Consider the following 124,045-nt stretch of genomic DNA (forward strand, 5'->3'; position numbering starts at 1 on the left):
ATTCCTATAACTTACATCAAATAGGGGGACCCCCGCAAGGATCGCAGCCGCTAGGAGCACTGAGTCCCAAGACCCCCGTCTGGGCAAATGGACAGAGGCAACTCCATCAAGGATCCTTTTAATGGGATAACCCATTTCTGTTTTTTTTTTTTTTTAATATATTTATTAAAGTTTTAGAAGTACAAAAAGAGAAATAAAAAAAACATCCTTTTAAACAAGAAAAAATAAAATACGAAAAGGAAAAAAGAAAAATCAGTAAGCAAAAAGAAGAATCAAGAAGAAAAGAAAAGAAAAGGGAAACAAAACAACAAATCTTCCCATTACTTTCCTTTCATTAGCTTATTTTCCTGACCTCCTCACACCTCCCTTTCTTGTATTCTAAGTCAATTATCCATTTCAGCAAATCCTTTCCCTCTTTCCAAATTTTTGTCCTGAGAATTTTTCTTGATACTAATATAAGTTTACTTTCCTTCCTTTCACCAATTAACAGTCTATTTTTCTTAAATCTTTGTTACATTTCTGCTAGAGTCACATAACTTCATTCCAACATCATTCTAACATTCATTGATCTTACAATACTTTTGTAAATAGTCTTTAAATTTCTTCCAATCTTCCTCCACCGTCTCTTCTCCCTGGTCTCGGATTCTGCCAGTCATTTCCGCCAGTTCCATACAGTCCATCACCTTCATCTGCCATTCTTCCAGAGTGGGTAGTTCTTGTGTCTTCCAATACTTTGCAATAAGTATTCTTGCTGCTGTTGTAGCAGGGATAACCCATTTCTGGAGGGGAAAGGGAGGGTACAACCTCACAGGCTGATTTAAACCCCCCAGGAGCAGACCCAAGGGATGGGGCAGAGGAAGGGTGTGTGGTGAGGTGGGTCTACCTGGGTGAAACAACTGAGGGGGGTGACAAAATGCTGGGCGGCACTCACCGCAGGGGCTGCAGTGCGCCTGAGTTATGCGTCTCTCCTCAAGCCTGTCCCCAGAGAGCACCAGCCTGCCATTGGCCAATTCGCCATGCAGGAATTCAAGCCAGGAGCACAAGCCTAAGCTCTTGCCCTGGCAAGAATCAGACCCGGACACACAGTCCTGCATCCCTGGGGGGCTGGCTGGCTGTCCTGCAAAGCTGCCACATCCCTATAAGATGGTAAGTGGAATTATCAATCAGGCTTTATCTTTAAAAAGACAGGTATCACTTGACTATTATTATATTCTAGGTAGGGTCGATCCTAGTGGGAAAATGGTCCACGAAGCATGGAGTTTATGTCCAGCTATAATTTTCTTTGGCTTCTTTTTATTTTATCAGACCATAACTGAGAAGATATTATTTCTTTATAACGTTTTTATCCTGACTTACCACAACGCAAAATCATTTTATAAATATACATACATATAAACCAACATACGTATGCACTAACAACACTCGAAAAGAAGCAGATCTTAACAAACGCCAGCAGCGGCTTAAAAAAACAACAACAACCATTATGCAGCAGCATGTATCCTTAAAAGGATATTTTAAATAAAGTATATTTTATGGTGCTGAAATGAACAGAAAGTGGGTGGCATGAAAGCACCTCCTATGAATCTATTCTGTAGCCTGGGGATTAGCACTGAGGAGGCCTTCCTCCATTACGTAATCAGCCACTTGTGGGATATATCTTCACCGAAGCAGTCAAATACAACATTTACTGTTTCCTAGAGTGGACACACGGGGGAATGACATGGAGGAGTTCCTGTCATACCTGCTGTGAAGCATCCTCTGCCTGGGTGTGACCAGGTAGATGGGCGTAACCCTAGAAAAGTATAGGAGTATAGCATCTAGATCAAGGGAAGTAATAGTGCCACTGTATTCTGCTCTGGTCAGACCTCACCTGGAATACTGTGTCCAGTTCTGGGCACCACAGTTCAAGAAAGACACTGACAAACTGGAACGTGTCCAGAGATGGGCAACCAAAATGGTCAAAGGCCTGGAAACGATGCCTTATGAGGAACGGCTAAGGGAGCTGGGCATGTTTAGCCTGGAGAAGAGGAGTTTAAGGGGTGATATGATAGCCATGTTCAAATATATAAAAGGATGTCACATAGAGGAGGGAGAAAGGTTGTTTTTTGCTGCTCCAGAGAAGCGGACACGGAGCAATGGTTCCAAACTACAAGAAAAAAGATTCCACCTAAACATTAGGAAGAACTTCCTGACAGTAAGAGCTGTTCGACAGTGGAATTTGCTGCCAAGGAGTGTGGTGGAGTCTCCTTCTTTGGAGGTCTTTAAGCAGAGGCTTGACAACCATATGTCAGGAGTGCTCTGATGGTGTTTCCTGCTTGGCAGGGGGTTGGACTCAATGGCCCTTGTGGTCTCTTCCAACTCTATGATTCTATGATTCTATGAAAAGGCCACACAGCCATCTTCCTCTTTTGCTCTTTTGCCATCTTCCTCTCTGCTGGCTCTTAGCCAGCAACACATGGCTCATCCTTTCGGAGGATGGAAGCCACAAGGTAGAAAGTCTGAGGCCTAGCTCAGACTTCTTTTCTCTACAAATGTAACTGTTAACCACAAGATAAAGCCTGCCTTCAGGATACTACCATGTACTGAATGTAAGTCAACCTTACCATTACTTTGAAAGAAGACTGTCAAGTTGTTATTATTTTTAAGAGGGAAATACAGTGGTACTTCAGGTTACAGATGCTTCAGGTTACAGACTCTTCGGGTTACAGACTCCGCTAACCCAGAAATAGTACCTCGGGTTAAGAACTTTGCTTCAGGATGAGAACAGAAATCGGGTGGCAGCCGCACAGCGGCAGCAGGAGGCCCCATTAGCTAAAGTGGTATCTCAGGTGAAGAACAGTTTCAGGTTAAGAACGGACCTCCAGAACAAATTAAGTTCTTAACCCGAGGTACCACTGTAAAGGGGAAATTTACCAGGAACTGTCCAATCTGGAAAAGCCAGACTGGATTGCTTAACTTAAATTATTCTGATGAATCCATCAACTTGCTTCCAGCAATGTGCAAGGGAAGGTTCTCTGCTATTTGCTCCCTAGTGTGAATGAGGAGGGATAATATTTAATCAATATATCTTCTCCTACTTTCCACAACATTCCCACACCGCTGGATCTCCATTAGAATGCAATGGATACATCGAGGACCACCCATATTCCCTTATATTCCTGCCTCATCACTGAGGTCTTCAGGGGGGTCAGCATCAGTTGTCCCCTGTAGCTCAGATGCATGGCTTGTACATCCACCAGGAGTCATGCCATCAGTATTGTGGGCTCAATTTTATGGAACTCCCAGGTGAGGTCAGATGCCCCCTCCCTACTGAACTTCTGGTGCCAACTGAATATTTTTTTGTTTATTCCAGCAGGGATTTTAATTGAAGTCCAATGTTATGGTTCAACCCGTTTTTACCTTTTCCGCATTGTACACCACTTAGCAATTGATAAGCGGTATACATAAGCTGTTTAAATAAAAGAAAGACATAAAATAATAAACATAGGAAGCTGTCATATTCCAGGTCAGACAAGGCCCATTATTGTTTCATTGGAGGGCAGTGAATTTCCAAGGTCTCAAGCAGAGATATGCCATCACTTGTTTCTTGGTCTATTTAACAGGAGGTGCCAATAATTAAATCTGGAACCTTCTACATGCAAAGTATCTGCACTCTCATTAAGGCATGGTCCTTCTCCAGTGGAAAGGCCTGAGGAACTCATAGCAGGGTTTTGGATGATCTCAGTAAAGAGGCACCATAGAAAAAATAATAAAGGATCTCCTCCAAAGATTGTTTCACAGTTCCAGAGATCAAAGCATTGCTATTCACGGCAGGCGTTCTTTTAAGTATGTGCATTGGGGTAAGGGGTAGCTAAATCTTTAATTAAGACTTTGCCTTTAAGTGACATTACATAGTGAAATATACTTGGAGTCGTGTGGTGATTTCATGCTCTTTATTGCAGCTCGTAAAACAGTGAATGAATTTCCCCCCAAAACCTCTGGCTTTATATACATTATTTACACAATGGGTCCCGTCTGATTGGCTGATTCTGCTTCCCTCCTGGAGCCTGATTGGGCTGCTCCTGCAGGCCAATCAGTTGTTGCATTCTAGGATCCTACCTGCCTATTGTTCTAGGATCCAAACTTAGTACATAACAGTTTCTCTGAAATCCACCCAGTCACATGAAATCTACCATTTCCAACTCAAACATCACAAATGAGAAAGCACAAGTATAGACCTGAAGCAAATGTTCCCCACATTTTTACATACTTCCTCTTGCAGGACATCCTGTAAGACACAAAACAATCTGCCAGGAATTTCTTGTTTGCTGTTTTCCCACTGACTGAACATGCAGAGCAATGTTTGCTGAAACACATTTTTTTCCATATTTGAGTTTTGTTGTAATGTAAAACATTGGATATATTCAAATGCCATTGTTTAGATTTATGTAGCAAGAAAACCACCTGCTAGACACTTGCCAAGCCATTCAACTAGGGTTGCCATATTTCAAAACGTCAAAACCAGGACACCCCAAAAGTTGTCAAGCTTTTTTTGGACATACGACAGCCCTAATTCAACCATCTTCCCAGTCCCTGCTGCTTCAGGCAAAAGTCAGAATACAAGCCTTGCAACATGCTAAGGCAGGGGCTTGACTTTCAAGTTGTGTTCCCAGGAACCTTAGATTCTTCAAAAGCTTTTCAGGGACAGCCCTTAGTACAAAATGTTAGGGAGATTGAGAGACCTGATGGAAATCAGACATTTCCAGGTGGAAAATAGAGGGCAGAGGAATTTTAAAAACAGGGATCAAATCACAGATAGCTGGAGAAATAGGCACCTACAGTATACTTGGAAAAGAAGTGGCAAGGGTTATTGGAGAACCAGATTCTTTGTTTTGCAACTCTGCTATAAGAAGCAACATCAAACTGCTGACTATAATTTCACACTTTTACCAACGCTTTTAGACCACAGGCTGTCAACGAACTATTTGACCAGTCAACTATATTTGTTTACTGCTGTCATCTCTGACACCCAGAGTGATTTATGGGGTATTTTTCTGTTATGTCTGATATTCTCTAGCTGATGGAAATGCTGCAAATAGTGTCTAGAAACACAGTCAGCAGAACTTAAGTCACAGTGCCCCGCTGTTTATTAAATTATTCCTATTCCCCCCCCCCCCCGAGATCTATGCTTCACCCATACCGAACACTGGAACAGGAATAAACTTGCTTTTCATTCTCTGATGCTGCTGGAGGTTATCCACTGTCACAATTCATTTTAAATACATTTGACAAGCACTTTAATTTTGTGTAATGGGGAGACTAAGAATCAAATTTCAGACAGGGGAACTATCTAATATCGCTCTGCAAATGTCAAGGTTTGGTGTTACTATGCACACAATTAAGAAGATGGGGTGAAATTGGAACCACAATCATTCTTTCCTCCTAATGTTAATTTGTACGCTAGCATTGCAGTAATCTGCCTAATCTTGTAATGGTTTATACAGTAACTGCTTATGAAAGGCCTGAGTCATCCCAGGACATCTTTATTTTATTTTACTTTATTTTTTAACCACGGCGTAATGCCCTCTCTCTTGGTGTTTACCGTGTAGTTCCTAAACCACAAAATTTATCTTACACCAATATTACCTGATACATACATAGCCAGAACTTTGTCTAGCATTCTACCATAACTATTGCCCAAATCACCCCATTGCCCTAACTGCTCCTCTAAGGGGGTCCTTGGTTTCTGTTCCTGCTCAAAATCATTCCTCTCTTCTAACATTTGTTGATGGGGAGCACTTTAAAGAGCAGCTTGTTCTACATACATAGGGTCCCCCTATGATGCAAACTCTTATACAATTGAGGTTCCAGATCTTAGGAGGAGCATTTGTATGCACAGCAAACTCGCCTGTAGAAATTCCTCACCACCAGGTGTGGACCAGCAGGGACATGATGGCAGAAGGAGTGCCAGCAGGCACAGTCACCCCCTCACACAACTGTAAATTGTAACAGAGGCCCAAGAAATCTCAACTAGAAGTGGGCATTTAGTGTCACCATTCCCATGCTGCAGGACACTTTTCTTGCAGAGATGCAGCAGGCATCCTCACTTTTTTTAGGTGTCCCTTGAAGACTTTTTTTTATGCTGGCTGGCTTTTGCACTTCTTTTCTTCCATAAGCCAGTTGCTTTAATTGTATTGCTTTTGTTGGGCTTTCTATTTTATCATTGTACATGATTATTGGTTCGTTTGTTTTTTAATTATTATTTTTGTGTTGCAGTTTTGTGTTGTGAACCGCCTTGAGATCTGCGGGTATAGGGCGGTATACAACTTTGAGAAATAAAATGGATAAATTATATTTTATAATATGCTTGTATAGAGAGGAGCATCCAACCCTTATAGGGCTTATAGGGGGGCAAAAAAATCAGGGGTTATCCTAGATAAATAGTGTTCATTGAACTATATCATTTGGGCCAGTGAGATGGAAGTGCTTAAACCCACATTCCTGCTCGGCTGTGAAGCTGATGGGGTGACATTGCGTCAGTCACTATCTCAGCCTGCCCTAACCCAACATGAACATCCAACTTACCTCATAGGGCTGTATTTCTTGCTTGTGCTTATGAAAGTTCCCATTCTATAAATTTTACTTGCGCCTTTTCCCAGCAACTTCCCTACAATTGTTCCTCTTTGGTTTCTATTTCAAGACAAGATTCCTGTCGCGACTGTTGCTGCAGACACAACTGCTGAACTTTGCTCAGCAGTTAAGACGCAGGAAATGCCCATAGGAGACCCATAGGAGATCTTTGCCTTTTTCAAGGGCTTGAAACTCCAGAGGAATACTAACAGACTTTAGCTGAGGTGATTTGGCATTAATAAAATTTTAGGGAAGTGGAAAGAGAGGGAAGTGGCTGCTGAGAAGAAGAAAAACCCTCCTGAGTTGTGAACCACCCTGAGATCTACAGGTATATGACAATATATAAATTGAAAAAATGATAATAATAATTATAAATGTTTCTGAGGAGAGGCCTCTGGAGATGGTGAAGAGAGAACCGGGTAGAATATACTTTCCCACTGTGATACAGAGAAAAGGCATGAAAGTATCTACTCAAGAGGAGAGGGTAGCCGAAGAATCAGAGCGCCCTCTATTTCTCCAATGGAAATAATGTCTAATGGGGTTACTTCCTAAAAAATAGGTGCAAGATTGTAGCCTTTCTTTCCTTTCCCCTCCAGAGCGTACTAACAAGATTTTGGCTTTTTTTTTTTAGGCGATGAGGAAGTCAAATCGGTGATGATCCATTGGTCAAGGGATATAGGTCATAGTATACAGTTTGAGGATTGGGAGAAACTTTGGAAGGAGGGGGTAAACTTTACGGCGTGTACTTCGATAAGGGAAAACGTCATGAAGATGTTTTATAGGTGGTACTTGACACCCATGAAATTATCAAAAATGTATAAGGTGGATAATAAGTGCTGGAGATGTAAAGACATAGAGGGCTCCTTCTACCATATGTGGTGGGAGTGCAGAAGGGTGAAACAATTTTGGGAGAAAGTACACACTGAATTGAAGAAGATATCAAAGTACACGTTCATAAAGAAACCAGAAATCTTTCTTCTAGGGATATTAGGACAAGAGATAAAAAAGGAAGATCGCAGATTGGTATACTATGCGGTTACGGCAGCAAGGGTAGTATTAGCCCAGAAGTGGAAACTATGGGAAACCCCAACGGTGGAGGAGTGGAGATCTAAATTGTCAGATTACGCAGAGTTGGATAGATTAACAGGAAAAGTTAGATACATAAGAGACCAAGTGTTCACCAAAGATTGGGAAAAGTATGTAGATTATCTGGAATGTATTAGTGAAGGGCAAATAACGCTAAAGGGATTTAGAGACGCACTGTGAAAGACTAAGAGTTATTGTGCAAAGCAAACAGGAATTAGGAATCGGTATAATGACAATATAAGTAATGAAACGTGTAATTTTATTTATTGCTTCGAATGATTTACGGACAGGCTGAAGGAAGCCCCGTAAGAGACAACTATGTTATGCATGATATGGAAATGATAATTGCTGTTTATTATTTTTAATTTTTCTTTTCTGTGTATTTTCTTTGTATTTGTGTGTTACCTTGTGTTCTTTTTGGAAATAACTAATAAAAAAAGAATGAGGGGGGAAAAAAAAGATTTTGGCTTTTTGGCCTAGTTCTAAGGTGCTACATGCTTCCGCCTGCTCATGGCAGGTGCATGCATGCTGTCCTCCACACAAATACAAAACCCTCAAGTGCCTCTAGCCACAGGGCGCAGCATCTTCCAATAGCGTCAGACTTAACCGGTTTTTATTTTTGCTAAGACCAGATCTTAAGCAGCATTACCACTTTCCTGTCGCTGGCAGTGACCCTGGTCCAAAGGGAGTCACAGTTCTTAGCACGTCCAGCGAAACATTTCATTACGAAGGGCACCAACAGTAACACCATCTTTAAACCGATGTTGAGAATGACACATCAGCCGCGCACAAAATCCCTTTGTATCAGCACCAGATTTACAACATTTTTGTCTTATGATTAAGAACCTGATTTACTGTTGAGGGGGTGGGGGTGGGGGTGGGGAGGTGTTTGCTGGCCAAATCCTAGCCGCTGATAATGCAATAGCAAACGATCATCAGACCGAACCCGTATGACAATCCCATTCTGACGAAAGGTGGAGGGGAACGGAAATTACACATTCGCTGGGAAACATTTATGGGAGATAAACACCTGCAAATGTCTGTACGTTTCCTCTTTCTTGTTATGCTTGTTTTGCTGCCACTTTTGCGTGCTGGAAAAAAAAAAGTTTTAAAACCCGTAAATGACTAAAATAATAATAATTAATAAGTGTGCTAGGATTGCAACCTGAGCCAAGCAGAGCTCAACCCTAGGCCACACCAACTAACCAGGGTCCCTCTGAGCATGTGCAGAGTGCCTCTCTTTTGCATAGCTGTCAACTTTTCCCTTTTCTTGCGAGGAATCCTATTCGGAATAAGGGAATTTCCCTTTTTTAAAAAAGGGAAACGTTGACAGCTATGCTCCTTGGGTTCCTGTTTAGTGCTTGAGTACATTGAGACCCGCCCCGGGTATAGGGCGGCATATAATTTCCATAAATAAAAATAAGCAATTTGGAGGGAGAAACACAAAAGCACGATTCTCCCATTCTTCCTCGCTTCTCAGGCGCCTCAGACCTTGGCAGAGACACCGACCCCCCCCCCCCCTTCAAGGCCACCCTCTCGGCCTCTTCGCCCCGCGGCCCTCGCGGCGAGGGAACCGGGAGGCGAAGGGAGCAGGCCCGGGTCGGCGCCGCCGCATCCCTTCCGGGGCGGACGAAGCGGCGGAAGTGTCGGGGGCGGCGAGGCGCGGATCGGTGCCCGTGAGGGGAGCTCCTTGGCCGGCAGCGGCAGGCGCCTGAGAGCCGCTCCCCCCCCCCGCCTCCTCCTCCGATGGTCGGCTGCGGCGGCGGCGGCGGAGTCAGGCGGGCCCAGCAGGCGAGGCTCTCCCCTCAGGCCCAGGATGGCGGCGTCCGGGGGAGCCGGGCAAGAGAAGCAGCTGGCGCCGGCCCTGCTCAGCTTCTTCATCTACAACCCCAGGCTGGGCCCCAAAGAAGGCGAGGTAAGGGGGCGACTTTGGAGGTGGTGGGGGGAGAGAGAAAGCGGCCCTTCAGTCTGAGGGGCGAAGGCTGCGAAACGGGGGGGGGGGGTGGCAGGCTCCGAAGAGGGAGGGGAAGCGTCCTTATGGTTGTTGGTTTTATTGCTCTCATTTACTCTCCTTCGCTTCTCCCTTTAAAAAAATAAATACATCGATTTTTATTGGATTTTCCAAAGATAGCAACGCAGCGAATTGCAAAGCCAGCCTCAGGAAGGAAATGCAAAGGGGTTTGTTTTCGCAGATGCTCGATGCAGTTAAGCCCGGATCGATATTTAGCGCACGGGTAAACGTCACGTCGGAAACCAGCGAGGCTACGACGTAGCGCGGTGGCGTAGCCCTGGAGTAGACAGGGGGGGGCAGATCCGAGGAAGTAGTCTCTCAGCCCAAAGGCTCTAAAATGACATGCTGCTTGGCAAATAGGTCGAATCATAATGTTTTGTTTTGTTTTTAAACCAGAAAAGCGTTTTAAAATCTTTTATATTACAGTGTTGTTTTTTAAAAATTTTTAGATTAGATTAGATAAATTTATTGTCATTGTCCGTATATACACAGTATACACAACAACGAAAATCAAACACCCGAGACCGGATTCACATACACATTCGCACGTATCTCCAACACTCTCATCCTATGCAAACATAATCTATTAGAACATAACATATTCCAGAATATAACATAACCTATTTGAAGCATAGCATAACCTAAAACCTATCTCATTCCTTACTACTCACTGCTTGCTATTTCTTACAACTGGCCCTGAGATCATTATTTAGTGCAATCAGAGCTCTTGGATAGAAACTATTCAGAAGGCGTGTGGTTCGTGTTTTCATTGTCCTGTATCTTCTGCCCGAAGGCAACAGTTCAAAGAGGTTGTGAGCAGGATGGGTGGGATCTCTCAGGATATTGTGTGACTTCTTCAAGCTGCGAGTCGTGAAGATCTCATCCAGGGTTGGTAGTTGGAGCCCAATAACATTCTGGGCAATTTTAATTATTCTCTGTAAAGCTTATTTTCTTATTTTTCAGAAAAGGAAAAGAATCCTCGCATTTAAAAAGAACCTCCTTGCAGGCGTAGCATAGAGTTTAGCAGTGCAAAACAACATTTTTGAAAACTTTTAATAAAGAGTGGCCTTGATTAGGCGCAAGAGGGAAGTAAATTAATTAATTGATTGGTGCTATTTAACAGTTGTTAAAGTGCCTACATTTTTCTCTTTAAGCGCCGAACATGAGTTAAAATGTATTTGCTCTGCCTGCATGCTCATATGCACGCACATACCTTTTAATCACATTCAAATAATTTGAGAATTCCCCCTTCAAAGGATTCTGGGAACTGTAGTTTGTCAAGGATGCAGGAAATTGTAGATTTGTGGAGGGTAAACTATGGTCTCCAGAATGCCCTTTAAATGTGTTGTAAGTGTATGGTATGTGTTTAATTTCTAATGCAAGCCTATCTAATGCAACCAATGCATCACCAGCTTTCGAGACTTTAGGTTGTCTTGTAGGGTGGAGATGGCAGTAGAACAAGATCCAGGTATAACATTTACTTAAACCTGGGATCTTTGTGGTGTTGTGCATTATTTATTTAAGATGTTTTATATCCTACATTCTAAGAGAGTGTGCTTAGGTGAATGGGAATAAATTCATAAGACAAATTCAAATTACATTAAAAAAAACTTTAATATGGTCATAAAAGAGTACAGTGGGCAGATCAGTTTTTTAAAAAGCATTGATGAATGAGCGGGGGGGGAGTGGGGGGCTAAACAAAACTGTCTTAAGCAGATAGTGGAAAATGAAAAGCAAGGAGACCAGATGAACCTCCCATGGCGTAGAACGATAGCTATCCTTAGATGTAGTTGCAGTTAACAGTATTATTTCTTAAATTTTCTAGGCAATCTATATACAGTGGACCCTCCGGATACAAATTAAACCTGAAAAGTCTGTAACTGGAGGAACCGCTTCTGCATATGCATGCAGTGCGATAGAGTGCTTTTGCGCATGCACGCAGTGCGCAGAGCGCTTCTGCACATGCGTGCAGCGCACAGAGCGCTTTTGCGCATGCTCGCGGTGAAACCCAGAAGTACAGTATACACTTCCAGATTTACTGCGTTTGCAACCCGAAAGTTACATATCCAGAGCGGTACGTAACTTGAGGGTCCACTGTAGAATAAAAAAGCGCACCCTCCCTTGAATCTAAAATACATACCAAAGGTCGTGCTAACAGGCTTTCTGTATGCATCTGGTTGGCCACTGTGAGAACAGGATGCTGGACTACATGGGCCATTGGGCTAACACAGAGGGCCAATCTTACAGCTATGGTCATACAGATGACCTTCTGACAGCCACGAAAATGGGATGCTTTTGTATCGAAAGAGATTGTATTGGCATTCCACATGGAAGTTTCCTTTCACTTTGACAACTGTGGATGTACCTATACTAGTTGGATAATTTTGTCCTGAATAAATAGCTCCTTGTCATCTTCACCTATGTTCTACATGTGCATCTATAAATTCCCAGGGCTTTAAAAAATGTTTCTAATAGATGCACTATAGTAAACAACAAAGTAAGATGCACACTGGATTTGGCAGAAAGGCATTTTTTAATCATTTGGCTGAATCCTTAAAGTGTATTACTATGAAAGGCATACGTACTACAATTACACTGTGAGGTGTCAGGACTTAATTTAGATAACTTTATTTGAACATAGTTATTTTGTATTTGGGACGCGGGTGGCGCTGTGGGTAAAAGCCTCAGTGCCTAGGGCTTGCTGATCAAAAGGTTGGCGGTTCGAATCCCCGCGGCGGGGTGCGCTCCCGTTGCTCGGTCCCAGCGCCTGCCAACCTAGCAGTTCGAAAGCACTCCCGGGTGCAAGTAGATAAATAGGGACCGCTTACTGGCGGGAAGGTAAACGGCGTTTCCGTGTGCTGCGCTGGCTCGCCAGATGCAGCTTTGTCACGCTGGCCACGCAACCCGGAAGTGTCTCTGGACAACGCTGGCCCTCGGCCTCTTAAGTGAGATGGGCGCACAACCCTAGAGTCTGTCAAGATTGGCCAGTACGGGCAGGGGTACCTTTACCTTTACCTTTTTATTTTGTATTAATCGTTGCTGTTTACTTTTCTAACTTCAGGAAGAAAAGAAGATTCTTTTTTATTACCCCAATGAAGTTGAAAAGAATGAAAAAATTAGAAGTGTTGGTTTATGTGAAGCCATAGTTCAATTCACAAGGTACTAAGTTCCACATTTTTTCCTATCCCATTTATTTATGATTTAATTATTTATAAGGCACCTAAAATGTGTTAGGTGCATTTACAAATAAGCTTTAAAAAGCATGTTGCTAGGCAATCTGGTATTATACTTTTATTAGTTGTAGGTTGTGAGCCAATTTAGAGAAATCTTAGTCAATTAATCATGTAAGTTTTATTTTATTTTATTTTTTGCTTTTATAGCATGCCTTTCCTCCCACCACCCGCTTTTTATCCTCACCTTGTGAGGTAGATTAGCATGAGAGAGAACGGCTAACCTAAGTAAGCCTTGTGGCTGAGTGGGAATTTGAACCTGGGTTTTCCTGGACCTAGTCCACACCCTAATCAATAAACCACACTGGTTGTCACACAGATTATCCTTACTTATTGACAAAACAGTAGTTCTGAAACAAGAAGCATGCATTTATTGTTCTTTGATGATGCACCTATGTGTTTTAGGAGTCACCAACAGGTCTTCTGTTCAGTTAATTAGAGTATATATTTAGATTATTTATTTTAAAATCAATTTGTCAATTATATGTTGCATCCCTAGTTAACAGGTAAGGGTTAACACTCCAATGTGTTCATTCATGTAATATTTTCCTCTTTTAGGACCTTTAGTCCTTCAAAACCAGCAAAATCCCTACACACCCAGAAAAATAGACAGTTCTTCAATGAACCTGAAGAAAATTTCTGGATGGTTATGGTACCTAAATGCATGATACTGTTTTATTAAGCATTTATTTAGGATTTATCAAAGCTGCTTTGAGTATTCTAAAGCGGGGAGAGGAGCCTTCTGACTTTACATTGGGAGAAAGCACATCTTCCCCTTTTGGACATGAATGGAAAAATGGAGAGGGGAAGCATAATTTGCTTGTGTTCCCTCTCATTGCTTATTTGTAAATGGCTCCCGCAGGGGCAGCCCTACCATTGGGTAGTGTGGCAGCAAATTTGGGTTGTCATGAAAGGCTGGTAGATTGTTCATTATTTAATGTATTTTTACCGTACTTTTAATGGCAAGGAGGAAGAGAGCTGTTTGTGAAATAATTATCTCCGGTACCAAAATAACTTGACTTTCATTGGCTTGGGAAGTGGGAGTGGGGTGCAGATGCAGGGAACACCATTTGCTGCTCTACCTCAGGCAGCAAAATGTCTTGATCTGGCCCTGAAAGTATCCTTGCACCATAATCCAGCATCAGCATTAGCCAGAGGCTATCCTGTGAACCATATAGCTAAGCAAGGATTAAATCTACATCTCCAGTGTTCAGATATTAAGCATTGCATGCCATAGTACCTTCTCAAAGATGACATGAAATTATGCTCCTCAAATACTGTAGTATTTTGGAGGTTATGTGGTGGAAGGGAAGAACTTGAAACAGCATAATTATTTTATGCTTTTCTATAAATAGTTATACTCAAAAGGCCCTTTGGAATAGAAAAAAGAACAAAATCAATTACAATTTGCAACACTAAGGCTTTAATATTCTACACTTTCCTGGGGTAGGTTCTATTGATCTCAGTTCTTCTGATCTCTAGGACTGCATTGTAAAACATCAAAATAAACAATAAAACCATGCAATTAAAACAATTGAAATTTGAAATACTTTATTGTCACTTCTACAACTTGTATACAGTGAGATTACATGAGCACCCCCCACGCAGCTCTCTTAGTCTTAATTCCCCTCATTTACTGACGCACACGCACCAAAAGTCAGTTGCCCTGTTGTTATCTTTTCATTCAGCAGCCTAACAGCCCATGGATAGAAGCTGTTCTTTACCCTGTTGGCATGACTAATCATGCTTCTATATCTTCTGCCCGAGGGCAGGAGATCCAGAAAGTGCCGGCCAGGGTGTGAATCATCCCTGAGAATTTTCCTCACGCTCCTGAGGCAACCTTCTTCCGCTATTTCATCCAGCGGACAGCCTATAATATCTTGTGCTGTATTCACCACCCTCTGTAGGCACTTCCTATCAGTTGATGTCAAACCAGCGTACCACACCGTGATGCAGTAGGAAAGGACACTTTCTGTTGTGGACCAGTATAAGGAGATCTTCAAATTGACACAGCATTCAGATAAAACCAAATAAAATAACCAAATAAAAATAGAGCAGCAGGCATTAAAAATGCTTTGAACTAGTAGGTATCCAAAGCCTGTTTAAAAGTGGGACGAGAGGGAGCCCAACGGACTTCTCTTAATAGAGTATGAGGCCACCACCATAAACACCCTTTGCCTGTGGTGACAATAAAGCCAGTCTTTGGGTTCTCAAGGAAGGTGGTCCTTGAGGTAACCTGGCTCTAGGCCATTACAGGCACTATGAGCTTTAAAAATTAACACCAGCACTTTAAATTGAGTTTACACTGAGTTTGGAAACAAATGGACAACCTGTGTCACAAGTTGCTCAGAGAGCTGCAGAGGCTGCTGATTTGTTACTGGCCCAAATTGAAGGTGTTAGTATGCAAAGCCCATAAGAGCTTGGGACCAGTTTACTTAAAGGATTGTATTACCTCAGATATGTCTGCTCAGCCACTGAGCAGATATACAAGTGACACATTATGTTTGTTCCACACTTGTAACGGTCTTTTAGTGTGGCAACTCCTGTGTTCTGCAACTCTCTGCTCACTGCTCAGGCAGGTGACTTCACTGTATTGTTTTTGGAACCTGCTGAAATATTTCTGTTTAGACCAGCCTACCCAGACATGTAAAGCTGATGTGCATTTTAATCTGCAACTTTACTTTAGAATGCATAATTTAATGGTTGATTTTATTCATTTTGCTTTTAGAAACCTGCGTTTAACACTGATTTTGATTGGCGATTCTAATGTATCTTCTATGTAAACTGCTTAGAGGTTTTATTTACAGTTCAGTGAGATACAAATTTTATTAAATAAATAAAAATATAATAGATACACTACAGACTTGAATAAATTAGACAGAGAGGTCTCCATTAGTTTGGCTTCAAAAGAATAAGTTGGTGTCGGGTAACATATGTTTTCCTAGGTATAAGCCATTGAATAGGACTCCCAAGGATGCATACATAGGATTTCACTGTTAGAGATTTAGTCTCCCTTTTGTATTTGATTCTCCTTTTGATGTATTGCTGATCACCTTGAGCCAGCAACTCTAAATCAATGAATAACATCTGTTTTGTTCCACTTTCAAGGTTGTACGGAATCCCATAGTAGAAAAACACAAAGATGGTAAACCGGTTGTTGAGTATCAAGAAGAAGAGTTACTGGTAATTATTAGCATCGCTTGTGCTTTTTGTTTCTCCTTCCCCACCTGTCCACAGTGTGCCGTATTTGGGTCTCTGGTTGGATGGCGCCTTCCAGCAAATCCTGCAGCCAAGCTGGTGCCTATGTGTTGCTCTGCTTTCTTTGGATCACATCAGCAAGGCCGAGAGAGGGGTCTTCTTGTCTCTGCACACAATGCCCAGGCTTGTGCCCTGGAGAGGTCACTTTGCTGCTGCTAACGCAGCAAAAACAGTGCAGGAAGCAGCAGTTAGAAGTTACCGGTTTTCAGTAACAGCATCCTCTGTGATTCTCCAGCAGTTTGACTTCACCCCTGCAGGTGCACTCCATTGTCTCTAGAGACGTATACAGATGCCAATGGCAAAGTTAGAGTATTTGTGCCCTCTGCCCAGAATATGACTCAGGTGGACCTCACCTGAACAGTGATCCGCACACAGCATACCTGCTGCTGGGAAAATATGAGCTAACCTCAGATAAGGATCTCTCAGCAATGGCTATGAACTTTGTGCAGCATTTCTTCAACTGCTATATGTTTTCTGAGCCCAGCTTTGGCTGGGAAGGGTGGGATATAAATTATTATTATTATTATTATTATTATTATTAATTATTTCTTGGATCTGATGTTATCAGTGCTGCAGCACTGTTTTTCTTGATGCCTCGACTGAGAAAAGCAACCTTTTAAATGATGACCTCATAGGATTCTTCTTGTAGTAACTCTTTGATTCTGGCTATCTTACAGGACAAAGTGTATAGCTCAGTGTTACAGCAGTGTTATAACATGTACAAGGTAAGTTCGATCTATGATTTTTGTCAGTTTTCATGCTGGGGTGTGAGAAGCCGTCTTCGCACCTCCATAGCAGAACCCGATCATACTCTTTGATTCATGGAGTGCCATTCTTTTCCAAAGTTTGGGTCGCAGAAGCATCTCTTCGATGCTGAACACTTTATTTACTACGTTCATAAGCCACCTTTCTGACAATTGTACTCATGGAAGTTAATACAGAGAGCAACTGTTTTAGGCACATCCGATACCTGCTCGACCATGCCAAACCCGGAAGTGACCCAAAAACGTCACAAAAAGGGTATTTGCAGGCTTTTTCAGTGGTGTTTCAAATATACCCAATTTCACTTAAATGCATGGTGCCTTGGAACGTAACCCCCGTGTAAATTGGGAGTTGCTTGTAATTTAAAATAGTGGCTTACAGTCTGATAGAGAAGTTAAGAGAAGGGGAAAGGGGTAGGGAGCAAATTCAGGTATTATGGCCTCTGCAGGAAACAGTTCTGGGAAGGGAGATGCCAGATGGTCCCACTCAAAGTAACAGGCTGGGTGGGGTATCTCAGTTTCTTCAAAATGGCAGCAACATTGACATTTTCTGTGAACATCAAATTCCTACTTCTGTTTTGGCAAAGGACTGTTGCAATTAGCTGATTATTGGCTGGATACAGCATTGACTTTATAATGTGTAATGTGCATTTTTCCCCTTTTCAAAAATTGCTAACCCTATGAGACAGTGTTGACACATGGAGAGATAATTTCAATGTGCAAAAAACATTTGGGTGTGCCCAGTCGGATTTCATTCCTTGAAGTGAAGACATCTTCGCATGCCAAAACACTTTGGAAAGTCTTTTCTGTTTAAAAAATAGCTTGCCATGTGCTTCTGCACAAAACTAAAAAGGTGTGCAGCACCAGATGCAGTGTTCTTTGGATCCTGTTTTGGACCACTGTTTGGCACTGTGTGGATAAGCATTTAAGGACCTTTCAACTCCTGTGATTTCTGTGGTTCTCCCTTCCTGGTTTGTGGCAAACCATAGTTTGCAAATTCATTCAAAGCTGCCAAAGTTTAGCTTGCCTTGCAAACCAGCCTGCTAGTTGAGCAAATACATGTCTGTCTTGGCTCAAGTCATGTAAACTCGTCTCTCACAAACCTACATAGGTAGTGTTATGTACTGAAGTTCTCACCCTGGGCCAGCAGGGGGATACTGTAGATAGTTATGCAAATGAAGGGTCAAAAGTGACGTTCAGTGATTGGATAGTTTTAGAAAGTTGTTACAGTAACATTGTACTGGAGCTCTATATAAGCAGGCTGACTGAACCCTTCAGTTCAGTTCAGTTCTGTTCTGACCTGTGAATAAACAAGAGCTGTTTGAAGAATCGCTGTGTCATCTGATATGTTCACCCACAACTTAACAGGTAGTGGTTGCTATTTGCATAATTTGCACAATATGCTGGTTAAGGTGTGTGCAGGAAATGGGGAGGATATTGCAGAAATCTGGTGCTTCACCTTAATTACAATCTTTCTGTATGTGAATAAGTGCAATGCAAATTTATTGCTCCTAAAGCATCTAAAATTAGGGAACTGGATTAGCACTTCTACTTCCTTTGTCATTTGATTATATCTTGATTAGTGTATGTGCTTGTAATGACTCAATACTCTCAATTATTCCCTCCCGCCCCCCAATAATCCTTAGCTTTTTAATGGAACATTCCGAAAAGCCATGGAAGATGGAGGTGTAAGAGTACTAAAAGACAGACTAGAGAAATTCTTCCATCGGGTAAGTTTTTAATTATCAAAGCAGCAATAGAGTGTTAGAATTTGGCAGCTTGTTCAGCTCTGGTGGCCTGATGATCTGTGTTGTCTTGGGTGTAGAATGCTCTGAAAGCAGACATGCCTTGCTCTAAAATCTTTTTTTTAAAAAAATTGTGTGCATCCTCCAACATAATTTTATAATTTTTAAGAAACCTGCTTGCACTTCTGAAACCTTTTCACCCACTTGCAACTGGGTGTGAGCTGTAAGTCTGTTGCTTTCATGAGTGATGCTAAAAATGTGTTTTGTTTGTAGTACTTAAAATGTGAATATGACTAAAGACTAGTGGGGATCAGCTTTATTTTTAGCCAAATGATAACTGCTAGAACGTAGCAGTTAAATTTGAGTGATGTAGCAGACCTGCATGATCCTGTTCTTAGCATCTTGCCCCCTTATTAAGTTCCATAAAATATGCAGAGCCCCAGTCTCCCTTAATTCATAAGCTACTCTCAGAGCTTGGGCAGTCCTTTCCTTACAGGATGCTATACTACAGATTTCTGTATTGTAGTAGTTCCTATTACTCCTGAATGCATTTTCTTTCATTTCACATGACTCCCCAGCAGGCTCCACAACTCTAGTTTCTCCTCTTACTTTCCCCTTCACCTCTTGTCTTTGCCTCCTCTGAGGCAAGGGCAATTTTCCTGTATTCCTTTTTGTTCCTCTTAATTTCCAGCTCTCCTCTGTCCACCTTCTTCCTTTTGTGACCAGTTTCCTGTACTCCAGAAGTACTTCTTTTATCCGGCTATCTGTCCTCTGAGGCTTCTATTCTGCAATGGCCGGTTGCCTCTCCTGCCGTCTGCTTCCAGCCGGGTGACAAAGAAGCAACACAGTGGTATCAAGTGCCACACTGCCTTGACCCATGCCCTTACAGTGGTACCTCGGGTTAAGAACTTAATTTGTTCTGGAGGTCTGTTCTTAACCTGAAACTATTCTTAACCTGAAGCACCACTTTAGCTAATGGGGCCTTCTGCTGCCACTGTCTCGCCAGCGTGCAATTTCTGTTCTCATCCTGAGGCAAAGTTCTTAACCCGAGGTAATATTTCTGGGTCATCGGAGTCTGTAACCTGAAGCGTCTGTAACCCGAGGTACCACTGTATTGCATTGTTAGCTGCTGATTAATGTTTTCACCGTAGAGAAATACAGTACCCAGACATGCCTCCCAGGAATTTGCCCACTGGTGTGCTAGAAAAAGGTGGGCTTCATATTTCTGAGAGTCCAAAATACATTTTCCAATATTTGTAGTATAAGTCAGTGAGATGTTGTCACACAGATGTGAAAAATACACTGGTGTCAGTCATGAACCTGCAGTTAGGATTGGCTGTTGCAGGTGGGGAACCTCTGGCACGCCAGATGTTGGACTCCCATCATTCCTTGTTTTTTTGTTTTGTTTGAACAACAGTTTATATTGGTTTTCTTTGTAATTCCTGTTACAAACTCCTAAGTGGGCTTAGTTGGAGTCCAACAACATTTGGAAAGGAGCTCCATCGCTGGGCTATTTGGTTTAGATGTAACAACAAACCATAGCTTTCATCCTGGCTTATTAATGAGGTTTGGGTGAAAGTGGGTAACTTCTGCCTAGAACACAGCAGAAATGGAAGCTTTCAATATCCTCACCTTGCATCTAAACAGGAGAGAGGGCATGAGCCTGAGACTTGTGCCAGATTGTGTTTGTCATGTCTTTCATGCCACTGTTTTTAAACAAAGGCGGTCATTAATACAGCTTTTCTATGTTTATTCTTTAGTACTTGCAAACACTTCATTTACAGTCGTGTGACCTGCTGGATGTTTTTTGTGGGATCAGCTTCTTCCCATTGGATAAAATGACTTACTTGAAAATCCAGTCATTCATCAATAAGATGGAAGAAAGTTTGAGCATAGTCAAATATACTGCCTTTCTCTACAATGATCAGCTCATCTGGTAGGTACCTGAGTGAATGGATGCCAGGGCAATGCCTTAAATCCACCCCCTCAAAGGCACCTAGTTTTGTATATCCAATACTTTGTATCTCATTGTTTATCTCCTTGTTAGAGATACGTTGCAGATTTCTGTAGTAAAATCAGTCCAAAGCAGTCCAGGAAGCTTTGACATCAACTGTTCCACGTTGAAATCAGTAGTGTAGAGGAGGAAGGAAAAATGTGGCTTCTACTGAACACTTGTTCAGCCTTAGTCATGCTTGCACTGAAGTTAAAAAAAAAAAAAGTTCATTGATTTCAATGGGTCTTCTCTGAGTACGACTAACATGGGATATCATCCTCAGTCTCTGAGTATCTTGTTAATAATTAGTCCCTTGAGGCACTAAAAATATCATTCTTCAGAGTCTTTTAATTTTGAAGTAAAAGATATGAAGGTGTATAAATAAACAAAGGAACCCGAAAATTAGAACGGCGGCATGTTTTCCAGCAATCCACAGCTCTCTTTTGCCACCATGACTTCACGGATATGAAATGTTGCATTTTAAAAAGAAACAAAGAAATGTCTACAGTTTGCAGCATCCTTGTAACTTAAACCTGGCAGTTCCCCTTCAGCTGTGTTTCTTTTCAGGGTGTTTATTGACACGGCACAGCTGCACCAAGCATCCAGTTTCATTTGAGAGTCGCAGTTCAAGGGTTTCCTATTCAAAAGTGATTAAGGAGTCAAGAACTAATGTGTGCTTCAAGCCTAGACAAGAAGTAATCTACGTATGACTGCATAAAATAATTAAATCAGATTAGGGTTTCCTGAGTTTGTTTTTCTTCCTCTCCCTTTTTCACTTCTTCCCTTTTACAGTAAGCTTATATTAGGAGCTCCACAGTAATGAAATATAGAATTCATTCAAAAACTTACCAGAGCAACTAAATTGTGTGGGCATGCTTTGTACATTACAGTGAGAAATAGGGAATGAGAACTCCTGCCATTGGAGTCAGCTAAGCCCTGGACTCACATCAGAAACTTAGGACCAAAGCCTAGGTTTGTTTTTCAAGTTTCTAGGTCATATGCCTACCCATAATCTGTTTATAAACCAAGGTTGAGACTTTATCAGTGCTTGTGTGTCAAAGCTAGCTATTAAATGAAGTAGTGCTTTATAATTCGGAGACATTCCTTTATTTTGGAAGCTTAGTGAAACTGGAAATGTAGCCATGACTTTCAAGTTCATTGGAACAGAAAGGCATGAGTCTGCTTTGCAGAACTCTGCCCAGTTTGGCAGAATCCAGTGCTCACTCTCTGGTTTATATTCATGGATCCAAAAGCATTACACTAAGCTTGGATGTGTTAGGTGTTCCTGCAAATTACATTAAGCAGCTAACATCTTACCTGTCATGTTCATACTGTACATAAGACACAAGACTTATGAATGGTGAGGCTTTGCCTTTACCAGCTTGTGGGTCTTCTGTGTAGCCTGATTTTATTAATGATGCTGGGCTGTAGCTCAGTGGCAGGTCACCGTGAGTTCCATTCAGAAAGTCAGTCAGGCTGCATCTCTCGATAAACGATCACAGAACTGGGAAAGATCCTTTGGCTGAGACCTTGGAGAGCTGCTGTTAATCAGTGGAGAAAGTGCGGGCCAATAAATGTAAGCTTGTTTTGACACAGGCTGTGGCAGTTTTATGTGTAAGCAATTAACAGTACAGTGGTACCTCAGGTTAAGTACTTAATTCATTCCGGAGGTCCGTTCTTAACCTGAAACTGTTCTTAACCTGAAGCACCACTTTAGCTAATGGGGCCTCCTGCTGCCACCGCGTTGCCAGAGCACGATTTCTGTTCTCATCCTGAAGCAAAGTTCTTAACCTGAAGCACTATTTCTGGGTTAGGGGAGTCTGTAACCTGAAGCGTATGTAACCCAAGGTACCACTCTACTTGAAACAGTGGACAGCCTTGTCATCATGTGCTATAATGTTGTCTTTCTTAACATTCCAGGAGTGGATTGGAACAAGATGACATGAGAATTTTATACAAATATCTCACCACATCCCTGTTTCCAAGGCATATAGAACCAGAGGTGAGTCGTGGGGCTTGGCTTACTTAAACAGGAAACTACTACTATTTCCTGTTTAAAAAACAGCTCAATTTTTCTCCTCCTAGGAGTGGGGGGCGGGAAATTTCCTTAACCAATCAATCTCTTTTGTTTCAGTTGGCAGGGAGAGATTCCCCAATACATACAGAAATGTCCGGAAACCTACAGCACTATGGAAGGTAGCAGTTTTACATCTGTTGTAGTCTTTCTTGCCACCGGGCCAGAGAATCGAAACCTCCAGGTGTTGTTGGACTACAACTCCCATAATCCCTGACCATTGGCCATGCTGACTGGGGATGATGGGAGTTGGAGCCCAGCAGCTTCTGGTGAGCCCCAGCTCCCCCTACCTTGGCTTGCGGTTTGTTTTTACAAGGTCAGTTATCCAGAGGTAATAATTTAGTTCCTTTCAACCTCTGACTTATTAACATGAATCGGATGCTGCAGTAAATTAAAGGCAAGGGAAAGGGAAACTTGGTGGATTAGTTCAGTTGTGCGTCTCTCCACCTCTAAAAAGGACTGAACCCATAATAGTTTGAAATCAATATCAAACCATTCTGAGTTGAGCTGTAGTCTGTCCTGCTTATGCAGCATCTATAACTGGCTCAATGCAATATCAAGTGGGCATGGGCTCGATTCAGTCACAATGCCAAATTTTAATACCATCTTTTGTATTTGTGTTGTAAAATTACAATTTAGAATTTTACCATACAAATACAAAAGATATTAAAATTTGGCATTGTGTCTGAATCAAGCCCATTTTACCTGCTTGTACACTGCCTGGAGATGACAGGTGGTATATAGGGTTTTTTACATAAACAAAATAAATAAAGTCCCATCTTTGCCTTTCAGGTTTCTTACTGGACCTTTGAACCTGAATGATCCAGAAGCGAAATGTAGATTCCCCAAAATATTTGTAAACACAGAGGATACTTACGAAGAGCTTCATTTAATTGTTTATAAGGTAACCGTTGCACCTTTCCCTGTTCACTGAAAAATGAAGTTACACTCCAATTCTGTAATTAGGTATGTATGTAGAAATCTTGCCCTGAGTGAAAGAGTTCAGCTTCTCTCATTTCCTGGGCGATATGATCTATAGAGCTGGGGAGGAACCCCAAAATTGTTTCCGGTTATGTCCATCTGAGAGCCGCAGTCCTGTGCCAACTTACTTTGAAGTAAATTCACTACAATCAGAAGTATTTCTAAGCATGCATAAAATTTGATTGCAACTCTGTGTCATCATGCACTGCAGTACTGTTTCGGGAAACACAGAAAAGCCCCAAGTTAACCATAACAATTAGCAATGAGAGTAGCCAGCTGCCATTCATATTTCAGGAGAGGAGCATTTTAATGACACCGGGCTTTGGAGACTTATAATTCCAGCAGATAATGTATACGCCACAGCTTGCTGCAAAGAACTGTGAGAGGTCTCTGAGGATGCAAAGAACTTGAACCCAGGGGTAGCCAATGTGGTGCTGTTGAACTGCAACTTCCATCACCGCCCCCCCCCCCCCCGATTTTTTATTTTTTTTAAGAGGAGCCGTGGCTACAAGTGACTACCAGCTATTCCATGCACAAAAAATTTGCTTTAACAATTGGTTATGCCGGCTGGGGCTGGTAGGAATTGTAGTTGCAGTATGTGGAGGGCACCATGTTGGCCACCCCTGCTCTAATGCAGCTCAGAGTTCATTTCAGATCACACAGGAACCAAAGTGTAGTGCTAGAGTACTGTATTGACCCGAATATAAGCCACACCTTTTTTCCAAATTCCGACCATGAAAAGTTAAAGTGCGGCTTATATTCACGACCTTACAAAAAGTCCAATATCGCTGCTGAAACAGACATACAGTGAAACACCCCCCATTTAACTCTTTAACTCCTGCTGAAGCCCTGGCGAGCGGGGCTGGTGGGTGGCTTCCAGTGCCGCCACTTCTTGCCCAGCCAGCCCCTGCCACTGTTAGGGAACAGGGGGTGCCCGGGTGAGCCGCTGCCTCCACTGTCACCCTATGCAAACCTCCCCCAGCTGCACCTTGTAGGGCTGGTCCTGCAGGGGAGTGTCGGGGCGCCTTCGGCAGCCCCCCCCCATCATTTCCCAGTGCACCGTGTGGGCCCTCTAGGGCTGCAATTTTTTCCTCAGACCACGTGGTCGCCACCAATTTTAAGGGAGTGGCTTATATTCGGGTTTTGTCTTCTTTTTCTTTCCCTCCTTGAATTTTAAATATGTGGCTCATATTTGGGTGCGGCTTATATTCAGACCAATACAGTATATATTTTGCAGTTCATATGAATCTGAGATCCTGGGCCTGGGAAAGCTGATGCTTGTAGGTGTGATACCCATTGTCAGTCAGAGGTCAGAGATAGAAGACTAGATGACACTCCTCTTCTTCCACCCCTGTCAGACCTTCATAGGTTTGGGTCTTAACCAGGGATGGGGAAACTGTGGCCCTCCTGATACTGTGGGATTCCAGTTTTAAAAATCTCTGATCTTTGGCCATGCTGGCTGGTATGGATGGGAACTGGGAGTCCAACTGCATAAGGAAGGCTGCAGATCTTCCAGAAGGCGTCACCTAAAATATCTCCATGTCCCATGGGAGCTTCCCCAGAATTAAAAATTTTAGGAAAGTACAGCAACATTCTTGAGCAGAGCTTAACTCCCAATAGTCAAGTGCATCCATGAGACAGAAAACGGATTATGATAAACGTATTGTTCCTTGCAGGCTATGAGTGCAGCTGTCTGCTTTATGATTGATGGTGAGTATCAAGTAATACTCTTTGAAACAGCTATGGAAGTTTTAAGACTTTTTGTTTTTGACAAATCCTGACATTAGAGCATTATCCATGGTTATTTGGACATTAACTGTAATGGTATGTTGCTGTATGTAGTTTTACCAGGATCTTATGACAATATTTTTCTGTTTTTTTAACTGTGTCAAGTCAAAAGAGTAAGATTTCTCTGCTAATGAGTCATCAGAGGGTAAATATGGATAATGGAGTAGAAGCACAGAGGCAGCCTGATCCAATATATGTTTACTCAGAAGTAAGAACAACTGAATTCAGTGAGGATTGCTTATAAGAAACTCTGCAGAGTACAGCAATTTTAAAAAATGCTGTAGGTTCTTAAATATTCTTATGCACAGAATTGTTAGATCATCTGATCTTCCAGCTGTTTCAGTGCTAACATCACCTCTTGGTCAGGTGGGGCTTCTTAGGTATGAGTTCTTATTCCGCATGTACAGAATCCCAGTGCCTCGAGTGTAACAAACAGTTGAATCTGCTCCATTATCCCTGAAAATCAGGGTTGGGGAACGATTGGCCCTCCCAAATGTCATTGAGACTCCAGCTCCCATCAAGCCCCAGTTAGCATGGCCAGAGTTTGGGAAGGATGGGAGCTGTAGTCCAACAACACCTGGAGGTGGACAGATTGCCAATTCCTGCTGTAAATATTTGGTGTGATCTTCTAAATGTGATGTGGTTGTGGCACACAGAAGGGAAGTATCAATGGTTGGTTGGTTTGTTTTCCCAAACTGTTTCACAGCCTCTACACAGCCTACGTTGGATTTTTGCCGTAAACTTGACAGCATTGTCGGGCCTCAGCTCACAGTATTGGCTTCAGATATATGCGAACAATACAACATCAACAAAAGGATGTCAGGGTTGGTACTCTCTTTATTTCTGTTTCACAACATCAGCTTTTTAACAGGGGCGCAGATATTTTATGAACTGCCTAAAATAGGAAGCAAATCATATTCATGGCAACATATTGAAAATTCTGTGTTATTTTTAAGTTTCGAAACATTCCCTCCCCCTGATCTTCAGCTGACAAAGGCCCCCAGAGCCCTTGTCACAATGTGGAAAAAGACATTGTAGGCTTACAATCTAAGCAGCTGAGTTCTTCTGGGAATGGAAGAAGCTACATTGGGCCAAGTGGCAACCACTTTGCATTTTATCCCCAAATAACTTTGAGCCTCCAATTTATTAGTCCTTACCCAGAAGCCTTCACTGTCTGTCTGAAGAGACAAACACTCTTACCTACTGAATGAAGAATGTATACAGCACAACAATTCTATAAGATGCCGGTTTTGCAGACATGGGCAGTAGCTTCAGGGAGGGCCTGCTTACCTCTTTTTCTGTTGCCTTTCGGCTGGCAGCATGTCTGGTACTATTTTCTTGCCCGCTGCATGCAAAGCGATGCTATGCAGCAGGTAACTGGGTCTACCACTTGTGAGCGAATAAGACAGTTCCTTCACCAGTGACTACAGCTGGGTGAGGAAATGTTCTATATAATAGAGAGATGGGAACTGGATCCTTCCCCCCACCCCCCGGGCCCTGCAGGACAACTCTTGGCAGGTAAATGAGGGCAGCTGACAACTTGAAAGGGCCTCACCTTCTGAAGTCTGTTTGAAAGTGATTTCAATACAAACCACTTGGAAATGGACTTCAAAGGTGATGTCTCTCAGCACCCATCAGCTGGTTGGTGCTGAAAGGCGTCAGTGCAAACTGCTTGGAAAATGACTTCAAAGTTATTTTAATTTTGTTTACTTGGAGCATTTGTACTCCGCTCTTCGGCCAAAAAGGCCCCCTGAGAGCGGCTTACACGGAATCAAAGCAAGACACTCCCCACCTACAGGCTTACAGTCTTAATAAGCAAACAGAAATACAATACAGTGGTACCTTGGTTCTCAAACAACTTAGAACCCAAACAATGCAACCCCAGAAGTAAGTGATTTGAGTGCCACACTTCTGTTTTGAGTGTTACACTAAGGTCTGTCTGTTTTAGCTATTTATTTTGGGGTTTTGTGGCTTTTTGTTTTGTTTTTGTTTTTGTGACTGTGTGGAACCCAGTTCAGCTACTGACTGATTGATTGTGTGACTGCAATACATTGTTTATTGCTTTCATTTTATGGATTAGTGGTCTCATTAGATAGCAAAATCCATGTTAAATTGCTGTTTTAGAGGTTGTTTTTAAAAGTCTGGAACGGATTAATCCATTCTGCATTACTTTCTATCGGAAAGCGCACCTTGGTTTTGGAATGGACTTCTGGAACGAATTAAGTTTGAGAACCAAGGTACCACTGTACAAAGGGGGAATGGCTGCCCTCAGACGACAGTTATGCTGCCCCACACCTGACACTACACCTGACATCAAAGGTGGGGCATGTGGGTGTGGTTTGGGGGGAAATGCCTAGTGGGCCAAATTAGACCTTTGGGCCAAAGGTTCCCCACCTCCAGTTTATTACCTTGTGGCAGTGCAGCATCCTCTTTCCTGTCGTCCTTATTTCTCATCCCCTATAATAAATTGGCTCCCCAGAAAGAAACAGAGATAAGGAGCCCATTTATACAATTCGTGGCTGTTTTCAGGTTGGATAGAAGAGGCATTTCTTTGCAAACTTTGCCCTAGTGTCAAGAAAGAGACCTTGTCCTCCAAGGATGACAAAGGTAGATTTGCTTGGTTGGTTTCATTCTCATCCCAGGTTTGGAGGCAAATGGATGCAATGCACGGGGAGGGGGCCAGGCCACAGAGATCTGCACTGCCCCATCAGGTCTCCTCTCAGGTGTCCTATCAGGTATGTTCCCCAGGGAAGCAAAGGAGCCTCAAAAAATTGGATATGGTGTTGCTTCACCCACCCACTCACCCCTGCATGGTCAAAGCAGTACAGTGGGGCAAGGAGCATGCAGTTTTCACTGGTGTTTTATGGCACATATTGGGATGTATGAGGAATGGGGCAGGGGAGAGAGGTTAGAACCTTGCCTCCTAGCTCATTTCTGAACAACCAGGGTGATAAAAGGGCTAGGCTTCTCCTATTCAATGGCTGTGCTTCCTTGGAGAGACACACAGCTGACTCTACAGCTTCCTGAGGTTAGGGGAACCTATTCAGTGGTGAAAATGAATGTGCAGCAGAAATCCGTTCCTGGTAAGGGTCCCTCCACACTGCTGTTGTTGCAGGTTTCTTCCGCAACATATTGTTAAGGTTCAGCCAACCTCTTTAATAAGCCTGATCTGTTTGCTTAGAGATGTTGACTATTTAATGAGCATTCATCCTGATTTGTTTGTGGGGAGGTTAGACAGTGTTGCATCAAAGCATTTCCCCATCGCTTGCCTTATTAGAAAAATTCCAATCTTTTGGGGAAGTGAGTTTGTTTTGCAAAAGCTTCAAATCAGCTTTAATTGCACAGCCTGGTTTTTCCGGGATGTGATCGAAACCCGCTCAAAAACAGTGACCGCCTGGAAGCAGCCTGAGGCAATAAAACTGCATTAGTGGTGGGTTTGTGCTGGACCGTCTACCCATCAATTCCACTTTATAAGTTGCTCTGGGATGCTTCCCCATTGTTACTGCCTTATTGCCATTTGTGGCTTGAAGAGTTACAGGACTTCACCAGGAAACTACAGGATAGGCACTTGCTGCAGATGAAGCAGTATGACTGTCCTGAAGCCTTTTCAGGCGCAAATGGTGTTGAAAGTGCAGTCGCAGGTCACTGTCCCAATAACCTCATGAGCACAACTCACCATGAATGCTCAGTAAAAAGGGTGGGTGGAGGGGCCCTGAGCTCCAGAGCTCTAAAACCTTGAACCCTTTTAGCCTGCCACTCGTTTAAACTTGCTGCCTGGTGACTCAAGAAGAAAGTTCATTTTTGGAGGGGGATAAGGTTAGCTCTTGTTATTTGCAATAGAATGAGAAAGCAGTTGTACTAAGTCAATTGGACTATGCAAGAAGTCACAAGGTAAGGCTCCTTTTTTAAATACAGTGGTGCCCCGCAAGACGAACGCCTCGCAAGACGAAAAACCCGCTAGACGAAAGGGTTTTTCTGTTTTGGAGGCGCTTCGCAAAACGAATTTCCCTATGGGGTTGCTTCACAAGACGAAAAAATCTTGCGTCCCCCAGCGGTTTTTTTTTGCTTTTTTTGCCCTTTTCCTAAGCCGCTAAGCCGCTTATCAGCTGTTCCGCTGATAAGCCGCTTAACAGCTGATCGCTGGAAGCCGCTTGACAGCTCTAGCACTAATCCGCTAAGCTGTCAATGGGCTTGCTTCGCAAGACGAAAAAACCGCTAGACGAAGAGAATCGCGGAACGGATTAATTTCGTCTAGCGAGGCACCACTGTAGTAAAAACAGTTAACAGTTCTATTTCCTGAGACCCTTTTCTTCAGAAGCCTCAGGTCATCCACATTTCCTCTTGTCCTGCTGCTTTCCTCCAGGGAAAACTGCTCTTTAGTGTTCAGTCAGAGCAAATGGCAATTCAGGTTTTCTTCGGATTGACGATCACTCCAATTTAGCACTAAAGAGTGGGTTTTCCCTGGGAAATGAGCAGGGAAACTGTTCAGAGCATGGGACAAGCAAAAATGCAGATAAACGCACAGTAATGAGACACCATTTAAATTTTATAAGTAAAATATAAACAAACCATAAGAGATCTACTGACCAAACCACTATCCCAGCTTCTTTGACTCAAGGGGCTTGTCACAAACATATTCTCTGAAAGCTGGGGCCACTAATATGTGAAAGCAAGTGATTAACTGGGGGTGTTGGCAGGAGGCTTAAAATATTAGGAAACCAAAAAGCTGTAGTTACTATAGTGGTTTCATACGTACCTTCCCAGACCTTAAGCTCTTCTTCACAGGGCTGCTTTGAGTGCCCCCACCAAACAAAGTGAAGTCAGTAACCACTAGGGTGGGGGCCTTTTTTGTCTCTTAGCTGCTTGTTACTGCTATTGATTACATCACATTTTCATGCGCTGGGAGGTCAGGAAAATTGCCCAGGGAACATCTTGTGCTTTCTGGCTATGACCTTTTGTGTTCAGCACATCAGAAAACCTACAGCCAGCCCTTATGACTTCTGGGATCTTAAAAGACAGATAAACTTCTGTTTAAAAAGCAAAAAAAGTCAAACCTTGGGGCCCCTATAAAGGCTTTGGAGCCATACACACATGCCCAATAACCTGCTCCGTTTCTGAGCTGCTTTTCAGTCTTGTAGCCAAACCCCAACATTTATGGTGTCTACTGACTTTTAAGAGATTCAGCCACAGTTTAAAGTTACGTGTGTGTGTGTGTGTGTGTGTGTGTTTAGTCAGCTTATTTGTCCCTGGGGACATATGTTGCTCATCATCTTTAAAAAACCCACTGTTGAATCTATCAAAGCTGTCAGTTATGCTTGTAACTGGACCAAACTGCTCGCTTTTTTTTAAATGGTGCTGGCAGATGAGAGTGATGGAAGCTTATCTGATTAAGCCTGCCTTAAACTTTGATGTGGTGACATCCTGAGAACCTGTTGCAGCGTCTCTTAGTGCTAATACAGCTGGGTTGATCTCGTACAGAGCAAGTTAACCAGCTTTAGTTTGAGGTGTCATGTGACATTTATTGCAAGGGGAAGCACCAAGCTGCAAATGTCAAAATACATTTGATTTTCCAGAATCGTAGACAACAGCATCAACCCTAGTATCTGTAGAGTTTAGAATGATCAAACTGACCAGCTCTTGATCTGACATGTGTTTCTCAGATTGCAGTAAATGTGTAAAAGCCAGGGGGTGGGGTGGGGCGGGACAGGAAAAGGCGAGGGCTTTTTTAAAATCATCTTTAATTTTTCAGAAACAAGGGGGGGGGGACACCAGATAATTTTTTTCATTCTCCCCTCCCCAGGCCTGTAAATCTCTTAATTACAGGTGCATTTTGTGGTTCAAAGTGCAGTCTGTTTGTATTATATTTTTAAAACTTTAAACAAACTTCTATGTAGTTTTGCTTAGCAAATGTTGACCTGTTGAATTTGGAGCAAGCAGCCATCAGCAGATCTTAGCTGGGATGTGACTGCAATGCAATGAGGGAGCAGATATGCTTTGCATGCAGAGGGGCCTTATTTAATACCTGGCATCTCTAGTGAATAGAATCAGGCAGCAGGTGATGTTGAATACCTATGCCTGAAATTGCGGAGAGCTGTTGTAAGTCAAAGTCGACAGTGCTGGGTTAGACAAGATACAAGGCTCTCCATGGCTTTCCTAACCTTTCTCCAGAATATTGAACCATTTCCTGACCTTGGTCTGCTGAACAAATGCTTCTTGGACTATAGCAGGGGTGGAGAACCTTTTTAGTCCAGCAGGCTACCTCTTTATCTCCCCACCTCTGCAGGCCATGATGATGTCAGGTGGCTGATAGGTAAACAATCCCACCTACCTGTCAAAGTCAACCCACGGGGCAGGGGAGCAGTTTTGCTTCGCCAGTGTGGAGTGAACACTGCTCACCAGGTGATGAGTAGAGGGTTCAGTCTGGCTGGCTGCAGGGGTCTGCAGGGAATGCCATGGCAAAGTGGCAGGATCAAAGCTCTCTCCCCCCCCCCCCGTGATGTCAGCAGATGGACAGCTAGATGTTGTTTTAGGACAGGGAACGCCTTGCAGCCCAACCTGAATTTTAGGGTCTTCTAGCCAAAAGAAAACATTCCCCCCAATTTCATCTGGGGCAGCCTTCCTCAACTTGGTGCCCTCCAGGTGTTGCTGGACTATAACATCCGCCACACGCAACCATTGGCCATGCTGGCCCTCCTGATATTTTAGATTACACCAGTTTGGGGAAGGGCTGTCAGTCAAGCTGATCTCCCAACTCTGGTAACTTGGTCAGGGTCAATCTGAGGACCTCACTAGAAATGTATCACAAATTGTGAAGGCCCCATGTTCTCTGGTGTTGCACTGCAGCACCAGACTTCTTGTCTGTTTTTGTTTCTGGCTCAGCAGTTCTCAGGATCAGGTCTTTAGCCTTTCTGAATTCCCTGATTCTGAAGTGGCATTAGCAAACCGTAGACATCACTCCGAAGTCTGACAGCTGCTAATATTTTAATGGCTTCCGGGAACAATTTTTCGATCCTGACTTAAAAATTAAAGCATATGGCAATATGGTAGTAAGCCACTCTAGATAGACGTTCAACTCTCTTTGCAAAAATGGCTTCCTCTTGCTTACTTGACCATTTCCTTCTTTGTTTCCTAGGTCGGAGAAGGAACCTCAATTTAAATTTATCTATTTCAATCACATGAACCTAGCAGAGAAAAGTACAATTCACTTGAGGAGAACGCCCAATATCTCGCTCACATCGGTTCATCCTGACTTGATGAAGATTCTTGGTGATATCAACAGTGACTTCACCAGGTGATGTAGCATTCTTCCCTGCCTTTGTTAAAATCTGAATATCATTCAGTTTGCATAGTTAGATCTGGCAGTGCATACTTGGAAGCAATTTTCTTCTTCCTTAGCCATAATGCTGTAGTCAAAGTAATACACCAGGAGTGTAAATATTCTCCGTAGTATGATAATGGTTATAAATCTCACTACTACTAAAGATTCTGAGTGAGTAATGTTTCCTTATCCTGTTCATCCTCAGGGGAAAAAACACACCTGTAAAGTCTATCATTATATTATTACCTCTTTTTACAGATAAGGGAAAGTGAGGCAGGGAATGAAGGAATTTCTGAAAGCAAACCAGTAGATTTATGGGTGAGATGAGATTTGAACAGAGGTCTCCCAGATCCAGGCTCAGCACATTGTCAGATAGACCACACTGGCTAAATACATGCATACATACATATCACAACTGGAGAATTTTAGATGGAATTTGTGTGGTGCCGCAGAATTGAACAGGCAAATTTCTGTTAGGAGGTGTACTGTGTGTAATGTTTTTTGCAGTCCCAGTAATTAAAGCTGCTAGATCCTAATATTAGCAAATTCTCCAGGAATTCTGTGTCAGTGTGGTACAGATCCTACCACAGATATAAGAATTACTTGATCTATAAGACTTGAAGAAAACCTAAAACAATAAACCAAAGCTCGATCCACTTGCTGATGTTTAAAATCTGCTTTATATGTTAGTTACTGTGTCTTTTGCTTTGTTTTATTCCTTTGTTACTTATTTGAGGCATCCTAAGATTTCCACATACCACCTTCTTCCTTTTAGGGTTGATGATGATGAGGAAATCATAGTGAAAGCAATGAGTGACTACTGGATTGTTGGCAAGAAATCTGATCAGCGGGAGCTGTATGTAATTTTGAATCAGAAAAATGCAAACCTGATTGAAGTGAATGGTAAGAAACTTTTTTTAAAGTGTGGGGTTTTTTTTAGTTTTACCACTTTTAAGTGTTATTAAAATACTTTCATTACTTATATATAGAACTCATTATATTTTAGGGGACGCGGGTGGCGCTGTGGGTAAAACGACCTTGCTGATCGCATGGTCGGCGGTTCAAATCCCCACGGCGGGGTGCGCTCCCGTTGTTTGGTCCCAGCGCCTGCCAACCTAGCAGTTCGAAATCACCCCCAGGGACCGCTTACCAGCAGGAAGGTAAACGGCGTTCTGTGTGCTGCGCTGGCTCGCCAGATGCAGCTTGTCACGCTGGCCACGTGACCCGGAAGTGTCTGCGGACAGCGCTGGCTCCCGGCCTATAGAGTGAGATGAGCGCACAACCCTAGAGTCTGGCAAGACTGGCCCGTACGGGCAGGGGTACCTTTACCTTATATTTTACAAAACATAAGGGGACAGCTTTTTGTCCCAAGGAGCTTAAAGTTTAAAATTGACACGGGGAGGGAAACTGCAGCAGAGCAATACAGGAATAAAGTATTTCAACTATCACCTCCTGGCAAATAGAAGGGGAATAAATGGAGGCAGTGAGAGATTTTACTTTCTTGGGCTCCGTGATCACTGCAGATGGTGACAGCAGTCACGAAATTAAACAATGCCTGCTTCTTGGGAGAAAAGCAACGACAAACCTAGACAGCATCTTAAAAAGCAGAGACACCACCTTGCCGACAAAAATCCATATAGTTAAAGCTATGATTTTCCCAGTAGTGATGTGTGGAAGTGAGAGCTGGACCATAAAGAAGGCTGATCGCCGAAGAATTGATGCTTTTGAATTAGGGTGCTGGGGGAGACTCTTGAGAGTCACTTCTTGCATTACAATGGTGCATGGAGAGGAAGGGGTTATGCAGAAGGCTTTTAGATTTTATTCTGTCAACAGTGATGTTTAAATTTAAGCTGAACCTTTGAGAAAGCCAGCTGTGTGGCTTTCCAGTGACATGATCTGTAAATGACTACAAAACATTTACGGATCACGTCACTATAAAGCCAATTTGTAGCTTGTAATTAGTGCCATACTTCTAAGTCTTAAAATAATATTTCCTCTTTTTTTTCCCCTCAGAAGAAGTAAAGAAACTTTGTGCAACACAGTTCAACAATATATTCTTCTTGGATTGATCAGCTGGGGGCAAACTCTTTTGAAGACGGCTTTAAAATATCCTGAAAGAATTCTGGTTTACTGTGACAGGTTATTAGTCATATTACTGACTGGAATAATGACAGTAGTAGAGCAATACTTGCTTTGTAAGAATCAAATTTCTACTAAAACTCTACATTCTGATCATATCGTTTTTAGATTTTAAAGTATTTATGTGCAAATGAATTAAAATTAGTCTGAATTAAACATGTGTCATTCCATTTCTCAGATAATGTTATGTGAATATTTTACTGGAAAAATAAAATTAGTCATTGTTACAATTTTAATGGACTTTCTTCCTCTTTCTTGACTCTGGAGAGAAGTTTATAAAATTATATCATTCATCTTCTGTGGGGGACAAAATGTTTGTAAAGTTGAGATGATAGCCACCTTCATGAAACAGGGATATCTGACCACATTAGGAAATTAAGGACAGGCTATTCATACCCCACTTTGCACACAGCAACGTCCAAAAAGAAAAAGAAAAAAAGATTGTCTGCATTTGAAACAAAGCCATCATAAATTGCTAGTAGAACTATTGCCCAGATAAAGACACCTTGATTGATCAATCCTCCAAGTTAATCACTTGATCAATTAAATATGCATCAACTACATAGTACAAAAAAACCATTCTAAAAGGGAAAAAATCATTATTCTTCAAAGTTTCATTGCTGTATGCATAATCTCAATGCATATTTACCATCACATGGGAGGAAAAAAGCTTTTCCCATTTCAAACATTAAAAACACTTCTGTTAAAAACATTTTAAAGAACTAAAATCTGTTGCCTGATTAATGTGGGGAAAGGGAACATAGTAAACAGATTTAGATGTTTGAGTTTAGATCAGAGCTTTCTGCTGAATGAGGATGTTTTTGCAATGCCTTAAACCAGACCTGAACTGCAAAGTTGAATGGCAGGCCCCAGCCATGAAGTACTTGACAGCCCCCAGTTACTATTGTTCTAGGCAAGCAGCAGCAGCAGCAACAACAACAGAAATCTAACTTTTTGGGGTGCCAGGTGAATACATTGCATTTGGTTTGGGGGAAGGAAGAAAGATGTGGTGCACTCTAATCTTGTCTATGCTGACAGATGGTTCTGTCCAGGGTGTTGGGGGGAAAAGAGGCTTCATATCACTCAATACCCAACAGAACCTGGGACCTTCTGCCTTCTTCAGCCACTGAGCTGTGCTGCCCTCAAAAATGGAGTCGCCTTCTTAAACAATCCAGCAGTAAAATCAGCAGCAGCTAGGCCCCTGACAACCTTCGAAAACCTCCTCCTAGCAAAAAAAGGGACGCAGTAAAGGGATGGTATCCACAGTATACAAAATACTACCTTACTCCAAAATCCCACGAACCCCCTAGACGCAATCAAAAAACAATGGAGGATGACAAAGGCTATGAGATTAACCCCATTCAATGGACCAGAATGTGGTCTAAACCCCCCTTTAAATCCATATCAATGAAAAGAAAAGAACTCACTCTGAAACTCACCCATAGGTTAATAACGCTAATACGCCCAGGAACCTCACCAAAATGCTGGAGAGGGTGCACCTCCACAGGCACATACCTCCACATGTAGTGGGAGTGCCCCAAAATGCAACTATTCTGGACAACAGCCATACGAGAAATATGTAAAATAACTAAGCAAGTATTAGAAATCACCCCAGAATTGGCCCTACTAAACATCTTCCAAGACAACAATGCCCATTTACACCACAAAGAACTCATAACCCGCCTACTTTCAGCAGCCAAAAACACCATAAACAGACACTGGAGCGACCTGTCAGGAGTAAGCATGGACCAATGGTACCAAAAAGTATGGGAAACAGCCTTACTAGAAAAAATTACCAATAAACTGAAACTGGCACAGGGACAAACAAAAGAAGACGCCTTCACCCCGGTATGGCTCCCCTTTATCACATACACAGCCCAACAGGACAATGACAAAACTCCACCAACAGCATACAAATCAATATGGCTAACCTGATTCAAAAACACCCACCCACCCCACTCACACAAGAAAACAAAGATCACCACAGCCAATCATAAACAACCACACCCTAGGCCAACCCCAACCTCTCACCACCAAAGGAACACAAGTGAATAGCAGAGAACCTACACAAGCGACGCTGACACAAAACCTCACATATATTAAGTACAATAGAAACATCACCACCTGACACCACCCCCACTCACCTTTCCCCCTTTTCTTCCTAATGTCTCAACAAATGAAACTGATCTGTAAAAAAATGTTACTTGGAAAAAAGAGAGACATTGCACATACTTTTGTAAACCAAGAAAATCTTTAATAAAAATACATTTTTTAAAAAATGGAGTTGCCTTGAATTTAATGACTTTACTGATCCCTTACTGCTTTGTATTCCTATGTCAAAGGGGCAGTTTGTGCAACAGAAATGTCAGATAGTGAACAAGTTTTGATGCAATGGTGTTTCTTCCCAGATTACCATTCTGCAAGCCCTGCTTCTGTCTCTTATCTCTAGGTCCTTATCTTCTATACCTTTTTTTTTTTTACATGGAAACACATCTTCAGGATAGCCAAGTTGTGCGAAATAACAACACATACCCTTTATTTTAATCTATATACATTGGTTCAACTGAAGTTACAGAAAGCATCGTAAACATCCCATTCTTGAATCGGAGCTAGAAGAAGCATCTCTATTTTATCAGTGTTGAACTTTTTTTCTAAAAAATGGAAGGGTGTGAGATATTTAAAGTTTGATCTCACCCCTGCACGTTTCTCTTGGAAATAAATGGAAATCCCGTTTCTTTCTTATATTTTTTCCTAGGTGACCCTACCTGGGCATTACACCAGCGGTTTGGATACTTGCAACCCTATGCCTGTCTACTTGCAAGCAAGTCCTCTTGACTTATAGTCTCATGGAACTGCACAGTATTGCAACCAAATGAAAGAAAGGCTTATAGCAGTTATGTTTGAAAGTTCTTTGACAAACCTGGAGGCATCTGGAATTATTCGTGTGCAGTTTTCTTCACAAAGTTATTCAGTTTTATTGCTCCGATATTTATTACCCCTGTAATCCAAAGCTAACATGAATTGCAATGTTTGGATTCTGCATGCCTCGGTACAATAATCTGATATTGTACAGCTGCTCATTTTACGCCTTTTTCTTCTTCTTTCCACCTCCAGTAGTCTTGGTGCTTGGTGGCGCCTGTGGCGAAACAGGGGATTCTTCCTTTGGCGAAGACTGCAGCTGTATCGATGCTTCCTCCAGCTCTCTGCACAAACTTTCCTCCAGCTCCTGAGCTGCTTTTTCTGCTGCAGCTTCTTCTAGCTTTCTGGCTTCCTCTGCCTCCCTCATAGCATTAAGCCTGTGGCCAGAGTGGGGTGGGACAGAAAAGTTGGGAGATCAGAGTCTCTTAAAGCAAAAAGTCGTAACACAGTTCAGAACACGTGAGCCACGAAACAACAAATCCATAAATGGCACCCATAGAAATGTCAGGACGACATCAAGGAGCCATCCCTTATCGAAACAGCCAGCTTCATGTTCAGATGCAAACTTTGCTTAATCATTTTTAATTAATTAATTAAATTAATTTTTATCATTACGGTCACAGACCAGTTCCGGCTCACTTACAATATCAGGAAAATCATAAAACACAACAGAAATATATTGAATTGCAATTGGGTATAACAGAGACAATACAGAAATAGCGGCAGTTAAAAAAATATATTAAATCTTGATCTTTGCTTAATCATAGCAGCCTAAGCAAAGGAAGTAAATTATCCCCTAGTGAAGAAAATTAAAGATGACCAGTGGTACTTGCCATTGTCTTCTTGATTTGAGCATTTTGAGCCTAAGGCTCAAACTTGGAAGTGGCATGATAAGTATGTTCTTTCTCTCAAGTTTCTCATTTTTCCAGATACCCTGTTCACTTTGCTTCGTTAGCTCCATAGATATATTTCATTAAAAATCAAGGCTCATTACAGCTACTTCTAACGCTAAGGCCCAGTTTAGCCTTACATGTGGACATGTAATCTAAATCTGGCATAACAGAAGGCAGCTTCCTATTTTCCACTGCAGACTATAGCAATGAAGGCCCGGTGTTGCCAGCATGTCTCCAATGAAAACAGCCGGGCCATCTAGCAAAGCACCCTGTTTTATGATGGGATAACTCAGTCGGTAGAGCATGAGGCTCTTAACCTCAGGGTCCTTGGTTTGAGCCCCACATTAGGCAAGAGACTCCTGCGTTGCAGGGGGTTGGGCTAGATGACCCTCATGGTCCCTTCCAACTCTTATGATTCTATGAACGCATGTGGCAAGGCTCCTGCCAAATTTGGGAGCAGGTTAGAAACCATAACCCACAAGCAAAAGCTGAAAACTCACTTTGCTTCTTCTTCAGCTTCTTGGATTTTCTTCAGTACAAGGAATTCAGCGTGCCGAATCCTGTTGTCTATAATGGTTTCTTTCACGACTTCCAAGTGTTTGTAGCCGGCAAAGAATTTGTTGACAAAAAAGATGTATATCTGGCTCATCCATAAACCAAGTTTGTCTTTCTGCTCGTTCTTTGCACTTTCAAGGTTATCTGCAAGACGGCGGAGTGAGGGGATGGGAAATAAAATGGAGTTTTAGTTGTAGGGCAGGGGACGGCCAACGAAGCGCCCTCCAGTTATGTGTGATGCCTACAACTGCCATCATCCCTGGCTATTGGCTGTGCTGGCTGAGCATGATGGGCGCTTCTGCAGCAGAGCACCCCCTTTGGCCAACCCCTGTTGTAGGGGAAAGACGATCATAGCTTCATAGCAGAGCACACGCTCAGGATGCAGAAGAACCTATGTGGATCCAAGGGTGGAGGAAGGTGGGGCGGTGGAGATGGAGTAGGCAGGACCAGAATTAAAAGTGGGCTGAGCAACAAATGTGAATTTCACCTTTTGCACGGTGTCAGGTCTGCCTCTAGATCCCAGCTCACAGAGGACCAACGCCCGGTGGATATAATGTACAAAAGTCTTTATTGAAGTTTAGTTTCCATTTCAAAGCTCTGGGTGCGCAGACCCACGTCTTGACGCTAGACCGGCTAAGTCCCCTCTGACTCACTGCTCCACCCACACCAGTTTAAGATTCTAGCCCGGCTCCACCTCCTACGCTGTTCTTTCCTTCGCTGGGTCCTTCTGCCCTCTGGGGTTTCCTCCTTCCTGGACTCCTCTGACGCTGAGCCTCCTGAGTCTTGCCCCTCCCTCCGGCGGGCTTTAGGACCTGGCTCCCTTCCCGGGCTCCCCGCTGTGCCGCGCTCCTGTACATTTGAACTTGGCGCGCGCGCCCAGCCGGTGACTTTCCTTCTGACCGTTTCCCCGCTTCCTGATGTGGCCGTTGCCAAACCTGACTCCTCTCCTCCCTCTGGTGGTGAGGACACTGGTCCCGACTCCTGGGACTCCCCCTCCCCACTGCGCTCTGGTGGAGAAGCTGGTCCTGATTTCCAACTGCTGCTCAGGGACTCCCCGCTGGCCCCTTCCTCCTGGGGCTTCCCCCCTGGAACCCCCCTCGCTCTGGCCACCGGAGCTCCCTTCTGTGAGTCCTCCGATTCGCTAGAGAGGCTTGTGGAATAACTCTGGCCACTGTCACTGCCTGCGCCCCCCTCGTACTCCTCCTCCTCACTCTCCATTTGCTCCCCCTCCTGTGTCTCTCCTTCTGAACCCCTGACACACGGTAAGCTAGTTCCTTTCCGTCCTCCACCCAGGCAAGTGAGCAGCATTATCAGAGTCCAGGGATCCATTCGAACCAGACAAAAGCACCCAAGGAGGATACACAGACCTGACATTTTGCAACCATGCTTTCTTCTAAGGAACCTTCATTTGAATGGTTGTGGGGGTTGTTATTTTGCTATTTTGAAAAATCAGTAATATTTTCTTTTTTTTTTAAAGGAGAGTGCAAAGCAGTCTTAGTGAGGGGTGTATCTCATGAGGTGTATGCCCCCGGGGAGAGTCCTGGCGGGCAGACAGAGATGCATAGAGGGCTGTATTTAGACCCTGGGCCAAAGGTTCCCCATTTGTGCAATACTGTTGGCTTATGGCTTGCAATCCACTGCAAAATTCAAGCACGCTTCGTTTGGGACTTTGCTGTAGGGTCGGAGCAACTTGTCCCGTTGTGAAAGCCTTCAAAAAAGGAAGGTGCAAGTTATTGTGTTCTGGTCTGGTGTTCTTTTACTGCCCTCTTGTGACAGCAGGAAATCTTACAGGAATGTGTACTCAAATACTGCACAATCTGCAGCTCAGGGTGACCCTTCCAAAAAGCAGCACCTCTAGTTAGATTAGATAGAGAAGGGAATGCTTTTCAAATAAATAAAGGCCACCTTATTGTGGATGCCAACCATAGCTGTCAACCTTCCCTTTTTTGGTGGGAAATTCCCTTATTCCAGCGCTGTTTCCTGCCGCTTCCCACTTCTATCTCGGATTCTTAGATATCCCGTAGACTGTCCCCGGACAGGTGAGGCTGCTGATCCCTTATTTTTGAGGCTGCTGATACCTTATTTTTGAGGCGGCCGATATCTTATTTTCAAATCTGAAGTTGACAGCTATGATGCCAACACAATCCAGAAGTAAAGAAACAAAACACCCAGAATATAGGAAAACAAAGAGATATACTAAAAGGACAACATATTTACCTTGCCCAGTGGTTAAATGTGAAAGCAAACAAAATTAATCCTAACAAAGTTTTTTGGAAACTGCATTCTGGGTTATGAAATTGTGTGTGTGTGTGTGTGTGTGCCACACATAAACACACATATATTAATAACAGCAACTCCAAAAATGCAAAAATGATTCTTTACATTGATAAAAAGATGATCCATACCTTCTAGTTTTCTCACCTGCTAATTCCTTCATGGGAGCGCTAAGAATTGACTCTTGCCCTGTTTCCACGCTTGATAGAGACTGAGCTACACTTTCTTCTTTCTCTTCCACGATAGCAGAGAAGGTGACATTAAAACTCATGGCTGAAAGGAAAAAAAGCATCTGCTATATATTTTGGAAAGTCATTTGTCTCTTTGCCTGTTCTCTACGCATTTCGGACACCTCTTAAGTTACCACAACCAAATTTTGCACTATAGTTCTTGAGATAAAGGAGCGAGTTTTTGTCGACTATAACTGGATGCCCTTTTGAATCAAGGTGGTGGTGGGCTGAGCCTTCCTAAACTGCACTGACTTTAAACGCTGGTGTCGAAACTGCACCAAAATGTTTGGTTTATTCATCACCTGTAGAACTCAGCAGGGATCTCAACATAAAGATGCAAGATGAAAACACAAAAAATGCAATAACAGGAACAAACAAACAAAAAACTACAAGAGCCAGTAACACACACAGACACCCCTGTCCCACAAACACATTTAAAATATTACAGGATGTTAAACTGTCAAAGGCCTAGTTGAACCACATTAATTTCAACGCCAGTTTTTCCCTCAGAGCAAAAGAAGATCCTGTACAACAAGGCTCAGATTGGAAGGACCGAAATTTCCAAGGACCCACTCTGAGGAGAGAGACTTTTTTCTTTACTGGGAGATTTTGAACCATGCCGGGATCCTTTGCCCTCTTTTCCTCCATTCTTGCCTTTTCCTTTCTGTGGTAATGAGAAAAAAGATAATAAAAAAATAAAAAATGAGTTGTTGAGTTAGGAGATCGTGTTATTTTCAAAATCTGGTACCGTAATTAAGATAAAACATAAAGCAAAAATAAATATATGCCCAGGTGAGGTTGTTCAAAAACGAGTTCAAGGCAAAGACTCAAGAGAACAGAGTCAATGTTCTTTACTCTTCCATTTATTTTTTTCACAAAATTGAAATGAAATGCATGTAGCTGCTACCCGACTGAATAGGCTTGCCTAAAGAATAATGTTTTAAGCAGGCACTGAAAAGATTACAGCAAAGGTGCCTCTGCCTGATGTCAAGAGGCAGGGAGTTCCAAAGTATAGGTGCTGCCACACTGAGGTCATGCAGGTATACCTACAGCAAGATTCTGTCTGGAAGATGCTTTGGTCATGTGCCCAAGTGGAGGGGATAAGAGGTAAACTAACATTGACTGGGAACCAAATCTCAATGCCCCAACTCAGTGCCCCAATGTCCAGGCCTAACTGCCAGGACTTCCTATGCCACCCACAGAAAGCCTCAGTAAATATCCCCTCAAAAATCTACATTACACCATTCTTCCTGCTCGATACCTGTTTGCACTAGCTCGGCCTACATTGAAAATGGCCTCTTCCACATGCCTACATTTCACTGGGTGCCAGGTCTGAACATTTGCCCTCACATCTACTCTGAACAGAAAAAAGAGTGCAGAGTGCTTCTCTCTACAGCTGAGCACTGTGAAGTCTGCTATAAGTGCCTCCCCAGCTTGAAAGGGGGGTATAATAGGAGGGTGTGCCCCCACCATGTGGGGCCCCTGTTTCTTTTTCTGCTCTTTTGGGTGTAGTAGCCGTTTTTGTGTTATGCCACGCAACCCCGGCGGCCATTTTGCGACTGGCGCCAATAACGTTCCAAACGTGCACAGTCGCCCCAAACGGTTGGTGACCCCCTGCTTCCATCACATGATCACATCAGACAACCTATGAGAAAGCAAGCAGCGGTAGCAACATAATAAACAGATAGCAGTGGCAGAGAATGACAGGCAATTCAACTGCCACAATGCCCAAGAACCTCCAAAATAACCGTCTTCATCATCTTTTGGGAAACTAAGGAGAGGAGTGTAGGCGGGCCTTCCAAGGAAGAGAGTTGCAGAGTTAGGGGGCAACCACTGAAAAGGCCCTTTCCTGGGAACACGGAAAGTGGCTTTGTACTAAGTCAGACATAGGCGCCGACTCCATGGGGCCTGAGGGGGCCCGAGCCCCCTCAAAAATTCGTTTGGGGGGGCTCCGCCCCCCAATAATTTAAGAAAATTATTACCGTATTTTTCCGGCATTCTGCCTCAGGGTCTTACTGCCCACCCTGCTCTGTTTCCTTGCTGTGTTTGCTCAAACGGAACAAAGAGCAGGGAAAGCCCCTCCCCTCCAGGCAGAGGGAAAGCAGAGTGTGTCTCTGTGCTCCGTGCAGGAGAGAGAGAGAGAGCGAGAGAGAGCGCGCGAGCTGGCTGACTTGGGTGGGTAGGTGAGGGAAAACTTTTGCCTTCCTTTCCTCCCTCCTCCTGTTATACCCCTCTCCTGCATTCTTAGCCAGCTGCTTCTCTGCACACCCCTCTCCTGCTCCGTGTCCCTTCTGTGTTTTTCCTTCCCTCCCCACTTAAAATGTGGTTAAAAAGCATGGATCCACATGGATCCTCAGGATCTTTGCATTGGGTCAGCCCAAATTCACCATCAGAGCACATAGCATGTCCATGGCTACAGCCTGCCCCCCCAAAATCACGCACCCACTGTTCCCTGGGGCTGCAATGGTGCAAAAACGTGGTTACAAAACATGGATCCACATGGATCCTCAGGATCTTTGCATTGGGTCAGCCCAAATTCACCATCAGAGCACATAGCATGTCCATGGCTACAGCCTGCCCCCCAAAAATCACGCACCCACTGTTGCCTGGGGCTGCAGTGGTGCAAAAACGTGGTTACAAAACATGGATCCACATGGATCCTCAGGATCTTTGCATTGGGTCAGCCCAAATTCACCATCAGAGCACATAGCATGTCCATGGCTACAGCCTGCCCCCCAAAAATCACGCACCCACTGTTGCCTGGGGCTGCAATGGTGCAAAAACGTGGTTACAAAACATGGATCCACATGGATCCTCGGGATCTTTGCATTGGGTCAGCCCAAATTCACCATCAGAGCACATAGCATGTCCATGGCTACAGCCTGCCCCCCCAAAATCACGCACCCACTGTTGCCTGGGGCTGCAATGGTGCAAAAACATGGTTACAAAACATGGATCCACATGGATCCTCAGGATTTTTGCATTGGGTCATCCCAAATTCACCATCAGATCACATGTCTGTGGCCACAGCATGAAGCACAAAAATGATACATCCACTGTTTCATTCAGAATGTTTTTTTCCCTTGTTTTCCTCCTCTAAAAACGATGTGCGTGTTATGGTCAGGTGCGTGTTATAGAGCGAAAAATACGGTAGTTATATTATGCTTTGTAAAATCACAAAATTATGTTGGTATTTTTTATTTTCCGTGTTTGATGATAGTTACCTTTTAAAATACATTCAGTAATGAGTTAAAACAAATAATTATTACGGTAGTAAAAGAGGCGGCGCGAGTAGTTTTGCTCGGTGCGTGTGACTGGCCCAGCCCCTCTTTCCTTTTCCTCTCTTCTGCTCTCCCGCCGGGCGCCTGAGGGAGAGTTACTTAGCGGTTCTGAGGAGCCGCTGTTGTTTCGGCAGGGGAAAAACCGCCGCCCGCGAACCGCCGAGCTCCCTCTCTCTTTCCAGCCTCTCTCTCTCTCTCTCTCTCTCTCTCTCTCTCTCTCGCTATGGCCAAGGAGGAGGAGAAGCCCTTCAGCCAGTCTATGGCCGAGTGGCGGAGGTTCATCTACAACCCCAACAGCGGCGAGTTCCTGGGGCGAAGGGCCAAGAGCTGGGGTGAGGAGGGCGAGCGAGCGCGCGCACGGAGAAGGGAGGGGAGGGGGCGGCAGGCACGAGGGGCGGTGGGAGGCGAGGCGCGGCGGGCACTTGCCTTGCCCACCACGCATCTCTCTCCTTCTCGGTCTCTCTCCCTCCCTCAGCTGGCGAGGGGGCCACGAGGCGGGCGGCAGCAGCAGCAACGGGCCGGGAGCGGATCTTATAAAACTTCCCGGGGCAGGACCCCGGTATGGGCCCCCCCAATATTTTTTATAAGTCGGCGCCCCTGAAGTCAGACAGCAGCTCTCTGCGATTTCAAGCAAGAATCTCTCCAAGTCCTTCCTGGACCTGGGACCTCGAAACAGCCATTATTCTTCATCACCCCACTGACCTCAGACTTCTTTCCCTTGCCAACATCCACAAAATGCACAATCTTGCTTGTGGAAGCCTTGACATGCTGGGTTTCTGTGGTCTCAGTGCTTGTTTCGCCACTGCTTAGACTTCTGGTTTGAACAGACTGATAATTTTAAAAGAACAGAAGAAAATAAGAGCAATACTGTAGTTGGTTGGAGGTGCTATGTGGGGGGCGGGATAAAAGACACTTGCACGCACACACACCCCCAAAAGAAAACACCCCTCTGAACTCCAGTTAGCGGTATTGTGCTTTACAGATATGCAAACACATAGGTCTAGATCAAGGACTCAGCCACACTGGCAAAGAAAAAGTGCTTTATATGTTTTGTTTATGCAGAGAGCCAGTGTGGTGTAGTGGTTAAGAGCGGTGGACTCATAATCTGATGAACCGGGTTCGATTCCCCACTCCTCCACATGCAGCTGCTGGGTGACCTCGGGCCAGTCACACTTCTCTGAAGTCTCTCAGCCCCACTCACCTCACAGAGTGTTTGTTGTGGGAGAGGAAGGGAAAGGAGAATGTTAGCCGCTTTGAGACTCCTCAAAGGGAGTGAAAGGCGGGATATCAAATCCAAACTCTTCCTCTTCTTCTTCTTCTTCTAACACAGTGGCACCAGATGGTGCTGTGGAGCTCCATTTTTGCCAAACCGATTTCTCATACAAAGTTTACAACGCGTTTAACTGAAACGCTTCTTTGATGTGTCTAGATCCAGCACCAGAACTTCATTTCTGAGCGTGGTCACATCCACACCATACTTTTAAAGCACACGGCTTCCCCCAAAGAATTATGGCAACTGTAGTTTGAGAAGTGTGCTGTGAACTGTGGCTCTGTGAGGGTTGAACTATAGTTCCCAGAAGAACCCATGAGCTTTAAATGTGCTTTAAATGAATGATGCTGATGTGGCCTTTGTCCATCAAGCCCAGCATTGCCTAGAAGCATAATAGAATTACAGAGCTGGGACCATGAAGGTCATCTAGTCCAACCCCCCTGCAATGAAGGAATCTTTGGCCCAACGTGGGGCTCGAACCCACAGCCTTGAGGTTAAGAGCCTCATGCTCTACCGACTGAGCTTCCAGGTTTTCAGGCAGAAGTATTTCCCGTCATCTGATTTTTTAAAAACTGAACCTGTGACATTCTACAAAAAAAACTCTGTGTCCTATCACTGAGTTAACAGTCACCTTTTAAAAATTAGGACCCTTGTGATGTTGCCTGTCCTTTGCCTCCACAATGGGCTCGTTCCATGAGTCCTTGTGTCCTGGTGGCAGAGGAAACTTGCACTGTCCTCGTGTGACCAGTTCCCCCGCCCCCCGTTCTCCAGTCAGTGCCATTTGGTGTTTATTGATATCATAGTTCCTCAGAACTGCTAGTGCTTTGGCCCCCAGGAGTCTTACCACCAGAGGAACATAGGAAGCCCCCTTACCCCCAAAGGCAGACCACTGGTCAATCTAGCTCAGGGTTAACCCTACCCCTGAGCTGCCAGCAACTTCTAACCCTAAGGTCCAGCGAAGTCAAAACAAGATTGTGTTCATGAATATAGCCTTAAACTCCTTTTCGTTCCCAGAAGATGTTGAGTGGTAGAATTCACATAAGGGGCCTGTTGTTGTTGGCCTCTGTCTGTCTCAGGAGACAATGGAATAATGCGCCTTGGGGTTGAGGACAAGCTGTTGGGTGGCTGCAGCGCCTGCTGTGGCTGTGAAGACCGATACCGGAGAGACATGTTTTGTTGCAGCTGGGGCAGATGACGGTGTCCAGCTGCGTTGCTGCAGATGCACCATGGTGTTTCTTCTCTCTGCGGTCTTCCCAGTGGCCGTTTCTCCTCTCATCACTGCTATGGATACACGACTTGACTGCCTGTCTCCAGGCACTGCGGTCGTCCGCGAGGGATTCCCACATGGCGGAGTTGACGTTGCCAGCCTTCGTGTCATGTTTGCTGACATCTTTGTAATGCAGAGCAGGCCTGCCGATTGGGCTGGTTTCAGAAGCCAGCTCCCCGTAGAGCACGTCCCTGGGGATACTACCATCTTCCATTCTGTGGACATGAGCAAACTGGCATAGACGTCACTAAGGTAAAGGTAAAGGTACCCCTGCCCGTACGGGCCAGTCTTGACAGACTCTGGGGTTGTGCGCCCATCTCACTCAAGAGGCCAGGGGCCAGCGCTGTCCGGAGACACTTCCGGGTCACGTGGCCAGCGTGACAAAGCTGCATCTGGTGAGCCAGAGCTGCACACGGAAACGCCGTTTACCTTCCCGCTGGTAAGCGGTCCCTATTTATCTACTTGCACCCGGAGGTGCTTTCGAACTGCTAGGTTGGCAGGCGCTGGGACCGAGCAGCGGGAGCGCACCCCGCCGCAGGGATTCGAACCGCCGACCTTTCGATCGGCAAGTCCTAGGCGCTGAGGCTTTAACCCACAGCGCCACCTGCGTCCCGATGACGTCACTAAGACAGGAGTGCAAATCTGCTGGGAATGTGGACTTGAGAGAACACACTGTTGTTGGGAATTCTGTCTGGCCATGTGATGCCCCAATCCTTCTGATGTGGAAGGCGTTGAGGCGCTGTTGTTCCTGACGGTTGTAAGGGGCCAACGTACCCTGTCAAACCTGCCCCCTCTTTGAAGATCCTAAGTTTGCTTGATATGTCTGGCTTCCGTTCCGGAAAGTGCCCAAACTCAATTTGGGAGGCCAGCAAACCTCGTGAAAGGCTGCTGCTGCATTTAACTCATCCCTTACCTGTAGCGAAGAGAGTCAATGTTTACGCTCTGAGAACTAACCTGACCAGAGGACAAGTCCTGAGCCAAAGGAGGCCCAGCAGCCGGGTCTATGAACTCATCTGTTCTGAAGGAACTTGTTGAACGACTGGATTCTTCTGCTTGCTGTTTCAGCATCTCATCGGTGACGTACAACAGGGCACAGTCCAGCAGAGCTTCAAAAAACTCCAGGAAAACAAGCTGTAGCACAACAAAGGAAGAAAAGAACAAGTCACTTCTAATCGACAAGATCAAAGGCTCCTCCAGGCATCTTTTTATTGCACATTACTTATGATTAACGAGTCATGCCCACTTTCAGTACCGTTTGTACCTGCGAACGTTCTGGGATGGACATGTTGCTTCTTTTCCAACCAGTGCATGTCTTTCCTGCTGAAATCCACTTACTTTTTAGTCCACAAAAGTTCTGGTTTATTTTTGTCCTTCTTCTGTTGCACTACAGCCCCTCCAGACAGCAACAATTTGGCTGCACTGGAGAAGCGCTGCAGAACAAACTAAATCAGAATAAATCCACTTCTAATCCACCAAGAACATGTGGTAAAATATTCCTGGAGGGGTCCTAACTAGGGATCTGTGGAAGGGCTGAGCTGCAAGCAGCTGTCAGAGAGGAGCCAGGTCAGCAATTGTGTTAGGCGTTCGAACCAGAAGTCAGCGCTGAGGAACGCGCCAAAACACACAGGAGGTAGGACAATCATTGTTGCTCAGGGATGCAGCATGACCAGGAAATTCTTCATAGCCCTTTCCAACCTGGGAGGGTCCAATGAGAAGCCTGGATGGGTGGAGCCAATCTGGAGTCTGAGATTACTTCACTGTGGGTTCCAGTGATGGACCTGCAAGAGGTCTCACATCACTGAGTTACTGCTTGTTGTCAGTTCTACCAATTAATTGGGGAGGGGGGCTAGTTGTTTGCAGGATGTGAAATACAGTGGGGCAGCTTCAGGGGCAAGGATCTGAAAGCAAACTCAGGGGTCAGCAATTTTTTTCAGCAAGGGGCTGGTCCACTGTCCCTCAGACCTTGGGGGGGGCGGACTATATTTTTTTTGGGGGGGAACGAATTCCTATGCCCCACAAATAACCCAGAGATGCATTTTAAATAAAAGCACACATTCTATCTACTCATGTAAAAACACCAGGCAGGCCCCACAAATAACCCAGAGGTGCATTTTAAATAAAAGGACACATTCTGCTCATGTAAAAACACACCGATTGGTCTGGATCTGGCCCCTGTGCCTCAGTTTGCCTACCCATGTCTTAGCACCATTAACAAACTACAGCCCCCCGATTACTTTGAGGAAAGCCAAGGCTGTTTAAAGTGGTATTAAATGTATGGCCAAAATGTATGTTTAAAGTGCTTTAAATCTATGGCCAAACCATGGCTAAGCATGAACAGGCAAGTGTGCAAGAACTCGGGAGGAAAATCGCACCCTGGGCCTTAGTTTGCCTACCCATGGGCTATCTGGTTGCTGACAGGTACGCTGTTTCCTTGCAAAGCTCTCGAGGCAACGCAGGAATCATGGCCCTCACTCTGATTGCCTCATCATGGCAGCACCACATGATGACATGGCATCATAACGACGCCAAATCAGAGTGAGGACCATGCTTCTGGATCTTTGTGGTAGAAGGGGGAATGACACCTGGTGGGCAATTGTTGCTGGCCAGATCATGGAAGAGACGGCAGTTTAAATTCACTCACCCAAAGTCCCACTTGGAGTGGCTCAGCTGTACGTTAGAATCTTATATGACTCATCATATTAACTAGCAAAAGCTTTTGTTCTTAAACAAAGTTCCTTCTGGGCGAAGGACAGTCCAAGCCCCAACCAGCTGCTGAAGTGGGTTGGCTCTTTTCAGTATAGCTGCAGAAATTTACACCCAGACCATATTTCCCCACGCTTTCCCGAAATACATATACCTCATGTTCTAAGTTAGTGTCATCTCCATCACGCACACAAGGGCTATCTTTGGCCAGTATATTCACAATTTTGGTAGCGGTTAATTGCTTGCTTACGAGTCTTAAATCCTAGAGATTGAAGCAACAACAAGAAAATGGTTCGTGTTATCCAAATTTCTTAATCCTCATTTGGCACATGCTGCTACCTAGTTCACGTTCTCCCAAACAATACATGGGCCAAATTTTTCAATGTTGTTCTCCAGCTGAGTAATGTGTTAAAAAGGCAAAAGCTACAATAAGCTGTAAATACGGAGGCATATATTTGTGAAAACACGCCAAAATGCATTATATTAGGTTAATGCATAATTAGGTGTGGAAGATTCCCTGGTCCTGAATGGGGTAACTGTGCCCCTGAAGGACAAGGTGCGCAGCCTGGGAGTCATTTTGGACTCACAGCTGTCCATGGAGGCACAGGTCAAATCTGTGTCCAGGGCAGCTGCTTACCAGCTCCATCTGGTACGTAGGCTGAGACCCTTTCTGCCTGCGGACTGTCTCACCAGAGTGGTGCATGCTCTGGTTATCTCCCGCTTGGACTACTGCAATGCACTCTACGTGGGGCTACCTTTGAAGGTGACTCGGAAACTACAACTAATCCAGAATGCGGCAGCTAGACTGGTGACTGGGAGCGGCCGCCGAGACCATATAACACCGGTCTTGAAAGACCTACATTGGCTCCCAGTATGTTTCCGAGCACAATTCAAAGTGTTGGTGCTGACCTTTAAAGCCCTAAACGGCCTCGGTCCAGTATACCTGAAGGAGCGTCTCCACCCCCATCATTCTGCCCAGACGCTGAGGTCCAGCGCCGAGGGCCTTCTCCCGGTTCCCTCATTGCGAGAAGCAAAGCTACAGGGAACCAGGCAGAGGGCCTTCTCGGTAGTGGCGCCCACCCTGTGGAACGCCCTTCCAGCAGATGTCAAAGCGATAAACAACTACCTGACATTCAGAAGACATCTTAAGGCAGCCCTGTTCAGGGAAGTTTTTAACGTGTGATTTTACTGTATTTTTGGTTTTTATGGAAGCCTCCCAGAGTGGCTGGGGAGGCCCAGCCAGATGGGCGGGGTATAAATAATAAATTATTATTATTATTATTATTATTTGTGAAAATGTGTATATTAGGCCCGCCATTGCATACAAAAAATGAAAAAATTGTATACAATTGCATAGCATGAGAAATTTGTGATAAAATATTGATAAATTTTCATGGGGGCTTTTTAAATAAATAAAAAAAATAACGAACTGATGTGGAAATGCAGAGAATGGAAGACAGGAAAAATGAGAACCTGTGATGAACCAACACTGACAGATAACATCCGTCGCTAACAAGACCCGAAATAGTGCTTGGCAGGGGGTTGGACTCGATGGCCCTTGTGGTCTCTTCCAACTCTATGATTCTATGATTCTATGAAATCCTTGAGATGGTGATTACTTTCAGCATCCAGAGGAAGTGCCTCATCTTCATGGTCGGTTCGTACGGAGCAACAGGATTTGGTCGACAAAAGGACCTGAATATCTCCCAACACTTGTCAATGTAGTTGATTGCGTAGACTGTTTGTTGCCGATCGCTGAACAAGATACCTGCAGAGACAAATGGGGGGCAGGGGGGAGCCAGAGGATGAAAAAGGCCCAAACATCTGTGCATAAATGACTGAGAAATCTGGGGAAATGTAGGAAACCAAACCAAAATGCATAGCCTACCTTTTATTTGGCAGGCGTTAGGACAGATATTCTTGACCATCAACTTGCAGAAGCACTTGAAGAGGCGGGGACTTGTATTGCTGGAGTTAAAACAGAAATTCGATATAGCAGTTGTTATGTACTGAAGTTCTCTCCCTGGGCCAGCAGGGGGATACTGTAGATAGTTATGCAAATAAGGGATCGAAAGTGATGTTCAGTGATTGGATAGTTTTAGAAAATTGTTACAGTTACGTTGTACTGGAGCTCTATATAAGCAGGCTGACTGAACCCTTCAGTTCAGTTCTGTTGTGGCCTCTGAATAAACAAGAGCTGTTTGAAGAATCGCTGTGTCGTCTGATATGTTCACCCACAACTTAACAACAGTCACTACTGCGATATGCGGAGGAAACAGGTTTCAGAAATTCAGAAGAGATTGCATTTTAGAGTTAGGTGTTATAGGGCTGCAGTTTTTCATCAGCTAATTGGTTTGGTTAATTTTGTTTTGTTTTGTTGTTTTTAAACTATGTTGACTATTTATGGATCCAAAAACAATATTTTTAAAAAAACCATCTCTCCCTAATCCAGAAGATGGGAGTTGGGCATTGTATCTGAAGTAACGTCCAAACAACGTTCTAAGTTCCTGTTGTGGACAACCGTTTATATAGAAGGCAATCAACAGTTTACATTAAGTAAAAGGTTTTATAATGTTCTTTGTCTTCATTCTAAGACCATATATAATAAAGCCATACCAGTCAGTTTCAAAAGAGTCTTTATGCTTCAAACCTTGTGCCCGTTTTACTTTATTATATATATTATTTTGTGTGTCTCTGTGTGTACATATTATATGTTGGAAGAATCAAATAAATCATTTTAAAAACTGAATTGAACATTCATTCCAATTTGTTTGCAGGGAAGTTCCATGACAAACATTAATCCTGATTTGCTTGTGGAGTGTTTGTACATCTTCCCATTAATCATTTGCTCATTCAACACTTTTCAAGGCAATTACCTGTCACTTTCCAAAATTCTAGAAGTCTATTTTTCAGAAATGGATTTTTTTTTACCTAGGGCAACACAGCACTTTAATCTACTTTAATGGCACAATTCTAATTATCCAATATACACTTGAACCCCTCCAGCAACCTACTGACAGCCTGGAGGTGCCTTGTGTTGAGATTTTAAACTGGTGACTTTTCAGCAAACTATTCTCAGGTTCGGCGCTACCTTAGCTAATGAACTAGGCAAGCCACTTACTCAAACTCCTTATGATAGATGTGGAAGGACAAATAGATGAGATATGTCAAAAACATTCGGAGTAGCAAAGTCTCATATGGAGAGTGAATCTCTTCAAGTAATGTTTTATCTGAAAAACAAACAGAAACACTGTACTGTATACAGTGGGCAATGCAGAGGTAGAGTTCTAACTTGAGTTGTTGTTTTTTAGGTCAACTTGTTTTCATTCCTGACTTTAATTGAAAATCTTGGTGTGTATTTTAAGTTTTATGTAATTAATTACAATGGTACCTTGGGTTACATACGCTTCAGGTTACAGACTCCGCTAACCCAGAAATAGTGCTTTAGGTTAAGAACTTTGCTTCGGAATGAGAACAGAAATCGTGCTCTGGTGGCGCGGCAGCAGCTGAAGGCCCCATCAGCTAAAGTGGTGCTTGAGGTTAAGAACACTTTCAGGTTAAGAACAGACCTCCGGAATGAATTAAGTACTTAACCCGAGGTACCACTGTATACAGTATTTTTTGCTCTATAAGACTCACTTTTTCCCTCCTAAAAAGTAAGGGGAAATGTGTGTGCATCTTAATGAGCGAATGCAGGCTGCGCAGCTATCCCAGAAGCCAGAACAACAAGAGGGATTGCTGCTTTCGCTGCGCAGCGATCCCTCTTGCTGTTCTGGCTTCTGAGATTCAGAATATTTTTTTCTTGTTTTCCTCCTCAAAAAACTAGGTGCTTCTTGTGGTCTCGTGCGTCTTATAGAGCGAAAAATACGGTAATTATTTTAAGGTAAGACATTCTGAATACTGGCTTATGCCATGCACATAAAACAGTTATATCCCTTCCATCCAGTATGGATTACCGGCTACACTAACTGAACCATAGCAAGAGAACTGTACCAGAAGTTAAGTCATAATATGAGGCTCACCCCACGCGGTGGTGGCGTGTGCCCATTGGGACTGGTAGGGCAGAAGCAAGGGAGACCAACAGCAGGTGAAGCCAGAGCCAACGACAGGCAGGATCCAACCCCCTGATTGGGACATGTGGGGTGACTGTGTGTGTGTGTACACACGCAAACCTAAGGCTTTGCTTAAACTTGTGGAGGCTCTTCCATTTACCGCCACACCATGATTTAGTGACACATGCGAACTGGGCCAATCATTGAACTTCAACGTAAGGCGTTGGCTTCATTAAGTTGCAAATGGGCTATTTACCCATGCTTATTGGTTGCTGCTCTGCCACTACTAAAATAACATGGACAGTCTATTCTATCATAAGGACTGCGTGCTGCTTGCTGCCTGCTGCCCAGGAGGACTCCCCTGAGTGAGTGCCTGAGGGCCCTGCTCCTTCCTGCCACTTAACATCTGGCCTGGGGCGGGGCCTGAAGCCTCATAAGGACTGCGTGCTGCTTGCTGCCTGCTGCCCAGGAGGACTCCCCTGAGTGAGTGCTTGAGGGCCCTGCTCTTGCCACTTACCACCTGGCCCAGGGCGAGGCCTGACAGGCCTCACTAGGACAGTGTTACTGCAGGAGGGGCACAGAGTGTTTTTAAAATGTTTTTTAAAAAATTCTTTTGGATTTTTTGTATGTGGGGGGTGGGGGTGGGATGGATGTTTGGTTGGGTTTAGGGAATTATTTTTTTTATTTTGATGTTTTTGTAATTTTTACATTTTTTTGTTTGTATTGTTTTATTGGTTTTGTTTGTTTGTATAAGTTGTTATTTTGTTCTTAGGGGGAGGGGTCAAGGCTACCGGAGAGTGGGCCCCAGCCCACAAAATGGCTGGGGCATGTTCCACAGGGGGGAATGCACTGGGACAACCGATCTCAGTGATCACGGGTAGGAGGAGGAGTTACGCTAAGACCAGACCATGTCATTACAGAGGAGGCAGGTTTAGTCGTTGTCTGAGGACTATCCCTGCCTCCGGGTCTGGTCCTGACCGGATGGATACTAGAATCAGCAAGGGATACCCACATGACCTGAAGGTGCTGCTGTGCAATGCCAGGTCAATGATTCATAAGACCACTGCCATCCATGACTTGATCATGGATGGAGGACTTGACCTGGCATGTGTAACAGAGACTTGGTTGGATGAAGCAGATGGGCCTGTCCTTGCCGCTGCTTGTCCACCAGGTTTCTCTTACGCACAGCAACCCAGGTCATGTGGGCGGGGAGGGGGGGTTGCAGTGATTTTTAGAAAGTCATTAGTTTGCACCAGGCGTCCTATTGGGAAGACCCAGTTTTCTGAGTGCATGTTCTAGAAGTTGGGCAATAGGGGCAGTACAGGATTCCTTTTGGTGTACCGACCTCCCCGCTGCACCAAGGATTCCCTGCCCGAGCTGCTTCAGGTCGTGGCGGATGTTCTCCTGGAGACACCTAGCTTGGTCGTCCTAGGGGATTTTAACATCCATGCCGACACGACCTTACAAGGGGCAGCTCGGGACTTCGTGGAAAGCATGGCCTCCATGGGGCTGTCCCTGAATAAGTCTGGCCCAACCCATAGCCGCGGACATGCCTTGGACCTGGTGTTTACCTCTATGGATGTTGGTGATCTGACACTAAGTAAAAGTGAAACAAAAGAAGTGCCATGGTCAGATCACTTCCTGGTGCAACTGGACTTCTCTGCGACCCATCCCCTCTGCAGGGAGGTGGGACCAATTCGGATGGTCCGCCCCCGCCACTTAATGGATCCAAATGGTTTCCAGAGAGTGGTAGGGGATGCTTTATCCCATGTTGATGGCCTTTCAGCTGATTCCCTGGTGGCCCACTGGAATGCGGAGTTAACCAGGGCTATTGACTGTTTGGCTCCGAAGCGCCCTCTCCGATTGCATGGAGCCCGGAGAGCCCCGTGGTTTTCCACGGATCTGAGGGCAATGAAACAATTGTTGAGACGGCTAGAGCGCCGGTGGCGGATAACTCATTCTGAATCTGACCGGACACAGGTTAGAGCTCAACGTCGAGCCTACCAAGTGGCGATAGCAACGGCGAAGAAGAATTTCTTCACCGCCTCTATTGCATCTGCAGAAAACAGCAGCAGGAGACTTTTTCAGGTGGTTCACAATTTAGCGGAACCACCTGCAACATCGGGGCCCAGTACGGGCCACATATTCTCCTGCAATGATTTTGCAAAGTTTTTTGCAGATAAAATCGCTCAGATTCGGGAAGAAGTAGACTCCACTGTGGGAGCAGGGCCAGGGCGGGAGAGTGCTAGAGTTCTGTCTAGTCAAGTTGAGTGGGATCAATTCCAATCTGTTACCTCCGAGGATGTGGACAGGCTGCTTGGACGAGTGAAACCAACCACCTGTCTCCTGGATCCTTGCCCATCCTGGCTTATAAAAGCTAGCCGGGAAGGACTGGGCGATGGGCTTCATGGGGTGGTGAATGCTTCCCTCCGTGAGGGAGCCTTCCCAGACCCACTGAAAGAGGCGGTTATTAAACCGCTTCTTAAAAAACCATCTTTAGATGCGGCCACAATGGCCAACTATCGCCCAGTCTCAAATCTTCCATTCTTGGGCAAGGTGATAGAGCGAGCGGTTGCCGAACAATTCCAGGCACGCCTGGAAGAAGCGGACCATTTGGATCCCTTCCAGTCGGGATTCAGGCTTCATCATGGGACTGAAACTGCCTTGGTCGCACTGGTTGATGATTTCCGGCGGGCTAGGGACAAAGGTGAGAGCTGTTTCCTAGTTCTGCTGGATCTCTCAGCGGCGTTTGATACCATCGACCATAACATCCTTCTGGACCGTCTTGAGGGGCTGGGAGCTGGGGGCACTGTCCTACAGTGGTTCCGCTCCTTCCTCCTGGGCCGTGTTCAGAAAGTGGTGGTGGGGGATGAGTGTTCAGACCCCTGGGCTCTCACTTGTGGGGTGCCTCAGGGTTCTGTCCTCTCCCCCATGCTTTTCAACATCTACATGCGGCCGCTGGGAGAGATCATCAGGAGGTTTGGGCTGGGTGTTCATCAGTATGCAGATGATACCCAGCTCTACCTCTCTTTTAAATCAGAACCAGTGAGGGCAGTGAAGGTCCTGTGTGAGTGTCTGGAGGCGGTTGGAGGATGGATGGCGGCTAACAGATTGAGGTTGAATCCTGACAAGACAGAAGTACTGTTTCTGGGGGACAGGAGGCGGGCAGGTGTGGAGGATTCCCTGGTCCTGAATGGGGTAACTGTGCCCCTGAAGGACCAGGTGCGCAGCCTGGGAGTCATTTTGGACTCACAGCTGTCCATGGAGGCACAGGTCAAATCTGTGTCCAGGGCAGCTGTTTACCAGCTCCATCTGGTACGTAGGCTGAGACCCTATCTGCCTGCGGACTGTCTCGCCAGAGTGGTGCATGCTCTGGTTATCTCCCGCTTGGACTACTGCAATGCACTCTACGTGGGGCTACCTTTGAAGGTGACTCGGAAACTACAACTAATCCAGAATGCGGCAGCTAGACTGGTGACTGGGAGCGGCCACCGAGACCATATAACACCGGTCTTGAAAGACCTACATTGGCTCCCAGTATGTTTCCAAGCACAATTCAAAGTGTTGGTGCTGACCTTTAAAGCCCTAAACGGCCTCGGTCCAGTATACCTGAAGGAGCGTCTCCACCCCCATCATTCTGCCCGGACGCTGAGGTCCAGCGCCGAGGGCCTTCTGGCGGTTCCCTCATTGCGAGAAGCAAAGTTACAGGGAACCAGGCAGAGGGCCTTCTCAGTAGTGGCGCCCACCCTGTGGAACGCCCTTCCAGCAGATGTCAAAGCGATAAACAACTACCTGACATTCAGAAGACATCTTAAGGCAGCCCTGTTCAGGGAAGTTTTTAATGTGTGATATTTTACTGTATTTTTGGTTTTTATGGAAGCCGCCCAGAGTGGCTGGGGAGGCCCAGCCAGATGGGCGGGGTATAAATAATAAATTATTATTATTATTATTATTATTATTATTATTATTATTATTATTAGGAATGCAAACCATTCAGGATCCTATCCATGTCGGCAAGCGTAAGGTTACAGTGGTGGAATCTGCAGTCCTTTAGAAATCGCCAGAACTGAAGCTTCGTCATCAGGAAAGTGTTATCAAGAGAATGGTCATATCCTAAGCTGCTGTAGAAGGTGTAGATTCGCCTCAGTTCCGAGATATATCTCAGTACAGCAAACTCTGTCTGGAGACAAATATATATAGTTTTCTATAGAAAATCGGTAATAAAAAAGTGTAAGTATTTTGTCGTATTAAATAAGCTAGATATGTATAATAAAATATTTTTGTATTTATATACCTCATATTTATTAATATTTGCCAGTCTGACTTATTAATGAAGCTCTTTGGGGAAAGGTTTTTTCTATGGGACGCAGGTGGCGCTGTGGGATAAAGCCTCAGCGCCTAGGACTTGCCGATCAAAAGGTCAGAGGTTCGAATCCCTGCGGCGGGGTGCGCTCCTGCTGCTCGGTCCCAGCGCCTGCCAACCTAGCAGTTCGAAAGCACCTCCGGGTGCAAGTAGATAAATAGGGACCGCTTACCAGCGGGAAGGTGAACGGCGTTTCCGTGTGCGGCTCTGGCTCGCCAGAGCAGCGATGTCACGCTGGCCACGTGACCCGGAAGTGTCTCCGGACAGCGCTGGCCCCTGGCCTCTTGAGTGAGATGGGCGCACAACCCCAGAGTCTGTCAAGACTGGCCCGTACGGGCAGGGGTACCTTTACCTTTACTTTACCTTTACTTTTTCTATGCAATAATTGTGTCTGTGTATTATCTTACTATTATTATTGTCCTTTTTGTATGCTACCTTGAAAACTCTATGATCAGTAGCAATAATTAAGACTAAAGGAGGATTTCAATGATGTGCTACATTGAATGTTCCATCAGCTCAAGCATTTCAGTCTGCCAGACCAAATGATCTCCTGCTCCAGTGTGCTGTTCTGGGCGATTTCCTGACCCCATGCAGAGATAATTTTAAGGGGTGTTGGGGGAGAGTGGAGGGAAAGCCATATTGCACAAGCAGAGGTCCTTGTGTAGGACTTCCACCAACAGGGCTGGTGGGTGAATCCTGCCCAGATATTAAGAGACTGTCAGAGAGATTGAAGGTTTACATTTCCAACACTGCATGAAGGGAAGACTCACACCTTCTAAACCAGGCACGTCCAATTCCCAAAAGACTGCAATCTACTCACAATATAATAATGCCGCCTGTGATAGACCCATTGTCATTGACAGGCAAAGTTGTGGAGCTTTTTTGGGGGGGGATCGCTAAGGATCACACGATCAACCATGGACATCCTACAATCAACCAGTAAATCATGATTGACTAGTTGGACATGCCTGTTCTGTACAACCTGGTATCATATTACTGATTTTGTTAAGGCAATCAAATATGGTTTTCACCCTCCATCAACTCATGGAACCTTATGGAGAGACACTTTCATTTCAGTGCCTTTTTGGTAGGTCTAAAAACTAAAACCATCAGCCTCTATTTTTCTTTCTTTTCTGTACAACTACCAAGCTGTATTTTTCTTGTACGGGTATGTTTTGTTCCTTGAAATTAAAAATCATTTTTTAAAAAAAACATAAATGTAAGCCATTTTACCTGTTTGATTTCTTCTTCCCTGTTTTCTTCTGGAAATATAGCCAATAAAGTTGATATATCTATTTCTATATTCGTTCCCAGTGCAGCTGTACTATCTGGGCCATCAACAACTTTGATACTCTCTTCGCAACAGGGCAGGCGGTGGGAGGAAAGAAATCAAACTGATAATTATATGTTACAAAAATTTAAAGAGCAACATCGGCACAAGCAGACCTGAGGACCCTGGTGGACACCTAATGGATTAATCAAGCTGCAATCTTAACCTCATTTACCTGGGAGCAAGACCTATTGAATTCAACAGGACTGAGCAGGCATGGTTAGGATTGCGCTCTTCAAAAATGTATAGAGCATGTACAAATACCTGCTGGAAATGTAAAGATAAAGAATGTACCTTTTATCATATCTGGGGGTCGTGTAAGGTAATAAAAACCTTTTGGGATATGATATATAATGAACTGGGGGGGAAATGTTTAAAATAACGTTCCTTTGAAAACCAGAAGCTTTTTTATTAGGAATTATAGGTACCGAGATTCCAAAGGATCAGAAAATACTATTTATGTATGCGACAATGGCCGTACGGATGTTATTAGCCCAGAGATGGAAAGAAGAAACAATCTCGACCAGGGAAGGAATGACAAACCAAGTTGATGAACTATGCTGAAAGGGCAAAACTAACTGGGAAGCTTAGGAACCAAGAGGACAAGAACTTTAAAAAAGAATGGGGGTTGCAATTTATTTAAGAGACCATTGTAAGCAAAGGGAAACATGAGCAGGATTTTAATCTCGCTTGTAAAGTAACAAACACTATGGATAAACGAGATGGACAAAAATGTGGAGAACAGATTGATATGCAGTTGTAAGCGTTGAAATTAGGACCCATGGAGGGGATGGAGTCTTGAGATTCAGAGAAATCTCTTTGTATGGATTTGTGATTGATTTTGTTGTAAATTTATATTTGAAAAATCAAATAAAAATGATTTTGAAAAGAAAGAAAAAGGATTGCGCTATTAACCTTTCTCGGGTTGACGTTGTGTTGCCTGTGTTCACCAGTGGCGTGTGGTCAGTGGACTAGGGGGACAAGGCCAGCCCCCTAAATGTTCCCCTAGCATCTCCTTCCCACAGCCCGGGAAGCTTCTGTCTGGCTTAGGGAGGGAGGTGTGAGGCTCATGCCTGCAACACCCCCCGTAACTGCCCTCGTAAGCTGGCGCCTCTGTTCCTAACTGTTCCCCTAAGAAAAAAATCACCACACGACACTGGTGTCCGCCATAATTCTACTCCACACATACGATACTGAAATCCTCACAAAAATGTGCATTTCTAAACATATTCACTCTCATAAAATACATTTTTTAAATGCATTTTAACTCCAGCTGCCCTCACTTTAGTCCAGGTGCCTTTAGTCTTCTAGATGTTGCTGAACTGCTGCTCCCATCATTCATGGCCATTGGCCATGCTTACTGGCGCTGTGGGGAGTTGGAGTTCAGCAACTTCTTGGAGGGTCCAAGGTGCTACACACCCAAATTACTTTCCGCCACACTTCAGGCTCCTCACCAGTGCCAAAGGGACTCGTCGTCCGAATGCCACTCAGATCTTGGTTATTCATGATGTCAATTTGAAAAGATGGATATTCGGCCATATGGTCATCGATAAATTCGCCTTCATAGACACGGCCATTCTTGAACACAAGCTTACCCTGAAGGGAGGGAAAGGGAAATTTATGTCCCCAATGGCAGAGATAAAAACAGGCCAAATACACACCAGTTAGCATCCTTGTAGGCAGGATTCTGTGGGCCATACTGCATTGCAACAGAATGCTGAGAACTAGCTATTGATGGATAGATATAGAGGCTTTGCCAATGCTCTATTTAACCTTTATTCTGCAGCAACACTTGTTTTACAGTTCCAGTGAGGAGGCTGAGGTTTCATGCCATGTTTCTGAGCTCTCCATACCCCAGATCTTACCATGCCTTGCTTCTTATTGTGAACCCACTGCCCATCATACATTGCTCCACTGGCAAAGAAGAACTTCCCGTGTCCATGGCGGTCCCCATTGACGAAATCTCCCACGTATTCATTCCTTAGGGGGTATTGTGATCCGGGTATTCTCTTCAGATACCAAGTGTGGGTACCATAGCCGTGCTGAAAAAGATTTTTAAAAAACCAACTCTCAGCGAGTGCACTAGAATAATAATAATAATAATAATAATAATAATAATAATAATAATTTATTATTTATACCCCGCCCATCTGGCTGAGTTTCCCCAGCCACTCTGGGCGACTCCCAATCAAGTGTTAAAAACAGTACAGCATTACATATTAAAAACTTCCCTGAACAGGGCTGCCTTAAGATGTCTTCTGAATGTTAGGTAGTTGTTTATCTCTTTGACATCTGATGGGAGGGCGTTCCACAGGGCGGGCACCACTACCGAGAAGGCCCTCTGTCTGGTTCCCTGTAGCCTCACTTCTCGCAGTGAGGGAACCGCCAGAAGGCCCTCGGCGCTGGATCTCAGTGTCCAGCCTGAACGATGGGGGTGGAGAGGCTCCTTCAGGTATACTGGACCGAGGCTGTTTAGGGCTTTAAAGGTCAGCACCAACACTTTGAATCGTGCTCAGAAACGTACTGGCAGGCCAATGCTTAGGTGAATTAGGTGAACAACACCAAGGAGCACTGTGGAACAGATTATCTGTTGCATTGCAACATTGCTTCAAGAACGCCTTTGGTTGAAGTAATGACGTCCCAGCTTCCCAAGAATTCCCAACTTAACCAGAGAATATGGTAGAAGCTAGATGAGGAACGTCAAGATGCCGCTGGACTCCAAATCCCATCAGTCCAAGCCAACATGGCCAATGGTCCATGGATGATTGGAACTGGGGTCAAAGAACATCAGGAAAGCCAGAAGTTACCTATCCCTGATTTAGAGTGTGTCAGTTAGGAGCATTCCTGGTTTCTGTAAAATTCCACTTAAGAAAGATGGCTGCTCTCCATATAGACCAGGGTTTTCCAAACCTAGGTCTCCAGCTGTTTTTGAACTACAACTCCCATCATTTCCAGCTAGCAGAACCAGTGGTCAGGGATGATGGGAACTGTAGTCCAAAAACAGCTGGAGACCCAAGTTTTGGAAACCCTAATATATGGACCATGCATGAGTTACACGTCTAAAAGTGGGGTGCAATTTAACAAGGTAGTCCTATTTTGACAGCCTATGATCCTTGCGAAATTATTAGCCATGGCGATCATCCGTGTAACAAGTAGCTTTCACAAATATGTTAATGAGAGCTTTACTTCTATCACCAATTGCTGCTTCGGGAGGTAACTGGGTGCAGAAGAAAGAGATGGATCTCCTATCCCTCCACGCTGCAGGCTAATGGAAATTGCCCTCCCATGGAGAGGATTTAAAAACAAAACCCTGATGTGGCTCCAAGTCACACAATTAATCTAATGTTTACTTGAGTCCTATCTGTACCACTTTTAAAAATATTTTACTTTTTACCAACTACCAAAACACAAACAGTGAAACCCCCCGGGCAGCTGATACATTGGGTATACATATTCAATAATATACATATTCAATAATATTCAATAATAACATATTCAAATCAACCATATGTACACTTCTATATACCTTAACACTCCTCCCTCCACAAGGTTTATTTAACTTTTAACATTTTAATGCCCCAAATTGTTCAAACCTACCCAAATAATTCAATATCTTCTCAAACCAATCCTCCTCTTTCTCACTGACCTTAAACCCTTTCATTCTGTGTATCTTCACAGTTAGGTATTCTAAAATTATAATATTATTCAGTTTTTTCCTCCATTGGTTCACCCCTAACTCTTCTGCATTTTTCCAATTACTCGCTATAACCTGTCTGGCTGCAATTACCATCAATTTTACCCATTTACATTCCTCTTTGGTTTTTAACTCGGTACTACTCAAGGTAATAAGAACCATTAATTTAGTTATTTCCACATTCCTTCCCACAATTCCACACAAAAAAATAACCTGTACCACTTTAACATCCAAGTAGTTCAGCCCTACCTGTATGCCATTAACCCACTGCCCGGTATATTCCTGATTCGTCGTGAGCCACCTCATCCGCCCTTCTCCATGACGCATGTTCCTCTCCCACTGGCCTTCATAGATATTTCCAGATTTATAACTAGGAAGGAAACAAACACACAAGGAAAGCAGAGTGGCAATCCCAACGAATATTGTTTCAAAATAGACTGACATTTCAAAAGTCATTTCTGGATGATGTGAAGTCATTTCCCCAAGATGTGATGCAGCTACTAGCAGATGGCTTTAAAAGGGGGAAAGATAAAATTACAGTGGAGGAGAAGTATATTACCCATAAAAGCTGAACGGAACCTCCATGTTTATAGGAAGTCTACCTTGGAAGTTCACTAGATTCACTCCCAATACAAACAGCAACCTTGGAGGAGTAATTGTCATTGCAGCAAGGAAGAAAAGGTTAAATACTCCCTCCTCACCTGCTTCAATCCCGATAATTACTGCTCCCCTCAATCAGTAGCTGCTACAGTATTTGCATTATTTTTTTAAAAAGTGCATATAAAATGAAAAGCTTCCCAAGATGCCACCTTCCCAAACTCTGATGGGTTTTACATTCCAAAGGTGGGAGAGAGGTCTCCAGAATTATTTTTTCATTAGTCCTTGGCTACCCACAGTATTTTAGATAGCCCAACCAAATGCATAACACCATATTTGACAGTTAGCGCATTTCAATTTGATTCATGTTTAGGATACTTAATAGGTAATTGTGGGATAGTGACTGATAAGCTCAGCTTGGAATTCTGCTCAGCCAAAAAGCTCGCTTTTGGCAAATCTTAGGCCAAATCACAAGTTGCCTTGGTGGTGTGTTTAAGACTGGTCATCATTCTACGTTAAACAAACAAACAAAATCCAGTTGGAAGGGCCAATATGGCTGGTTTCTGTTAAAATAAATGTGTGGCCCATCGTAAATACAGTGGTACCTCTGGTTAAGAACTTAATTCATTCTGGAAGTCCATTCTTAACCTGAAACTGTTCTTAACCTGAGGTACCACTTTAGCTAATGGGGCCTCCCACTGCTGTCGCGCCACTACTGCGTGGTTTCTGTTCTCATCCTGAAGCAAAGTTCTTAACCTGAGGTACTATTTCTGGGTTAGCGGCGTCTGTAACCTGAAGCGTCTGTAACCCGAGGTACCACTGTATATTGTTTTGAACATGCAATCATGATAATAAGTGGTTTGGTCCTCAATCTCTCAATTTAGCCTACCTCACAGGACTGTTATGAGGACACAAGGGGGAAAACCAACAGAGGGTACCTTGGCTTCCTTGATGCACATGTAATAAATGAAAATGTGAGTTTCCTGCAGATATGTGTCCTGCTGATATGTGTCCAAAGACCTGCTGAATCAGAAAGGTTCTAAAACTTACCATCTTATTCCCCATCCACTTTTTACATTGTATACGAAGTCACCTTCATACCAGGAAGAACCTTCCTTGTTGTAATAAATGGTGCCCTGAAAGCACATCATACAAGCGCATTAATCAACCAGTGCCTAAGCATTTGCATGTACTAAGGTAAAGTGTGCATTATAAATGCATGAAAATGACACCCAAAAGCTCATTATACTGTCAGGAAAAAAATGCATACAAAAAAGTACAGGTTAGGAGAAAACAGCATTAAAATGGTCATGATTTTTCAGGAGGACTGAAAACTAATGTGGAAATATGGAGAACCAAAGGCTAGGAAAAACCGAGAAACCAAAACAGTTAGATTTACCCAATTTCAAAACCAGCTTGTGAGGTAGTGGTGTTGGAAGGAAGCATGTTGGAATGGAAATCAGTCCTGCAAATATGATTAGTACTGACCCTTGTTGTTGTCTACGGACAATATGTAACTGATTACCCTTTCCGTATTTGCATTTCCTTTGCACTGAAATGAATGGAATGGGGGTGGAAGCGTATTAATTATGTAAAATTCAGCCACACTGGACAGCAAAAAGAATAATGTCTTTTTTTGTCTAAAGACAACATGCAGCAGAATGGAGATTGCGCTACATTTGACTGACACATGTCAGAATGGAAACCATGCCATCTTGCTTCCTTACACCTGGCACACATTCATTGGAGCTCGGCTGCCATAATTACCATAATTAACCTACCATAATTAAAAGGTTAGTCTCCCTAACAGGGCGCCTAGAAGAGGCCAAGACCCCCCCTCAAGTCTGGATCTGGCCCAGTTTTGTTTGCTTTTTAACTATGACACCAATAGCAAAGTAGAAAACTCACAAAGAGTGAAAGGAGGACTGCTATCAGTCACCTTGTCATCATCATCATTTTTAATTTGTATACCGTCTTTCTATCTTACAATACTCAAGGCGGTTTACAAGCTGAAGAAACAAAAAATGGACATCTTATAACAATCTAATGCAATACAAAAATGTGATAATAAAACATAACTTTAAAATAGGTAACCTATATCAAAAAAGTAACATTCAACAATCACTAGAATACTATTAAATAACAACAACAACAACAACAACATATAAAAGTTAAACAGAAATCCACTCTGCAGTTATAATAACTAATATCTAAACTATAATCAATAAAACAACGGCAAGACACAGTACATAAAATAATACAATACAAATTGAGAAGCAGAGACTAGAGGGTGGGGCAAGGCAGGTGGAAGGAGGCCTTGCCTGATGGGAGTCTCTCACCTTTCAGGCAACTCAGCAAATCTTAAATCTGTGTCTAGACTTGGTAGCAGCTCTGAGCACAGGACAGGCAAGATCTTCCTGCCCCAGCCATGCAGGTGATGCTTCAGCCATGATGCTTTACTTACCTTGCCATGCCTTTTGCCTTCGACCCACTGGCCGATGTACGAAACAGGGTAGGTGCCACACTTGTACATGCCAAAGCCATGCCTGATCCCGCTCTTTACCTCTCCGTCATAGACGCTGCCATCCGGCCAGGTGTAACTGCCATGATGCATTTGTAGGTTCTTCACAAAGTTTCCCTAGAGAGAGGGGTGAGGGGAGGGACAAAAGAGATTCACAGCTAGAACAAGAGATCTCTTGTTTTACCTTGAAATTTATGCATTATACCTTTTCATAAAAATATTGAAAAGTATGGTTTATTAAGCCCAGGTTCTCGGTTTATCACTACAAACAAGCACAGACATAAGATTTAATATACGCATACGGAAATTACCCTTCTGCCCAGATTCTAAGACATGTACTTGCAAGTTAAGGGCCGTCAAAGTAGTTGCAATGATGCTCCATTTAACACGACACTTTACCTCATACTTCACTCCATCAGCCCATGTGTATGTTCCTTGTCCATGCATGAGGCCTTCAGAAAACATGCCCTTCAAAATGAATCACAGATTTCAATCAGTCAGTCAGTGTTCATTACAGCCAACGGCCAGCATATTTAAACCAGAATTTCTGCATAATTCTCTACATAAACAATAAAAACAATCAATCTGGGGTTAACAACCAATATACTATTTAAGTGTACTTAAAATACGTATCCAGAGAAATAAAACACCATAAAAGCTTAAAAGATTTAGCTAAGAAATATAGCAGTTTGCGGTGATTTATATAGCTGTGTTTTGTCAACTTCCAAACAACAAACAGTAGGAAAATAGGGATATCTAAACACCTGAAAGAGAATTTCCCGGGGGGGCGGGGTGATGAGAAACAGTCCTATCTGAAACCCTGGAGAGAGATTGTATTATATTGTAAACAGCTCTGTGATCCTCAGATGGAGGGCGGTATAGAAATACTATTTTAACACTTGCCTTCCTACAAAGAATCCTGGGAACTGTAGTTTTTTAGTGCTGGGGATTGTTTGGAGACTCTTAACAAACTAGAGTTCCCAGGATTCTTTGGAGGAAGTTGTGAGTGTTAAAATAGCATAGGAGTTCTTTAAAGGTATGGTGTGGACATGACCTTAACTCACAATTGCTGCCTGAGGTGCAACTTAAATCTAGAGTCTAACACTAGCAGCTTCTTGGTAATTGCACCACTACAGCCATGGAGTAGTAAAAGCAATAATCTGAGCCTAGCTCAACCCCCCCCCCAAAAAAAATTACATACAGAGCCCACCATCAAAAGTACTCACCTTGTATACATTGCCTCCTTGAAAACGAGCTGTTCCTTCTCCCTCATATAACCCGCAGACTTTTTCTCCTTCGTAGCTACAAGGGGGGGAAATACTTAAGATTAAAATTAACTGGTATTGAATAAATCCATATAATGAGCAGACAAAATAATTTCGAGCATGAAATAGAAGCATTAATCTATATCAAATTGTAAAACAAATTTTCTCACCAGGGTATATCAGTGGTGGAGAAGGTGTAACTAGTAAAGTTTTCACCTAAATGCAGTTACTTACACACACACACACACACACACACACACACACACATATATACACACGACCCCTTTAAATAGTGGGTTGTTTTTTTACTCTTTGGGGGTTCAGCAACAAGTTGTGGTATTCTGCAGAAGGCCAGCCCACTCTCCCTGCTTCCCCAATAAAGGGGGGAAAATGGAGCAAAAACAGAGAATGAGTAATTTATTTTAACATCTACAGATTCAAAGATAAAACTTGGTACTAATTATTCATTCTAACATCACTGAAGTCTTGGAGGTGTAAGGTTGCAAAATGGAACCCCCAACAGTTGCAGGGATGAAAAATATTTCCTTAGAGCATTAAGGTAAGGAAAAGATACAACAACTCTCACTCAGAAACCAGCACAGAGTCATCTAATTAAATGACTCCCAACCTTGAAGTAGGCACGATCATTTTATATTTGTCTGAAATTTACAAATTGCCCTGAGCCCTCGGATTAAAGTAGGGTAGGGTTTGCCATGCATCTGGGATTTCAAAGGCAGAATTGACATCTGGGGGGGAATTTCTGAAATGTGGTGTCCTGTTTTTTTCCTTTTTGAAATATGGCAACCCTAAAGTTGGGGATATATTAGCAAATAAACTAAAAATACATATACAGTGGTACCTCGGGTTAAGTACTTAATTCGTTCTGGAGGTCTGTTCTTAACCTGAAACTGTTCTTAACCTGATGCACCACTTTAGCTAATGGGGCCTCCTGCTGCTGCCGCGCCGCCAGAGCACGATTTCTGTTCTCATCCTGAAGCAAAGTTCTTAACCTGAAGCACGATTTCTGGGTTAGCAGAGTCTGTAACCTGAAGCGCATATAACCTGAAGTGTATGTAACCTGAAGCGTATGTAACCTGAGGTACCACAGTATTATAATTATTATATTATAATTACCTTGCTCTGTTTACACTCCCTTAAAGAAGAGGACACAGCCTCTAATTAGCTAGTAAATTGCAAGATCACATCTTCAATGCCATGTAAACCATCTTTATACTACTTTAACAGTAGTATAAAGTACAAAGTACTACTTTAACAGTCATACCCCCACCAAAGAATCCTGGGAAATGTAGTTTGCTAAGGGTGCAAAGTGTTGTTAGGACACCCCTCATAGAGCTATATTTCCCAGGATGTTTTGAAGGAGCTATTAAAGTAGTATGAGAGTTCTTTAAATGTATGCCTTTGCCATGAACTTGATAAATTTAAACCTTAGGTACCAGCCACACAGGCACACGGGTGGCGCGGTGGGTTAAACCACAGAACGAGCCTAGGGCTTGCCGATTAGAAGGTCGGTGGTTCAAATCCCTACAACGGGGTGAGCTCCCGTTCCTCGGTCCCTGCTCCTGCCAACCTAGCAGTTCGAAAGCACGAAATGCAAGTAGATAAATAGGTACCAATCCAGAGGGAAGGTAAACGGCGTTTCCGTGCGCTGCTCTGGTTCGCCAGAAGTGGCTTAGTCATGCTAGCCACATGACCCGGAAGCTGTACGCCAGCTCCCTCGGCCAGTAAAGCGAGATGAGCACCGCAACCCCAGAGTCGTCCATGACTGGACCTAATGGTCAGGGGTCCCTTTACCTTTACCAGCCACACATACATAGTCTAAGTCCTCCACCACCCACCCCTATCCTTCTAGTTTACCTTTCAACGATGAGCTGAGTCAGAATCGGCTCCTCATACTCAATGGGTTCTGGGGGTGGAAGGGCCACTGCTTCTTTCACCTCTTCTTGGGGAACTGTTTGGGCTGCTGCCTGTTCATCCACTTGATTTAAAGCCGGTGGAATGTTCTGTACAGAAGTAGCAGGTTCTACTGAGGGCTCGTGTGCGGGAGGAGGAGGCAAAGACTTTTCTCCTTTCTTACTGTCTCTCTTCTTTTCTTTACCCATCGCAGTTGAATTCTACCAAAATCAGCACTCCCTAGATATCTTGCCTCCTTCACTTTTCAAACTTTACAGATCCTGTAAAGGGAGAGAAGGGGGATATATATATATATATATATATATATATATATATATATATACTGTTGATAAACATGCCTGATGATAGCTTCCTCTACCTGAGTCCAACAAAACAATCACACTCTTAAGCACCTGGTGAACAAGGAAGTTGAAGTACAGCTTGCCATCAGCCAAAACCAGGCATAGGCAAACTCGGCCCTCCAGATGTTTTGGGACTACACCTCTGAAATATACTCAGAGTCGCAAAGTGATTTCATGCTCTTTATTCAGCTCATAGTGGCGAGGAGGAATGAATGTCCCCTCAAAGTATCTGCTTTATATACATTATTTACACAATGGGCTGCACATGATTGGCTAATTCTGGAATTCTACTGTAAGCCAATCAGGTTGTGGATTCACTTATATCTGGAGCATGATTGGGTGGTTCCTGCCACCCAATCATATTGCTGCATTGTTCTAGGACCAATCAGACTGCTGCATTCTGAATCCTATTGTTCTAGGACCAATCAGACTGCTGCAATTTGGATCCTATTGTTCTAGGACCAATCAGACTGCTGCAGTTTGGATCCTATTCAACTCAGTACATAACAACCTCCCATCACCCCTACCTAATAGGACTAGTGGTCAGGGATGATGGGAATTATAGTCTCAAAACATCTGGAGGGCCGAGTTTGCCTATGCCTGGCCAACACCAAGGGAAGCATTGCCTTATCATGGGATGGAGCATCACTGCACTAGGAAACAAGAGCTTGAACACTCTAATCTTAAAACAACAGTGTAAGTCAAGAGACAGAGGCTATGATCCAGCTGTCCCTACCACTCTACAAGGTGGCATTTACATGGGAAGAGGGTTATCAGAAGAGGTATCAAGGGCAATAAAAAAAATTAAGGAAGGGAAAAACAGAGCTCTAAGAATAGAGGGTCTGTCAGCCACTTACTATAGGATTTCCTTGTTTTAATTCAGACAATAACTGAAGTCATAAATAACATTCTTCACATAGGATTGCTACCGGAATTCAGGGAAGGAGGCAAAAATCATCATTTTTTGCCAAACCAGACAAGGCTCCTGCCCTTTTAATTTTGTATAATTCCATTTCATGCTTAAGTAATGAACATAAAGTGTGTTCATTTTAGTGGGAAAAATAAAAATGAACACACATATGCAATGTGGTTAAGCAGGCTTCTGTTTAATAGGGAAATGGCTTTTTGGAAAGGAGTCAAAGCCTCTCCAGTTGAGTTCTCTCATGCCACAACACAGGTGTTTTTGTGTCTGTCCCCCCCAATTGTTGCTCTGTGGCTTTTTTGGCAGCATAGAACACGGTTGACCATATAGAGGTGCCTCAAGATGAGAGCTTATTGTGTGAACAGTGTCCTCATGATATTATTATTATTATTATTATTATTATTATTATTATTATTATTATTATTATTATTATTTGCAGCATCCACACGCAAAATAGCCAGTCCATATCCCACTCCCTTCAGATTTATCTTTCCTGGGAAAATCCAGTTTAAACACACACACACACACACACCCCTACACACCTGTTGTGCTCGTGACCCGTTTACAGCAACTGAACAAACCTTCTCCAACATCAAGCTCCCTTCTGGAAGCACGCTGGATCTAGTCCCTTAGTAATGGCATTTTTTTAAAAAAGCTTTTTTATATTAAAAAAACTATTTTAAAAAAGGATTTTATTTAAAAAATGAATTGCAGTCCACATATTTGGAAGACGCAAAGGTTCTTCAGGCTGGGGCTGCTCAAAAGTACCTCCCTCAGACTTGGATGGGGCTGTTGGTGTCCATCGCTTACTCACACAAGCAAAAGGACAGAGAATTTCTAGCCTCCAACCTCCAGCAGAAACTCTCTGCAGAGAGATTTAAGTAGCAACAACAGCAGCAGCGGTTGCAGCAGCGTCTTAATCCCGGACAGTTACCATAGTAACCACTCTCAGGGCGGGAGGGGGAAGAGGAGAGTATTTATTCCTCTTAAAGGGACCACCACCTATTAGCCTATTGCCACAGCCTCCTTAACAACAACAAAAAGCTCTATGCCAGTGGTGGGGGTGCCCAAACGGGCACTGATGGGGCAGAAGGAAGAGAAACCAACAGTGGGTGGAGGTTGTGCCCCAGCTTTGTCCCCATTTTCCTCTCTGTTCAATTCTGTTAAAGGCCACATCCACACCACACATTTAAAGCGCTATGATACTACTTTAAACAGTCATGGCTTCACCCTGCAAAGGATTCTGGGAGATGTAGTTTGCTAAGGGTTCTGAGAGTCCTTAGGAGACCCCCATTCCCCTCAGAGAGTTACAAGTCTGAGAGTTTCCTGTGAAGTGCGAATGACTGTAAATCCACTCTGAGAATTGTTGCTCTGGGAAGGAAATAGGGGGCCTCTTAACAACCTTTAGAACTCGTAACAAACTACATCTCCCAAGAACCTTTGGGGCAAGCCATGACTCTTTAAAGCTTTAAATATACAGTGGTACCTCGGGTTAAGTTCTTAATTTCTTCCAGAGGTCTGTTCTTAACCTGAAACTGTTCTCATCTGGAAGCAAAGTTCTTAACCCGAGGTACTATTTTTGGATTAGTGGAGTCTGTAACCTGAAGCGTATGTAACCCGAGGTACCACTGTATTCTGGAGATATTGGGATGGAAATTATATCTTGCACTCTATGTTTATCACCCTCTGCAACCCTGAAGTCCAGAAAATGTTGGCATTGTAAAGCATTTACTAAGGCCATGGTGCCAAGTGTTAATGTGCAGAATAATATATTTGAGATTATAATTTCAATATCTGCTCCAGTAACTAGTACCTGAGAAAAAGCTGGAGACCTCTTTCAGTGGACCAATCTTTTCGAGGTGTGTGTGAAACTATAAACTTGTGAATTGCACACTGCTGCTTTTCAGATAGCTGAAATTTGTACAAGTTGAAGATTTATTATTTTCTTACCCCAGCCCAAGTTAATCTCATAATGTTCTTTTCATTCACACCGGCAAAGAATAGCATTTCCTGTCTTGCCTTATTTGCTTCATAAATTGAGATTTAGCTACCCTAGCCTCCTTTTGGCATTTCAATTAAGCTCAACCGTTTGCACATATACTTTTTATTAAATTTATATCCCACCCCAAAGAAGCTAAAGGTGGCAAACACTCAGGCAATAAAACAATTAGAACAGGGATCAGCAAACTTTTTCAGCAGGGGGCCGCTCCACTTTCCCTCAGACCTTGTGGGGGGGGGTGGACTATATTGGGGGGGGGGAATAAATGAATTTCTATGCCCCACAAATAACCCAGAGATGCATTTTAAATAAAAGCACACATTCTACTCATGTAAAAATACCAGGCGGGCCCCACAAATAATCCAGAGATGCATTTTAAATAAAATGGCACATTCTACTCATGTAGAAACACGCTGATTCCCAGACCATCCACAGGCTGGATTTAGAAGGCGATTGGGCTGGATCCGGCCCCCGGGCCTTAGTTTGCCTACCCATGAATTAGAACATCTAAAATTAACTCCCAACAAATGCAGACTCTATTCGAAAGGCTTGCTGAAAGAGGGAGGTAACACTGAAAAGGGAGAGAGACAGCATCTAACATTTAACAGGAGGGAATTCCAAAGGACAGGTGCCATAAGACAAAAAGCAAGATTTTCCCCACGGTCAGTGTCTGGGTAAATGAAGATACTGAAGACACACCACAACGAATTCTTTAGGAAAATCATTTAATGAGAAAGCTGGAGAACGTTCATTTCTGGTTTTTAAAAAAATATTTTAAATATATATCTGCTATAAAAACAAAAGGCCATCCATAATAAGAACGTATGTACACAAATCCTTTCTATATACAAGTTATTTAATAAAAGGAAACTGTTTTTAGCAGTGAACCTACACTAATATAAATGACCAGCAGATCATTCCGTAATAGATTAACCAACCAGGGCAGAGCTGCCCCAACCCAGTGGGCAGGAAATACAGTTTCTTGGGTTCTCAAGATTATTAGGCATTGAACTACTCTGGATAACCACCAAGGGAAACACCACAAATTGCCTCCTACCGTCCCATAATTTTGAGACAATTGTCTGGTGCTTAGGACAAAGTATCTCAGTCTCCCAAAATGCTCCTTCGCTTTTTGTTCACCTACAGGGCAGGTGAAAAGGAACTGCGGGGGGGGGGGGACCCTGAAGGGAGAAACCTAATTCCTCCCTGCCTCACATGTAGTTTGATGTAGACCAAAGGTAGCAACATAACTCAAACCAAGCCTTAATCCATAGAAACAGGTTCTGGCTTGATCTTTTGTTCTAAAAGGGTAGTAAGAGGTGTTGCAGGACTTAATGACAGTCCACCTGCACAGGGATAAGGGGAGACACCATGGATCTATGCCAGCGTCGTGATAAAACATTTGCAGAGATCCAAGGATCGTGGGGTTTGGTGCATGGTGGGAGTTTCAAGAGATGAGCAGCTATAACCTCAGTTACACACACTTAGTTGCCACAGCATAGTCACTTTGCCCAGCTAGTAGTTTATTTCTTGAACATCATGGTAAGCTTGATCTTTTGTGCTGCAAAGGGAGAAAAAGACTTTCGTGATAAATCACAATCCTATAAAAGAGGTCTCAATAGCATCCACCAATGGAATAAATGCTAAATATGTCCTAACGAACGTGCATAAAGGTTCGTTATTCTTGTGAAATCAGATCTAGATTGGCTATATGGCGTATGGTAGGTCTTCCGTGTGGGCAATTCCAAGGGTGCTCAATCTCACCCATGTGGGTGACGAGTTTCTTCATCTCATTTGCATTAAGCGCTGTTCCAACCATCACCTGTAGATGAAAAATAAAATGTTAAAAGTCTCATGAGGGTCAGTACTACCATTTTTGGTTGACATACTTTACTTCCTTAATCTTAAAAAAGGAAGTCCCCTCTTATGTCCCGTTATCCAGTAAGCAGCTTTGAGCGTTATTTTAATAGAAAAGCAAGAAATAAACATGAAACCGCCAACGGATTAATACTTACAGACTTTCTACATGCTCGAGAAGCGAACATCTGTCTTACTCTGGAAGGCCTGCACATCACTCCAGGGCAGTCGCTTAACATGAAGATTAACTCCTCTATATCTTGTGGACCAAAAGTCCAGTTTTTGCTTGTAGGTAAAGAAATGAGTTTAACTCTTTGGGTAGCAGGAGCTGAAAGGTTTTAAATGAATGATTTAATAGCCCTTTTATCACTGTAAGGATAGGAGGGGGAATTTTTACATTGTTTACTCCACACTTTTCATGCTTACATTTTAAAAATGCCAAAAGTAAATGAAACATTCCCACTTGTAATCTAAAACCTGAAATTTAGATTTTTTAATCGTTTGCTCTTAATGCAGCAAGAGCATCTGATGTTGCTCTGCAAATGTAGATCTTCATCTCTGTGTGTGATTAAGCTGATGACTGATTGATTGATTGATTGATTGATTGATAGAATTTAAATCTGCCCTATACCCAGAGGTCTCAGGGCAGTTCACAGAACAAAATCAAAATATAAAACCACTATATATATATATCTCTACACACACACTCACACATATACATATATACACACACACACATATATATACACACACACACACACACACACACATATACACACACACGCATATATATATATATATATATATATATACACATATATACACACACAGACACACACTATACACACACACACACACACACACACACACACACACACGATCAAAATAGAAACAACGACCCAATAACACACCCACCCTGATTAAGGCAGCTGTTGAAAAGATGGAGCGTGTCTCAAAAATAATTTTAAAATTTAATCATTTCTACTTTCATGTTACGATTTCTAATTTTTAAAATGCAGAGCTGAAAAACGGATGCATGAAGAATTAAGGGCATTCGTAACACATGGGCCCTGATGCAGTTAGGTGCAACTTTGGTCACGACACCAATATCGGACAAACAGGAAGCACAACTGTTTCACTTCCTCTCCTTTCTCCTCTCTCTCTCTCATGTCTAAAATAGAACCTTTCACACCCCAGGCCTCCAAAGATGAACGCTGCCCCACCTTCACAAGCCTGCATACCTCCCTGCCTCATAACACTAGAACTTGTGTTCTTACGCTCAGGTCCTGCTTACGGGCCTCCCATAGGCATCTGGTTGGCCACTGTGAAAACAACATGGTGGACTTTGATGGGCCATTGGCCTGATCCAGCAGCCTCTTCTTATGAGAGTAGGAGGTAAAGGTAAAGGGACCCCTGACCATTAGGTCCAGTTGTGGCCAACTCTGGTTGTTGTGCACTCATCTCACTTTATTGGCCGAGGGAGCCGGCGTTTGTCTGCATACAGCTTCTGGGTCACATGGCCAGCATGACTAAGCCGCATCTGGCGAACCAGAGCAGCGCGCGGAAAGGCCGTTTACCTTCCCCCTGGAGCGGTACCTATTTATCTACTTGCACTTTGACATGCTTTCGAACTGCTAGGTTGGCAGGAGCAGGGGCCGAGCAACGGGAACTCACCCCGTCGCGGAGATTCGAACTGCCGACCTTCTGATCGGCAAGTCCTAGGCTCTGTGGTTTAACCCACAGCGCCACCCGCGTCCCTGAGTAGGAGGTAGGAACTGTTAATACTAACAGATTTCTTACCAGCCATTCCCCATGAGGTCCCAAGGTGGATTACAATTTAAAAACCCAATATTAAAGTTCATTTTAAACATCAAAGCACTGCTTCAGACAGTAAAGAGAGATGTGGAAAACAGAAAGCACAAGGCAGAACATTTCCTGGGTTTTTTGCATGAATATCACAGTGGAGAGGTTGCACTCCAGACTATTACTATAGCAACATGGGAGCTGCTTCCCTAGTCTTGCTTTATTCCATAGCAACATGAAAGGTCTATAACGCTCAAGTTGACAACTGCTCACGAGGATGGAGACCACTACTGTGGCATAGCGTGGGTTGTCAGCACCCGGGGCAAGGCAAGTAATTTGCACCCCCTAACCCGTGGATTTGCGCCGCCTAACCCGTGGATTTGCGTCCCCCTAACCCTAACCCCCAGATGTTGTGCCCGGTGCAGCCGGCCCCCCCTGCACCCCCCACACTACGCCACTGTGTGGGAAGGAACCATAGCCCTGGGCCCACCTACTTGGTTCCTTTGTCTATACTGCATAAACTCTGTGAGCAGAAAACCCCAAGGCATTGCTAAGAAAAAAGAATAATTTCTATTAGGATGTAAAGCTGATGAAAGTAAGACCAAGGAATTTCCAGAAGTGTAGCGTAGCTCCGGGGCTTTTTTTCAGGGCAGGAGCAATGACATTTGCCAGAGCACCATAACTCACAGGCTTTTCTTGCTCTGGCAAGTGAAAGCAAACAAGATTTTGAAGTTTCATTTACAGGAAGAAAACAATGAAGCAGAGGCTAGATACGTCTTTCCTTTCCTTTGATGGGGTTCCTGACTTCATGGTAGCGGTGTAAGTGGTACCTTTGCAAGATTGCTTGCATTTCAGCTGGGTGAAAAATGCTCAGTGTGTTCTACAAGTTGAACCAATGCAGTCCAAAGTAATCCCTACTTACTTGCCACATAGCTGGATGGAGATTACTCCCAAGGACCTATGCAAACAATTGTTGCATACTATACACTGCTCCTGCTTTTCAGTGGTGTCGGAGAGAAAGAGACAGCAACCACCACTTGGGCAGATCTTTGTACCCTAGATATTAGCATCCCATTTAGGCGGAAACTCACCATCTTCATCAATAACAAAATCAAATCCATTTTTTCTGAAAATTTCCAGGTTTTCCATTAAAATGCTTTCGCTTACAGCCGTTAAGTTAAGATTCTGAGGCCTGAAATAATGGGAGACATTGAAAAAAGAATGGGGTGTGAAGTTAGTGTGACAAGTGTTTATCTTGATACATTCTGGCAAAGGTTAGGCCCCACCTGATACATTTAAAGCAGTCTCATGCCACTTGGGTACTGTAGTTTAAGGGTGCTGGGAATTGTGGGGAGACCCCTGTTCCCCACCAACCAATCCCAGACTTCCCTGAAGAGGGCTTGTTAAACCACACTGGGAATTGTAGCTCTTAAACTACAGTTTCCACAACTCTTTAGGGAAAGCCATGACTCTGCTTAAATGGTATACAGTGGTACCTCAGGTTAAGTACTTAATTCGTTCCGGAGGTCCGTTGTTAACCTGAAACTGTTCTTAACCTGAAGCACCACTTTAGCTAATGGGGCCTCCTGCTGCTGCCGCGCCGCTGGAGCATGATTTCTGTTCTCATCCTGAAGCAAAGTTCTTAACCCGAGGTACTATTTCTGGGTTAGCGGAGTCTGTAACCTGAAGCGTATATAACCCAAGGTACCACTGTAGTCTCCTTTAAATGAATAAAGCAGATGGGATCCAAAAGCTCCTCCAAAGATCAGATGGAGATATTTTAATATACATCCAATGAAATGCTTTTTACTACTATATTTTTCCCCTCTTCTTTTTTATGAAGTTCAGAGGGGAAAGGGGGTTTGAGTAAGCCAAGCCTAATCTCAAATGTATCAAAAGACCATCCTCACATTAATCTTAGCATTCATAAGAACTTTGAATACAAGGACAGCTAAACTTCTTTTTAAAAAGTTATTTAAAATGCTGTAAAACCCACCATAACCTGTGGCCAATTTTCAATTCAAGCCCGACTACTAAGTACCTAAGGCAAGCAGCCCCAAACTCAACCCTCCAGATGTTTTGGGACTACAATTCCCATCATCCCTGACCACTGGTCCTGTCAGCTAGGGGTGATGGGAGTTGTAGTTCCAAAACACCTGGAGTTTGGGGATGCCTGACATAAGGGGCTCAGGACACAGGTTCATGGGACATATTTGCATATGCTAATTTATAGATAACCCCTGAGAAATTAAGATGGAGGGCTGCTGGTGCCTCAACTTGCAAAGTACTTGGCAGTGGACCCAGACACCTTATAAGCAAAGTAAAGCACAAACAAAGGCTTTAAAAAGTGAGGCGGGAGGAAAAAGAGCCCCAGGGACTCCCATAAAGAACCCTTTTATGAGTCCTAACATACACCCCTCCCCCCTATAAATCAGCTTGCATCCAAAGGGTTTGTTACCTTTGTTAGCTGTTTCCATCCCAAGTATGTGCTTCTTTAAACAGCCACAAGCTAAAAATATGTTTATCCAATCACTGCCATTCAGCTAGTACAGTGGTACCTCGGGTTACATACACTTCAGGTTACATACGCTTCAGGTTACAGACTCCACTAACCCAGAAATAGTACCTCGGGTTAAGAACTTTGCTTCAGGATAAGCCAGTGGCACGGCAGCAGCAGGAGGCCCCATTAGCTAAAGTGGTGCTTCAGGTTAAGAACAGTTTCAGGTTAAGAACAGACCTCTGGAACGAATTAAGTACTTAACCCGAGGTACCACAGTACTTAGTATTTCTACCCCACTCTTCTGCTCCCTGAACACCCAGAGCAACTCCCAAGGAAGCTCTACCACGCAATAAAAAAGCAATGAAACTGGTACCAACGATAGGGCCTTCGTTAACTGCACTGAGCGGCCGGCTGCTCATCTTGGGACACTTACGTGATCAGCTTCTGCCCCTGCAGAACAGTGTGCTCTTGCAACATCTCAAAGTTGTACTTCTCATCTGACGCATGTTGGTCAATGATGAAGAGGTCCGAGTTCAGCTTGGCTATTATAAACCCTAAATTGAACTGGCCGATTATGTCCATTTTAGCAAACATCTCTTTCCTGTATATAGGGAAAGGGTGGGGAAAGCAGGTTAAAAATGTGTTTACATTTTAGGGCAGGGGAGCTAGCAGCCCTTTAAGTTCCCTGAAAAGGTAAAGGACCCCTCACAATTAAGTCCAGTCGCGAACGACTCTGGGGTTGCGGCGCTGAGGGAGCCAACGTTTGTCTGCAGGTTTTTTTGGGTCATGTGGCCACCTGCCTAAAAGACTAGCAACTCGCTCCAGAAAGTTACAGTGAGCATCACAGTGAGTTGTGAAAAGCTCTCTCTGTCACCTCATGATCAAGGACAGATGTGTAAACAGCATTGCCCAGCTGTCCCTCAAGCAGAGTATATGGGAGCCTGGGAAGAATTTTGCATGGGAACCTAAGATGGAAAGCTGTGTCTCACAGTGCAAAGCAAAGCAAAGTTTCACCTACTCTACAGTGAGGATTTCCTGGTCACTACAAATATTCCAGATGTACCACCCCAATTCCTTTCAAGTCAAACAGATACCATTGCTTTGCCAATGGAGGAATTTAAAAGGCACGGTCAAATACCTTATTTCTTTTCTTAATTCGTCTTCTGCTGTTTTATTTTCTCCAGGGCTAATTTTTGCCCTGAATTTTCTGAATTTTAGCGCTGCTTCTTTCTTCTCCTGTTCCTGGCTTAGCTTCTTTACCCTGTCCACCAGTGCGCTCAGAGAAAACTCCAACGGTACAGTTTTCTTCTCCAGTTCCACAGGTATGTCGTACTGTGATAGGACTGAAGAACCCCGGTCATTCTCAGTCTTTGACAGAGTGGCCACCTGAGAAAGGTGCTGGCTCATCTTAAAACGTTTCATTTTGGGGGGTGAACTGTCTGCCTGCTGGGATAATTGGCTCTCTTTGCTTTGGTTCAATTTGCATTCAGCTCCCCAGAAATCTCCCCTCGTCTCAAGACTGCCACTTTGAACTTCTCTGAAAATCGGGAAATCTTCAAGAGGTGAGCCAATTGCGTTTTCACAGCTGGAACAGCTACCATTTTCTGGCGTGCTTAAACCCACTTCCGATTCTGCTGAGGTGCTCCCACAACCAGAATCTCTATCTTCTGCCGATTTCTTGAGTTTTTTGCCCGAAAGCATGAATATACTGGGATCCTCCTCACTTCCACACTTCGCCTCTTTGCTGGAGCCAGTCTTCTTATTTGGAGAATCCAAAATGCTAAAAAATGCCGGAAGTTCTTTCTGCAAAGAGGAACTTTGTTGACGTTTGGCATTTTCAACGCCATGAAAACGGGCCTTTTTCACTTGGTGGAGAGAAAATGATTCCCTAAGTTTGGCAACAGTGATTGCTGTTTTTTCTTTTGCACTCAGATTCTGAGAGGAGGAGCCACGCAAGGTTTCCAAGGCAGGGCTTTCTGCCTCTTCTTGAAGCACTGTGAAATTTCCTAAGAAAGGGTGAAGAGAGGAGAGTTTTAAATTGCAATTTAAAAATCAACCCACAGGAATAAATCAAGGCCCCAATAGAGAACTCCGAGGCTCCATTTAGAGAAAGAACAGTGAGAGCAGGGGTGGGGAAATGGATCTGGCCAGCCAGCTGGATCCTAGATCCCCCCAACCCCAGTGGATCACTCTGACAGTTGGATGGAGGCCTGCCCAATTGTCAATCACCTGACTTCACGATGACATTGGGTGACAAAATTTTCTTTGTAGTGTGGCAAGCTATGCTACAAAAGGAAATCCAAGTCAAGTTAGGCTTGAAGTCACCACTGATCAGCTGTGCAGTGGAGTTTCCCATTGGGAACTTGGTCTTGCAGTTAATCCAGCAGGCTTGCAGTCACCATCAATTGACACTGATAACAATTGGGAGTGTACTTTAAGGCTCCAGATTGTGCACCGCCCACCACTTCTCTAGGTAGAGGTAAAGGGACCCCTGACCATTAGGTCCAGTCATGGACGACTCTGGGGTTGCGGCGCTCATCTCACTTTATTGGCCAAGGGAGCCGGCGTACAGCTTCCGGGTCATGTGGCCAGCAGAACTAAGCCGCTTCTGGTGAACCAGAGCAGCGCACGGAAACGCCATTTACCTCCCTGCCGGAGCGGTACCTATTTATCTACTTGCACTTTGACGTGCTTTCGAACTGCTAGGTTGGCAGGAGCAGGGACCAAGCAACGGGAGCTCACCCTGTCGCGGGGATTCGAACCGCCGACCTTCTGATCGGCAAGTCCTAGGCTCTGTGGTTTAACCCACAGCGCCACCCGCATCGCACGCCGCCACTTCTCTACTTGGACAATAACACATCAAGTTTGGAGCAAGCAGATGTGACTCAGGGAAAACAGCTTAGCAGGCCAAATTGGGACCCATCTTGTGAAAATGCCAAGCTCCATTTCACAAACAGCAGACAGAAATCATTGACACCTCATGCCTTGTCCGTGTAGTGTCGTGTAGCCGAACACACTCAGTTGAACCAGCCCGTTAACAATGCACTTTAAAAAAAGCATAATTATCCACTTAGAAAGGGAGATGGTTTAAAAGGCTGGTGTCATTCCTACCTTTAATATCTGGCAATGTATGGTTGACGATGAGTTTGTTAACATCACTGCCAAACATTCCCAACATTGAAGTCTTTAGAGTCGCCAATAGAAGTTTCTCTTCCTGCAACATTATTTGCCTTTTGTCGGGTGTCACATTGATGTCAACACATTCTAAAAACAAAGACATAAAATGATATTGGCTTGGTTCACATGTAACATTTAGTCATGGTTTTCTTAAGCGAAGCCACGGCATGTTTAACAAATGAATTAACCGAAAGCTGTCCTGCAGACAAAAAACAAGTGAACTATGCCTTGTCTCTCCAAAAACTTCTAGCAACTTTTTGCCTCGTGCCTTCGCAATTTGGTGAGCATCTGGGTGGACAAACAAACCATGATTAAGGAAGGGTGTTAGGTGAATATGCAGCTCCAAGCTCTAGTTAAAACAAACTAAAGTTCATTAGTAAACAACAAACCATGGCTTCATATTGTGATTTGTTAGCAGGGAACAAGCCAGTTCAGGCACTTCGCCCCAGTTTAGAAGATTTCTTATCAACAGGGTAAATTTTAAGACTAATGCACTTCAGAGTGTAGAGATTATGTATCAATATACATCATAATCTGAAAAAGCAGCACACATTTGCTTGAAGTAGGGTTATCGGCTTTTGAACTAGATTTCTTGCTGCTTTTTATCAGCAGCGGGTAATCTAGCAGCATATCACGGAAAGCTTCACTTGTTGATTTCTGCCTATCAAACCTCTATTAAAAATGAAAGAAGAAAACCAAGCTCTTTTTAAAAAAAAATGGCCTGGTGGCAACCTGGCTTATGAGTATTGGAATTGAGATTTACTGCCAACCGAGTGACGAAGAATCAGAATGTTTATCCCAACTGCTAAACAACAACCGCACACAGAAACATACTTAATCTTTCAAGTTTTTCCTAGAGAAATGTGTGTGACTCACCGGAATTTGCACATATATTAAGAGCCACAAACGGATACTGGTGTCTGTTGTAGATGTGGTACACTTCATTCACAACTTTGGAAACCTGTCCAGAAAAGAAGAAGGTGTTGCAGACAGACTGCTATTTGCGCTCGCTGCAATTCAATCTGCATTCTTAAAAAGCTTCGTTGCGCCATTTCCATGGCACAGTGGGTGGAAAGGCAAACTACAGCTCGAAGGCTGTAAAAGCGAAGAACGAAGGCATTGTGTGTGTTGCGAGAGAGAGCCATACCTTGCCTGCATCACAGGGCCGCTGGTTGATAAAGAAGAACTGCCTGTCTGTGGTACTTCTTCCGACACCATGATCGCAACGGGAAACAAAGCCTGTGATACTGATCAAAGAAAATATGTCAAGGATATGGTTCCAAAGAAGAAAAGCATAGAAGCTGTGCAATTTGACACACTTTTCTTTCTTTCTTTCAAAAAGACTAAAGCTGAGGTTTGTGGGGTTGCCTAGCTACCACAGACTCGCACACCAGCAAATCTGTCACCAGTTCTCAATGGGACTTTCATCCTGGGAAAGGAGAACCTCCAGCAAACTTCTCACTCACTGCTGAACGAGTGAGGAAGCTAAGCACTTTTGCCAGGTACACTGGCTTTTTAAAAAAAATAAAAGATGAGCTTTTAATTCCTGGGTCCTTCTTCAAAAGTTCTCAAACTTTGTCACAGCAGGTCTACACATATCAGACAATAACTATCCACACATCCTTAAATATAAAAGATAAACGGATTACAATATTTATTCCTTTTTTATTATTCAGCTGCCCTTGAACTGTGGGGAATGACTATTCCAAGCTGAATATCTTGACATGCCCAACACAGCTTTGTACACCCGCCAGAGAACCCAGAACTTCGACCAGGAAGCTTGTGGGACTCATTTTACTTAAGCCTAATTTAGTATATCTTTGCCCTAAACGCTTAAAATGATAACGCAATAATTTTCATGCAGTCTCCTTGATTGGTTCCAGGTGGCAAGGAAGACTAATAGATGTGACTGACACACCTTAAAATTGTAGAGCTGAATGGTTAAGGCCGTGATCCTAAACATATCTACTCCGAGGTCCCACTGAATTCAGTGGGCATTACCCTCATGTAAGGAGGGATTTAGGATTTACAGCCTAAGCCAATTAAACATAGGGAACCTGCATAGACTGTGAGGTACGTACACTCTTCTACTTACGTATAAAAATTGGCTGGCATATCAGAAACATTCAGGCCGTATTCTTCACAGACAGCATCACTAGGGGGTAGCTGAATGAAAGGAACCAAGCTCTGCACCTGGAAATAAGTGGTAGTTGATGGAACTTGCTTCTCCTTCCCAGCCACTGCCCAAAAACCAAAGGTTCATATACCAGCACACGGCTGCTTGGAAACTGTAAACAGCCCCACGCTTCTCTTTAAGCCTCTGGTTTTTTGAGGTTTAAGGAACAGGGCTGCTGTCAAAGGGCTTTCAAACAGCTCCATGCTGCTCTTTGAAGGCCCAATATTCTGGGCTTCAAAGCACAGCACCACCACCCAATGTCACTAGGACAACTTTCTTTCCATTGTTAACTGTACAAAGCATTAACTGTGCAAGAGTAGAAGTACCCGTTGCATTAGTTCACTGCAGTAGCAGCAGCAGCAACAACCGTACGACTAGTAGTTGTAACAATACGGATGATGATAATAATAATAACAGTAATACCTGCTTTTGTCCAAATATTGCTCCAATGTTTTCTTTTAAGTTTGAGCTCCCACTGGTGCACACCACAGCTTGCTTCTTCCCTTGGCCAACCTGATTGGTGCAGTTAATACGAACTCCTGTTGAAATGATACAGTATGCTTGTAACACGTGAACCATTTTTGCATACTCCTGGCAAAAACAAAGAGATAATGATGATTTTCCAGTGACTACGTAATGAAGCATGCTTACACAGACTATGTGTGATCGCTGACATTTCCCTCCCACTTCAAAACACCTTTTAATTCATGGCTTATTATCCTACCTCATCATATAGAATATAACAACACAATAATGAGGGCTGGTGAATAGAAGTGGTTAAAAGACTAAGCCTCCCACTTAAACCTGCATCTGTCATGAGCTTGCAAGATAGCTTGTCTAAGGCTATCATATTCTCAATCTCTGGCCTACAACTGCAACATGGAGAATAGTACTGACCTACCTTAAAGGGTTGTTTTAGGAATTACCACACTATAAGCACATGTGAAGTACATTGAACACTAAAGCACTATATAAACTAAAAATAGTTATTACTATTGCCATTACCAGGCAAAGCCTCTTCTCTTTACCCAGGCTTTTGGCCTCTTTTAGTGTGGTGGCATCTGTAAGTCCTGCCTTTTATCTGCATAGCTGTGTTTTTAATTTTTTATTTGAGGTTCTTAATTGGTTTTAACGTACAGTGGTGCTCTGCAAGACGAATGCCTCGCAAAACGAAAAACTCGCTAGACGAAAGAGTTTCCCGTTTTTTGAGGTGCTTTGCAAGACGAATTTCCCTATGGGCTTGCTTCGCAAGACGAAACGTCTTGCGAGTTCTTGCGAGTTTTTTTTCTTCCCCCCCCCTTTTTCTAAGCCGCTAAGCCGTTAATAGCGCTAATCCGCTAATAGCCGTGCTTCGCAAGATGAAAAAACCGCTAGACGAAGAGACTCGCGGAACGAATTAATTTCGTCTTGCGAGGCACCACTGTAAGTTGCTTTGGGTCACTCTGAGAAAAACGACTAACAAGTGTAATAATAAAAATGATAATGATCAACATTTATTTATTTTTCATCTACTAGGCATATCTGTGAAGGAAGGAAGGTGGTGTCTACTCAGAACTAGTTTCTTGTTTATTTTTGGATCCGTCCCATCTGACTTTACCATCTGGTAAAGGAACACCTTTATTCACTTCCTCCAATGGCCCTTGCCTTCGTTAGGATCTCTTACATTCATTCTTAAAAACAACATTACTAGTAAGCTGCTCCTACCTTCTTAATGTTGCGCTGAAATTCTTTATGTCGTACCGGCAAGGTGTAAAATAACTGCTGCACACTGACAGTTGTCCCCTGTTGTCGTGGGCAGGGGGTCCTCAGAGTGATTTTCCCACTGTGGTCAAATACCAAGCGTGTGCCAACCTTTGCAGATTTGTGACAAGTAATGATGGAAACTTCACTGGAGGAAAAGAACAAATAAATGCTACAGGGGAACAAAAGCTTCCAGGAGTTAAAAAACAAAACCCACCCCGCATTTAATGCCAACAATTTTAAATTGTAAAAACTTGCTTCTTTTAAACTTGGGCTCCCATTCTGCTCAAAGATACTTTGAGAATGGGAATGGGAAAGGACTGTGGTATAAGATGTACCAACTGCTCTGGTTAGAGCTCTGCACTTAAGCAGAGAGGAATCCTACCTCAATGCACACAGGGAACTCAGAGCTTCACCTCGAAAGCCAAACGTTTCAACACGTGTAAGGTCAGAAAAGTCTTGTATCTTAGAAGTATAGTGTTTCAGAGCTGGAAAAATAAATGGTAAGATAAAACAAGTAGACATTCAGCTGTATTTTGTATAATATTACCTACCATAAAATAATTAAAACAATTGATCCAAGGCTTTATTGCTTTATATCCGTGATGTGGTTTGGCATATGTTTAATTATTGGTTTGCAAATAACATTGTATTCCCCACAGTAAGTTCCATAAGACCATCAAGTCCAGAGTCTAAAACATTTGCAGGGAACTTGAACTACAACCCCCATCACCTCTAGCCACTGACTATGCTTGCTGGGGCTGATGGGAGTTGTAGTTCAACAACATCTGTAGGGCCAAAAATATGCCACACCTGGTTTGAGATTACCTAATTTTAGACTCTGGAGTTAATGGACTTGTATGCCCTGCCTCTTCTTTAAAGATGGCAACATGCATTATTTCAAAATGTGGTAAGCCATCCCTGCTCTGCTTGAGGACCCTCCTGCTTTTTCTTCTGAGTGGACCTTGGACTTCTGCCCAAAAATATTCCCTGATGGCACTGCCAATTCTCAAGCCACTCAGAAATCAAGTCTGCTTCTTCCCAGTCAACCAATGTCCCACTCATCAACACTGGTGAGAAGCCCAGACTTCTCTCATCACCTGGAGTGGCAGTGTCAAAAGACAAAACTGTCTTTACTCAAAAACCTAGTCAAGGAAACTGTTATAACTGCAACAGTAGGGCTCATTCAGTTTGCATCTTAAGAGTTAATTCTGCTGTCAGTCAGTTGAGCAAGTGGAGGTGGAGGTAGCATGTGCCTTGATTGGCTGTGAGATATATGGAGTTTTTCCTCCATATATCTGGTTTAATGTTTCTGTACTGAGTACAAGGACTCAAGAAAAAAAGACAAAGCCTCTCTGTTTCTTCCTCTGAACTTTACATACACTATTGTTCAGTAAAGTGCTATCAAGATTTCTTTTCTCACTAGACTCTGTCATTTAAGTGACTTTGCTAGCAAAAGCAATAAGGAGGGACAGGAAGTAGTGGAGACAATTTCCTTTCTGCTACTTTCCCCCAATCCAACTTCTACCCCACAATTCACATAAAAGATACACTCCACCGAACTCTCTGTTCTGTTGAGGTCAAACCTATTCATCTGTGGCTCTCAACTCTCTCGCTACATTATATAGAAGACTTGAAAAGTTTTATTTCAAGGGTGAGATATATAGTCATTAAACAAACATTTCTAAGGATGACAAAAGTACTGCTGCCAAAGTAAATGGTTTTTTAAATGCAGCTTTGCTGTGCATGTGATATGACCTGGCTGTATGTTTTTTGCTTTTCGCCATAAACATGAATCTGGAAAGTAAAATTGATTCTGAGAGTATATTAATAGCTTCTCTTAACCAAACTGATCTGACAGATTTGCATATAGAAAACGAGGCATGAAACAAAGCTTACTCAAGCCTGCGAAGTTCTCTTCTTCTACACCACAACCGTTATCAGAAACTTCAATAAGGTCTGCTCCATAATCTTTAAGTTTCACTTCTACAAATTGTAAAGAATATTTGTCACATAACAATTACAAAGCATCACCACAATTTTGCCACATACAGGTTTACAGCAGTGAAGGGATTTCTATACATTTTCCTTTTAACATTCAAAATGTATGTCAGGGCACTCTTAGTCGAACATGGTTTTTTATTATGGTACTTCTGTTCTCTTTTCCATTTGTAAAAGCTGCCAGTTTGCAGACATGCATGTGCAAACACCAACATAAGCAACATGCTAATAAGATTGCTAAACACGCGCACTTGACAGTAAGCTTACCAACACTGGTAGCACCAGCATCTATGCTATTTTCCACCAGTTCTTTCACCGCAGTACACAGATTCAGCACCACCTGTCCTGAACAAATCCGATGGACAGATTTCTGGTCTATTGGTTTGATAGTTTTAGAAGGCTGGTCCCTGGGGGAAAAAAAACAGAATTGGCTTTCGAGCCCAAAAATTGGTTGAAATAATCCGAACGGCCGGATTTGAGACTCATAAATCAGATCATTATTAACCTTGAAATGAAGAGTCTCACGCTCGACTGGCTAAGATAATCCCGCAGGTTTTTATAGATTGCAATCGCTTTGCTAACGGTTGACCAATTACTTTATACAATTTGTGCTGCATTTGTGATGCTCTATTATTATATTTTACTCACGTTATTGCTTGTTGTGACGTGGGGTTTGTGATTTCAGCTCTCTTGACATAATATGCTGGAGACAGTTCTCTAGTAACACTTCTTTATTAAAGCAAACAAGACTGAGACTTGAGGAGGGGAGAGCTACATTTATAGGGACAGGGAACTAGCTAGAAAGGATACATTTTGGAGGGAACAATATCAGGCAATCACAGTCCTGCCTTTTGGAGGAAACTAATAAGACAGAGGATCCAAATACAGCAGCTTAAATGAACCAATAGTAGCTGTACCCTCTGGAACCAAAAGGCAGTTACTTTACCCTAATGCAAATACAGACAATAATAATACAGATATAAAATCCTTTGACTCAATACACAACATTGCTATTTATTGTTTGCATGCCGCTTCGGGGGTCATGTGAATGAAAAGCGACGTAGAAAAGCAACCACAGGCAATGCAAAACAAGCTGCAACCTTGTCGCGCGCTTACCTAGGAAGAGCCAGCTCCATGGCGTTGCTTCGGGGCTGCTGTTTTTCTCCTTCTTCCTCGGCGGCGCTGAAGTTATTTTTTGTCAAATGTCCAAAATGCAATATGAAAACGACGCCACCCCGTTCATCATAGCGGCATGACTCAAGAGCAAGCACGAAGCTATATAAGCAGCGCCTCACTCAGAACGTCCCCCTCGGAAGTGGCAACTCAAAGCAGCTCACTTCGCGCTGGGCCAGAACAAACTACAGCTCCCATAATTCTTTGCGGGAAGCGCCCGGCCTCTACGCCTCTTCGACCGTACTGCGCAAGCGCGGCCTGCGGTTCCCTCATTAGCGCCGCGCTTGCATCAGATTCTACTCTCCTCAGGCGACGAAGCCAACGGCAGCAAAGAAGCGCCGCCTTTTCCCGCCAGCGGGAACCAATAAGACTTTCGAGGTGTCACCCACCCGGCGTAGGCCAATAGGAAGCGAGGGCGGGGGCGGGTCACGGACGAACGCTCTCCAATGGCAGAAGAGCAGTGGGTGTGGCGCTCGTGCGGGGCGTGGCTGCCTCTGTGCCAGTCAGTCAGTCAGCGAGGAGCCGCCGGCCGGGCAGCCACGATGCCGATGTACAAGGTGAGGCCCTTTCATGGGGGGCCTGGCTCGGCGGCGGTCTTGGCTGAGCACCTTCCCGCCTGCATGTACCGGGTTGGAAATATGCACCGTTGCCCCGAGGGCGGCTCCCCGTCAGCCGCCTCGCCGCCGCTGCTTCACGAGGTAGGAAGGAGGCGGCCCAGAGGCGCCGCGCTCTGAAGCGGGCAGGGTCGGGGGGGGCGGGCGAGGGCTCTCCTTCCTTGGCCTCCCTTCCTAGGCCGCGAGGTGCGGCTCCTCAGCCCGGCCTGGCCGTCTCGGGAGAGGCGCTGGCCAGCGCTTTCACTTTCCCAACCGGAGCTGAGGGAGGTTGTTGCGCCAAGGCCTGAGGCAGCCCAGCGTTGTACTTCCGTGCGGCTGACAGTCCATACGTTTAAATCTCAATCCTTACATTACACAAAGACACACACACACACAAAAAAAAAAACCCCACACCAGGAATCCAGGGAACTGTAGCTTACCCCCTCTCCTCTTCATTGTTGTGAAATGCCCTGAGATCTAGAGAGGAAGGGTGGTATATAAATTTAATCAGTAGTAATAATAATACTAATAGGGACGCGGGTGGTGCTGTGGGTTAAACCACAGTGCCTAGGACTTGGCGATCAGAAGGTTGGTGGTTCGAATCCCCGTGACGGGGTGAGCTCCCGTTGCTCGGTCCCTGCTCCTGCCAACCTAGCAGTTCGAAAGCACGTCCAAGTGCAAGTAGATAAATAGGTACCACTCCGGCGGGAAAGTAAATAGTGTTTCCATGGGCTGCTCTGGTTTGACAGAAGCGGCTTAGTCATGCTGGCCACATGACCCAGAAGCTGTATGCCGGCTGCCTCGGCCAGTAAAGCGAAATGAGCGCCGCAACCCCAGAGTCGGTCACGACTGGACCTAATGGTCAGGGGTCCCTTTACCTTTAATAATAATAATATTATATTGTCAAATGTTTTTGTGTATGCAGCTGAAGCGGGCATATGTGGCTGCTGTTCTTCCAGGGCAGGGCAGGGCAGGGCAGGGCAGGGCAGGGCAGGGCAGGGCAGGGCAGCACAAGTCAGGTGTTCCAAGTTCCTTCTTTCGGAATAGCTTTAGGATAGAGCTGCACTTGACTAAAAGGTTATTTGGGAGTTATTGTAAATGCTACCTCCATATATTGTTCATGGTTGCAGTTGGGTCTCACATTTGTTTTACCTATGCTAGTGGCGAAGGACACAACCAGCCCGCAGGCCTAATAAGGCGTGCCTGGCCATTGTACGCAAAACACACCCACCTGTCAGTTACCTGACAACTTAGGAAATTTTACTCTGCATTTATAGACCACTTGATCACAAATTTCTCTTAAGTGGTTTGCATAATAAAAAGGCCTATGATTGGAGTTCAGGGATCTTTTGCTCTTCAGTCTTAGCACTGAGTAGCATAGCACTAAGATCGGATATAAGCCTCTTGCCCTGTTGTTTAAAGGCAGCAAGCAGTTTCAAAGCATGAAAACTCTGAATTACTTAATATCTACTTGTCAAAATGGCCAGTAGACAGTGGGCCAGATCCAGCGCTACATCTATATCCAGTTTCCCACCTCTATTTCCCACCCTTGACCTGTATTGAACCTTGATATATTGGCAGAGTTCCCATGTGCATGTATGCATAATGATGGATAATACTAGCATAGAGACTTGTAGAGTGTTAAAGCTACAGTGTATGCTGAGGTACATGGGAAATATCCATCTGTTTTACACAATATTAAAACAGCTGAGTGAATACCAATTGAACTTTATTTAGGAGGAAGTTGATCCAGCTCTTCAGGCACTTGAATCCCGCCAGGAGGAGATCTTGAAACGCTTGTATGAGTTGAAAGCTGCTGTGGATGGGCTTTCAAAGATGATCCAAACACCGGATGCAGACTTTGATGCAACAAACATAATCCAAGCAGATGAACACATTCCTTTATCTGCTAGTGCTGCAGAGCTTGACAATTTACTTGGGAAGGCAAGTTCAGATTAACTTTCTCTACACCACAATTCCTGTATATTTTTATAATGACTAATGGAGTAATTAGCATTCAGGCCAACACTCAGAATGATTTATCACTAAAACATAGCTAAAATCCACAGAAGCACCTTGTGATAGGTGGGAGGGGTATAGAATTATTTTAAATCTAGGCTTTAATGAGGTTATTAGCATTCAAGCCACCACTCAAAATGAATTCAGTGAGCAGGGTCTCATTGTTTTAAAACTAAGCTTGATAATAGATCTGAAATATTTCTTAAAGCCAATCATAAAGCAAGCATTTAACAATTCTGGAAACAAACAAAAACTCAGCTTAATTCAGTGGCTTGGTTTCCACATGAGTTGGAAGACATGGTTTGTTTTGTTTAACTGGTTTCTTTGCAGGTCTGAACGCACCCCAGCCAACTAACTGGGTTGTGTCCAATAAAGCAGAATATGAATCTGTATTTTGAACCTGACGTATGGCTGTCTTTTCCTGTTAACAGTGGTTTCTTGTTATGTCTGAGCCCACCATCCTTGTTTAACCCTGGTTTGCTGCAGTTGCTTTGCTTGTCTAAGTTTTATCCTGGTTGGTTCAAAAACTCAAAACAAGCTGTGCCTCAGCATTGTATGCAAATCTGGCCTCTGTTTCAAAATATCAACAAAATAATTAAATAGTAACTGAATCCAGCCAAATAATGATGTAAGATCTTGTGAGACTTGTTAAGAAATTTGTGCCTAGTTCTTTGATTGATACCTAATGGGACAAAATTGGCTTCAAAGTGCAGGTAAAATGCTCCATAACTTAAAAATTGATCTAGTATCTTTTCTTACCTATCAGTTTTGGTTTTGCTGGTTGCATATTGCTTTGTTCGGGCATTTTATGGCCATTATGTTGGATGTGGCTCAAGTTGCTAGTTACTGTGGGTTTTGTATTTTAATATTTTTTTACTTATCAGTTTTATTGTATGATTTTTAAATATATTGAGTGTTTTAAAATAAATGAGAGACTGGTAGATTTGGGCTGGAATGGATTTCCTGTAGTTTTTTGTTGTTTCAGAAATAGAGTTGTTTCCCAAAAGACACATTGATTGCACTGATTTTGAAAGTAAACATTTTTGGGATGCTACTACTAATCATGGGAGATGGAAGCCTCCTTTCCTCTAACTATATCTTCTTTTATTTTAAAAAGTGGAACAAGATTTCTCTTCATGAGCCAGTGCATAAATAGACATCCAGTAACTCTTTGAAAGGTCTGCGACTCTTTGTAGTTCTCAGCTGAACAATTCATCTGGTGGATGTTAAAGGTCGGCTGCCGATTGTAAAAACCTTTTGTAGAACTTCATTGGTTTTGTGTGTCTTGCAGTTAATTAATGAGGGTGTTTGTGTGTTGTGCTAAGCAGGAGTGGGATGTGAATCGATGCATGAATGCGTCACTTGAACAACTTACTAATGGCGGCTTATTTTCCTACAGGACTATGGAGCTCTGAAGGATATTGTGATCAATGCAAACCCTGATCACCCACCACTGTCATTGTTAATACTCCACAGCTTGCTGTGTGAGCGTTATAAGATACTATCAGCTGTTCATACACACTCATCTGTGAAGTGTGTGCCAGAAAATCTCCTGAAATGCTTTGGTGATCAGCCTAAGAAGCAGTCGCGTCATGAGTATCAGTTGGGATTTACATTAATTTGGAAAGATGGTAAGTCCAGCACATTAGGAAAAGGGACGCATTCATTACTGTTAACATGTTACGAGTAGCACACAATTTCTTGATGTCTAATGACAATAAATGTGTATCTGCAGCAAATGGGCCAGCCGCTGGCCATGAATAAATTTGCAACTGGGAAGCTCAACAACTAGTTTGTCCACAACATGGTCATTCTTAGACAACAGAATACATTGTGAGAAGAGCTGTAGTAGATGAGTCACTTCTAGTGCCAATAATAATTCACCTTTAAGCTTTTGTTCTCTTCCTGTATGATGCAGAAGAATCTGATAAGCACACTTACGATGACATCAAATTATGTCCACCCACCTGCCCAATGGGACTCCCTTCTCCCCATGTCCCAAATCTGCTCTGGGTGTTCCCCAAGCACCCACATTTTGGAAGTGCACAGGGAACAGAAGAAGAAGCCCTGTTGCATGAGTTAACTTGTGCTACATTGGACCTCACTTTTCATTTATGCAGGTTGATAGGTCAATAGCTGTACATTGCAGGGAAGATCACTGAGTCTTTCATTCTTTGCTCTTCAAAGGACTTCTGAGAGATTTGAGTAACCTAGTTCCTAGGAATGCAGTTTCAAAAATATTGCTATGAAGCTTCTATTATATAATCTCTACAAGAAAACTAAAGCATCTTAATAACCCTAGTGTGTTTGCTAGCTTCCTCTTAACTGCTCAAATAAACTTACGTTCCATTGTTAGGCAGTTCTTGGTTTTTAGCTACAAGATGAATTAAACTTGCTCTAGTTAAGATGTTTAGCTTAAGTAAAATTGTCAGTTGTGAAAGTAGAAAAGGAGCATGTAATACTCAATGTTTCAAACAATAAAATTAAGTGCTTCTGCTATTATGCTACCTTAACTGACAAAGCCATTTTAAGTTAACGCTGGCCTATGGTGGTGTGTTTGGAAGAAGAAACTAAAAAGTAACACTACACACTGCCTACTTTTTGAAGAAAGCGCATAACACTATAATGTCGAAGCTGGAAATGGCACCAGAGTTATTCCAATTGCCAGGATTGGATTAGGAGGAATCTGTTAGTATGTCTGTTCAGTAATCTCTCATGGGGACATTTCCTAGCAGCTGTAAGTAAAAGGTAGCATGGCTGATTATATGCAAGTATTCTATAAAAATTCAGTATCTTATATAGAAAATCTGGCTAGCAATTAATGACATAATGGGACTTGTTTATAATTGTATTTAATGGTTTGAATGAAATGTATCTGTCTCTTCAAGGTGCCTGCTTTTCTTGTCTAATGTTCTATTGCGTTGTGTTTGTTTCAGTGCCAAAATCCCAAATGAAGTTCAGCATTCAAACCATGTGTCCCATTGAAGGAGAAGGAAATATTGCTAGGTTTTTGTTCTCCTTACTTGGTCAGAAGCACAATGCGGTTACAGCAACTCTGATAGACAGCTGGGTAGATACAGCCATCTTCCAACTGCAAGAAGGGAGCAATAAAGAAAAGGCAGCTGTTTTGCGATCTATGAATGCAGCCCTCGGCAAGACATCCTGGTTGGTGGGCAATGAACTGACAGTAGCTGACGTCGTGGCCTGGTGTGCACTTCAGCAGACAGGGAGCACCAACACTGTTCCAGCCAATGTGCAGAAGTGGCTAAAATCTTGTGAGAATTTGGCACCTTTTAACTCTGTTCTCAAGTTGCTGAATTAAACATGTTCTATAGAAAGGGACACAGTTGAAATATTTTCTATATTTACATGTGTGCTGTGAGCCTAGGTTATATAAAGCCTGTGAATGAAGTTTTAGAAGGCAACTGTCAAAGGTCTTATGTCAATAAAATGCATCACTTGCCCTTTGTGTATATCTTTTAGTGCTTGGTCCCTCTTTTAGAGACAGTACAGTGGTACCTCTGGTTACAAACACTTCGGGTTACAGACTCCGCTAACCTGGAAGTAGTACCTTGGGTTAAGAACTTTGCCCCAGGATGAGAACAGAAATCGCACGATGGCGGCAGCGGGAGGCCCCATTAGCTAAAGTGGTGCTTCAGGTTAAGAACAGTTTCAGGATAAGAACGGACCTCCAGAATGAATTAAGTTCGTAACCAGAGGTACCACTGTACTGTCAACCCATTCATTTATGTACATGACGCCTACGTCTGCATTTCTTCTTTCTGACAATGACATACGACATATGCACACAAGCTGCTTTAAGCAATTTTATATAAAAACAATGTATCTTGCATAACATGATATAAATACTTGGTTTTGTTTTTCTACTTAAACAGGAGAGCCAAGTTGCTGAATTCTGTCTCTCTCATCTTTCTCTTGCAATAGCTTGATTTTTTCTTTAAGCAACTTAATTTCTTCTTGTTGTTGCATCACTTTCTGCTGAAGATTGTAAATAACCTAAAAACAAAACAGGAGACACAAGTGTGGTATTTGAACAATGTACAAAGGTAATGCCATTACAATTTTAGTGAAAATGAATGTAGTTCCCAGCAGTAGTCACAATGCTAATACAGCCTTCTCCATCTTGGTAACTCTAGATGTTGGGGACTACAGTTTCCATTAGTTCTAACCAGCATGGCCAACAGATGTTGGGAGTTGTAATAGCTCAAAACAGCAGAAGGCCACTAGGGCTGGAGAAGGCTCCAAGAACAGCTGGACATTAGCTTATCTGTCTCGTTCTACAGTAAGGTAAAGGACGGTTAAGTCCAGTCAAAGGTGACTATGGGATGCAGCACTCATCTCACTCCAGGCTGAGAGAGCCAGCGTTTGTCCACAGAAAGCTTTCCAGGTCATGTGGACAGCATGACTAAGAGACACCGTGATGAGTACCAGACCACACAGAAACTCCGTTTACCTTCCTGCCGCAGCAGCATCTATCCACTTGCAGTGGTCTGCTTTCAAACTGCTAGGTTGGCAGGTGCTGGGACAGAGCAACAGGAGCTCACCCTGTCCTGTGGATTTGAACTGCTGACCTTCCAGTCAGCAAGCCCAAGAGGCTCAGTCGTTTAGACCAGAACTCCAGTAAGTCTCAAAAGAAAACTACTAATGCTCAGAGAAATAAACCAAGAATACTGTAAGGTAGTAAAACAAAATCATTTCAGTCCAAATTGTGATTTATTAAAACAAACCCATGTTCTTTGTGAGTGAGAAGGGGTTTAAGGAATCTTAAACAGTGGACCCTCCGGATACGAATTACTAAAAATTCGTAAGAAAAGGTGCTACTTCTGTGCGGCACGATGGAGCGCTTCTACTCATGTGCACGTAGCAAAACCCAGAGGTATTCACTTCCGGGTTTGCCACGTTTGCAACCCGAAAGTTACGTTGCCCGAAGGTCCACTGTACTATTACTATAAAAGAACACAGGATTTTAACACCATAAAACTGCCGTTTTACATAAAAAACCTAATTTTTTTTAAAGTAATGAGATGCCAACGCTGGCTATATAGTACATTTTATCCTTACGTGTAGGAACATCAGGAAATAATTATCTACCTTCCTTAAATGTTAACCTTGCTAGGAGCAGTTTTGAATGGCCTGCACAATTCCTTTTTTGCAATACAGTGGTACCTTGGTTCCTGAATGGCTTAGTTGTCAAAGTAATCAGCTCCTGAATGCCGCAAACCCAGAAGTAAGTGTTCCAGTTTGCAAATGTTTATTGGAAGCCCAACGTCCAACACAGCTTCCACAGCTTCCGAATGAATGCAGGAAGCTCCTGCAGCCAACTGGAAGCCGCATTTTGGTTTTCGAACAGTTTCGGGAGTTAAACAGACTCCAATAATTTTATTATTTAAACCCTCCCCATCTGGCTGGGTTCCCCCATCCATTCTGGGCAGCTTGTTCCACCTCTGATGTTGGAGGCAGTATGCCTCTGAATAACGAATGCTGGTAACCTGGGGAAAGTGCTTCCAGGACTCTCATAGGAATATGTTTAGTTGTGGGACAGGAAGCTGGAGCAGGTGAGCCTTTAGCCTGACCCAAACACCAAGTAAATCTCGAAGAATGAAGCTCACTCTGCAGATGTCTCCCTCATATCACGGAATGTAGAATCAGAAGGGGCCGCCTTTTACAAAGCCAATATATAGTAAAAACTTACATTTGCTGAATTATGGAAGAGTTCACTTTCAAGAAGTTGACCTGCAGTTGGCCTGTGCGATGATACCGAACTGGTAAGCAGCTTAATGTATTTCGTTTGTATAGGCCATTTCCTGCTAAAGGAGAGGGGGATGTTGCCACTTCTTAAGCCCATCAAAACTTCAGTTCTTTCCATTTCTGTTCCAAATGGATGGAAGAGTTCTAAGAGGATCACACCTAAGCTGTACATATCTGACTATTGGCAGAAAAGAGAAATATGAGCATTAGCGCACAAAATAATTACGTCTTAAGAGAAATTATGAATGCATTACAAATGGCCTAAAATCGCATTCAGCGATACAGCTGTAAAAATATCAGAAAATAACCTAATGTTTCAAGAAGCTTGCCCAGAAACAAATGCCTTTTAAAAAACAGGTGTTGGTAATTTTCATGCAACCATACTTAATAAGCCATGAAATTTCAAACAAACATTGGAGTGCCATTATATTTTTGTCCACCATAAAATCAGGCCACTTGACATACACGGTCCATTTTTACCTCATCTGTGGGCATAAATAATTGTTTGCAGCTGTTCTGTTCCCTCTCATCACTGCAAATAGAACTCTCTATTTTTACTTTTTGCATTTAGCTGTTTCCATTTTGAATATTACACCACATGGCTCTAGTGCCTTCTTTTTGAACTGATTGACTTTGCTCCAGCTCCTGTCCAACAGCTTGCTTTTGTTAACACCCATCAATAATACTCTTGAACATGTATGCCCAATTATTAAAACGGAGGTAAAGTGTTAATATAAATAAATAAATAATTGGGGGTTGAGTGGCTGTACCTTGAAGTCATAGTGAGAGCCTTGTAGCTGTTCAGGTGAGGCATACAGGCAAGTACCCACCCCAGAAGTATGTATTAGATCTAGGCAACAAAAAAGAAAAAAAATAGAATTAATTCTTAGGATACCACACTGCCAATTTTTAAGTAAAGGCCAAACTGCTTTGAAATTACCATTTATCTTATTTGCATTTAGCAACTGGGTTGTATCTTCTTGTATAATATCTCTACAGGCCAGCCCAAAATCTCCTATTTTCACATGGTGGTCAGGTCCTTGTAGAAAGATATTTCTGGGCTGTGAAAACAGGATAATGTAAGCTGGTTATATATTTCACAAAAATTGAGTATTTTATGCATGAAACCTTGCATTTTTCACTCATTCATTAGTTACATTTAATCTAAGCTGCTCTTGACGCAGAATCCAAGCTTCTCGTCTGCCTTTGTTCTTGGTCTGTCTCTAGAAATGAGTTGGCAGCAAAGGGACAGACAGACAGACAGACTATTGAGCTGACATGCATTTATCAAAGATATAGCTAAGGCACTGGGCAGTTACCATAGCAACTGGCTTGGCTGACCTTGCACCTGCGACAAGCTCATCCATGGGGTGGTTTACGCTCTTGAAGGAAATTAACCCCTCATGTCCAGTTACTCCAATAGCCACATGAGAACGGGCCTTTTCAGTGCTGGGTGGTCTGTCTGTGGCATGTACTCCCAAGGGAAACACATTGGGTGCCATCACTACATTTAGGCACCAGGCTTTGGGGGGGGGGGCTCTCGGACCTTTGGCATTTAAGCTTTCTACATTGTGCTAATCTTTTAGTGGGGTGAGTAGGTTTATTTTGCATTGTTCACTATTTGTTTTACATCTTTACGGTTTTAAATTTGTTGCATTTTATCTTGTTCAGTCGCTTTGAGAATTTTTACTTTTGTATAAAGTGACTGACAGATAAAATAACAATTCCATGCAGGTGTAGGCCAGGATCGACAAACAGGTAAACAAGTTAAAACAGTTCAACACATCATCAGAGATCTACAACCTCTTCTAAACAATGACAATTCTCTTTCTCAAGCTCTGGGAGGAAGACCTTTCATTGCCTACAGACAGCCACCCAATCTTAAACAACTCCTCACCCACAATAATACAACAACCAGACTTAACATGGACACTGGTACCAGACCCAGCAATAAATCCAGATGCCAACTTTGCTGCCACATACACCCGGACAACCCCATTACTGGCCCCAACAACATCAAACATACCATCTCAGGACTATTTAATTGCTCATCTTCTAACATTCTGTATGCCATCAAATGCCAACAGTGCCCTTCAGCCCTCTATATTGGACAAACAGGCCAAACCCTACGCCAAAGGATAAATGGACATAAAGCTGATATCAGGAATCACAAGACAGAGAAACCAGTAGGAGAACACTTCAATCTCCCAGGACATTCTATACAAGATCTCAAAGTAGCTGTCTTATTACAAAATAATTTCAGAAACAGACTGGAAAGAGAAGTTGCTGAATTGCAACTTATTACCAAAGTTAAAACCATGGAGAGACCTGGTCTGAATAGAGACATTGGATTCTTATCTCATTATACATGATGAAGCTATTTTTAGCCATCTCACCCCTTCCTTTTTCCTGTAAGACCAATTAACAGTCAATTAACAGGTTTACCACACCTATCAGCCAATCACCCATTCCCACCACCCTTCTGAGTAATACCCCTCCCCATCCTCTCAATATATATATATATATATATATATATATATATATATATATGCAGGTTTTGGTGTCCTCGGGTGTCTTCCCGTGTAAAAGTTGGGGTGTCTAGGCGACGTTTCGACGAGGTCTCACTCGTCATCTTCAGGCTGGTGCTTTCGGCTTCTTGTTACTGGAACAGAGCGGGATCTCAATGTTTGAGTTCCTATAAATACTGTAGAGGGGGTGTGGTGTCTAGCCTCCAATGTTCTGGGCAGAGAGGAAGTTCCCAGGCTAGTGTGCCTTTTCTTCTTTTGTTCCTTAATTACTTGAGAGATACCTTGAGTGATTTCTTGAGTGATATCCTGATATTTATAGGAACTCAAACATTGAGATCCCGCTCTGTTCCAGTAACAAGAAGCCGAAAGCACCAGCCTGAAGATGACGAGTGAGACCTCGTCGAAACGTCGCCTAGACACCCCAACTTTTACACGGGAAGACACCCGAGGACACCAAAACCTGCATTCCTGTACCCGTGAAAATCTACGAAAGCATATATATATATATATATATATGGGTCTGGTGACTTCTGTTTCAGTGTATCTGAAGAAGTGTGCATGCACACGAAAGCTCATTCCAGTAACAAACTTAGTTGGTCTCTAAGGTGCTACTTGGGACGTGGGTGGCGCTGTGGGTTAAACCACAGAGCCTAGGACTTGACGATCAGAAGGTTGGCAGTTAAAATCCCCGCGACGGGGTGAGCTCCTGTTGCTCGGTCCCAGCTCCTGCCACCCTAGCAGTTTGAAAGCACGTCAAAGTGCAAGTAGATAAATAGGTACCGCTCTCGCGGGAAGGTAAATGGCGTTTCCGTGTGCTGCTCTGGTTCGCCAGGAGCGGCTTAGTCACGCTGGCCACATGACCCGGAAGCTGTACGCCGGCTCCCTTGGCCTATAGAGCGCAGTAACCCCAGAGTCGGTCACAACTGGACCTAATGGTCAGGGGTCCCTTTACCTTTAAGGTGCTACTGGAAGGAATTTTTAATTTTTTTGTTTCAAAACAGGTAAACAGTGCAAAAAGGCAATACATATGCTTCTGCTGCGCAAACCCTCCATTTCTTGTACAGCTTCTTTACGAACTAAGCTCGGCCCTCCCTCTGCCCACACAGGAGAGCCATGGTATCATTTAGCTGGTTCTAGAACCAGGCATTGTGCATAATCACAAAGGAACGATGGCTCAAGATTCCTTTGCATTTTCTCCAAACTAAGGGTTCTCAGCTACACATTTTCTCTTGGTAAACATGGGCAATCTGATTAGAGGTTCCTATGGGAAGAAACCACCCCATGAATTAGATGAAAGGCAGAAAATGCTATTTGACGCTGTAATGGACAACGATGGGGCTACACTTCAAAGTTTAATGTATTACCTCTTGGTCCACGAACCAACTATTTTCCGGGTAATCATATGTCTGAAATTACTTACTGTTCCATTATCAAGAATCCTCCCCGTTTAAGATCAAACTACCTCACGCTGGTTCAGGCTCCATAAACTCATGAAATTGGAAGCCAAGGCTGATGCCTTAACAGACATGCTTGATGATCAGCAATGATGCAATATCACAAACCGTGCTTGCTTACAACTTGGCCTCCATTCACTTTTCCTGGGACAGGGTGATTTGTGAGAGAAGGTTCAGTGTTGGATGGGACGCATGCCATCCATGGCAAACTGGGTGCACGCGATCATATGGAACATATGGTCCCCTTGACAGTTTCTTAGGTTTCCAAATGTGTCCACAGAGCCAAAAAAACCTCATATACGGTAACTGCTGTACCACACACTTATATTTCATAAGTAAAAGAACAGACATTCTACATATAAGCCACTAGGTGACTCCCTCTGCAAAAATTGTTCTCCTGGCAAAATTTTAGTTTCCATTTTGTTTTCTGTCATGCCTGACACTATTTTGATAGTATTTGTTTTTAATATATTTTAATGGGGCAGAAAAACCTTAACAACCTTTGGCTGCTGACTAGAACTTCACCTAACCAATGAAAGTATGTGCTCTGCAGCAAGCATGAAGAAAGTACATCGGTAGTTTTCACTAAAATTGTAAAGAATATGAGATTTCTTAATACCCAAGGGGGGAATTTTCATCACTTTTTAACTTGCTGTGACTGTGGCAATTTTTACCAGGTCAGTTAGAAATTGGGCACTTTTTGTAGACCTCAGCCGTTTGGCAAATGATATTTCTATAAGCTATAGAATTTTAAGGTTATATGACAGAACTTTGTTTTTGCTATTCTCCTTATAATCTAAAAGACAACAGTGTTTGGATACTATAAGACCTTCATATAGAAAGTTCAACAGGCTATTTCTACAGATGCGGGACTCAGATTCTATATTAATACCACACAGACTATTAATGCCTTTGATTAGTTAAGGTGTTCCTCTGATTTCTGAAAAAACCACCGTATTTTGGTACTGATACTTAAAAGAACAGGCTGGCTGATAACAGTCTTTTACATATCTACTCAGAAGTAAGCCCCATTATGTTCAATAACCCAGGAATTCCAAAACTTACTAAGCCCCACTGAGTAGAACTGCATAGAACTGCAGTAAGATTGCAAGTCTAAGCACGCTTACTGAATTAGTGGACTTTTTTCAGTTTACAGCATGGGGCTACAGGTTGAATGTAAAATAAGATTTGAGAATAAATATTATGCACTTCTTATAAAAGTGGCCAACTTTTTAAATAATTACAGATTTATAAAAGCACCTCAAAAACTAGGCACTTGTGCAAGATACCTTATTGTAACAATCTCTGAACAGTTTTCCATGCATGCAAAATAAGTGTAGCTTTTCTTCCACAACATTTTAGTCATTGTATACGGTACTCTATAGAAGCACGCACCCTTTCAAATCAGAGTGGAAAGACAGTTTTAGGGCAGTTTTATATTGGGCCATATGCATCATAAATGCAATCTGATATAAGCCCTTCTGATAGGGCTAATAAAAATCCTTAGTTGTACTTCAAACATGCATAAAAGGGTTATCAGATAAACTTCGATACCTATTCTGGATCTCTCTCCTCTCCCTGCCCCCGGAACCAATATGGCAGCAAAAGTTTGGGAGGAAGCCGCTTGGAAGATATATGAAAAGTACCTTTCAAATTGAACCTCCTGAAATAAGGTAATGTTTAACTATATATTATAGTTAGATAAGAGATCTGGGAATCCTTTGGTGGGCAGAAGAAAACCCTATATGCTTGGCCAAAGCTATTCAGCAGCAAGTCCAGAAAAGTAGAATCATAGAATCATAGAATCATAGAGTTGGAAGAGACCACAAGGGCCATCGAGTCCAACCCCCTGCCAAGCAGGAAACACCATCAGAGCACTCCTGACATATGGTTGTCAAGCCTCTGCTTAAAGACCTCCAAAGAAGGAGACTCCACCACACTCCTTGGCAGCAAATTCCACTGTCGAACAGCTCTTACTGTCAGGAAGTAATGAGACGTTAGCCAGGTTTGGTTGGGACATGCCAAGAAAAGCCAAATTGTATAATTTCTCTGGAACGTCCTACACCAAAGAGACCATGGCCTCCAGGGTTCTGCCAGCCCTCTGCAGGCGCCCACAGCTGCCAATTCCTAACACCAGCCCTGCCCACTGCTAAGAGTCAAGCTTACACTCTTGTATGCCTTTCCAGCATTGTGCTAGTATTGCCACACGCTTCCCCCGGCTCAGTAGATTAAAGGCCACACCAAGGGGTGGGGACTGCATATGGAAAACCTATCATGTGCATTAGAATGGCACCACCTCATTTGGAGTTGACTAGTGGACCCCCAAGTCCTTTGAAGGCCAACACAAGGACAAAGAATCTCCTGTGTGTGGCACAATCTCCACTCCTTTAAATTAAGGGGCTTTGCTTTAGAAAGCAAGGCACCTTGCAGTTGGGAATCCAGTGGGCTGTGGTGCTAGGGAGGACAGTAGCAGAGGGAAGCAAACCTTTCGTAGCCAAACCTTCAGGTTCAGCTCTGTGGTTGCCGCTAATCTAAGATGATCCATGATATGTGCCTTATCATACTTTTTGCATCCTCATACCCAAACAACATGTACTGATAAAGGTTGGGCAACACTGACTTTATGGTCTAGAAGAAAGAAGAAACGATAAGAAATATAGTTTTTGCTTGATTGTTGAAGGGTAATACTGGACAAATTCTTTAGAGAAAACCACCCAGCGGTTAATAAGGGTGATGGCTGATGGAAGAGGAATTGTATGGAATCTTACCACCTATTATATCACTTCCCAAATACAGAACTGCAGGATGCCCCTTGAACATGCATCAGAGAATTGCACAGTGCAATGAAGAAAACTACCCTCACGTCAAACCAGAGGAAGACTTCCAGGTGAATTCTGACGCAATCATTTACCATGGCCACAGCCTTCTACATTTAGCTGTAGCCAACAGATATCATCAAACTCTAATACACCTGCTGAAGAATGGAGCCAATATAAATGACAGGGATAGGTTAGGCCAAACTGCTCTTCACCTAGCTTCTGAAATCCTGGACCAGCAGGCAATTACCATGTTACTCCTCTGCGGAGCGAACGCCAATCTCGCAACTCCAGATACCAAAGAAACTCCGCTCCACTTTGCTGTCTGGTCTTCAGCCTGCAAGGCTGGCATAGTCTTAGCAGCAGGTGATAAGTGTGTTAAGCTACTGCTGTGCAATGGAGCAGATGTACACATGAAAGACTGGGAAGGGCAAGAAGTTATTCACAGTGCTTGCCGAAGTGGCAGAAGAGATATAATAAACCTCTTGCTTGATAATGACGCAGATGTTAACGCTTTAACCCAGGAAGAGGAGTCTGCACTTTTCCTGTTTCTTGAAAAAGAGACCAATCTAAGGCAGGGAGACGTACTGAAGAGATTGCTAAGCTTATCATATCCTTTGAAATTAACAAACAGGGAAGGTCGTTTACCCAAAGCACTCAGCCATTCATGCTGTGGACTGCTGAAAGATATGCTCCTGAGAGTGTCTTCAGAGGTCTTGTCTTTGCAGGATATTTGCAAATTCAACATCAGGAAAGTATATCGAGGTAACATGAAATTCTGGCTAAGAGGAGTGATTCCAACCAGCTTGTGGCATTCCATATACATCAGTCAAGAGTTCTCCTATGCTTCAAAAATAAATTATTTTTGATTTACTGTGCAACACACATTTTGGAACGCTATCAGACAAGAAGAGCTAAAAGAGGGCCCCGTAAAGCTTTCAGAAATAAGCTTGCTTGTTTAAATTAAATAAAATTTGAAGAAAAACTAGTGAGAAACTTTAATTTGGCTTTATCTTCAGAAGCATTACTAATTCTCTCGAGTGTTATTTGAATAACGTCCACTTAAACCAGTCTGTTAGGGTAAAAGATTTGTAAGAATAATGGGAGTGGATTTCTACATACAAAAAGTTCCACTTGTATGGCAGGGTTTCTTGGTCATTATTAAGATTCTGGTTATCATAACAATAGCTCCCTTGATGCAATGGAATCAGCTCCCAAAGCTCGGAATGAAATCACAAATGCAAAAGGATTCACCAGGTCAGGGCTATAGGCATCTCAGCTTTATTGTCCATTATTACTTCTTCCTCCTCCTCCTCCTTCCTCCCTCTACTTCCTTCTTCTGCCTTCTCCTCATTCTTGTCATCATCGCTATACTGCCTTTCCTCAAAGCTCAAGATAGTGTATTTGTTTCTCCCCACTACACACACAATGTGATCCTCACAATAACCCTGTGAGGTAGGTCAGTTCAAAAGATAGTGGCTTCATTATAACCTAGGATGATGGGAGCTGGACTCCCAACAACTTCTGGGGGACCACACCTTGGTGCACAAAACTGTCTCACCTGGCACTGAAAAGACCACAAAGAACACAGTAGGTGAGCTTTACTGGTGTAGTTGTTCCACAACCAGGATGGCAACCACCAAGAAGGCCCTCTCCCTGGTAGCTACCCACCTTTTCCCCCAGTGGGGGTACCTGGAGCAGTGCCTCTGGAGAGATCTTAAGGTTCAGGTAGCTACATATGGAAGAAGTCGGTCTTTTGGGTAGCCTCATGACAAGCTGTTTAGGGCTTTAAAGGTTAAAATTGGGCCCAGAAATTGTACCAACTGTGCCCCAGCTGCAGAGATAATCCCCACCTCCTCCACAATTCCAAGCTCCGAGTGAGAATTTTACTTACTTTAATGTCCCGATGCATGACTCCCATACTGTGGATATAATACACTCCTTCAAGCAGTTCTTGGAAGATCTTTAATGTCCACTGCTTGTCCACATGGTGATAAGGACCTTTAAAAAAGGGGTGGGAAGTGAAGTATTTTATAAGTGACAGCATAATACATCCAGCTATTTCAACAAAGAAGTTAATATGAAAATACAGCATCTGCAGTGCTGGCTGGGGCTGATGGGAGGAATAGGCTAAAACATCTGGAGGATACTGGATTGGGGAAAACAGAACTAGAACAAAGGTCCATCTAGCTCTGACAGGTAGCAGCTCTCCAATATTCCAGGCAAAGGGTCTTCCCCAGCCCTACCTGCCAATGCCAGAGATTGAACTCTTGACCTCCTGCATGCAATGAACTACAGCACCTCTGCAACTATAAGCAGGGGCCCACACATTTGTGGTGGCAACTTGCTACTGACCATTTCCGCCCTCCCAAGTTCTCTGTGCATGTCATATAATGCTTGAGTCTTGGAGCTGGCAGATGAAGCCCCCCTCTCTGTCCCTCTGCTGCCGGCTCCAAAACTCCAGAGTGCAACGTGAAAAGCCATTCCTTTCAATGGGGATTTTCTTCGGTTGTGGTGTGTGCAGATGAGGCAAAACCTCAGCAGTACAAAGATGAGAATTCTCTTCTCCACATCCCAGCTAGACAGGGAGAAGGATCATGCGGGTTGAGCAGGAGCACCCGCCCATGGAAAATAGCTTTTCGGAAACCTGGCTTTAGGATTTACAAATAAGGAAGAAAACATTTGCCGCTTTCAATTGCAGACTAAGATTCATTGCCTTTATTGTTATGGAAATCAGCTTAAAAAACAACAGGCAAATACTAGAAGCACTTTTTACAGCTGCCCAGAGAAGAATATTTATTTATATTTTAAGTCTATCTTAAAGGCAGGAAATCACGTTAACATTGAATCTCCCCCACCACTCTGCCTTCAAAAACAAAACTTACTGGAAGCATCCTCTGTTTTCAAACATACTTTGTTTCTGTCAGCAATCCAGTCCCACAATGAAATTTCACACAGCTGCATCTGTATGTGAAGCATTAGGTGATACTCTATCTGGGAAGAAAAATACAAACATTTCAGTGTGTTATACATACACATGCACCCACACACCACTTTATCAGATCATGTACAACTTCCAAAACATTTTTAAAAATAAAATTTTATTCATTCGTCCATCCATTTCCCCCAGTCTTTCCACCCTGAGGGGTGGAGCACCAGGGCTGTTACATTTTAGGTGAAAATGTGTGTTCATTTCCACCCCTTTTCAGCTCCCAAGAGTAGGAAAGGATTAAAAAAAAAGTAAATATAAAACTAGGATGTGCATATTCAAGAATTAAGTCAGATGGGACATGTTTACAAACAGAATAAAGTAAACCAAGAAGGAGGCGGCCCAAAGAAAGAAGCTGTCAATCGTAGAATCAGAAAGCAAAATTCATCAGATATATCAATGTTTATTTAATTCTGTAAGCCACCTCAATGATAAAAGGCAGTCTATAAACATTTTAATAAATAACAGGTCTTCCAATGGGACACTTCTGGTGTTGCAACATGCCCCTGTGGTTTGGCAGGTCCTATCCTATGGAACTCCCTGCTGGTAGAGGTTTGGCAGAAGTCATCCCTGCTCACTTTCAGACACCTTCAGAAAACAGTATTATTCAAACAGATCTTCTGAACTTAAGATTCCTTGCCAAACAGCTCCTATTGACATTTGGTGTTTTTATTCCAGCACTTTTTTTTTTAAGGTTGCATAACACTTTGCGATATTTTATATGAAAGAGAAGCTTTAAAATATTATAAATAAAATCAGTCAAACAAGTCCAAAGCCATCTCTAGAAATATAGCTAGGTTTTGGATTTGTGCTGCACAGTTGCTGAAGATTATTCTCCACATGTGTCAAGGGGTAACTAAGTATGTTTAAGAGGAACCCGTATTTACCTGACACTGATGCCGCACAGATATCCCCTTCTGGGAGTATTCTTCATCAGTACAAGAATCATTTGTACTAACACTGCCAAGGCTAGCATGATTGCAAGGGGATACAATTGATGGATGATTTTCATTATCTCTTGATCCATTGACTGTGTTATTCATGCAGCTGCTCTCGGGCAATTCAACAGGTAGCGCACATGCATCCATTTTATTTCCTTTACGGTCTCTGCCACCGGAAGATTCAGCAAAGACAATGGAACTGCTGTCTTCCATATCTTGAACGCTGTACTGATCTCTGCAAGAAATGTAAGGAGAGAGACAAAGAACTGTGAGCGGGAGAGAAAATGCCTGCTACTGCTGTTCCTCAAATGCTGTGCCAGAGTTTGCATTGGTTAACAAGGTTAAAGGTAAAGGGACCCCTGACCATTAGGTCCAGTTGTGACCAACTCTGGGGTTGCGGCGCTGATCTCGCTTTATTGGCCGAGGGAGCCGGCATACAGCTTCCGGGTCATGTGGCCAGCATGACTAAGCCGCTTCTGGCGAACCAGAGCAGCGCACGGAAACGCCGTTTACCTTCCCGCCAGAGCGGTACTTGCACTTTATCTACTTGCACTTTGACGTGCTTTCGAACTGCTAGATTGGCAGGAGCAGGGACCGAGCAACAGGAGCTCACCCCGTCGCGGGGATTCAAACCGCCGACCTTCTGATCAGCAAGTCCTAGGCTCTGTGGTTTAACCCACGGCGCCACCCGCGTCCCAAGTTAACAAGGTTAACAGGGCCTGCTGTCCCCTCTCACTCTTCTGCATCAGACCACCCTTCTCCAGGAAATCTCCTGACAGCTGGGGGTGAGAAGGAGAATGGAGTTGTGTGCAGCAGGGCATGGCAGACTGGAGGAGCAAACAGCAGCACTCCACACTCAAACCTTTTGCTGAAGGACCCACTTCTAGAGTTCAAAAGCAGTTCCCCTGCTTCCGCTTGCACAAACATTCATATAAATAAAACATGTGAAATTAAAATGTTTCGTTTGGATGAACAAGCTGTTAGCTGCTGCACTATAGCAGGTAGGAATGGAATCGCTAGCTGTAAAATGTCAATCTCACTCCTACCAAACATGAAGCCTTTTCCATGCTTGGGCTCTAGAAGTGGTCTGTGGCTTTTATAGGCACAGACTCATATGTAGGATTTCACAGAGACCATGAAATAGAAAACCTCTGCTCTCCCCTCCAGCAAGTTTTAAAATAACTAGTCATGGAAATATTTTTCAGCAATCAAGAACAAAGTGAAGCAGTATTGTTTTTCAACCTGACAAAAGGAATAGCAATGGTAAAGATATATTTTTATATTACGTGGTTTAAGAAAAGATCCTTGCCATAGATTAAGACAACATCCTGCTATATTTTTGGCTTTTATTTGAAAAAGACCAAAAGAGATTGTTCTTACTGATACATAGGATACATACTCGGAACTTCTCTGCCCAGAAGACATTTTGAGGGATAGTAAATTCAAAGTTGTCTCACCTACAAGTTGGATGAAGAGAAACACAACATTTTACAACGACAGACTGACTGTACCATTGGATTATAGTAAAATTATACTTCTTAGTTGCCTACTTTATAAACATGTAGGTGGTTTAAAATCTCAATAGTTAATAAGATCAGATACTATATTTATGAATGCAAAAACCTATAAAAAGACAACCCCACATACAATTTTTATATCTTCAAATCATTTATGGGGTGACCAGAACAGCACACGGCTTTCCCAAAATCGATACACCATGGAGTTGTGCTACAATATATTTACTGCTTTTGTTTTAACCTTTCCCACACCAGAGCTGTCTTTTTTTTTTAATGCCACACTAGGGACTGGGGAAATTTCAGAAAGCTGTTTATTATGATCCCAAAATATTTCTCTGGGCAGCAACAGCCAGTATAGGATGTGTGGTGTGTTATGTACGACAGAGAGAAGCCACAAAAGTAATGCTGTACTCCCCTTTTGGGCTTGCTGGTTGAACATGTTCCATCCAAGCAGTGTGATATCCCACAATATTAGGGTGCTGCAACCCAGCCAACACTTTAACTTCCCGCAACACCTACAAAAAAAAACAAGAAGGAATGCATCCTGTTCTTATTATTGGTAAGCCATTGTTTACCAGAATTTTGAAAACTGAGGAACACTTTTCCTGAAATAAAACTGGAGGTGCCCATCATTCTTATATCCCCCCCAAAGGGTGCTATTCTTGTGATAAGGGGTTCTGTGTCAGTGGCACGGCACAGTATTAGCATGCAGAAGGCCCCAGGTTCAGTCCTCCAGGCAGATGTTTGGGAACCACTGTGCTAAACCATCCAGCTGTTAGCAGCTTCATTAGTTGTCTGCAAAGTATTCTGCAAGGAGAGGACTTTGCACTCTTATTTAAGCCTTTCAGATACTAGCAAAAGTCAATTAAGGATTGGGCAGAAAGTAACAGGAAAGACCTCGGCCTGAGCTCTGCAGAAGTGCTGCCAGTCAAAAGCAGAGAATACTGGGCTAAGTGGATAAATTTAACCTGCACTGAGAAGGCTAGCTATGATCCATTCTTATACCATTTGCTTTTAGAGCAGGGATGGGGAACTGCGGCCCTCCAGATGTTACGATAGATAGATAGATAGATCACCTAAATTCTGTATCTTGTGGACCATTGTTCATCTACATAAACAGTAGCTGATTACAGAATCATTAGAATTATACAGCAACAGTTTTCCCCCCCTGTCTTTTCTGTTCCTTTCACTATCCTGGCATAATCCCTTTCCATTAACATTAAATATCAGATCTTGAAACCAATTACACTGAGTCATGAATTTCCACAGGCCAAACAAAACACATGAACAGATGTAAAATAAGTGCATACCTTCATACAATCTATTTTGGTAGCCTTCTTGATAAGAATTTTCTTAATTGCGTAGAACTGGCCGTCTAGCTTGTTTCGGACCTGAAAGCAGATACAGCAGAGTTCAGCTCAGAGATGGCCAAATGACAACTGGCAGGCAACATTCTTTTATCTGGTCACTCACAACATTAACAACTGTGCAGTAAACTCCCTTCCGTCTCAGTCCCAGCAGCCACTATGGAGAAATTACCTTAATGCTTTAGATTAAAGCGTGCCCTGTGGGTATGAGCTTAAACTGTAATGTAAAAGATTTCCCAAGTCTGTTTTAATGCCATGTAGACAACTGCACACAAGACTTAACATCTGTACATGCATTTGTCCTGGAATACAATGATTTATGCTTGGTAACAGTGGCATAGCGTGGGTTGTCAGCACCCGGGGCAAGGCAAGTAATTTGCACCCCCTAACCTGTGGATTTGCGCCCCCTAACCCTAACCCCCAGATGTTGCGCCTGGTGCGGCCAGCCCCCCCTGCACCCCCCATGCTACGCCACTGCTTGGTAATGGTTTTTAACATTTTCAGAAATTTTGTTTTTAAAAAAGAAAATAGTATTGAACACAGTGTTCCCCATGTACACATATAAACCACCCAGTTCAGGCAGAGGGAAAGATTAACAGGTGGTTGCAGCTTAAAACTAGGGTCAGCAAGAGCAGAGGTTTATCAGCTACCTGACCTTCACCTTGTGACTGTTGGCTACTCATGTATACTCCTCCTCTGTGATTTCCCCTTTCTTCTATTACTATTTTTGTAATAATTTTTATTAGTTTCCAATTACAGTCCAATAATAGCCTCCTTATAACAATACTGATTTATAATACAATAATTAACACCAATCATTCAATACCGAATTATATAATTTAAAGTGGTCCCCCGCATGCTAGATTTGATGGTTTCGCTATTTTCTTTTTTTCTGCGTTCCAAAATCTTATTAGTTTCAATTACATTCCAGTCATAATAATAATCCCTTATACAGCAACTGCATATTAATAACTTCTATTTGTGTTGACACATTAAATGATTTATAAAACTGCAAGTGAGGAACTCAAACTATATCCTTGTTCTTCCTGTGTGTGGCAATTATTCTGTCCATGGTGTTTCTTCTTGTCCTAGTAAGATGTTATGTCTTTCTTTCCCCCAATTGTTGCTGTTATCTATCATGCCTTGGGCCAGAGGTTGGCAAGGTTTACCGGCCATGGGCCAGATCACTCCCAAGGAGATCATCCCTGGGCCAGACTGGCATAGTGCAATACCAGAAATCGTATCTGCGCATGTCCGCAGAGCCAGAAATTGCTTCTGCGCATGCCCAGATGCCAAAAATTGTGCCTGCACAGAAGCGATTTTCGGCGTCTGGACATGCGCAAACATGATTTCCAGTGTCTGCGCGTGCGCAGACGCATTTTTTGGCGCTTCTCAGCGAGTCCCTGCGCCGCACTGCATTGATTTAGTGCAGCGCACGGGGGACTCGCCAAGCAGGCGGCTCGTTTCAGGGGTGGCTCGTGGGCCAGTAAAACGGTCTTCGTGGGCCGCATCCAGCCCATGGGCCACACGCTGCCGACCCCTGCCTTGGGCGGAGCTGATATCCCAGTGTTGTTCTAGAAGTTTCTCCATCACTCTGTCCCGTGCTTTATTGTTTTGCTCCGAGAACTTTAAAAACAGCTACAAAAGTCACTCTGACCCAGTAAATAAACTGTTGTCACAATTTTTCCTCTCAGCCTGGGAAGAAGAGTGGTCTGTCAAACTGCAGATGGCTCAATAAAGAACTTTATCAGTTCCTTAGCAGCTCACAGACTCCTTTCATTCTTCCTTCCAGCTTAAGATATATGAACAATTATACTTCCAATTAAATTAAATTCCAAGTCCTCTTAGCATCATTTAGTTCACTTTGTAGATAATAAAGGATGGGGAAAAGCCATCTCGTAAACCTTCTCCAAAATATTGTTTCCCTCCCTTTTTCATTTTTTTTTTTACACACACAGTTCCGTTTGATGTTATATTCCATATTTATAATCCATTTTTTCCCATCCTTGCCTGTACAAATATAATTTGAACTAAGATTCAGAGGAGGGTTGCCGAATCATAAATGTAGAGAAGAAAACTTTAAATAAAGAAACCGTAGGCTCCCCTCCCCCCCACCGTCATTCGCACCAAATGAGTTCAAACCTTAAAGTCCTTACGGTTGGTTTGTTCCACAGTTTGTGATCTCATCTCTTCTAGCACGCGCCAGTATTTTAGTCCAATTAAGCTCTAATAAACAGGAGAACCTCTGCTTTAGAAAACTCCATCCATCTTGGACTCCCTTCTCTTTGAGTATTTCTTATTATGGAAGCTCCCCCAGTAATATAAACCGTTACTACAAAGTTGTTAAAACAAAGAATAAATAATACCTTGTATACAGTGCCGTACCCTCCTTTTCCTAGCCTTGTAATCTCATCAAATTCATTGATATAGCGAGAAGTCTGTGCTTCAAAGATAATTTCATTTTCCCTAGTTTTTAAAAAGATGGGCATCACTGGTTGTAGCAGCAAAATACATCACAAAATAAAAAGGTATTAGAATCACCAACAATGTAACTTTCCTTCATGGGCAGAAAAATAATGGGGGGGGGCATGCATTTTTAGCATTCAAATGGTAGGATTTAAGTAGTTTAAGTACCTTACTGTCCTCCCATGCTTTCAGTCACACTGTCCAAGGATACTTTTCATTTATAAAAATGTTAGAAGATATTAATCAGCTTCATGTAGTTTTGACTCAAAGACGAATATATAAGGTACTACAAAAATATGAAGTGATGCTACTATATATTCATTTTGAGGTTCCTTCTCCATCCAGACAAATTTTGTGACACTGAAGGAACACAAATCTCTATCACCCAAATCCATAGTGACATAATTTGCTATTCTCAGACACCTTTTTATACACATTCTTTTTTAAAAAAAGAAAGGATTTGTCATAGTTGTCAGACCAGCCTTAACCAAGCTGGTTCCCTCCAGATGTTGTGGACCACAACTCTCATAAGATCCAGCCAGCATGGTTAGGGATGGAGGAAGTTGTAGTTCGAAATATTTGGAGCACTGAGCTGGGGGAAGGCTGATTGCAGTAGACACTTGGGGCAGAAAACAAGCAAGTAAGGTTTCCTAACTATGGTACAATTCCCCCTAATTTTGATGAAAAATACCAGTGTAAGCAAGAACGGGGGAAGATCAAACCATGCTTTCATGGTTTCATAATTCCAGTTGGTTCTCAAAAGCCTAGTTCCAACAATACTAGAGTTTCATGGGAAACTCTAGATATTGTTTTAAAACTTCCACTTTCAGTATCGAATCTCCTGTTTTGATTTTTTTTAAACACTTCTAATAATGAACATTTTATATTTGTAATACTGAGGACTCTGGCAGAGAGAGTAAATGAACACATTTACTGAGAAGTAAGCCCCACTGAGCTCAGTGAAACTTACTTTGGAGTTAATGTGTTAATTGCCCAACAAGCAATTTTAAACATTCGTTGAAGCACTTTGAACACATACCTGTTTGTGTAAGAATCACTCTTCCCGAATTCCTACAAAAATAAAAAACACATACACAATGAGGAGGGGCTCCTGCAGCAGTTTCTTTGAAGGATGTATTAATTTATTTTAACTTTCATATGGATTTCCTGCAGACTTTCTTGGCAGAGGTAAAGCAAAAATCTTTACTTTTCTAACTTGAAATTTGGCTGCTAAGATAGCCTTTGCTAATTTGGTGTCTTCCAGCTCCGATCAGCCTGAGCCAACAGTTGTGCAATGGCCACACTAGAAGAAAGACTTTGACTGTTCTGACGTGTGGGGACACATTTGGCTGCCACTGTTTATATGTCAGTGTGTCACTGAGATCCTTAACCAAATTTGTGAACTCCTGGCAAGTACTTTAACATATGTCCATACTAGACCAGAAACTATGGTTTGGCATGATATCTAAATTTTAAAAATGCTGTTTGGGATCAGTAATAGGGAAAATAAAAGCAGACAAACTGTGCTGAACTGCGGTATGGGGTTTTTAAGGCTCAAACCCTGGTTTAGATTATACACTATAGTTAGCACAACCCATGGTCTAGCACAATGACCAAACAGGCTGCAATATATTTTTATCCTTCCATGAAACACTATAGTCCTTTAAAAAAAAGATTTGTTGACACATGGAGAAGAATAGATCTCACTACACCAACCTCACCATGCTCCTAATGATGTGATCTCCGGATTATTATTAAACACTTATAAAGTACCTATACATACATTAAAAGATAATGTAGCCCATGCCCATGTAAAGGAGTATGAACAAAGAGGAGAGCACTGGAGTAGAAATCTCTGGTCTGCATAAGAATCACAAAAAGAAACCAAAGATCTGAAGTCCTATACTCTTCCCCATGTATTTTTTATGCTAGTCATGGGAACGGAGAAGAAGAGAAATGGAATAAAGTTTAAAGTAAGCTTACCTCATTGAGTATTTGTTGGTTGGCTGCTTTCATCAATTCAGTAATGGCTCGATTGTGCTGCAGGCGCAAACTACTGAATTCTTCGCGGACAGCAAAATCAGATAGCAAGTGCATTCCAGTAAATGTCTTACACAGTACTGTACGAAAGGAGGGAAAATATTTGACAAGAAATCAAACATTTGAACTTTACACAACACTCAGATTATTAAAAACAGCTCATGGCCTAGCTTTGCTTAAATTGCACTGACAGCTGATGCTACCTACAAGGAAATGATCTTTGCAATCTGAAACATTTTGACACTCAACAAAAATGTTTCAGCCAAACTATGGAACCATCTTTTTATAATTAAGTATTAGAATACACTTTTAAAATAAAGGGTCTCCAAAAACTGCCCCAATTCAAAAGCTGTGGGGTTGGGGGTATTTTTGTTTGTTTGTTTGTTTGTATTTTAATGCCAGGCTTGGACTGTGGTGAGTTTCAGCATTCCTCTCTGAACACTATTGTTGTTCAAATGTAACCATGGGGGTGGAGCTTCCAGGAGGTTGATTATCTCAAAGAAAAACCCCTCCTGCTCCACCCAAATCAAACAGGATCTAATAATCAGTCTGAATAGCAGATGGTTTGTGGGTGGGTGGAAATGTGGGTGGCATGGAAATGTGTGCCTGTCCGTATTTAATATATGCATTTCTGTATTTAATAAATGCTGTGCATTTTGTAGTTATTCTTTGGGATTTTAATGGTATTTTAAAATTGCTATAGTGTTTTATTGATGCCTTACACTATGTCAGGTATCCACTTGTGCATGTTAACATGCTGCAGTTATACCTCTAGCATTAAGCCCTGGGTTAGCTTTTACATTCAAAATGACACATAAAATTCAGCCTTCATAGAATCATAGACTTTTAGAGTTGGAAGGGACCACAAGGGTCATCTAGTCTAACCCCCTAGAATGCAGGAATGTTTTGCCCAATGTGGGGCTCAAACCCAAAACCCTAAGATTAAGAGTCATGCTCTACCAACTGAGCTGTCCCAATATGAACTAAATGAACTACTATGGCTGATTTTTTTATTTTTTATTTTTTTACAATATGTCCATTTCAAGAGCAACATGAGAACTTTGAACTTGTTAAGTGATCTAAGACTTTGAACTGGCAGCTAAAATTGTTTACTTTCCTACTTGATGGAGCAAAGATAATAACAACACAACAGAATAGTTAAAGATTAAGTTGAAATTCAGATAAGTTGAGGTGCACCACCCGTAAGAGATGTATGGTGAGCTGAAAGCTTATTGATGTTTATTTGTAAGTAGGACCCGATGTGTTCAATGAGGTTTACGACCCTTGAAGTACTTATAGGGTTAGGGTTATAGGACTGCAACCTTAATGTGCTCAAATTATTATTAGCTACATTCTTATTTAATATATTTATATTATATAACAAATTCAGACAAAATAATGCAATTCTTCAGCTGCTGGAACTGACAACCACCACTCTACCATGCAAAAGTAAGTCAAGCTCTTACTAACATTGAAACAAACGTCTTGAACGTGCTGGATCTTGTGCATACACATGGCAAAGATGCTCTAGCAGTGAAACGAGCAGGAGCTGGTTCGCAAACGAAGTTGTAATGTTCATTAACTTTTGAGAACCGTTTGCACCTCGAAGCTCTGCAGGCCAATCCGAATCTGAAATAGACAAAGCAAAAATTAAAGCTGAAAGGCAGGCTTGCTGACCAGCACATTTTCTCATGAGCAGTTGAAAACACTGTGGAATTAAACGGCAATTTATGTAATATTCCTATTCTAAGAAATATCAAAGCTGGAATGCTTTACAGTGTTATTGAGAGGACCACATATTTCCCAGGTAAAAGGCAGGACCAACCAACAAATTCTATCTGCAGAAGTCCTGCACAAGGGTTTCGACTGTGCAACAGGGCTTTCACCCCCTGCTGCCCTCCCTGAATTTGGCTCTGGAGGAGTTGGAAAGACCTCCTCCTGAACAGCACATGGGGTAGGGATAGTTCCATCTAGCAGGCTGATATGCAAATGTCTTTAAGGGTGTTTTTTTTTAAACAATCAAGTGATGTAACATTTGATGAAATAATATCATTAAAAATAAACTATTCTCATGAGTTGATGAAAGGTTAGTCTGGATGATATCCACATGTCCCTTCCAGGCCTGAGATTCTGCAACAAGTGAGGTTTAGACTCTAGAAGAAGCTGTTGAACCGGTCAGACCAATTTCTTTGAAAGGCAATGACCTCAGCTGGTCTGTTAAGAACTGACATTTACATGCCCCAAAAGACTGTTGCCATAGAGACAAATGGGTGGGCCTTTCCCCACCTCCCCTGGCCTGATGCCACCCCATCTCAGGATGCAGAACATATAAGGAGGCTGCTTTTAAGTTAGCGTAAGTTTGGAATGATAAAGAACATGGTTTGCATCAGTATAATAAAAAGGGCAGCTGATGCAATTATAGAGTACCCAGAGGCCCTAAAGAGAAAGTCACAAGACAGATCAGTAGGAATGATGAAACTGCCCCCTAACTCTGCCTCAAGGTGAAGAAGAATGATGTAACTACATAACTGTACAGTCATGCACATTCTTCCATTCCTAACACAAAAACTGTTAAATAATCCAGCTTCTCTAACTAACAGAGTGGGGGGGGGCATCCTATGGTTCTCAAGATGCTATTGAGCTCCCAATTCTCATCAACCCCAACCAGCAAGGCCAATGGTCAGGGATTATGGAAATTGTAGTCCGACAAAATCTGGTAGGCCACAGCTACCCCATTCTTGGTTTATAAGGTTAACATTTCTGAAATGGGGCTGGGGGGGGTGGAACTCAACCGAAGGGCAGGCAGGAGACTATGTCAAAATATGTTGTTTAACCAGAAACAGTGAGAGCAGCAAAACTAAAATGATTCAAAAGCCCTATGGTCTGGATGTCTCCTGCATGTTATGACATGTACAGTCCCGGCTAGATTGTTTTAGTTGCATAACTCTCGGTATATTATTGTCTTCCATGCCGTTAAAATAATTCCAGCAGCTACTCTCCTGTGAGGGCATAAATAATCCCCCTTCCTTGCCCACTGTTTTCCTGCAGTGCAAAGCAGTAGAATCTATTCTATTCTATCCATTAATTATTCTAAAGCCTCGTTTACCAAGCCTTATCCCAAAGCAAACACAAATATTGACAGAATTTATACATGCGGCAAATTCATGTGTTGTTTTTAAACCTGATCCCTTTCAGGTAGGGTGGGTGGATATTGGCACATTTTCCAGCAGAGCAGTTTTTAAATAGATAAAGCCCTTGTCCACAGTGACGTGGCTCAGTAAACGCTTTACCACTTGTGATCTGAGTTTATTGGGACATAAACCTTCCCTTTCACCTTTGCTTGATGGCAAGTCTTGTGAATTTCAGTGTGGAGTTACTCCCAAGCACACATGCACAGGCCAGTAACAGCAGGATCCTAAGCATGTCAACTCGGAAGTCCTATTGAATTTGATGCCGCTTCCTCCCAGCTAAGTTGGAGTAGCATTGCAGCCCAAGGTTATGTACACAGCAAAGAATTTACAACACACGGCCCCGCTATGAAACCTGGGAACTATGGTTTGTTAGCAGTGCTGGGAATTGTAGCTCAGGGGGGAGTAAACTACAGTTCCCATTCCCCCCCCCCCTTTAAAAGTATGGTGTATACACAGCCTAAGCTTCTATTGCCAACAGGAATTGACAAAAATGGAATTCACACCTCCATTTAGATTTTATTATTACGGGTCTTGAAAGGCAAATTGTCCTTTATGGGGTATAATTATTAGCCTCTGTCTCTCCCTCCTTCCCCATAGTTGGCTCCCCTGTGTTAAAATTTATACTGTCCCTTGCGGCAGAGACCTGCCTCTCTCTTTTTTGTTCTCTCTAGCACAATATATAATAAATAATAATAACGGCCCCACAATCTGCAGCACTTACCTGGGAGCAAGTCCCACTAGTCCTTACTTCTGAGGAGACACCATAGCTGGGAACTTAACCTCTCCTAAGCGTTGCACCCAACGCAGAGCAGCCACAGCGAAGTCCATGGACCCCGAGGCAAGCCGTGCCCCGTCATTTCAACGGGTCTACTCTTGAGTAGGGCTAGCATGACGGGGCTCAGCTTGCACACGTTTCCCCCCTACCGTGCAAGAGGGGAGTCCTTCCCCCCCCCACCGCGCTTCCTTTCCTCTCGAAACCATTACAGTGGTACCTCGGGTTAAGAACTTAATTCGTTCTGGAGGTCTGTTCTTAACCTGAAACCGTTCTTAACCTGAGGTACCACTTTAACTAATGGGGCCTCCCGCTGCTGCCGCCATGCGATTTCTGTTCTCATCCTGAAGCAAGGTTCTTAACCCGAGGTACTATTTCTGGGTTAGCGGAGTCCGTAACCTGAAGCGTCTGCAACCCGAGGTACCACTGTATTTGCACCCCCTTGGGTAACGCACCGTCGAAGGGCAGCTCCGTCCCTCCATCGCTGTCCTCTGGGAACGCGATGGCTGCGGGAGGCGTCGGCGAAGCCTCCTCAACCCGCCACGGCCGCCGTTGCCGCTGCCCGGAGGAGCCGGCGTCGCCCTCTCGCCACATGGCTGCTTTGCTCCCAGCCGAGGCCCTTCTTCCCACCCCCACCTTGGAGGGCCTGAACGCGCAGCGCGCTGAGGGAAAGAAGGCGGGGACGGAGCCCGGCCTCCCTCGCTAGGCCGGAGTCTCCTGACATGCAAGCTCGGCCGCCCCGCCGGCGCCCCCTGGCTCTGCCCGGGGACAGAAAAAAAGCGCGGCCGCTCTCGAGCGAAAGAGGGCGAGCCCGGACGGGTCTCCTGTGTGCAAGTCGCGCACTGAGGCCCCATAATAATGCCCAGGTAAGGGGGTGGGGTATTAGGATGGCAGCCACAGAGCACAGCCCGATGCTGCCAGGCGTGTTTACTCGGAAGGAAGCCGCCATAGGTTTTAATGGGGCTGACACCCAGCACTTTCCACCAAGACCCTTGCGGTTTTTATGCAACGAGGAAGGATCAAGGCAAGATAGGGTTAGCATTGCTGCCCAGGCGTTGCAATTCCTTATTACTACTATTCCACCTACCCTCTGAGGAGCTCAAGGTGGTGTATGCAGTTCTCCCTGTTTTACCCTCACACAACAACCCTGTGAGGTAGGCGAGTGACTGGCCTGAGGTCACCCACTTCATGGCTGAGTGGGGATTTGAACCCTGGTCTGCCAACACTCTAACCACTACAGTACTTCATACTGGTTGTTACTATCATTATAATAACCTTAATTATGGCCTTTATGGCTGTTGTTGGTCTTATGATGACCTTGATGGTGATGATTTAGGGGTTTTTTTTGTTGTTATTGTTATTATTATTAAAAAGGTAAAGGTTAAGGACCCCTGACAGTTAAGTCCAGTCGTGAACGACTTGGGTTGCGGCACTCATCTCGCTTTACTGGCCGAGGGAGCCAACATTTGTCTACAGACAGTTTTTCTGGGTCATGTGGCCAGCATGACTAAGCTGCTTCTGGCGAAACCACAGCAGCGTACGGAAACCCTGTTTACCTTCCCGCCGGAGTGGTACCTATTTATCTACTTGCAATTTGACGTGCTTTCGAACTGCTAGGCTGGCAGGAGCAGAGACTGAGCAATGGGGGGAGCTCACCCCATCGCGGTGATTCGAACTGCCACCTTCTGATTGGCAATCCCTAGGCGCAGTGGTTTAGACCACAGCGCCACCCGCATTATTCTTACTGTGCATATGGGGCCAGGGAGTAATGGATCAAGGTCCCTTGGATGAGAACCAAAGGATAGCTGTGGAGGGAAGTGAGCCCCATGCAAGAGTTTAATTTGTATTGTCTACGCACAAGATAGAGACAGAGGAATGGGAGTTGATGCGCTCAATGGGACTGCTCTTGAAAACAGTCTAAAAACGGCAACTAGAACAGACTGCTGCAGCCAGAGTGCTGACAGGCACATTAAACTCACATACAACTGGGGTTTAAAAGAGCTGTGCTGGTTGCCAATTCACTTCTGAGCCCAATTCAGGGTGCTTATGTAAAGACATAAATGACATGGGATTCAAAGATGGCTGGCCCAAGACGTTTTGGCACCTGATGTGAACCACAAAATAGTGCCCCCTCCCTCCCAGGGAAGAAGGGGTGAATGAAGATCTACATCAGAAACAATGGGATAATGAAGATCTCGTTCAGGATCTGCTGCCCCTCTGGGGCGTGCCACCTGAGGCAGTCACCTCACCTTGCCTCATGGGTGGGCCAGCCTTGTACCCAAGTATCTGAAGGGATGCCTCTTTCCATACTGACCTTTAGTGTCTGATACTGATCCCACCACTTGAGGAAAACTTGGGGGACAATGGTAGATGACAGGCTTTCCCTACAGGGACCCCGTATCTTTAGAATGACCACTTATTCTAAGTAAGCTGAGCCCTGACACTGTTGACCTTTTGGCACCGGCTGAAGACTTTACCCAAGCTTCTTGTTTTGTTCTGTTTTTATCCCCTACTTAATATGCTTTTTTTTAAAAAAAAAATCTGCATTAATATCCCACCTTTTTTCTTCAAGGAACACATGGTTCCTCGTGACAACCCTGTAAGGTAGGTTAGGTTGAGAGGCATTGACTGGCCCAATGTCACCCAGTGAGCTGAGTTCTAAGCACTACACCAGACTGTTTGTTGATGTTGTGTGTATGTGTTTAACTATGGTATTTTATGATATGGTATTTATATTTTATGAAGTTTTATGACATGCATGTCCACCCTGGGTGGGACCAGATGGTAAAGGGTGGATTGTAAATGAGATGGAGAAATAAATAAATGTCCTCGTTGTTAAATATGTATTTTTGGATCTGCATTCTTTTAACCAACAAAGAAAAGATGGCCACTGATTTTTGTTTGCGTGTGGTTTTTCCTCCACCACCACTAGCGAATCTAAAGACAAGCAGTGCTTTACTCAGCATAGCCATCTGTGTCAAGCTAATAGGGCCATCAGTTTCACTAGGGCATATTTGGTTCAAGAAATTGTCTGATGGCAAACTGAGAAGTGACTAATTAGAACATATCTTTTTCAGGCCCTGGTAATTGAACATTACAGCTAATGGCTTGTGCCTTTTCATGATCCATTATAAAGATTCCATATGGATACTCTTGTTCACCTTGATGTTTCACTCACCATGGTTTTCCTCGAGATTTTTGTACCCTGTCAAAACCTTTCTGCTTTCAAAGAGTGTGCCTGCTGGGTGCTATTTTTAGACACTTTAGAAGTGCTACGATTTGAAAATGTGAATTTCTCTGTATCCACAAGATACCATTCTATAGCCCAAAATCTTCACAAGTACCTCGTTTTCAGGCGGGTAAATGGTAGAGTAGTTGTAGAATATTGGGCCATCTGTAGAGCTGGTTCAGCGGGGTGTCATTTGTCTGTGCTAGTCATCAAACATGGGGCACCTCCACCTTCTTTATGACCTTATAGCTTTGCATGACCTGCTGAAATAATTGTACAGATTTCTCCTACAAAAACGTGGAAGCATTTGCAGCAAAAAAAGATTTGCCCTGCTGCCCCACACCCTCCTCAGAGTGCTGAAATGGATGGACCCAGTTACAAGGTAGCTTCCTGTGTTTCTTGACAAAGACTAGTGTTTACAACCCCACTGGGTATTTAGAAAATTCCCAGTTGCTTTAGAAAATGTACCTGTGCAAATCTCTCCTTGAGCATAATCAGAGGTACTGACAGAGCAGCAGGATCCCCA

The 124,045-nt window shown here is 43.4% G+C and overlaps 6 protein-coding genes and 1 long non-coding RNA gene across 14 annotated transcripts; 4 read left to right on the forward strand and 3 right to left on the reverse strand.

The window, feature by feature from the left end:
* The first annotated feature begins 9,192 nt into the window (after positions 1 to 9,192).
* Positions 9,193 to 35,229, forward strand: CCZ1 (CCZ1 homolog, vacuolar protein trafficking and biogenesis associated). Its single transcript, XM_083711648.1, has 15 exons — positions 9,193 to 9,610; positions 12,768 to 12,865; positions 13,495 to 13,588; positions 16,045 to 16,119; positions 16,872 to 16,919; positions 18,602 to 18,685; positions 20,461 to 20,636; positions 22,614 to 22,695; positions 22,828 to 22,889; positions 23,560 to 23,671; positions 25,425 to 25,458; positions 26,243 to 26,360; positions 32,669 to 32,827; positions 33,630 to 33,757; positions 34,868 to 35,229. The coding sequence occupies exons 1-15, from the start codon at positions 9,512 to 9,514 to the stop codon at positions 34,921 to 34,923; spliced, it is 1,425 nt and encodes a 474-aa protein (XP_083567774.1). The 5' UTR covers positions 9,193 to 9,511; the 3' UTR covers positions 34,924 to 35,229.
* LOC310831369 lies at positions 26,367 to 32,662 on the forward strand. Its single transcript, XR_014557817.1, has 3 exons — positions 26,367 to 28,765; positions 29,233 to 29,450; positions 29,808 to 32,662. It is a non-coding gene; the product is annotated as an uncharacterized lncRNA (long non-coding RNA).
* Positions 35,230 to 37,502: 2,273 nt separating the features above from the next.
* Positions 37,503 to 72,489, reverse strand: RSPH10B (radial spoke head 10 homolog B). 5 transcript variants are annotated; one of them, XM_083711388.1, is made up of 22 exons: positions 72,217 to 72,489; positions 70,083 to 70,399; positions 68,169 to 68,244; positions 67,342 to 67,410; positions 66,886 to 67,059; positions 65,947 to 65,973; positions 65,472 to 65,557; positions 64,074 to 64,194; positions 61,996 to 62,172; positions 61,585 to 61,726; positions 60,034 to 60,155; positions 58,428 to 58,617; positions 53,507 to 53,615; positions 52,274 to 52,353; positions 52,005 to 52,153; positions 50,540 to 50,647; positions 48,637 to 48,813; positions 45,848 to 45,973; positions 42,438 to 42,528; positions 41,782 to 41,907; positions 39,306 to 39,504; positions 37,503 to 38,289 (listed from the first exon to the last, which is right to left on the reverse strand). In XM_083711388.1, exons 2-22 carry the CDS (start codon positions 70,325 to 70,327, stop codon positions 38,076 to 38,078), a joined length of 2,808 nt encoding a protein of 935 aa, XP_083567514.1. In that variant the 5' UTR covers positions 70,328 to 70,399; positions 72,217 to 72,489; the 3' UTR covers positions 37,503 to 38,075. The 5 variants fall into 5 exon arrangements, with proteins under 5 accessions (XP_083567514.1, XP_083567513.1, XP_083567512.1 ...); XM_083711387.1 differs by having other exon boundaries at positions 71,984 to 72,489; XM_083711386.1 differs by having other exon boundaries at positions 71,945 to 72,488.
* Positions 72,490 to 74,109: 1,620 nt separating this feature from the next.
* On the reverse strand, positions 74,110 to 90,026 carry PMS2 (PMS1 homolog 2, mismatch repair system component). The gene is made up of 15 exons (XM_083711473.1): positions 89,772 to 90,026; positions 88,923 to 89,062; positions 88,554 to 88,640; positions 87,040 to 87,142; positions 86,619 to 86,802; positions 85,338 to 85,505; positions 84,834 to 84,931; positions 83,886 to 83,985; positions 83,615 to 83,699; positions 82,673 to 82,825; positions 80,700 to 81,567; positions 79,995 to 80,162; positions 78,153 to 78,253; positions 75,417 to 75,586; positions 74,110 to 75,223 (listed from the first exon to the last, which is right to left on the reverse strand). The coding sequence occupies exons 1-15, from the start codon at positions 89,789 to 89,791 to the stop codon at positions 75,080 to 75,082; spliced, it is 2,589 nt and encodes an 862-aa protein (XP_083567599.1). The 5' UTR covers positions 89,792 to 90,026; the 3' UTR covers positions 74,110 to 75,079.
* Positions 90,027 to 90,261: 235 nt separating this feature from the next.
* On the forward strand, positions 90,262 to 95,913 carry AIMP2 (aminoacyl tRNA synthetase complex interacting multifunctional protein 2). Of its 2 annotated transcripts, none has more exons than XM_083711747.1 (4): positions 90,262 to 90,385; positions 92,159 to 92,365; positions 93,840 to 94,071; positions 95,377 to 95,913. In XM_083711747.1, exons 1-4 carry the CDS (start codon positions 90,275 to 90,277, stop codon positions 95,760 to 95,762), a joined length of 936 nt encoding a protein of 311 aa, XP_083567873.1. In that variant the 5' UTR covers positions 90,262 to 90,274; the 3' UTR covers positions 95,763 to 95,913. The 2 variants fall into 2 exon arrangements, with proteins under 2 accessions (XP_083567873.1, XP_083567872.1); XM_083711746.1 differs by having other exon boundaries at positions 90,295 to 90,526.
* Positions 95,914 to 96,254: 341 nt separating this feature from the next.
* On the reverse strand, positions 96,255 to 121,141 carry EIF2AK1 (eukaryotic translation initiation factor 2 alpha kinase 1). Of its 3 annotated transcripts, none has more exons than XM_083711547.1 (15): positions 120,746 to 121,141; positions 117,798 to 117,956; positions 116,271 to 116,407; positions 115,327 to 115,358; positions 114,188 to 114,287; positions 111,765 to 111,845; positions 110,869 to 110,969; positions 110,333 to 110,393; positions 108,884 to 109,165; positions 107,893 to 108,001; positions 106,902 to 107,008; positions 99,150 to 99,270; positions 98,980 to 99,059; positions 98,154 to 98,387; positions 96,255 to 96,457 (listed from the first exon to the last, which is right to left on the reverse strand). In XM_083711547.1, the coding sequence occupies exons 1-15, from the start codon at positions 120,882 to 120,884 to the stop codon at positions 96,329 to 96,331; spliced, it is 1,872 nt and encodes a 623-aa protein (XP_083567673.1). In that variant the 5' UTR covers positions 120,885 to 121,141; the 3' UTR covers positions 96,255 to 96,328. The 3 variants fall into 3 exon arrangements, with proteins under 3 accessions (XP_083567673.1, XP_083567672.1, XP_083567674.1); XM_083711546.1 differs by having other exon boundaries at positions 108,884 to 109,172; positions 110,337 to 110,393; positions 120,746 to 121,140; XM_083711548.1 differs by lacking the exon at positions 120,746 to 121,141 and adding an exon at positions 120,240 to 120,418 and having other exon boundaries at positions 108,884 to 109,172; positions 110,337 to 110,393.
* Positions 101,773 to 105,995, forward strand: ANKRD61 (ankyrin repeat domain 61). Its single transcript, XM_083711729.1, has 3 exons — positions 101,773 to 102,131; positions 103,794 to 103,864; positions 104,988 to 105,995. Exons 1-3 carry the CDS (start codon positions 101,976 to 101,978, stop codon positions 105,874 to 105,876), a joined length of 1,116 nt encoding a protein of 371 aa, XP_083567855.1. The 5' UTR covers positions 101,773 to 101,975; the 3' UTR covers positions 105,877 to 105,995.
* Positions 121,142 to 124,045: the final 2,904 nt, after the last annotated feature.

This window comes from Podarcis gaigeae (assembly GCF_964106915.1).
Source record: "Podarcis gaigeae genome assembly, chromosome: 14".
NCBI lineage: Eukaryota > Metazoa > Chordata > Lepidosauria > Squamata > Lacertidae > Podarcis > Podarcis gaigeae.

Bases quoted from the DNA above. Each gene is read 5' to 3' on its own strand.
- PMS2 (XM_083711473.1), bottom strand. From the start codon at position 89,791: ATGGAGCTGGCTCTTCCTAG. The intron at 86,803-87,039 runs GTAGGATTCCTC...CTTTTCCTCCAG, and splicing joins AGTTCCCTGTGTGCATTGAG to TGAAGTTTCCATCATTACTT. The intron at 84,932-85,337 runs GTATTACTGTTA...ACTTATTTCCAG, and splicing joins CAATATTTGGACAAAAGCAG to GTGCAGAGCTTGGTTCCTTT.
- AIMP2 (XM_083711746.1), top strand. From the start codon at position 90,371: ATGCCGATGTACAAGGTGAGGCCCTTTCATGGGGGGCCTGGCTCGGCG. The intron at 92,366-93,839 runs GCAAGTTCAGAT...ATTTTCCTACAG, and splicing joins TTGACAATTTACTTGGGAAG to GACTATGGAGCTCTGAAGGA. The intron at 94,072-95,376 runs GTAAGTCCAGCA...TGTTTGTTTCAG, and splicing joins TACATTAATTTGGAAAGATG to TGCCAAAATCCCAAATGAAG.
- EIF2AK1 (XM_083711546.1), bottom strand. From the start codon at position 120,884: ATGTGGCGAGAGGGCGACGCCGGCTCCTCCGGGCAGCGGCAACGGCGG. The intron at 110,394-110,868 runs GGAGTACAGCAT...CCAACTTGTAGG, and splicing joins CAACCAGCAAGCCCAAAAGG to TGAGACAACTTTGAATTTAC. The intron at 109,173-110,336 runs GTATGTATCCTA...CATTTCTTGCAG, and splicing joins TCTGGGCAGAGAAGTTCCGA to AGATCAGTACAGCGTTCAAG.
- CCZ1 (XM_083711648.1), top strand. From the start codon at position 9,512: ATGGCGGCGTCCGGGGGAGCCGGGCAAGAGAAGCAGCTGGCGCCGGCC. The intron at 12,866-13,494 runs GTACTAAGTTCC...TTCCTCTTTTAG, and splicing joins GCCATAGTTCAATTCACAAG to GACCTTTAGTCCTTCAAAAC. The intron at 26,361-32,668 runs GTTGGTACTCTC...TTTGTTTCCTAG, and splicing joins ATCAACAAAAGGATGTCAGG to GTCGGAGAAGGAACCTCAAT.
- ANKRD61 (XM_083711729.1), top strand. From the start codon at position 101,976: ATGGGCAATCTGATTAGAGGTTCCTATGGGAAGAAACCACCCCATGAA. The intron at 102,132-103,793 runs GTAATCATATGT...CCAATATGGCAG, and splicing joins ACGAACCAACTATTTTCCGG to CAAAAGTTTGGGAGGAAGCC. The intron at 103,865-104,987 runs GTAATGTTTAAC...TCCCAAATACAG, and splicing joins ATTGAACCTCCTGAAATAAG to AACTGCAGGATGCCCCTTGA.
- RSPH10B (XM_083711388.1), bottom strand. From the start codon at position 70,327: ATGGGTAAAGAAAAGAAGAGAGACAGTAAGAAAGGAGAAAAGTCTTTG. The intron at 67,060-67,341 runs GTAAAGTGTCGT...CCCTCTCTCTAG, and splicing joins CTGATGGAGTGAAGTATGAG to GGAAACTTTGTGAAGAACCT. The intron at 39,505-41,781 runs GTGAGAAAACTA...GCCGTCTTGCAG, and splicing joins TCCCATGAAGGAATTAGCAG to ATAACCTTGAAAGTGCAAAG.